Raw genomic sequence first — 125,824 nt, 5'->3', positions numbered from 1 at the left:
TATTAACTGGCGAGTTTGGTTCTCATCTATCGCAAATATTTTGTATTCAATTATGTCAAGGATATCTACCTTACAAACAAGACATAATATACTCCCTATCTTGAAAAGATACCTATCAAAGTAATATCCAAATTACAAGCATCTTAATATTTCACTTATACAATGTCTGTTTGTTTCGAATACACTTGTGATACTCCACGGATACCTTCTTTGAATAATTGAATATATTTTATCACCTTAATAATTTAATGTCTATACTTTATATAAAATCCTGCAGTGCCCCTTGAATTAGAAATTCAAAAAAATCATTTAACATAAGTCTTCTGAGAAATTTCGAAAAAGCCGAAAAAAAGGCGAATGCCTTTTGACATACAAGCATTTGATACCTTCGCAATGTGCATTTTGGAATTGTTCTTAAGGGAGTTAATAAAATGATGAAAATCGAATACAATATAATATGTAATATTGAATAAAATATAATGTAAGTAAAAAGGCATTCATTTTCAGTTTCATGTTTCATTGGGAAGCAAGGACTGAAAAAAATAAACACAATAGGACGAATTAAGCTTAACTGGGACCAAAGTATCAGAAAGAGACTTAAAAGTGATTATTTTGACACCGAAAAGAAAGACCGGTCTGGACAAACAAAAAAATTTGAAGACGAGGATTTGAAGCTTCGCCGATTGAGCGATTGATCGTTATGGACCACAACTGTTGGGATTGAGTCGAGCACTGCGCGAAAAACGGCCGAAATACGAGAAAAGACACAAGAGCAAGACATGTACGCACTTCAAAATGAAGTCGGAGGTCGTCGTATCTACCCGTCTTATTCTCCAGACTTTGCCCCTTCTGATTACCATATATTCAGATATATGAATGATGACTTGTCTGAGCAAGCTTGAAGATATTCAAAAAAAGGATCAATTCCTTGATAGCCATAAGAGATACATCGCCCTTTCGAGATGGTATCTGCAAATTGCTTGAAATATTAAAAAAAGTAGCTTCTATCGATAAAACTTTTTGAAAAATCTAATGAATAATAAATGTATATTTTTTTTGCCATTAAAGCCTCTAATTTATTTCCTGTTGGTAATAAGTAAGCGAAAGATTACGAAGAATAATGACTTGTTTTAATAATTTTAAACCGTTTTGGATAGAATACTGGTAAGTTTTATTCAAATTCTGTGGTGTTTTAGGAACAAAATCAGTTATGTTATTCAGTAATAATTAGTGACTTTCAATATTTTACTTTCTTTTCAAAATATTTCTCTGTTTGTATATCTACTACTCTTACATATTTGGAAGAACATTTATCTTTAATTAGTTATTTATAGAAAATTCATATTAATATACTTTATATAATTAGCGTTTTAAAATAAAACTTCGAATATTATATCTTGGCGAAAATGTCGGCTAAGGCCGTATTGAACACTTAGTAATTAATACAAATACTTATTAAATTGCGTTGTTTTTAAAACACAACGGGTTTTTAAATAAATCAGAACGTCTTTGGATGAAATTCGGAGGAACCTTATTGACGCTCTCTAATATTTTGGAAACAAAATCAGTTGTTAATAATTAGTAATTAATTTTATTGTAATTAATATTCTTGTATTTCATAACTCAGTATAAATATTGTTTCTTTTTAAAAGTTATTACTGTTTGTATATCTGCTAAATACATTTGACATTTTGAATTTTGAATAATATATGACTTTTAAAACTTATTTCCACAAATTGCGAGATTTCCACTTATTTGCTGAAAATTAAATCGACATGTTTTAATTGTGCGAAGTTTGATTTAAAATTATTTTTGTTTCTAAGTTAAATCTTCTCATATTCCATGTAATAAAAAAAGGAGCATAATTAAATCTTCTAACCGACGGATATTTTTCGCATTAAACTACTAGAAGCAACTAACCGTAAACCATAAACGAGCTCGACATGAGTGGAAGGAACCGTTTTTTCGAAAATTAACAATTCACACTCTGATTGGCTCAGACACGTTAGATGAGCAGGCCACATATCTCACGGAGTTATTAGCTAAATCTTCTGATTTTATATTCATCAGACGGATAGGCCTTGATTCGGAATATACCGACAAACAATTAACAATCATTTAATTTTAGTTTTAATAAATACAGCTTTTTATAAAAATTTGTTTCCTCTGTGATAAGTTGCATAGCTAAAAATAAATAAAAACATATTGATTTAAGAGCTCACCAGCACACAAAATAGAGACAATATTTACCAACATTGAAACTCATGTAACAGGTCAATTGAAATGTCCCCGGCCTGGCACCTAGATGGCGCTAATAGAATTAATTCCATGTTTTATAGTTAGCCCTAACCCTCAAAAAATGCGTGTATAAATTTGACAGCTGTCGGATCATTAGTTTGTGAATTATAGCATTTTAAGTGAAGCAACTTTTGTTATTGTGAAAAAAATGGGTAAAAAGGATTTTCGCGTGTTGATAAAATATTGCTTTTTGAAGGGAAAAATACAGTTGAAGCAAAAATTTGGCTTGATGTCGATTTTTCGGACACTACCGCAGGAAAATCAACCAACAAGGATTGGTATGCTAAGTTTAGACATGGTGAAATGAGCACCCAAGACGGTGAACGCAGTGGACGACCAAAAGAGGTTGTTACCGACAAGAACATATAAAAAATCCACAAAATGATTTACACTCTAAAGATATCAACTGAATGTGTACACAATATCATTCACGAATATTTGGGTATGAGAAAGCTCTGTGCTCTGTGACGAGTTGAAGATTCCGATCAGTGTTTGAAGCTGATCAAGCTTAATAAATCCGAGTTTTTGCATGTGACAATAGATGAAACATGGCTCCATAATTTTACTCCGAGGTCCAATCGACAGTCATTGCGGTGGACTGCACACGATGAATCCGCTCCAAAAATATGGGAAAACGTTACAGTCGGCTGGCAAGGTTATACAGTCTGTATTTTGAAAAAACTGAAAAAACGTCTCACTATTAATTAATTATTGAGCTTGAAAATGGAAGGACCATCAACAGCGACTATTACATATCGTTATTGGGCCACTTGAAGGACAAAATCGATGAAAAACGGCCGCATTTACAGAAAATGAAAGTGCTGCTTCACCAAGACAATGCTCCGTGTCACAAGTCAGTGAAAACGATGGCAAATATACATAAATTGGACTTCGAATTGCTTCCTCATCCATCGTATTCTCCAAATCTGGCCCTCAGTGACTATTTCCTGTTTTCCACAAATCTCAAAAGATTGTGCTATAATCAGTGCATCACCTTTGAAGGGAATTATGTTGAATGTGCCAAAAATATGTTTTACTATGGTGGGCCGGGGACTTTTCAAATGACCTGTTAGAGGCTTGAGCTTTGAGCACGTTGACCAAAATACAACAATTTACTAAACCTGCTCTTCTTTTTTATAGCTACTTAATTGGACACTATTCCTATCATATGTAACCGTGCAAATTTTTTATGTTTGCCCTTTGCTTATCCTATTAATTTTTTCATCCGCTAAAACAAGTAACTTCTAATTAGTATTTTTCTTATTACATTGTCATTGCTCAAGATGTATAAAATTAATCGTTATAAAACGATCACTATTTAGTAATCACATAATATCTGAATGAGAATTTTCTGGTATGGTTAAATAACATTTAGATAATATCACATAATAACATGTGTATTATATGTGTTTCAATTTAATTATCAATGTAGATTTTAATGGAATATTTACTATTAAAATTACAATTAATAATTGCGTCTTAGTTAAGCTATGATCTTCCACATTTGTGTCCATAATCATCTGATTTTTCGAAAATACAAAGAGTAAACCTTCTTGCCCAGAAGCTTGATGTAGTAGATCATAAGAGGTCTTTTGAAGTTTACCATTGTTTACTTTTTAATACCATTTCTGCACTACAGCAGAATACCTTGATCCTCTAGTAATTTATACGCGTAAAACATGGTTACAGGTATGCCCATTTAAGTTCTCTTTCTATATTTCTATGTTTTGTGGCCTTCATGTTCTATTTACTCAATATTGATGATGCGAGAGAGTCTCATCAACATGAAGAAGGCAACAATTTTTTGAATATTGGAAAGGGGAGATAGTAAAAATTGTATGTTGGCTTGCTTCTTGGTTGGCTTCTGGATTTGAACAATAATTTTGGGAAAATATATTTGTTCCTGTTATACATATAATATTTATCGAATAATTATAGTTTATTAAAAATAATGTGTAACCATTTCAAGATTATTGGTGAAGAATCTCTAGGATATTGTTTAACAAAACATGTATATCCTTATTTAAAATGATTATAGTCCAAACTCAAAAAGTTACTGGTGTTATATGTCACATTCTGTATACGTCCAATATGCAGCGCTAAAACTGTCAAAACAACAATCAAACGTCTGACTGCTTTTGATATGGGGTTTCAAGATTTCCGAGTTCTACAGATGACACAGTTAAGTTTTCGATTAATAGTTCTTAAGCTAGTAAAAACACAAATCGCATACCATATGGTCAGGCCGAATATTTGAGAGCTATCCCACTCGGTAATAGCCGACAGACTAAGACGTGAACTAATAGTATTATTCGATTCATTCGAGCCCAATTAGTTCTGCTCTCAGATTTTCAGGTCGTTTAAAATTTACGAATTTATCTTGATGATCTACGTTCGCGAAGTACCGCTTAAGTGTTATGCTTTGGTACTCGGGATTTGGATTGAACGTTATTATTTTTTTTATGATTTTTTTGGTTAATTGCATACGGGATTTGATATGAATATTCATGAAGGAATAATAAAGAACGCAATTTGATTTGTATGGTAGTTTTCTGGTGATTTTTCTAACTCACGTAAAATAATTTTTTGAAACAAATTATTTAACAAGTCAATTGAAAAGTCTCTGGCCTACCATAGTAAAACACATTTTTTTGGCAAAATTAGTTTTTTTTTATTCAACATAATTCCCTTCAATGGTGATACAATGATTATAGCGATCCTCCAAGTTTCCGATACCATTTTTGTAGTACGATTTGTCCTTTGCTTCAAAATAGGCCTCAGTTTCGGCGATCACCTCTTCATTCGACGAAAATTTCTTCCCAACGAACATACTTTCGAGATCGGAGAACAGGAAATAGTCGCTGTAGGCCAGATCTGGAGAATACGGTGGATGAGAAAGCAATTCGAAGCCCAATTCATAAATTTTTGCTATCGTTTTCACTGACTTGTGACACGGAACATTGTCTTGGTAAAGCAGCACTTATCTTCAAAGGCAGCCGTTTATCGGCGATTTCGTCTTTCAAACGGTTTAATAACACTATGTAATAGTCGCTGTTGATTATCCTTCCTTTTTCAAGGTAGTCAATAAAAATTATTCCATGCGCATCCCAAAATACAGACGCCATAACCTTGCCAGCCGACTGTTGCGTTTTCCAATGCTTTGGAGTGATTTCATTATGTGTAGTCCACTCGGATGACTATCGATTGGACTGGAGTGAAATGATGGAGGCATGTTTCAGCCAGTGTCACATATCGATGCAAAAACTCGGGTTTATTATGCTTGATCATCTTCAAACACTGCTGCGAATATACATCTCTCAAAATACATCTATTTTAAATTAAAAGAATCGAAAAATCGTTTTATATTGTTTGTTACATGGTAAATTGTAAAAGGTATAAGTACTAACCTTTTAAGTTATTTGACATAAATTGAAATCAACTAATTTTTTGAAAATATACTTTTCACTAGATAACGTAAAAACAAAAAATTACATGAAAATGATATACCAATATTCGATTCAGGTTGAAGTTCTTTATAATTTTCGTTCTAGAAAGAAGAAAATATGCTCCAGCGATTTTCAATGTTCTATATATTCTTGTGCATTTTCTATATATATATATATATATATAGAAAAGTGCCATCATTTTAATCTCTTAAGTAAGAATCCAAGAATAAAGTTCTAAAATATGTGTACTTTGGGGTGAAATAAAAGGAAAATTCATGTTGTTAAATTGCTATAGGATTTATAATTTTTAAAATATGTGACTTACTAAACAAATAATTAAGAAATAAAATCCTTATTTTGGCACATTTTTTAGGTCTTGTAACTGAATTATGAACAGAGATATACATTACGAGAAAAGGATGATTGTGAACAAATACAGCAACATACCACCGTTTAATTTGAAACAATCCGACCAGTCCTCGAACGTATCCGGTAATATTTTTGACAATCCCGAAGCTAATTGCAATAATTGCTGCAAGAAACGACAAAAACATTTGCAGTAAGATTCATTTAAACTAAACTAAAGATAATTGGTTGATGTTCTGTTGTTATAGGTGTAAGATATCCAAACCTGTGAGTAATTTTGAGAAAATAGATACAGAAACGGATACATCCGAAAATAAAGTCATATCGAAAGTGATGCGAAACTTTCAGAAAGCTACACCATCAAGAGAATTTACTACCATTGACATAACCGAGAACGATTCCATTGAAACTTTATACAGGAAATCGAGTAATATAAAATTGGGTAAAAACATTCCTGGCCATAGATTAATGAAGAATCTGCTGCAAAACTTTGATAATGACGGTGACAAGGTTGCGACAGTGCAACAAAACAAAAAGAAAGGAAATTCGCCTAAAAAGAGTCACAACAAAACGAAAATAAAAAACAGGAAGCAAAACTTAGAACAAAACAAAATAACACCCAACGAAATTCAGACAAATACGTCTTCACACAGTGTTCATTATTCAATCGATAAAGATACGAGCACCACTGGATTAGTCTGGCCTCCTAGGTCGGTGGAAGTCATAAATTATTGTGGTAAAAATTGCTACAGGATACCGGTTTGTCCTAAAGAAGAAGATATTGATAAAATCAATTCGGAATCTTATAAGACTCGTCAAAATAATTCTAATGGAAATCGTAATTGTACTAATAATAAATGTGAAAATGTCCACAGAATCGAGCAACCGTAAGTTTTAGTAGATATTTCATGCATGTATTCTGGTCAGCAATATCTATTGGGGAAAATGTCAAGTATCAGGGTAAACAACTGTTAAAAAACCAAATTTGACTAGTTAATATGTTGATTTTTAAATCTATCTAAATAAATTATCACATGTCAGTTTAGTACTATTGAGTTATTTGATGTATACAGACACTAATATCATATCAAGACATAGCCCCCTTCTGATTACCACTGTCCAGATAAAGATGGGGAAAAGTAGTAGAGGAGGATGGAGAATATTTGTATCAATTTATATGGCACACATTTTTCTCAGTAAATGCGTTTTTGGAGCGAAAAGATTACCAGAATATATACAATCAGCAAATATTTATTTTCATATGTCTATTACAATCTAATCTTCACATCTAACATTTCCAATACCTCTCTGATTTGTGATGCTCCTTCGGTAGATTATTTTTTGTTTTTGTTCATACTTAAGTTGATAATTACAAAATTTTGCAATTAATATTTTGGGGTTTGCAGATTTCACAGGAGCAAATATTTACGTTCGTATTCATACATATTACGTATTTGTAGAAAAAAAGACATCCCAATAAAATCTGATAAACCCAACTCATCTCGTCAAAAGGAAACCAGAAAAAAACAACCCAAAACGCTAAAAGTGAAACAAAATAGTTTTGTTCAGATGCAAGTGGAGAAATTGAATAACGTACTGGGTATTGGTGATGGTAACAAAGTAAATAATATGAAGAAGCAAGACGATCTTCAGATAAACAGAACAAGCCAGCACTCCGATTACATGGACATGATAAACGCCGCTAGAAACAAAGTTCCTTGGATTAAAGAAGGACATCATTATAGCAACGGTAGATACTAATTATCAAAAAAAATACATATTATATTTACTTATTTTTTGCGCATATTCATCTGTTCTGATTAAGATATATTTGGTAACATTTTATTAGAAACCGTAACCAAATTATTTTACAGACAGCTTAATCATATTACTACATAGATATTTCTTAGCTGTTTGTTTTGAAAAAAAAACGTTTCTTGTAAATCAAGTGCTATATTGTGAACCTCTTTGTTAGGCCAAAAGTTGGTAATATGCATGATGATTGCCATGATATATTTTATTTCTAATAATACCGATTACTCACTTTGGAATATAAAATCCATACCACCTATGAGAAGTAACAACGGCCATGGGCCATACCTATCGCGAACCGACGAACCACGTCATAAGTAGTAGCGATAACTTAAAATCACAAATTGTCACACCAGTAACCCCGAAAGAACTATCCAATGAGATAAGAAGAAACAATTTAATAACAGCAGAAATCCTAAAACAACTGCCTAGAAAAGTCATAGTAAAGCTTATCAATATTATAGTCATAGTAAAGCTTTTAGACCGAAATATGTGCCTGTAGATTGGAAAGTGGAGGATGTAGTTATGAAACAAAAGCCTGGTAAACAACATAATTATGTCAAATCGTTTAGACCTATTTCTCTACTATCAGTGGTATCGAAACTTTTCGAGAAAATATTATTCAAGAGAATAAGTCCGATAATAAATCAACCTAACCTAATCCTACGATTTCGTATTCCGACAAAAACATTCAACAATCGACCAGGTCCACAGAATAACGGATACCATTGAGCGTTCTTTGGAAGAAAGACAAATGTGCTTTGCTGTTTTCCTAGACCTAGTACAAGCCTTCGATAAAGGGAGCAGGGTTTTATACATAAATTAAATAATTCACTGCCAAATAATATGTAGAGAAATTAACTTCATATATTTCCAGTAGATTTTTCAGAATTAAACAAGACGTATAATATTCTGAATTGAGAGAAATATAAGGTGAAGCAAAAGTCCCGCTACAATTTTGATTGCGCACCATCTTGGTTATATGGTATTTAGCTCAGTTTCGCTTTAACCATTATGTTGAGTTAACGTCCAAATTTTATTGTGGATAAATATACGCCACAAGAACGAGCAGAATTAGTGACAATATTTACTGAAAATAATCGTTCCATTATTGCCACTCAGCGGAAATTGCGTCAAGTATCCTGATCATCTAGTGCCTCACAAAACTACAATTTATCGTTTACATGTGAGTTTTCGACAGTACGGTACGACAGCAGATAGACCTCGATCTGGAAGACAACGGACGCCTCCTAACGCTGAAAATTTGGCTCTGGTGTGCGATAGTGTTGAAGAGTCTCCAGAAATATCAATTTGAAGACGTGGTTCCCAGTTACACATTTCTGCACGCAGTTTAAGGTGAATTTTGAAAACTGATTTGAAAATGTTTCCGTATAAAATTCAATTAGTCCAAAAATTGTTATCGAGAGATCCTGATCAACGAGTTGAGTACAATAATGCAATCCTAAGGCTGTCTGGTGAAATTGAAGCTTTTTCGTTGATAATGAGCGATGAAGCTCATTTTATTCACAGTGGCCACGTCAATAAACAGAACAGTCGGTTTTAGGGAGCAGAGAATCCTCAATTAACTCATAAAGCATCATTGCATTCACTAAAAATAGCTGTATGGTGTGGTATTCATGCTGGAAACATCATTGGTCCTTAAATTTTTGAAAATGACCAAGGTTTTGCAGTTACTGTTACTGCTGAACGGTACCAAGACGTCATTCGAAGCTTTCTTGTACCTGAAATGGAAGAGCAAGGCCTAGAGGATATGTAGTTTCATCAAAATGGGGTCACAGTAAACACAGCTCGTTCAACAATTGAATTATTGAATGACGTTTTTGCGCGAAGACTAATTTCGTGAAGTGTCGATTTAGCATGGGCAGCCAGATCTCTGGATTTAACTAACAGCACCAGACTTTTTTTGTGGGGTTTTGTAAAATTAAAAGCTTATGTCAATAAGCTCTAAACCATTCAACATCCTAATGACAATATTTGTCACGAAATTGAGGAAATTCAGTCTCAGATGTTGCAGGATGTCATGAAAAATGCCTTAAAAAGAGCCGAAAATTGCATAGCGAATCGCGATCACTATTTAGTCGATTTAATTTTTCAATCATAATAAGTAATAGGTAATCAAAATGGTAACGGGACTTTCGCCCCACGTTTTAGAAGCAGGAGTACCTCAAGGCAGCGCCCCACGGCCTATCCGCTATCTGTTTTTTACTAGTGATATACCAAAACTCAAAGGAATTACGATAGCTACATCTGAGAATAATACAATATTGTTAGCAGTGGATAAAAACCAAGAAGTATCCATAAAGATATTACAGGCAGCTCAATTTAATAACAGCAGAAATCTTAAAACAACTGCCTAGAAAAGTCATAGTAAAGCTTACCAATATTATACTCATAGTAAAGCTTTTAGACCGAAATATGTGCCTGCAGATTGGAAAGTGGGGGATGTAGTTATGAAACAAAAGCCTGGTAAACAACATAATTATGTCAAATCGTTTAGACCTATTTCTCTACTATCAATGGTGTCGAAACTTTTCGAGAAAATATTATTCAAGAGAATAAGTCCAATAATAAATCAACCTAACCTAATCCTACGATTTCGTATTGTGACAAAAACATTCAACAATCGACCAGGTCCATAGAATAATGGATACAATTGAGCGTTCTTTGGAAGAAAGACAAATATGCTTTTGTTTTCCTAGACCTAGTACAAGCCTTCGATAAAGTATGGCACCAGGGTTTTATACATAAATTAAAGAATTCACTGCCAAATAATATGTAGAGAAATTAACTTCATATATTTCCAGTAGATTTTTCAGAATTAAACAAAACGTATAATATTCTGAATTGAGAGAAATATAAGGTGCAAGGCAAAAGTCCCGCTACCATTTTGATTGCGCGCCATCTTGGTTATGTGGCGTTTAGCTCAGTTTTGCTTTAACCATTATGTTGAGTTAACGTCCAAATTTTATTGTGGATAAATATACGCCACCAGCACGAGCAGCAATAGTGACAATATTTACTGAAAATAATCGCTCCATTAATGCCACTCAGCGGAAATTGCGTCAAAAGTATTCCGATAATCCAGTGCCTCACAAAAGCACAATATATCATTTAATGAGAATTTTACTGCTATCGCACTGAACTGTCGAACGTGCTGTGAATGTGTCGGAATGTGGCTCTGGTGCGCGATAGTGTTGCAGTGTCTCCAGAAACATCAATTTGGAAACGTTGTTCCCAATTACACTTTTCTGCACGCAGTTTAAGGTTATCAATCCTAAGGCTATCTGGTGATAATGAAGATTTTTCGTGTAAATTGATAATGAGCGATGAAGTCTATTTCCTTCTCAGTGACCACATCAATAAACAGAATAGTTGGTTTTAGGGAACACAGAATCTTCAATTAATTCATGAGACATCATTGCATTAACTAAACAACTGTATGGTGTGGTATACATCATTGGTCACTATTTTTTTGAAAACGACCAAGGTCTTGCCGTAATGTTACTGCTGAATAGTACCAAGGCATGATTCGAAATTTTCTTGTGCCTGAAATTAAAGAGCAAAGATTAGAGGACATGTAGTTTAAACAAGATGGGACCACAGCACATACAGCTCGTTCAACAATTCATTTAAGGAATGACGTTTTTTCACGAAGGCTAATCTCGCGAACTGACGATATAGTATGGCCGGCCAGATCTCTGGATTTAACAGCATCAGAATTTTTATTATGAGCTTTTGTAAAATCAAGCGATTCAACATAGTAAAGACAGAATTCGTCACGAAACTGAAGAAATTCAGTCTCAGAAGTTGCGGGATGTTATGAAAAATGCCTTAAATAGAGCCGAAAGTTGTATAGCGAATCGCGGTCACTATTTAGCCGATATAATTTTTCAATCATAATAAAAAAAAAGACCAAATAAACTTTTTATGAAAACCAAACCTACTTATGTTTTCTTTAAACAAAGTAATAGGCAATCAAAATATTTTTATCCCACGTTTTACAAGCAGAAGTACCCCAAGGCAGCGTCGCAGGAGCTATCCTCTATCTCTTTTATACTAGTGATATACCAAAACTCGAAGGAATTATATAGCTACATTTGAGGATAACAGAACACTGTTAGCAGTGGATAATAACTAAGAAGTATCCATAAAGGGACTACAGGCAGCCAACGATAAACTAATAGACCAAACAATGGAGAATATAATTAAATGAGCTAACATCTGTTCCTAAACAGCTATGCTGTAGTAACATATGTAAATAGTGCTAAATATATAAAAATCGTAGAACGTCAACTGGATCGTCGCACTATTTAAACAGGATCAGTGATGCCAATATTCAACAGGATGTACTATATTCCATGGTGTTTATGTTAAAAATAATGGGTATATTTTATACTGTCGTAATGTTTTACAGATCAAGAATGGTCGGACGGTAGTGATGATTGTGTATCAACAGCTTGCATTAATTTCCCGAAAGAGACTAAAATGGCCATCTATCAACAACTCAATGATCAAAGACATCCGAAATCGTTATCTCAATTTGCCACTGTTGAAAATTTCAGACCGGCTGTGCCTTTGAGAAACTCAGTTCAACACTACGACGGTAAATATAAACCAGGTGTAAGTAATCTTGTTTCTAATTATACAATCTGCAGATTATCCTTGCCATACGTGTCTAATCAGACCACACGTTTCCGAGTCGAACGCGACCAGAAAATATATGGGAAACACGAAACTGAAAATTCCGATGCCGTGTAAGAAGAATTTGTTGTGTGATAAAGGAGACCATCACCATGGTCCATGTGGATATACGCATAACACGTTGAATAAAATTGTTCATTAAATTGTGTTACCTCTTGTTTTTAATTAATATCTTTGTTAAAATTCATACGTTTCTGTTTATCTTTCTTTCTTTGAGAATAACGAATATAGGTCTAAAGAAATGCGGAAACAATAAAAGATGGAAATGGTTTTGTCGAGTTTAAGGGATATCAAGAATAAAGATTAGTGTAAGCAATGTAGAAATATATGACAGTAATTTACTACGTGACAAAACTTTAGCGAACTACAGATTTGTAATTTCTACTCTTTATACATTAGATCGTTTATAGTCGTTGCCGACAATAACTCATCAGCCTTATCTTAATCTCTAGTGTAATAATACTTATGAATTGACACTGCTGATTTTCTAATAAATGCACCTTACTACACTACACTACACTACACAAGATCAGCTCTTCTCATGTTTCCTTGCGATTCTCTTAATTTCCTGAGTGACTGTCGGCATATGAAGGTATCGGTCTCAGTCTCGTGGAATCTGAGTTCACTTACAAAACTTCTCATGAGTATTTCTCTTATTATTTTGTTTATTATTTCTGTTTTATTATAGGTTCCAGTAGTTATTTGTATTATAAGAATTTATTATGTACAATTATCAGTACATGACAGTGATTTTATTCCAATTGACCAATATATTTTTGGTATATTTTAACTCCGGTTCATACCTTTCCTTTTCTATGTGTTTCTTCAATGCAGTTCCTTGTGGTACACCTGCTTTAGCTTCATTTATTGTTGAATAGGCTTCTTCTTGTCTGACTCTAAACATTTTGGCAGTAATGTAAGATTTTAATAGTTCAGTGTGTTGTTATGTTACATACCGTACCTTGTCGAATAATTTTGCTACATCTAAGAATATAGCTGAACATATTAGTTTATTTTCATAGGTCAACTCTCAGCAAATTTTTTTTTCTTTTTGATTCTATAATTCATGTAAATATTATAGTAGCTCTCTCTGTAGTTTCATTACTTTTAATTTTTTAAGCGGAACTACAGAACCAATGGCGCACTTAGGTAAAAATAAATAAATTACGGATATTTTTAATATTAATTACAGTGTTACATGAATACATCCTACCCTATTTTTCACAACTTCAAGTTTTCGGTGGTTTTTTATATACATTTTAACATAATCTTGATCCAACTTCTTCCAGTCATCTTTGATAGCATTTCTTACTTCTTTGGAATTGTTAAAATCTTTACTATTTGAATAGACAGCATGTAGCAGCTTACACTAACAATTTTCAATAATATTCAAATATTCTCTGATTTGGCCACTTTCAGATCTGAATATTGTGTTTTGAAAAATGGTCAAGTTTCGCAGTATGAAAGGAAAAATCTGTGATGTGTTAAAGTTTTGTTGCGCAATATAACGAGTTAGTGAAATATACGTTCATAATTTTTCTCAAAATTATTTTTCCGCTATACCAAACAATTAGATGAGCCACATGGTGTATGGGAACTAGTAATTATCGACTATATACTCGGAACTTGCCTACAATATTCAAAAAAAATGTTGTTATATTAGCAGATGACATCCGGCAATCTTAGCCATTAGAGATAACAACATTGAATAATTAATCAAATTAAATTAGTGCATATTGATTTCACCAACAAAAGAATCAAGCAGAAGTCTGTATATATCAATCAGTAGCCCTGTATGTAAATACAGCCAAATATCTTCACATAGTCCTTGATGTTAAACTCAAGTGGAAGCCACATATTAAGAAAAAATGGGAAGAACTTAGACTGAAATATAAAAAATTCACTGACTATTGGGTAGATATTCAGCCCCTCCAGTACCTAATAATATTATTTTGCTTTACCAACAAGCCTTGAAACTAGTGTGGACTTATGGGGTTATTCAACTTTGGGATTGTACCAGTCAAAGCAATAGAGGTATCATATAAAGTGTCCAAAACAAGGTACTGCCAAAAACAGTGACATATATGTTTTTACTTTTGAAATAAGTACTTTGCAATTTTAAAATCGTAGCAAATTAGCATAACAATATAGGTTATTAGCTACGTTAGTATAATAATAATAAAAGAAGTTTTTAAAAATTAAACCCTTAATAGCATATATTTATTTAGTAGAGATAAAGTTTTACCAGTAACGATACACTTGATAATTCATGCAAATCAAGAGCCAGTTGGGATGGTATAGATAGTAACAACCTAATTTGTCATTGTTTGTTTAAAATGGGTTCGTCTGCAGTTTGTGTGCAATTAATCCTATTACCATACCTTAAAGATTAAGTGACACATGATATCTCTATTAATTAAACCTATAAATCATAATTTATTTATGGTGCAACAACTCCCATTGGTTTTTCAATTTGTTTTAATTAAATATATTTTTTGAAATTGATATCCCAATACATCCATATCAATTAACATTTATTGCAATATTAAATTTACAATGTAGGTATATACATATATAATCATAAATTATTAACTGATATAACTTAATAATAAGAATATATCTGCATTACATATAAACGTAATAAAAACAACAAAAAATGCAGATTTCATTCTCCAATTCATTCTCCTCTCTTTCAACTCCTCTACCTCGTCGGTGTTGAAACTTTAACCTCCAAGGGTTTCTTTCAGTGTTTCAAACATGTGGTAGTCGCAGGGTTATAAATCCATACTGTCGAGGAGGTGTTACAGTACATCCCACCCTAATTCCAGTATTGTATCGAGCGTGAGACGCGCGGTATAAGGCCGTCCGTTATCCTGGAGAAGAATCCCACATCGTGCTGGAATGCTTCTCCGTTTCGAGCGATAAGCGGGTTTCACATGTGTTTTCAGAAGTTTAGGGTAGTATGCAATATTAATGGTACGTTGGGTGCGCAGGAAATCGACGTACAGTACGCCCCGCGTGTCCCAGAACACCGAACACAGAACATTACCCGCGGACCTGGTTGTCTTCGCTTTGACTGGCGCCCCTTCCTCCTTCTTCCTCCACACTTTAGACGACATTTTGTTTTAGGGAGTGTAATAGTAATAATGCCTCGTCTGTAGTGAAAATTCATGTTAAAGAACCATCTTCCTCCCCCTCGTATTGCGTCAGCAAGTGGCGACAAACTTTCAACCGCTTAAATTTTTGCTCGAAGTTAAATAGTTTAGGAACCTATAGCTCCGTTATTTTGCGATATTGAAGGTGTTCGTGGATGATAGACTCTACACCACCAACCACCATTCATCCTACGGTCCTCCAAAATCAGTTGTTCTACGCGGCAAATGGTGAATGGTGAGATGCTGCTTTGCGGTGGACGATCATGCGGCTAATTCTGGACGGTTTCGAGGCCATCCTTGAATGATTTGGCCCATTTGAACATGACAGCCCTGCTCAGGCACTCATTACCAAACTGATTTTGCAAACGCAGAAAAATGTCTGTCTTTTTAACGCCTTCCCACACTAAAAAACGAATGACAATACGTTGCGCTAGGGCGGTCGGCACTTGACGTTCACCCACGGTCGTAGCAGGCGTGTAAAACCTGCTCTCCCGATAAAAACTATGCCACACTGTTCGTAAGAGACCCAACTATCACATGCTCAAGCCACGACCTTCAAAATATACATGCGCGCCATCTACAGCGTTTATCTCCATCATATTTGAACCGCCCTCGTATTTTTCCCAGTAAGGCTCTTGTTTGCACATTTTCGCTTGTAGTACGGATTTAGGAAGTTTCTATGAATCATACAACAGTAATTTGATATCACTGAGGTGATCTATTTTCTCTGGTAATTGTTAAAAGTTTGTTTTTCTTACGAAGACCCCTTATTCAGGTTACAGTGTTTTTTTAAATAAAAATATTTACATTTACAAACTTCACAAATGAAAATAAATTTAAAAATTGCCGGCTTGGTGGCGCAGTGGTAAAGGCGATATGACGGTCCTCCTACTGTTGCGATAGCCGCGAGTTCGAATCCTGCTGGGGCATGGTAGTAAATTTATGTTGGTGATTGTTTAAGATTTGTAATTGATTAAATTTGTAGTCCGACAAGGAAAATGATCCCAGTCACGCCAGTAATCAGGCTGGGTAAGACCGGATATCTTCTGGGATTATTTCTAAAGTTGGTCATTCGCCAGTCGGTAGGCTTAATGCTGAGGACCGTGGTTCGGAGCCCACGTTAAACTGTAGGTACAGTCTAAATAAACCCAAAGTTGATAAAAGGAGACTTTAAAATATATTAGAGAAAAAATCTAAAAATGTATATCAAACGCCATCCCTATTTTTAGACTAACAGTACATTAACAATTCTTATAGTTCTGAATGAATTATAAATTCATTTTATTCTAATATGAGTCTGACTCATTTTGCTACAGATTACGGTAAAAATGTGCCGCCTGTTCACCGGGTTACTAAATTATTTTTATTAGTTAATGTCGACGTTTTTTTTACTTTATGGCCATAAATGTTCCATTATGTTTTCATTCATTAATTAACTTTAAATAATGGTACATAATTATGAACGTATTATTGAGTATTAATGATTAAATAGTCTACAATTAGATTGTGTTATAATTATTAGCCAAATTTAATACGAAACGTAACGAACTTGGTTAGCGTAGTTAATAAATATTAATAAATAAAACAAATTTTGGATGGACAAAAATATTTAATATTAATTAATATTTTAATGAAACCTTTAGTTTATACAGTATGGATTTTATACTATAAAGGAAAATTGATTAGTTCATAGGGCAAAATCTTCATAAAGCTTTATAAGAATCGTTATAGAAAATTGGAAGGGAATACAAAGAAAGAGTCATTTAATTTTTGCACTTTAGTAACATAACATTATTCGTAGTATTTGTAAGTGAAAATTGAAACTTACTTATAACTTAAATATTATATGTTATTAATAATTTATATAAATAAACTGTGGTTGTTTGTTGTGAATTGTTATATATATCAAATTTTTTCCAGTTTTGAGATATACGGATAGAGAAAATAATATGAACCCCACGCAATATACAGCATGTTGGCAATACTGATATCAGGAATAAATAATGCGACGTGTTTCTTAATTCTGAGTTATACTTTTTAGTTCTTGCTCTTTAAAGTTAACATTCAAGGAAGAGCTGCGATTACGAAACCAATGCTAAGGTGCAAAACTAGTGGTTTAACGATCATAAAATCTAATGAAGGATCCGATGATTGGTAGAATATTGTTTCCTAGAAATGTGTTTCCTATTGTCTTTAAAGTTAACATTCAAGGAAGAGCTGCGATTACGAAACCAATGCTAAGGTGCAAAACTAGTGGTTTAACGATCATAAAATCTAATGAAGGATCCGATGATTGGTAGAATATTGTTTCCTGGAAACGTCAGGGTTTATGTATGAAGAACCCCAAAAGAAGCTTAGGATTTAGACTGCCTGCTGCCTATACATGGGGGATGTTCCTTAATGAATGGATGGCAATATCGGGGATAAAAATCACTAACCTAATTTCTGCAAAAGATTACTTCAATATCTGCAGTGATGAGGTTCTTACTATGACCAGCCAAACTTTGCCATATCCAAGTTGATAATTTCCCCATGACACAAAACCAAAAAGGGTCAGGTTTGATTTGAGAAGCATTAGAATATCATTAAACATTTTTGCTAGTCAACACAATGGAACATTTATGGGGATGTTTAGAGCAAAAGGTGACAGTGAGATTTCCATCTCCATCATCATTTACGTTAACTGATGTTTTGGTACAAGAATTGGACAACATTTAGTTGGAACCTATTTAAACTCTGTGAGTTCATTCCGAGAAAAATTGCAGCTATTTTAGAAGCAAATAGATATTGTGTATATGTCTGGTGCTCGTATTATTTTGTTCATCATCTGTATAGTTGATAAACATCTGATATCAAACCTGGTGGTAACCAGAAATGTATAGTATTTAGGTAAATGGGTTTAAAATGATTTTGCAAACACTTTTGGCGTGTATAATAAGGAAATTGGGGCCTAAAATAAGCAAGTAGCAATCTAATCGTTATACTAAGTTAATTTATGATTTTATGCATAATTAAGTATATCACTAAATCTTCAGGATAATTAAATTTTTCTATCTAAGCTCTATAATAATAGAAATTTTGCCGGCTTGATTGACACAATGGTAAAGACGACAGGACGGCCCTCCTACCCTAGCTATAATCGAGGGTTCCAATGCTGCTGGGGCATGGTCGTAAATTCATCTTTGTGATTGTGTAACAATTGTAATTGTCCTAGACAAGAGCGTAAAATCGCACAAGGAAAATGTTTGCAGTCACGCCAGTAACGAGAGTGGGTAAGACCGGTTGTCTTCTGGGATGCTTTCTAAGTTGGTCAATGCCGAGGATCATGGTTCAAAGCCCACGTTAAACAGAGTATGGACCTAGTCAAGATAAACCCTGGTTGGTGAAAAGGAGACTTTAAAAAAAAATATGTATATATATATATATATATATATATATATATATATATATATATATATAGAAATTTTCTAATATTCATTAAACGTTTATTTATCTATTTTAATAGTTTCTGACCAAATGTTGTTAAACTTTTAAAAAGTAAATAATGAGATTTAAGGAGATTAAATATTTTAGCAATTGTAAGTGATATCGTTTGATTAAATATTATCCATACGTAAATTAACGAACGCTCTGTCCGTATTACTGAATTACTTAATTATTAACTATCACAGTCAAATTAATAACACATCTTAAAATGGTGTATTTAAAATGTGGTTAGTAGAGCGGAACTGCGTTCGTTAAATATATAATCCGAAAAGGAACAAAGAAGAGAAAGAAATAATTGTAAAACTCTGAAAAACGATGTTAATTGGCCGATTCGTAATCTTACAGAAGTCATATAATTAGGTCGACAAATTAAAACCATCTATCTAATATCATTTTATGCATTCAAAACCATCAAGCGAGTATGATGAATTATCCGAATGAGACTTTATATCAGGTCTAATTTAGCATACATCCTCTATACTAATCTGTGCATTTGAAAAGTATTGTGGTTTTCAATTATTTATTTCATTCAATAATAGAATTAAATTTGCCTAATTACGAGTAAAATAGAAATAACATTTTAGTGATCCAATTTTCTTCACCCAAAATGAAAACCTTTACTTATTATTTATTTATTAGATTATTACTCGTCGTTGCTGAATAACCTATAATTTGTCTTTCCAATATCATAAATCTATGCATATATTTAGGAGGAACCATGGTCCCTATATTAATTTCTAGTATAATTATGTTTATGTATTAATACACTATATTACACAAGATCAAATTATTTGATTCTTTTGAGTCTGTGTCCTACTCTGGTGTTATTCAAGTATTGTAATGCTTCCATATTGACATGGAATTGGAGTATTTCTTCATGTCTCTTTGAGATTCTGTTGATTTATTGAGTGATGAAGGTCTCGGTTAAATAAACAGTCCTGTGGTATCTAGATGGTATTATTTCCCAGGTTAGGACCACTTGTTTATAATGTCACTTTTCTTTTGTAATTTTCATGTGACTTCTTTGCTATTGTCTCCGACAGGAATAATCGCCGTATCATTAGCAAATGTGGTATATTACATGTGTAGAGTAGGAAAATAATTGGCCCCAATGTATTTCCTTGTGCTACACCTGCTTTCGTTTCTTTTATTGTAGAGTAGGTTTCCTCTTGTTAAATTCTAAGCAGTCTGGCTCTAATGTAAAATTATGTGTATTGTTTTGGTAAAATTTTTCGTAGCCGTCATGCCATATCTTATCGAAAGCCTGTGCTACCTCTAAGAACATAGCTGATGATCTGTTTTTATTTTTATAATCGTTTTCATTCTTTTCGGGAGTTTTTCAAATACCTTAGATATGACTGGTAGTATATAGGTCCTTGGGTTTTTAGTTTAATTTTCGTTATACAATATAAGTCTACTGACATGTAGAAGATCGTTTCAGTAAGCGATCTGCTGTACAAACTTATAATCTAAATCTTATTCTAAATACTATTCTAACTTATTCTAATCTTTGCCCTAAGTTATTCTAAAGAGTATTCTAATATATTCTAGAGATTATTATATCTCTGTCTTATGTGTGTGTTAATCACTTCGTAAGGTTCGTAGGTAATGTGCATTGGGATGCACTAACAGTCTTTGCACTGTGCACTAACACTTGCACGAAACACTCTAGTTATGGGTTCTGAGGGTACTGAAAATGAGGGCCAGTATATATAGACAAAAGTTCAAAATCTTTGGCTGTCTTGAATAACCATCTACGGTTTTCTGAAAACTTAGATTATTTATACGAACAGGAGACATTCTTTTCAGGAGTATTTCAAATACTCTAGATATTACTGGTAGTACTGGGATACGCCTTAGGTTTTTATTTAATTTGTTAATTTTGCGGGTTTTGGAATCATGGTACTTTCAGCCATCTTTCAAATGTCTGGGAAATGCTACCTTGATCAAGTTGGTGAGTTTTATAGTTCCCTTTCTTAATAGTTTTTGCAGAAATTATCTTATTTTTAAGTAATAGCCTGATGAGTTATTTAGATTCAGTAGTTATTTTCGGAAATCAACCGAAAATGAGGGATAGCATATATAGTCTAAAACAAAGCTAAGATCAATAAAAACGACCTCGCATGCTGTCTACATCTAACGATTTCCTACATAAACCCTACACAAGTGCGATTAAGCCTATATTCTCTCTACTCTTCACGGCTGGTCTCTTAGCGAGCTCCTTGGAGTTTCATTTGTACGATCATCAACTTCACGACATTTGATAGAGTCTCGATATATTTTTATTTAATTAATGTTTAATATCTCTTCAATCTCATTGATTCAGCTTAATTTATCTTAAACTTTTTGATAGAGTAAAATTAGAGTTAATTATTTTATAAATTTTACTTCTTCGGGCATCTGTACACCATCATCTTTGAAATATATATTTATATTTTATGAATGTAAAACAATTAAACCATATTATCCGTGATAAAATATTTGGTGTATGATAAATATATAATAAAATAAATCTGTGGTCGTTTACTGATGATTTGATGAAAAATATAAATTGAATTCTTGATGCGTTTTTCGTTAAAATTGTTAATTAATGTTAAAATTAATCTCGGTTAATTTACGTCAAATTTGAGCTAGACAGCAATTGAAATTATTTGATAAATTTTGATAATCTAATTTTTGCATGATATAGTTCCATCAAGTGTTTAGAATGGTTTTCCTGGTACCATTAGATTTAGTTTTTTACAAGATTAAGGTAGAACAAAATTAAACTTTATTGTAGTCTCACCCCTTTTCTTGGGGAAAATGATATCCTATGTATGTATTTCTATACGGTTTTAAAATATATAGGATATATTTCCTTCTTTATCTTTCTTCTTCTTCAATCAATGAGTACTTAATGATGGTTTTAGTTAAAAATAAAGTTAATTGGGTGATATTATCGCTCCATTTTTTAACATTTCTATTATATATCTTTTTTAGTGATGATTTTCAGGTAGTTTTTCTATTATGCTTTTCGTTATTCCAAAACTGGTTGTGTTTTATGTATTTGTGCCTTTGTTTCATATTCGTGTATTTATTGTTACGTACTAAAATTAGAACAATACGGAGAATATAAGTTTTGCTTCTTTGCAGGAATGGCCTATAAATCGCAAAACGTTATACATTTTTATCTTATTCAGCGGATCTTCCTCGTTCTAAAGCTTGAACATCATCTATGATTGGTAGTTTCTTACATGACAGTGCCCTCCAGAATCTCCAAATTCTATCAATATTTTCTCCAAGCTTTCCTCCATGTATATGTACACTATGTGCTATTTCCCAATTGCCAATCAAAACTTCTCTGTCCATATATCCTTCTAATAGCTTTGGTGATGTAATAACTTCCTGATTATGTCGCGATTTTATTTTCTGGTCTATTCTATAGAGAGGCAAGATAAAACCACCTGTGGTTCTCTTTTGAGTATTTGCTCTTTTCTTTGTATCTTTATGTATTTATTGTTACATACTAAAATTAGAACTACATGGAAAATATTAAAATGGTTTCTGAGTATACCATAAAAACAGTAAAGTGTTCAAAATTTTTATATTAATCAACGGATATTTCTCCCTCTCGAACTTAGAACATTAGCATTATTCATGATTGGTAGTCTCTTAACTAGCAGTGGCCTTCAGCATCCTAAATTTCATCTATTCTCTCTTCAATCTTCCCACCATAGATATTTTACAAACAAAATCAAAAGACATCTGTATATATGCTTTTCTAATGGCTTTGGCGGTGTTCTGGATCGTTCACCATCTATATGGTTTTTTTAACATGTAACTGCTAGTGACGACAAACACTGGTTAATCCTAACCAAATGTAATATAATTTTTCCTTAAGTACTCCAATCCTTTCATCGATTAATCTTTAATCATATTGCATTATCTCTTCCTTGAACTTCAAAGTCTGCTTCGGATAAATTGCTTTTTACGAGGGAACACTGAATGATAATAGGTTAGTGCTCTAGGCATTTCATTTATAATTTATTTTTATACTCTCTCTGGTAACGTTTTTAATGCATTGTAATTCTTAAAACATAATATTGTCAGTAGAAAATTGAATCATTCGTTTAAAATGTGACAATTAATGCACAGTTGAGGAACAAACTCAGAGATACAGATTACAATGGTTTGGGCATGCTTTTCGAATATAAAGTGAACGATTTCTCTGGAGATGTGTGGAAGATACAACGAACTGCTTCCAAAAGAGACATGGATCAACATCAGAGAAAGGGAATTGAAAAATAGGATACTAATATTGTCCGGGGCTAGACCAGCTGTCGTTAATCCCAAACGGTGGCTAGATTTAGTAAAGAATGTTTAAAGTCTTGTGGCACCAAAAGCAGGGTATTGGTTTGAAAGATTAATTTTTAATATTTTGCAAATTTAGTTTCTTTATAAATATATTTTAAAGTCTTCTTTTTACCAACGAAGGTTTATCTGGACTGGACTTAGCGTTTAACGTGGGCTCCGAACCACGGTTCTCGGCATTAAGCCTACCGACTGGCGAGTAACCAACCTAGAAATCAACCGGTCTTACCCAGTTACTGGCATGACTGGGATCATTTTCATAGTAGGATATTACACTCTTGCCTAAGGACAATCATAAATGTTATACATTTACAACCCGCGACTATCGCAACAGTAGGAAGACAGTCCTGCCGTCTTGACCATTACGCCAACCAAGCCTGCTAAGTTTAGTTTATGATTTATCTGGATATCGTTATTGGGCCTGACGAGAGATAATGATCCCATTTTAATGAGACATTATTAGTGTTTCATTTATATTACAAAAGGATTGGGCTTTAATATAACAAGTAGAATTGTTTAAGTTACCACTTTTTTCTTTTAAATTAAAGTAGTTAAACTTTAACTAAAGTAACATTTGTTGTTTGAAATCCTCTATGTTTTAAAACTTATATATACACGAATTTTGTGAACATAAGCTAAATACGAGTTTATGCGCTGAAAACTAATTATATACACGAAATTTTGCTATGAGTCATATTAAGAACATAAAACATGCAATTATGATAATTTAGTGGTGCCTACGACGAGCCGGTTTTACTTCAATTAATTAATTTCGTGGAAATACGTTCAAAGTAACGTTTAAAATATATTTAAAATTAGTAAGAGAGAGATATTATCTATATTATTCTATCATGTATATTATCTGTATTATCTATAACTGTTCGCGTGTATAAAATTGAAAGTATAAAATGTCTTTTTTTGAATATTTAAAAAAATTAATGATGTCTAGATGAACCCGCTATGACATATTTTATAGACCTGTGTTGGTTTTTCAATAAAATGCATGGATTATGACACATTGTTGGGTACTTTTTGTTGCTTGTAAATCGAGTTTCCATGAGAGTATATTATTATAAATATTTATAGATATAATTGGTTTAAAATAATATTTAATACACTCTAATTATATAAAAAACTTTAAGACAATTGTAAGTTAACCAGTCTTAATTTGATTCCTAATAAATTAATATGAATGAATATTAAGAACATAAAATATGCAATTATGATAATTTAGTGGTTCCTATAACGGAGCCGGTTTTACTTCAATTAATTAATTTCGTGGAGATACGTTCAAAGTAATGTTTAAAATATATTTAAAATTAGTAAGAAAGAGATATTATCTATATTATTCTATCATGTATATTATCTGTATTATCTATAACTGTTCGCATGTATAAAATTGAAAGTATAAAATGTTTTTTTTGAATATTTAAAAAAATTAATGATGTCTAGATGAACCCGCTATGACATCTTTTATAGACCTGTGTTGGTTTTTCAATAAAATGCATGGATTATGATACATTGTTGGGTACTTTTTGTTGCTTGTAAATCGAGTTTCCATGAGAGTATATTATTATAAATATTTATAGATATAATTGGTTTAAAATAATATTTAATACACTCTAATTATATAAAAACTTTAAGACAATTGTAAGTTAACCAGTCTGAATTTGATTCCTAATAAATTAATATGAATGAATATTAAGAACATAAAACATGCAATTATGATAATTTAGTGGTTCCTATGACGGAGCTGGTTTTATTTCAATTAATTAATTTCGTGGAAATACGTTCAAAGTAACGTTTAAAATATATTTAAAATTAGTAAGAAAGATATATTATCTATATTATTCTGTCATGTATATTATTTGTATTATCTATAACTGTTCGCATGTATAAAATTGAAAGTATAAATTGTCTTTTTTTGAATATTTAAAAAATTAATGATGTTTAGATGAACCCGCTATGACAAATCTTTTATAGACCTGTGTTGGTTTTTCAATAAAATGCATGGATTATGACACATTGTTGGGTACTTTTTGTTGCTTGTAAATCGAGTTTCCATGAGAGTATATTATTATAAATATTTATAGATATAATTGGTTTAAAATAATATTTAATACACTCTAATTATATAAAAAACTTTGACAATTGTAAGTTAACCAGTCTTAATTTGATTCCTAATAAATTAATATGAATGAATATTAAGAACATAAAACATGCAATTATGATAATTTAGTGGTTCCTATGACGGAGCCGGTTTTACTTCAATTAATTAATTTCGTGGAAATACGTTCAAAGTAACGTTTAAAATATATTTAAAATTAGTAAGAAAGAGATATTATCTATATTATTCTGCCATGTATATAATCTGTATTATCTATAACTGTTCGCATGTAGTTTGCAAAGGTGTAAATTAATAAAGATATAACAATATATATCTATTGTATGGATTGTTGCTTCCATTATTTGCAAGGTATCGAAAAGAAGTGCTCAAGGACAAATACCATTTCATAGCGTTAATTTTTAGAAATAATAATAAAAACTGTTTGGTGAGAATTATGATTTTTTACTGGAAATGTAAACGTACAGTTTTCAGAGTTCTGATTTTTTTTTGTTATTTTTTTGTGGACTATTACTTAAACTATTTCAACGGAATTCTATCAGTTATTTGATTATTATGCTGTCTTATTTAATGAAATTAGCGGTATTTAATTCAGCAGTAATAAATGAGCTGTCTATAATTAGTAATATATTTTTGTAATTAATAATCTTTATATAATAACAACAATATAAATTCTACTTAACATTTGAATGTTATATAAAATCAAATAGATCCAAAAACTATCATCTGATAGTTGAGGCCAATAATATAAAACCTAAAGTACTAACACAGTTTAATATAATTATAATCAAATAATTATAAATAACTGAGATATACAAACATTTATTTTCCTTCATAAGTATCCGTTTTAACCAACGAGTGTTTATCTGGACTGGACCTACTATTATATTTTTACCCGTGGGCTCCAAAACACGGTCTGTGGCATTAAGCCTACCGACTGGCGAGCGACTAACTTAGAAATCTTCTCAGAAGACAGCCGGTCTTACCCAGCCTTGATACTGGCGTCACTAGGACAATCACAAATATTAAACAGTCACAAACACAAATTTACCACTATGCCCCAGCAGGATTTAGAGCAGCCACTATCCCAACAGTAGGTGGACCCAGCTGTCGCCTTTACAAGTGCTGCATGGCAAAGGTGCAAAATCCGACAAGGGAAATGATCCCAGTCACGCCAGTAACCAGGCTGGGTAAGACCTGGGATGATTTCTGACTTGCTCACTCGCCAGTCGGTAGGCTTAATGCCGAGGACCGTGGTTCGACTAAATATACATTAAATATTTCAATATATTTACCAATTCAACTATTGTGTATTTCTCCACAGATGGGTGAATTTTCACATTCAAAATATGATCTTTTTAGTAGTTAGTTAGTTAGTCAGACCGTATCCAAAGATTGACACTAGAATAATTAGAAATGAGAAGACAAACACAAAAATAAACTGATAGACAAAGAGGAACAAGAAAAACAACCAAAGACAAGGTTAAGAGAGGCTTCAACATTATGAAAGCGAAAAATATGCCTAATCTTCCACTAGATTTCCACTGGAATTTATATAAATATGCGGGAAAGCATTACGTTCTTGGTTCTATTTTCATTTGTAGTATCTGGTGGTTAAAATACTAACAATATAAATGACTATTAAACAATATAACCTAACTGTTATATGTAATAGTTTTGATATTTTATACTGGCCCTATTAACTTATGGTGATATTCGAATTGCCAATTTTGGTTTCAACGATCTAAAAGTGATTATTTGGATGTCAATGAATGACAAGACTTGTTAGACGAGATGTCAGTTCAAAGATATTTTAGACAGCTTAGCAATTGATGAATCAACTGTTTGCAGACATTTTTTTGAGATGGGAGATATCAAAAAAGGAGGAAAATGATTAACATGAAGAATGAGAAGTAAAACAGAATAGTTCTTGGTCTGACACACAAAGGAAAAAGTTGTAGAAGCTCATGTAAAGTATTTTGATTAATATATCTTGTACCAATTTTTTTCAGTAGATGCGATTTTAGGGAGGTATCCTAGTCTAGACATTTTAAATAATCCATTGTTTCATATTTGTTACGCCAGCTTTTTCTCTAGATCAAGAATTTTCTTTTTTTTTGGTTTCAGACTACCAGGTAGCAATCTTGTCGATAACGGTGCACCATTTTTTTTGAAACATCCCACTTCATCAATTTGAAACTTTTTAGATTTGTATTTTTTATATTATGTATTCTTTAATCATTAAGAAATATCAAGTGAAGAAATTGATAGTAAACATACTGTTTATTTTTTATTTGACTTGAAAAACCACCTAAAATTCACGTCTCTAGGCTGAAGACTAGACCCCCTAAAGTGAAAAAATTATCAAACACCTAATAATGCAAATCAGCAGTAGTAATAAAAAGTGTTTTTCAAGGACAGTTCTGAAAATTCATTTGAGGTAAAGATAATAGTGGATGTGGTTGTGGTAGAGAAACATTTTCAAGTGAACGATTTCGTATTTGTTAAATTTGTATTAAAAAATCATAATTGAGGATTTTAGTTACGCCATAACTACACACTAATTTATATAATATTGGAGTTTCATTATAGTTTGGAATTTTCATCTGTGGACAAAGCTTTGAAGCCTGAGAAAGTTAGAAGCTTCTGTTGTTTTTCGAGAATTTAAATTTTGTTCTTCTTCAATGTTTTATCAATAAAATGTGACCATGGTGTCACGTGACAGATCTGTGTTGTAAAATCTGTTTAAAAACAAATCAAATACCTTCACAACAGTATCTTTTCTTCACAAATGTCTATAATGCATGTTTAAACTAACCAACCAAATTATTAAACTGATGATTAGAGTACCATCTGGATATTGTATGTTGCGATAATTTTCACCAAAGGCATATTTTTTCTCTACACAGTTTTCTTTCTATTGCTCTATGATTATGGTGTTTACGGTTACACCATAGAAAAAATAGAAATTTCACGGTATAGGCGACCTTGGGGAAATGTTTTGTTTAGTTCAATCAACTGTAGCGCTGCGATCGCAAATTGTGATTGGCTAGTTTAAATTCCTGGTGCCGCCACTAACATGAAATGTGATTGGTCGATCAAATTGTGTGAAATCAGCATTTTCTATGGGCGTCCATTTTTATGTTTGTTGTTTGTAGGTTATGGTTTTTGTTTAGATCACGAATTTTTCGTTTTACGTTGTGCATATTTTCTGTTTTACATTAATTGAATAAACCACAATGCAAATATATCAACGTCATAGTGTTTGTTATGGACATTTTAGTGAAAAATTTAGAATTATCCTTCCTTCACGAACAGGTATTAGGGTAAATGCATATCCATCATTGGTTTTATCAGGTACATATAAAATTATCTATCTACTACATGTCTGTTTATATATTGTTTGTTTACAGAAATTCAAAATCTTATGAAGATGTTAGTAGTAATAAAATTCAATTAATCTACCAAGTTGTTCGTATGCTGTCAGTGTGATGTCTCTACATAAAGAAGTCTTACAAGAAGGTAACAATTAATATAACTGGACAATTAGTAGTAATAAATACTACTTTTAATTGTAAAATATCCCTAAAATATTTGCAATACTTTAACTTTTTAGAACAATCAGTGTTCAATCATTTTATAGTAGAGGAATTATATATTTAAATTTGATTGCCTTGTTAAGAAAATATTTGTTATGGTGCCATCAATAAATTTAATTTCTACTTTTGAGGGGATTTATTACCTTAAAGAAATCTATTTTGTCTAAATTTACAAATAACTACATTTGTTTAACAAATCTTAACCAAGATTGCTTAAAGAATTTTGTTGGATCTATTAGAGGTCATGGAGGTAGAAACAGCATCCTTCCCTTAGTATGTTCGAGAAATTTTTAAAAGGGCTCATCACTTCAATTTTTTCACATCATTCTCCCGGAGAAAATTGTGAAGAAGATGAACATGTTAGATAACTTATATTCTTTTTTAACGGAAGATCTAGTACCACTTGAGATTGTTAAATCACCGGTTGAGTCTATATTTTCAGTTCCAGAGAATTTTGCTCTGAGGAAAACGAGTCTAATATTGTATTTTAGTCTTATTTCAGGCTATTTAACATAACTTCTGAAAAAAAGACAACATGCAATATTTATCTATATTCTATATTAAGTAGTTCCACAGATTAAATACTCTAAAATCTAAATATTTTTAAAAAACACATAAATTTTTAGTGTTTCAACTGACCATAATATTTTCAAGACCAAATTTTAAGTTATTATTAGGTGTGATTGTATTTTTGGTTTAATGATGTTAATGCAATATCAATAGAGAAGGATTTAAAGTTTACCTTCAATATATCAAGATAAGTTAGAACTCTAATAGATCCCATAAAATTGATGGCACTGAACATATATGGGAAGGCGTTATAGAAGAATTATAGATATTTTAATATTGCCCAGAATAGAGATCATAATTGTTTTTTTTTGCTTTTTGTTTATATATATTTATATTATTTACACTTATGTCTATTTGTATAGGATTTTATTTTAATAAATTAATTTTAAAATTTAACGTCATTTTGTGACGTTTAAAAAGACGTCACAAAATAATCAGGGGAAATGGCAGACCAATCAAAGCGAAGTATTTTCCTTAGAGGTTTCTACATAATTATTTTAAACTAACCAATCAAATTCGCGTTGCCAGCGCCGCCAATGATTGGACTAAGCGAAACTTTGCCCCACTACTTACCATTGCAGTTGCACACCCCTGGGTTACGCTTAAGTCAAAATTGACATCTAACTGACGTAAGACCAATTGTTCAGTTTTTCTAGTGCATTTCAATAGAAATCTACATCCAGTTGTTCATCTAATTCACAACGGTGGAACAAAATAGATGAGTACATAATCTTTTGAAAAATACGGTCCTCATACCAATACAACCCTGTGTGCCGACCGATGTTCCGTCTCCTTTCTGCCGGTGGCTTCAGAGAAAGACCTTCGGTCGCGCGAACGGGACTTCCTTCAACCCCCCACCTTGACCGTGGATGGTATGGCAGTCGGCCATCCCGTCTCTCTCTGTTCATTCAGCGGCTATACTTCGGTCGATAACGTGCGCGAACATATCACTCAGAAGCCGGTTTTGGTGCTATCGAACGGAGCGACTTCTTCGTTGTCATTGCCGGTGGTGAATTTCCTGTTTTGACTGTCTGACTAAGAGGGTGGTGACCGGCAAATTTATAGGACCGTGAGATTTCCCGAGGCTTGGCGTTGTTGTTGCGGACACCAGAGAACAAGGTACGTAAACCGAATTCGGCTCGAGGAATTCGATTTTTTCGTTTGTGACTGTTTTTTTTAAGCAGATATAGTATTAATGTTTTAAACTAAGTTCGTTTTCATAGACGGATGCGTTTCTGACGACCTTGGCGTTGAGGAAACCACGTACTTGCGGTCTGTCGCGTTTTCTTCCATTCCATGTGACTGGAGATGATTTGTCGTTGTGTATACAAAAAATCAATAATTCCTTCGGTTCAAAATATTTTGGTTAAATGGTCCTTGGGTTGCAACGGCGCCCTCCTGAATTTATTCGTGAATCATGGTCGTTTCCCCCCTACAAATTCGAACCCCAATTCTTCAACTTGATTACGGTTCATTGAGATTGATTTTGGTTGTAAGATATAGTTTTTTTCAGAACTTCTATCGTTTGTGACTCAAAATATACTTCACTGTGTCATATTTATTTTCCTGTATATTATTCTAAACACAAGGGATGGTTAAAAGCCGGGTGTTCCCGATACGACTTCTTTTATGGCTCTGTTTTCTGCCTGTGTTGCTTTTTCAATGTATTTTATCTATTATAACAGTTTGTTCTATTAAATAATTTCGTTATATGGCAAAATATTTTTTTTCCCGAAAAAAGATTCCTAACTATAATAATTATTTCTATTTTAATTATTTCCTTCTTTGTGATTATACTTTATGGCCCTGTCTTCTGTCTGTGTTGGTTTTTCAATGCGTTTTATCGAATATAGTAGTGTGTTATATTTCTTTAAAATTATTTTTAAGTAAATTTTACATCAGACCATTTTATTTTGAATACTTATAGATGTAACTTGTTTAACATAATATAGAATATACTCCATTTATATGAAATTGTTGGAAACAATTGAAATTTAACCGGTTTTAGATTTCTTGCTAAATATTTACGTTATATAGCAAAATATTGTTTTTTTTTCTTAAAAAGAGATACCTAACTATAATAATTAATTCTGTTTTAATTGTTTCGTCGTTTGTGATTATACTTTATGGTCCTGCTGTCTGTCTGTGTTGGTTTTTCACTGCGTTTTATCGATTATAGTAGTTTGGTGTATTTTTTAAAAATTGTTTTTAAGTAGATTTTACATCAGAACATTTTATTTTGAATACTTATAGATGTGACTAGTTTAAAATAATATATAATACACTCTTTTTATATAAAATTGTTAGAAACAATTGAAATTTAACCGGTTTTAGTTTTCTTGCTAAATATTCTCGTTATATGACAAAAAAATGGTTTTCGTGAGAAAAAAATTCCTAAATAAAACAATTATTTCTACTTTAATTCTTTTGTTGTTTGTGATTATATAAAATAATTTCCTTTTTTGGGTAACATAAATTCCTAGTGATGGTTAACAGTACCCGGTATGACTTCTTTTATATGCCAGTGGTTTGTCTGTGTTGTTTTTTTAATGCACTTTTTCGATCATTGTGGTTTGTTGTATATTGTTTTATTATTTTTAAGTAAGCTATTCATTAGAACATTATATTATAGATATTTATAGTAATAAGTAGTTTAAAATTATATTCAATATACTTCAAATATATAAAAATGTTTAAAATAATTGAGATTTAATCGGTTTTATTGAAAAATATTTTCGTTATATGGCAAAAATTTTTTTTTCTTGCCAAAAAAATCTTAACTGTAATAATTATTTATGTTTGAATTCTTTTGTCGTTTGTGATTGAATATCTCCATTGAAAGTATAAAATGTCTTTTTTTGAATATTTTAAAAAATGAATGATGTCTAGATGAACCCGCTATGACATCTTTTATAGACCTGTGTTGGTTTTTCAATAAAATGCATGGATTATGACACATTGTTGGGTACTTTTTGATGCTTGTAAATCGAGTTTCCATGCGAGTATTTTATTATAAATATTTATTGATATAATTGGTTTAAAATAATATTTAATACACTCTAATTATATAAAAAACTAGATAATTGTAAGTTAACCAGTTCTAATTTGATTTCTAGTTATTCTCGTTATACAGGAAACGATTGCCTTTGATTTTCTTGAAAAATATTCCTAACTGATATAACTATTTCTATTTTAATTCTCAATTAATATACAGTTCGCAAAAAAAGTCCCTCACTATTTAGTTAAATATCTAAATAGAACCGTCAAAAAGCATATTGCTGTTTTAAAAAGTTTCTAATTGTTGAAGACAAGAATAAAGCTAGATTTAAAACTATAACTCACAAGTGGTCGATCTATTAATGTAGATAAAATATCAGATTTCCTTTCTTACAGTTTGAAAGTTTCTACTGGTGGTTAGAAAAACAATGTATGATGTTTTAGGAGTCTATGTTGCCCTTGATTCTTAAGTAGGTATATTAAATATTTGTGTTACGTGCCTACCATACCACAACAGTTGGAAAAGTACATGAAATATTTTATACCGCTTTTTGGTTATTATTTACCTATTTATATTTGGTTTCTGTTAACAGGTTTGGATCTAATGTATGCAAAATACACTACAATACAATTTGGAACGATTTATTATGATCATTTAGGGATATTAGTAGTTTCTAAGTACATGAATACTTTCCAAATATACGAATATTCTTTTAATAATTGTAATTCAATATTTTTTATTTTCCACGTTTATTCATTTTCTTGCCAAATATTTACGTTATATTTCGAAAAGGCATTTGTTGTCATTTGAAAAATTGTTTTAATGAAACTGTTGTAACTGTTTCTATTTTAATGTTACTGTGCCCTACTCTGAAAGAAATATAAAAATAAAATTACTTTGCCAAAAAAAAAAAGAAACAAATAATCGTTTACTGTTGAATAATATATTGTATATTGTGGGATATAAATAAACTCGACTATAACTCACAAATTATGGATCTGTAGATTTAGATAAAATATACGATTTTCTTTCATACGTATTATGAACTCTCATTGGTGGTTAAAATACTCCCTATGACGATTTTTTTCGGGTCTACATTCTGTTTCTGTTATGTTTTCACTGGATTTAATGCACTATACTACTTTATACACTTTTATTCATTTTGCTTTTACAACCAAGAAGAGCAAAATAATTAAAAAAAAAATTTATGTAAAATATTCTCATTGTTGTTCTTCAAGAAAGCCTCATCCAAAAAAGTGTTAATTTGTTTCTGTTTCAAGAATATTTAGCTGAAGGCTATATTAATGTGCAGTGATGAACAAAAAGCTTGAGAACGCCTTTTTGAGAAAAGGACATAAAACCAGTTGCAGTAAAACATTAAGTTTTATAAATCTAACTAATAAATTATCAGTTTTTTATTAACCAAACAAGTTTGTGTATGCTTGATTATTCATTGCTATTCGTTGATTTTTATCGCCTCTTGCAGTATTCGTTTTTACAACCAATTTTCTACAATGCATTAAGTTGCGAATGGGGAAATTGGTTTTAGTTGTTCAGTTTTGGGTGGGTTACAGTGACCAAACCTAATTTTACCAAAAAGAAAAAGCCTACTAATTATATAAATTTATATTTAATATACATTTAATTATCGTGAGGTTCTTTCTGTAAGTTGGCAGAACTGTATAAAGTAGTCATGTAAAATTTGGGCGTGATTTGTCACTCATTATTTTGAAATTTTGTGCTTTAATTGAACTTTTGTGTTCCAAATTGTTGAGAATATTGCAGAATATATTTGATACTAGTTTTTGTCTTTCTGATTGGCAAAACAAATTAGCTGGTACCTGAAAATGATCATATGAATCGTAAAGAATTGGCACAGGAGGTTGACGTGTCTGCTACTTCCGTTAATAACATTAGGATTCGTATTTTGGGCCCGAAATGCATGACCACATGACTCGTTTTGCAATAGCTTACTTAATTTTATCAGATTTTAGGACATTAAACTCACCCAATATACCTCGAGATTTTCTTCTATTCTTTATATATAGAATTACTATTTTAAATAAATATCTATTTTCAAAAAAAAAACAAAATGACTCGTTAGAGAGAATATAATAACTTTTATTATATTTTAACATTCAATTTATTTTAATCATTTTAAAAACGTATTATCATATGACTCGACTGGTTTACAGTTGATAATTATAAAAATATACTGTATTACTGGAAGAATCATTGACCTCAAGAGTATTATTGGCGTAACTTTTTTTTAGAATTACATGTAATTTTATTTATTGGCAACCAAATCGAGGTGTGTTTGTAATTAATTAGTTTACGACTAGTAACTTAACATTTTTTTTTAGTTCGTGTTAACAGAATATATTTGTAATTATGTATTTGTCTATTAGGGTTTTGGTGAAACAAAAGCAATACAAAAATATTCCATGTATCTTTCTAACTGTTGCGGCCTGTTAGGCACAAAGACCTACTTTACAGACACAATCGTTGTTTGTTTCCAAAAATTCAGATTGACCTACTGTCTTTGTATGATTTATATGCCATCTGGTAAATACACGACGAGCATTCTTCGGACGAATCTGAGAAACTGTTATTTCTAGTGGACTGCGGTAGCTTATTGGTTAATTAAGATCTTTAATTTTATAGGTCGCATATTGTGTATTACGTTTATCCATCAACGGACGTGACCTTTTCTAATTTATTCGTGCTGTGGTATGAGTTTCAGCGGATTTTTCCATTTTATAGTATAGATAGCTATAAATAGATTTCATATCCATTATTAAATGTAGCTGATTCACTACATTGGTGTTATTTTGTCTGTGTGTGTTCAGTCGGAAGGCACCGAACTGATTGGAATTTTAATTAATTTGTTTTTGTAATGTACAGACTACATCAAATATTGAGGTATATTTTGTTTTTTCGACGAAAACAAACCAGAAAATGATTATTATTTGGTGTATCGTAGGTCTCTCCCGAAATAATCCAACTTCCAAAAGGCCCATCAGACTCAGAAACAAGTCAATGCAGTGTTTAGTCCAAGGATAGCCTTAACTAAAAATCAAGTATATTGGATTATCATTCGATTATAAAAAACTTTTTGGACTTATGGGGTTCAATTGAAGGTTCCACTAAAATACCAGACCAAATAGTAATCCAACGTTGCCAAAAAAAGTTCTTTGATTAATTATCAATGCTTATCGCTACGTAATCAACGATTATATCCAAGATTTTGCCCTAATAAGGCTTCCAAATCACACCAATGTAGATAATACACAGGAAATCAGAAGATTGAAGTTGAAACCATAACAGATTAATTGAAAAGAACCCGGCCTATCATAGTAAATCACATTTTTTGGCAAAATTAGTTTTTTCATTCAATATAATTCCCTTCAAGGGTGATACACTGTTTGTAGCGACCCTCTAACTTTTTCGATACCATTTTTGTAGTACGATTTCAAAATAGGCCTCATTTTCAGCGATCACGTTTTCAATGACTTGTGACACGGTGTATTGTCTTTGGTGAAGCAGCATTTTCTTTTTCTTCAAATGAGGCCATATTTCGGCGATTTCGTCCTTCAAACGGTCCAATAACGCTATGTAATAGTCGCTGTTGATGGTCCTTCATTTTCAAGGTGGTTAATTAAAGTTATTCCGTGCGCATCTCAAAATACAGACGCCATAAACTTGTCAGCCGACTGTCGCATTATCCCACACTTTGGAGCGGGTTCATCATGTGCAGTCCACTCGGATGACTGCCGATTGGACTTCGGAGTGAAATGATGGAGCCATGTTTCATCCATTGTCACATATCGAGGCAAAAACTCGGGTTTATTATGCTTGATCATCTTCAAACACTGCTCCGAATCATCAACTCGTCGTTGTTTTTGGTCAAAAGTGAGCTCGCGCGGGATTTTTTTCACAATAACAAAAGTTGTTTCATTCAAAATGCTATTATTCACAAACTAATGATCCGACAGTGTCAAATTTATAAAGGTATCTATGAGGGTTAGAGCTAATTAAAAAACATATGGATTTAATTCTAGCGCCATCTATGTGTCAGGCCAAAAAACAAAATGGTTATTATTTGGTGTATCGTAGATTTCTCGCGAAATAATCCATTTGCCAAAGAGGCAATCAAACTCAGAAACTAATAATTGTACTGGGTAGTCTAAAGATAGTCTCAGCTGGAGTTAAAATTAAAGATATTGATTCATCACTTGGCACACATCACAAAGGCCTATTTGGACTTATGGGGTTCAAATCGAAGGTTCTACTAAAATATCAAACCTACTAGTAATCCAACGTTGCTAGTCCTTTGATTAATTATCAATGCTTATATCTATGTAACTAACGAATATATCCAAGATTTCGTTCTAACAAAGTTTCCAAATCACACCAACGTGGAAGCAATTCATCTACTAGATAACACGCAGGAAATCAGAAGTTTTAAGTCCAAACCAAAGGATTTTATAATGTATATAAGTATTACTAACTTTAGTTTAAGTAGTCAAATTTAATATTAATTTAGGTAATACAAACTGATTATTTATTAGTATTTATCACGCACTTGTCATGCTTGTGATGATGATGTATACCAGAAGAATAAAATAAATTAATATCGCAAATTAAGATTTGTGAAAAAAATTTAACTCACAGAAGGACAATTATTAAGATGGTAGGCCTGCTTATTGCAATTCTTTTGTGGGAAGCAATTCTCATTTAAATAATATAACAGATATTTTGCATATGGATATTATATGAAACTACTTCAGCACGGTTTTTTACAGTTGTAAATTTGTTTTTCATTTCTGTTCCTTTTTTTATTAAACATCCAAGTAACTAATGAACTTGGACTGAAATGTATTCATATTAGTAATTCTAAATCACTTTTGAGACGAATAGAGAACATTTTGGAAGGGTTCTATATGCTAACTTCCTCTAGTTTTTTCTTCGGATAAATAACTGAGACTGTTTCGGATGAGTTGCGGTTAGTGATAGCCACCATACTTGTTTGTCCTTGCAACGTCAGGCCTGTTTCGCTTTCTTTAAACCTTGTTACGTGGTATAATGTTAATTGCATTTAAATGACGAGGTAAATCTGCACCTTTTTCATGTTTATAGCTGACAGGTGCTTTTATGAAGATGCAAATAAGAAATGTTAATATTGAATATGGTAAGTTCTCATTGTTCTTGTGGGAAACCTTCATTATTTTTGGTAAATATGTTTTTATTTGATATTAAATCTCATTTTAGGTTGGCATAAGTTTAGTAGCAATAAATTTACAAATAGTATTTATATAGTATATTGTATAAAAATATAAGTAGCTGTTCGTTAAAATTCCATTTTTGACAATTGATGCATTTGAGTCGAGCACTTATTGAAAAATAGGCACAATACGGGTACTGACATAACAATGTTGTCATCGTTCTTTCACTGAGATACATCATTCTTTCGAAATAGAACCCTTAACAATTTACGGATGAACGAGGGGAAATGGTAGTGGTTATCGATTGACAATACCTTGAATAAAATTCATTGTATTATTCTTTATATTAAATCTCCAAATGAAGAAAAATCCTTTATAGACAGATAATAAAAGTAGAATAAGTTATAATAGTGGATATAATAGGAAATATTTTGCAGAACAATTATAATAAATATTGATTTATGATGGTTTCTTTTAATTTTAGCTTTCAGTTCGTTATCTTTGAAGTTTTTAGCTAATTTTGGAGTCACCACTTCTGATGTCTAAAACTCATATTCATACGTTTTTGCCTATCTAATATGCTCATCGCAGATTTCATATAGCCCTAGATACATGTGTATTGTTTACTTTAAAATTCGATAATTTTGTAGTTAAGAGTAACTTGGAGATACGAGAAATGTAGAGTGTATGTAAATGTACAGTAATGCCTAACAACATATGCTTCAAATGGATGTAAATATTATATATTTTAATAATATATTTTTCTTTGTCTCAACAGACTAACATTTAACTATAATTAAGTTATTTTCCACTGAATCACGTAGTGTTATAGACATTAGCAAGATCAGGTGTTTTTTCTTCCTATGAGACAACTAATGACATTACGTACATTCAAAAGTCTGAATTCTTTTATGTTGACGTGGTTCTAGAATCTTCTTTGATAGGAATCCGCAAATCCTTTGATAGTGTCTGTGAAAACATCATTTTCTGGTAGCTGTCGTTCTGTAGGATTTGATAAATCAAATAGGGTTTCAAGAGCAGGTGAGGATGCTTAGAGATATGTGACTTTATTTTATATGCTAGGCCTTTATGTCACACTACATCAAAAGCCTGTGCAATATCGAGAAATACTGTAAAGCACATATTTTTATTTTTTAGAGATTTTACAATAATCAAATAACCAAATTAAAGTTGGTCTTTGAAGGAATATTCTTTATTATTATTATATTTAATAACTGGTCAGTTGAAAAGTCCCCGGCCTGACACGTAGATGGCGTTACCAGAATTAAATCCATATGTTTTTTAGTTAGCCCTAACCCTGAAAAGATGCGTGTATAAATTTGATAGCTGTCGGATCATTAGTTTGCGAATTATAGCATTTTGGGTAGAGCAACTTTTGTTATTGTGAAAAAAATGGATAAAAAGGAATTTCGCGTGTTGACGATATATTGCTTTTTGAAGGTAAAAAATACAGTTGAAGCAAAAACTTGGCTTGATGCCGAGTTTCCGGACACTGCCCCAGGAAAATCAACCATCAAGGAGTGGTATACTAAGTTCAGACGTGGTGAAATGATCACCGAAGACGGTGATCGCAGTGGACCCCCAAAAGCGGTTGTTACCGAAGAAAATTTTTAAAATAATTCACAAAATGATTTTCAATGGCCGTAAATTGAAGCTGAATGAAATAGAATACAGTTTCAGATATCAACTGAACGTGTACATTATATCATTCAAGAATATTTGGGTATGATTAAGCTCTGTGAAAAGTGGGTGCAGCGCGAGCTCACTTCTGACCAAAAACCACGACGAGTTAAGATGCAGAGCAGTGTTTGAAGATGATCAAGCGTAATAAACCCGAGTTTTTGCATCGATATGTAACAATGGATGAAACATAGTCATCCGAGTGGGAAAACGCAACAGTTGGCTGGCAAGGTTTTGGCGTCGCTATTTTGGGACGCGCATGGAATAATTTTCATCGACTACCTTCAAAAAAGAACGACCATCAACAGCGACTATTACATAGCGTTATCGGACCGTTTGAGGGACGAAATTACCGAAAAACGGCCGTATTTGAAGAAAAAGAGAGTGCTGCTTCACCAAGACAATGTACCGTGTCACAAGTAAGTGAAAACGATGGCAAAAATCCATGAATTGGACTTCGAGTTGCTTCTTCATCCACCGTATTCTCCAGGTCTGGCCCCAGCATCTATTTCCTATTCTCATATCTTAAGATAATGCTCGCTAGGAAGAAACTTTCGTCGAATGAAGAGGTGATCGACGAAACTGAGGCGCATTTTGAAGTAAAGGACAGACAAATCGTACTACAAAAATGATATCGAAAAATTGGAGGGTCGGTATAATCAGTGTATCACCCTCATCACCCTTGAAGTGAATTATGTTGGAAGAAAATACTAATTTTGCCAAAAAAAATGTGTTTTACTGTGGTAGGCTGGGGAATTTTCAATTGACCTGTTGTTAGAAGTCTAATTTCAAACTGATTGAAAACCGTCAATTATTTGATTGAAGTTGTAGATTTCGAGAAAAATGTTCATTATTACATTATACTTGTGATATTAATAATATAGCAGACTATATTGATACAAATGGATATTTTTGTAAATTGTTCGTGAATTTCTTGTCCATGTAAACCGTTAATTTTTTTGCAATTTTTTTTTAGTGGCAAATTTTTTCTCGTATCTGGAACTTTCTAACGACCTTGTATAACAAAAAAGTGGTTAAGTTCTGGCCCATCCTGCTGCGCTACCTAAAGCAATCTCAATTATACTGGTTTAAGATGCATTATAGTGTGACAACTCCATTTTGCCGTTAAAGAATGTTTTGTTGTTTGTGATTTGTCTTGAGGATGACGTATTTTTAGTTTTTTTTTTAAATTGACTTATCTGTTTGTTCTATTTCAAAAGTGTCACGTTATTGTATAAATACAATGAAGCGCGTTATATTTTAGTTCATATTGTACATGTCTCTGCAATTATTTCTATTTATATTTTCGATCTTTATATAGATTTATCAGTGAGTAAATTGCATTTATTGTTCATATCAGCTTTATAACAAATATTTGAATTATCTGCGCTATATATAGGCATGCATTGTCAGTGTTGCCAGGTAAGTAATAGAATATCATCTTGTTATAAGAATGAGAGTGATAAGAGAGTTAATATGAACATTTTAAACAAATTATTTTATTTGTAAATCTCGCAATCTCGGAGAGAAACACATAAAATTTACCTTAAACATTGCATTTGAAAGAGCTCAGGCCCACAGATGTCAGTTCGTAGCCAGTCAGTCCTAAGCCTGAAGAAGTTTAATAAGTTTCAGGGGAATGTGTTCATCTCCCAGAGCTGTATGCTTAAAGTATGAATATGTACATAATTCGTATAAATCATATATGTTCAAGAGTGGTTGTTTATTCATTTCTTCGGAGAATTTTTTATTCAAATTGGTTTGTAATTAAACATACTATAGATTAAAAAGTTTTGTTACCCAGTAAGGTAGTTTTAGTAAGGGAAAGGAACAATGGAATTTAGAACGTTAGTGATATGTAGGTAAAAACATGTAGACAGGAACTCAATATCTAAGGAAATTAAAAAATAATGAGTTAAATGTATCATTATTTTCTTGGGAGTCATTTACGGTCTAAGAAACTTGAGTTAAGTTGTTCTCTGTATCCCACGTGATGGAACAATAACGGATTGTTATGTGTTGATGGTTTTTATAATACTAAATTGCCCCAACTATAAATTGTGGTACGAATACCATCTGGTAAATATTGAGACAATTCAGGAAAATACGTGTTATTAGAAGTAGATGTAGGTAATTGTTAAATGACTACCAGTGCTCTTCCGAATAATCTATAAAACATTTGTATTGCCTACAGTGTTTCGTGAATCAATATTACTAATCATGTATCTCTAAAAATACTGTTAGTTAATTGGTTTCTTATTCACCATACTTTAGATTTTAAACCATATTATAATTTAACATAATTCTGTACAATTTATTTTCGTCATTACTAATTATTGATATGATTTATTATTAATAATATTTATAAGTGGTGTATAGCCGGCTTGGTTGGCGCAGTGGTAAAGGACGGTCCACCTACTGTCGCGATAGTCGCGGTTTCGAATCCTGCTGGGGCATGGTCGTAAATTTATGTTTGTGATTGCCTTGTAAGGGTGCAAAATCCGACAAAGAAAATGATCCCAGTCACGCCAGTAACCAGGTTGGGTGAGACCGGGTGTCTTGTGGGATGATTTCTAAGTTGGTCACTCGCCAGTTGGTAGGCTTAATGCCGAGGACCATGGTTCGGAGCCCAAGTTAAACTGTAGGTCCAGATAAACCCCTGGTTGATAAGTGGAGACTTCAAAATATAGAAAAAAGTGGTGTATAGTGTTTACAGTTATTTGATTTTTAAAACTGTTTTTATCTAATGTGCTGTTAAAATCTTAAGTCGATTTTGACACAAATATATGCAAGCTAAATTTACATCTGATGGATTCGCAACTACAATTTCATTCGTAACCATGCTTAACATAACGAATAGTTAATAGCTAATATGGCAATATAATTATGATAAATTATACGTCAAAAAGTCTCGGAAGAAGGAGTTACATGTACATGGAATCACGTTTTTTTTCATACTTCGGTCGAAAGTACGTACTTTCGTCCCTAATAACAGGAAGAAAGTTAAACATTACCCTGTGAGAAATACACCCGCGCCCTCTATAACGGCGGGAGGAAAGAATTTCTTATGCGTATTTATACTCGTAACTAGGGACTATTTATTCTGTCGCTACAGCAAATTGTTTACCGCTATCATTAACGTTGCTACCTCTAACCTTAAAAATAATCATCAATGTTGTTTTCATAATCATTGATTCAATAATCCAGAAAAAATTAACAATTCGTTATCATCTAATGAATCCACGGAAGATGTTATATGAAATTTTGATACAGAAGCGCGATTGATAATAAATATAGATACGTTGCCGAAGAATTCTATTGATGTCGGGGGCAGGCATCAAATCATGCTCATCAAAATTTAAAGTTAAATTAATAACGTACTTTTGACCGGCTATAAAAAAAATCGTATACACCACACTGGCCAAAAGTTGAAATGTCATAATTCCCGAGGCGAAGCCGAGCAGTGCCGAAAATTAATCTTCGGCCCTTGTGTAATATACCGTTCTTTTAAAGTTCAGTAGTATGTATATATCTGAAGTTATTCTATCTACTATTTTCTAAGTTTGTCGCAAGCAAACATAGAGAGGCCGATATTTAAAAATAATTTAACTTCCACATTTCTTCTTTTAATCAAGTGACTACTGACATGAAAGTAATACAAATATATTTAACAGTATTTTATAACATTTCTGTATTATATATCGTTATTTAATATACACAGTTTTCAGTTAAAACAATTTAATATATCCCTTATTATTCTCTTAAGTCTTGTTGACTTCTGTTGATTGTCTTTCTTCTCAACGTCTATTTGTGGGCTCTAGTATATTATTCGTATTATTTAGTATATATTATTCTAGAATTTTTGAAGGTTTAAGATTACTACTTATGCTCGTATTTCATAGTTCGCACCTAAATTTGACAATTAAAAAATATTTATCGGTATTTAAGTATAATGGAGGATATATCTGAACACTCTATATTTATCTATTTAATTTCAGCTTAATAATAGTTCTAAATAAATAGAAATTACTATTATAATGTGTATGGCTTTTGTATTTAAATACTGAGTTCTTAGTACCGCAAGCTTATATACTGGGAGTGTACTATAAGCAATAAAACTATTTTTCTTCATCATTGATCGTTTTGATTCGACTTAACATGAATTATGCTGCCTACTAATATTTTATAACTTCTCAATTCGTCTAGATAACCTACCAGATAGCCGGCTTTGGGTAGCTATGTCTAGCGATTTACATTGAATACTTATGCGACTTTTATCAAGATGAACAATAGGTTTCGGAGTTACATATTAAGTGGGCTGGGAACACATACATTTTTGTATTGTTTTGTTTTTCATTTTAGATCGAATACCTTGATGCAGTAGTGTTGAGAATAGATTATGATATAAGACCACATGGAAGAAAAGGGGGATTGTCGGTTTAGTTTTCTTGACTTATTATGCTTCAGTTAGTAAAACAAATTATACTAAGTTTTAGGTCGAAAAAATTCTGAAAATCTGAAACAAAGGTATATTGTTCCTTAAAACATCCGCCGTATAACTTGATGTATCTTTAGTCGGAGAAAGAAAATGTCAATACAATGCTCGGTCGTAAATATAGAGATTAATTTTTTGTTTTAGCAGTTCCTTGTGCCGTATAAGGTCGCGTGTATTGAATTGCATCAATGTTCAATAGTTCGCGTTTTCTCTATTGATTCTTTCAAGGCCTTAAACGGCAACGCAGTCGTTCACCTCTCAGCCGTGACATTGAATACACTTTACTTGAGGTTTTCTTGTAGTCGAACGGATACAATGTTGCAAATAACGAAATGAATTTCTGTCCCTATATCCCTATGTGCGCTTAAATCTTTAAAACTACGCAACGGATCTTGATGCGGTTTTTTTCAATAGATAGAGTGATTCAAGAGGAAGGTTTATATGTATAATACATGCATAATATACTAAGGCAACATTGCTAATTTTAGAGGTTTCTAACGTGATGTCGTCAATTAACCTATTTTTTTAGGCTTATTTAGCAATTAGCAAAAACGCTGCCTAACCCTACGAGTTAGATCAAATTAATGTACTACAGTATTGTACACCATAAAAAGGTCTACAAAAAAGGCCGCGATGGTATATGTTTATCTTTTAGGGATAACCCACATTAACAATTTTTATTGTTTACTTTTTACGTGAGAAAATGGCTTATTTACGAAGCTATTTTAAGCAATACGGCATTAATCCTTATCGAATTAAGTACCTTAAATACAGTGTGCAATTAATATAGATCAATATGGTTCCTTACAGCATGTAAATTAAACAAATATTTTCGGAGATATTACAAATTTAAAATTTGCCTTTAAAAATGTGTAATCTAATAAAAATTGTATGAATTTAGATATTCCAAAGATAGCAGGAAATCTTCATAGTAAGTATAGGGGAAGAGGAATTGTTTTACTCCAAATTTAATGCGTGCAGGCCAAGGGCAGTAACGAATGAACCAAAAATACTGGATCGATTTTAATCATGTTTTCATTGAGTGACATAGGCATATATATTTTATGCCCGTGCAAAGTCGGAGCGGGCCGCTATGTTTTTATATACAACGTTCATATTTTTTCTGTAGTGTATTTAATTTAGTATCAGCATTGCACCCGTGCGAAGCCGGGGCGAGTCGCTAGTATATATATATATATATATATATATATATATATATATATTTATATATATATATTTATATATATATATATATATATATATATATATATATATATATATATATATATATATATATATATATATATAGGACAATGACTTTTTGTTATTGTTTAGTTAGAAAATTTGTCGAATCTCCTAGGCTAGACAGCAGACAGGCCCCGGGACCTGAAGCGCTGCATACTTTGAGTCATTGTTTCTTTATTCCTATCTCTCGTCATACCACTTTTACTTGGCCTACCCATTATAATATTAAATAAAGTAATTAAAATAATGACACTAAAAACAGAAAAGATTAAAAAATAACAATAAAATATTTTTAACACTTATATAATTCATATAACTCTTAATATTTTTATTTTTTATCTTTAACCGCATCGAATTATTTTAAGTTCTACCAACTCATCACTTTGAAGTCGGTACCGAGCCCAAAATATACAAAAATAATAATATAATTTTGTAGCATATACAAAAAATTTAATTACCAACAAAACAAATCTAAAACTGTTTGGGTTCCGCACCGAATTCAATGTAGTCTTCTTAAAGACAGTTAGGAAGCTTAAGGAATCTTATTTATATAAAATATAGAAGGACATTTTTTGTTAATAAATATTTTCGTTCAATAATAATTTTTTTCAGGTCAGTACAGTGATGCTATTTCTTATTCCAAATATAAGTATATCCAGTTTTAGTATATATGACTGAGCAAATTATAAAATTAGAAGATAATAATTCTGTTCGAATAAATAGAAGATAGAAATATTCCATATATTATAATCCCGAGTTAAATGTTACTCAACGGTCATAAGTATCTTGACTGTAACTATGTGTAGATGGTTCTCTGATTCCCATATGATCGTAAGAAATTTTTTACGTTTATATGGCACAAAATTACCCTAATGACAATGTATAACACGAACGCCATCTGGCATATATCGAAATAATTAGAGGCAGTACATGGTATTAGAAATGAATGTAGTGGTTAAGCGATCACCAGAACAATCTTAACTGACCTACAATTATGATATTTATGTTGCTTTGTGTCAGTAAGTCGTGGTTTGAAGTATGAAAAATGATTGATGATTGGATCGTTCTTTTGACGTGCAATGTTGTCAAAAGAAATACCAATTTTTCTCAATAAATGTCTTTTTTTTAAGCGAAAATATGATCATAATGCATGGAAGCATCTAATAAAGAATTTTTCAAATTTAATACATCAATAAATTGTAATTTTTAATTGAAATTGTTATTGAAATTAAATAAAATGTCAAGCTGAGTCAATATAACAATTAAAAATATATTATATTTATTCTTCTTCTTTTTATTACTTCTCGTTCCTTTTGTAGGTTGTTATCTGTCTAATATAGGCAGAATACCTTTTGCTAATTTGAATGATGAAATAGTGGCTAAATTTGCCTTCTCGATTCTTTATTATTCGTATGTTATTTAATTGAATTTAATTATGTAACATATATCCATAACAATGACATAATAATTAATATTTTGATTTTATAGTTATCCAGTCCAAAATGTCTTAAATGTTTGGCCTTAAGCTTCCAAATATATCAGTAGTTTCTTAAAAATGCATCAGGTGTTTGTGATCGTGAATTAAATTACATGCGCACCTGCCATCCCTATGGATCTATCCATCACTAAACATGTTTGTATTTATCAAAATGTAGATTACAGTGATATACGTTTACAAAATACACACTTTTGTATTACAAAATAAATTCTGAATAAAATCTGAGTTGAGATGCTCAAAGAAAATAATCAACATCAAGAAGGGTTGGTATCTTGGGATCACTCCTGTAGCTGCTCATATACTAATAATAAAAGAAACAGTACTTGAAAAATTTGCCGAGGAGACGGTTGACATAGAAAAATATATATTACTGGTTAATGCTGTACAAAAAGCACAAGTGGCGGTCAACAAGATATACAAATGGACTAGAGAGTGGAAAATACAGCTTAATAGCTTCATAACTGTCAAAAGCCTAATCATATCACTTGACGGGTGAGTGATTCTTCAAACAGAATCAGCTAAATACCTTGGTATTCATCTTGGTATAATTCTCACTCTAAGAGCTGCACGATGACCTCGAAACATGATGAATATACTAAGTGATTCAAGATTTCACCTAAAACATGAAATAAGGTTGCTAAAACACAGCAACGTGGAAGCAATATAGCTACTGGATAACACGCAAGAAATTAGAAGAAGAACCAAACTACACGAACTTTTATGGTATAGTATATAAATGTATTCTTAACTTTAACTTAAGTAGTTGAGTTTTATTCTAATTTGGGAGATACATACTGACGTATTAATCCCGTACTCGCCTTGCTTGTGTATTAATGCAAGTACGATAGAACAGTAGTAATCAATTAATTTGTAAAATAAGATTGTACTAAGCATATCTAATTCGAGATGTAATTAATTAAAAAAAAATTAATTAAAAAAAAACATCAGGAAGGAGCAAGCACAAGTAAGAAATTGTTGTGCCATAAGATACGTTAAACATTTGAATGGGAATGCTCCTCAATCACCTCAAGTTCTGATTTAATTTTTTTTAAAGTCCTTTAACAAAACTATAGTGCGTGCTTTCTACACATTTAAAGGCTTAAATCGCATATATTTATATGGCTTAAATCGCATATATTTATATGTCAAAATGTATTAACTACTCAATAATATCATCCATATCGCACTGTATCAATCACTAGAAGACAAAATTTGTAAAATTATTCTCACGATCTAACACTGGAAGAAGGCTTCGTACACTTCAATGAAATGGTTAACGACCTGTTATAAAAAAACCCTTCTTGTAATAATTTTTCAATACATTCGGGTATTCAACTATACATTATGACTCAATTTGAAGCAATTTTAATTACTTGGAACTTGAAATTAGATATGTCGGATATTTATTAAGGATTGGTCTTTCTGTGGGATGGTATAAATGATAGCAGGTAAAATCCTGTTAATCTAAAAATATACTAGTATTTAAATTTAATTTAATTTAAATCTTACTATTTTTTACGGTTTTTTTTATATATATTTCTATGATTATTGTTCACCTTTCATCATTTATTTTTTGATCCATCATTGTACAAATTAAAAATAAATGAACGTGACTAAGACAATGGGCGAACAAATAACCATTTGTTATGGTATGAGCTCGTGAAAATGTCAGTGCTGGAGCTCGAACATATTCTTCACAACTCGACGGCTTCCTAGTCGATTGCGTTGAATCAGTGCACTGAACAGGCCGATATTATAAGTTACGCGACATGACTATCAGACTATTTATTACTGGACAGGAATGTATTAATAATGCATCAGGCCTACATTACGGAAGCATTTTATATGGCCATTTTATCTTGGTTAAAAAAAAACAGAACTTGAAACCGTTAATACCAACATATTGAGGTTCAATTTATAAGTATGTCGTATCGATATTTATAGCATCTAATGGTATAATTGTCGTAGCATAACATTATAAAGTTATAGACTGGGACATCATCAAAAGGACGGGAAATACAAGTAAACAAATAAACGTATATTTAAACTGGTTGATAGTTTTTGTACTGAAACCAATGAAGAGGAAAACACCATTCAAAAACAAAAGTTTAAATATGCTTTTGCATAGTTTATGTCTCGCGTCCTTTCTCTTTATAAATAATTGAAGATGAAGGAAATTAAACCGTGCTATTTCAAATAAATAATTGTGGATACTTTAACAATGTTGTAAGATTGTCTTAATAGTAACGGGTGTTTTTGCCATCATATTTTACATTTGTTATATAATATTTAGACTTAGCACTCCTCTTATCATTTTTATATACTAATTCACTATACAAGGTCTCTCATATTGATTTAAGTATCTATTTATATTATGATTCTTTTTTCATCTATTCAGAAAAATTGGTACAATAGATATTGATCAAAATCTTATTTTATAAAACGGTGTGTATGACTATCCCGATCTGAAAAAGTAGTAATGAGAAGGTGTTATGTCTGGTAAGTACGTTGGGTGTGATAGAACTTCCTATTTGAGCTATAACAGTGTAATCTTCACAATTTTTTCAACGTATGACCGAACGTTGTCATGCAAGAGGATAATATGTCATTTAATTTGTCCAATGGACTTCGGTGGGCATCTGTACTAACAGTTTAATTCAGTTTTAGTTCTAATTTATGGCCATAAATCGTTTAGGTGTCGATGTAGATGACTTTCCTGGTCTAACCCATGATTTTTTATACTTGGGATTGTTGTAGATGTGGTTTACATCGCTAGTTGCAATACTTCACAGAAATCTGCTTTTTTTGTGCGTGATTCGTAATTGGTAAGATGCCTGATTGGTAAGATTAGTCAGAGTTCCGATATCTATTTAATGTTCACAGTCTATATGGAAATTATTGTCCGTTATCCGAGTTACTTATTATTTCATTGTTATTTCATCTTAGCAATATTGATGCACAAATATTTGTTTATTGTTTCGTCTGAATATATGCTCTCGAAGTAGAGCAAATTTGAAGCAAATAAGTAATGTAAAGTAAGGTAAATATTATATTTATATATTAATAAACTTATATATTAAGTTTATTTTTAATAGCGTAAATTAATATTTATAGTTTTCATTTGACTTTACTAATATTATTTTTCTTTGTAATAAAAATTGTCATAATATGATTATTTATTATATTTAGTGTAATGATCAATTTAATGATATTTATAGAATTTCAGGAGTCAATCATGAGTTCGACCGCTTCTTTTGAATTTTTAATTCATTAAGCATAGATAAAATAAATAATAATGACATAGATAAGCAGGAGTCTCAAGGAAATGTAGTGGTTGCTTAAACTTCTGAAGATAATCCAATATCAACATGATCCATATTTACCAAAACAAAGTGTTTCGCAGCATTTTTAAGATCCGTAGTATATTGAAAATAAGGACAACCACAAAGATCTAAGGGTACACCGAGTGAGATTGTATATAAAAACGTAGAAGTACTAAAACTGCTGCAAAACAGAGGAATTGCACGGATATTGAAGAGACAGGAAACTTTTGAGCTTTTAGTTATGTGTGGAAACGTGTTTTAAAACTATATGCTAACTAGGTGGAGTGCACTAATGGAAACTACTGAACTAATCAAGGCACTACATATGTAGCGATCTTGATGCATGTCGAATTTTATATCGCGGAATAACGGTCTACAAAATACCCAGAAATATAATCCCAGGTGTTGAACACGGGCGGGGTGCCAGCAGCGCCAACTGGAACCCGATAACGAATAGCTGGCGGCAACCCCGAGACGTTTATCTGGGATGTTATTCAAGGGTATTTTTCGGAGGCCTCTTCGGAGCACAGATGTGGTACAGGTACATCTCTCAGAAACAATTTGCACTACTTCAAGCGTTCCAATCCAAGAAGGTTCGAGAGTTACTCAATGACCAATGTTTTATGAGAAACGTCAACAATCATATCCAATCGGGCATCCCGTTCGTGAAGAGTTTTACGATGTATCATGCTCAGTGTAAGGTTTTTCCGTATGCGCCTTAGAACACGACAACACCTTGATAAAATTCCTACCCATCCACAAACCTCAGTAGTAAACCAATTACGACAATCCCAGTCGTAACCCAGAGACCCAAGCACACGCCCGCAAACATTTCTCTATCCCGAACCCGAAGCGACATCAGCAAAAGACCATTTGGTTCTAGCTGGTTATTCTGGAACAAGAAAAAAAGGGTACTTTAATCATTGAGTCACTGACCATAGTACAATTCAGACGTGCCATGTAAACCCAGCGCCGAAACTTTTTATCATCAATATTTTCTACATTTTCATCTAAACACACATCAAATGTTAAGTAAGTTTAGCCATGTGGTTTTAAATTTAAAAAAAAACATGAAAAATAAACAGAAATGTCTGGTGTGCGAATGTCTCTGGAAAGTGCGATAAAACCTACCATTCAAAGCAATTCGAGCCTCTAAAGACACATGTGGCAGCATTACTACATATCACCAATGCCTAAGCCTTCGTGATGAAGGACAACAGTTTTTCACTTTTGTTTTATCAAAGCAAAAGCCGATTTTTGTGTACTAGTAATTGCCTACATCTTGTAAAGTCATCCTAGTCATTCTATTTTTAATTGTGAATAACAAACGTTTTCCCACGCTTTGGAGCGGGTTCATGGATTGCAGCCCACTCGGATGACTATCGATTGGACTTTGGAATAAAATGATGGAGCCATGTTTTATGTTTTCGTTGTCACATACCGATCGCAAAAGGACAGACACTGCTCCGAATCATCAACTCGACGTTGTTTTTGGTCAAAAGTAAGCTCGCGCGGCACCCACTTTGCATAGAGCTTTCTCATACTCAAATATTCGTGAAAGATATGATGTACAGGTTCACTTGATATCTTTAGAGTATCTGCTATTTCATTCAATTTCAATTTACGGTTATTCAAAATCATTATGTGGATTTTTTAATGTTTTCATCGGTAACAACCTCTTTTGGGTGTCCCCTGCGTTCATCGTCTTCGGTGCTCATTTCACCACGTCTAAACTTAGCATACCAATCCTTGATGGTTGATTTTCCTGGGGCAGTATCCGAAAACTCAGCATCAAGCCAAGTTTTTGCTTCAACTGTATTTTTTCCCTTCAAAAAGCAATATTTTATCAACACGCGAAATTTCTTTTTATCTATTTTTTTCGCAGTAACAAAAGTTGCTTCACTCAAAATGCTATAATTCACAGACTAATAATCCGACAGCCGTCAAATTTATACACGCCTATTTTGAGGGTTAGGGCTAACTAAGCAATGTGTGGATTTAATTCTAGTAGCGCTATCTATGTGTCAGGCCGGGGACTTTTCAATTGACTTGTTAACCAATTTCAAAGAATGTATAATAATAAGAGGCACTGTTTTATTTTACGTGTCCCTTAGTATGCCTCTTAGTATATCATAGATGTGGATTAGGTTTTCCTCAATTATTCCAATATTAACTGAATGATATAATAAAATGGATTTTTTTTGTAACTTTTAAGCGCTCCAAAGATATGCCCAAAGAAATTCTGAAAATCTCCGAGGAACCAGACGTGTGATGCATTGGAAGGAATTTGTTTGGGCGTCAGTTGAGAGTTATTTTTAAGTTTCCCGACAAAGAGCTGGTGCAGACGCGACCGTGAGTTTTTCTCGTGTTAGAAGATCGCAAGCCGGCGTAAGGATTCTTGCTGGCGGCGGTCTAAAAATATCGTCTTCACAGATATGTTGCCTTTGCGCGTCCGTATATTAATTTTAATAATAAATTCTGAATAGGATGAGTGCTCATATAAGCAGTGAAAGTAAATCAATCCGGTCCATAACCTTATGAGCTCTTGTTCATACAAAGCATTATTATTTATCTATGCTTGTTTTATTTGTTTTTAGTTAATATATTTTTAAACAGTGTTTAATGTTTGAAATACATAAATTATGTCTAAGGACTGTTCACTAGAATGTATACATCTCAAAAAATATTATGTCGTTTTAACTATAACTTTACAAGCTACTGTGATTTTAGTGAAATATCGGGCTAATATATGAATTTTAAAAGATTTGTGACAGATTGTGTTATTGTGTATCAAATCGCATCGAGTCTGTTTGTAGCCAACTTCAGTTTCAATCATTTTTTCGCCGAATTTTGTCGATGTGTGAACTAAATATATTTTTCAATACGTTGAATATCAGAAATTTGACGAAAAAGGCGACTGATTGTCAGTGAATGTTCAGTGAAGCTTATGGCAACAAAGATCTATCGGTTTCATCTATCATTTCTGATTTCGACCTTTCAAGTTCCCAATAATATTTATATATATATATATATATATATATATATATATATATATATATATATATATATATATATATATATTATATTAGTGAGCAACATTTTCAAAACCATCGTTTTGGTTCTTCTTTTGGTTAAGTAGGTAAACAACCACAATTGATTAAACTGGATTGATTAAACTGATTTGATCTTCCATTGGGTAGTTGTGATTTAATTACTATGATCTTAAAAAAGATTTTTACAGCGATTTGTTCACGGTTACTACGACTGCTGTTTAAGTTTAGAGAGTTTAGTTTTTTAATTTTTTTTTTGGATGATTGTAATATTTCCTATCTTCCACACACACCATATTAGAGAAGCAAAATCGATTTCTTTTCCTTTATTACTGATCCCAAGTACTTGAATTTCGGCACTTGCTCTTACTTACCTCAATGAGATAACAACGATCCATGAGTTGTCAATATTTTAGCTTTTTCTTTATTAATTATCTCTCTATATAACTTTATGATGCGAACTGTATCACGAAGAATGCTAGAAGTCTCAATACCTGATATGCTGGTGAAATCTTTCTTTGTAATTCCTTGAAACTTGTGATTACCTATTCAAGGTCTATCCTTCTAGAGTCTTTACATGATTAAAATGTATGTTAATACATTTTTGGCACTTATTTTGTCAGTTTGGATTTAATGAGCTCCCAAATACGGTTTTATCAGTTTAATTCAACCAGATGAAATTAACAATATCAGATATGCGGTAGAAAAACCGCGACATTTGCACATCTGTGTTCTAGATATGAAAATTACAAAATGTTATTAGTAAACTATATTTAGTTATCATAGTCTTGTATTATCATTATAAGTAATAAATTTAGTGATTCTTCGTTACTGACCGCATTCCACTTATTTTCAATTATAAACATTAATCATTTATATAAAAGAACGTGAACCCAAATTAAAAATAAATGTTATTTCGGTCGAAAGATCTTCATTATATCTAAATCCGATGTGGAGGATCGAGTTCAATATCCCGTTCAATATGTATCCGAACCCATAACTCCAATTAGGCACTTATTTTGTCAGTTTAGATTTAATGAGCCCCCAAATACGGTTTTATCAGTTTAATTCAACCAGATGAAATTAACAATATCAGATATGCGGTAGAAAAACCGCGACATTTGCACATCTGTGTTCTAGATATGAAAATTACAAAATGTTATTAGTAAACTATATTTAGTTATCATAGTCTTGTATTATCATTATAAGTAATAAATTTAGTGATTCTTCGTTATTGACCGCATTCCACATATTCTCAATTATAAACATTAATCATTTATGGAAAAGAACGTGAACCCAAATTAAAAATAAATGTTATTTCGGTCGAAAGTTCTTCATTATATCTAAATCCGATGTGGAGGATCGAGTTCAATATCCCGTTCAATATGTATCCGAACCCATAACTCCAATTAGGCTGGTAATTGTGGTATAGTGAGAATACAAATGCCCCGTTCCGAACAGGAATTCGATATTTTTAGACGTCAGTGGTGTCCTTGAACTTGCCGACTATGTTCGAAGAAAGAGCCTTTGTACTACTTGAAAAACCTTCAAATACGTTCACATTTATGATATTAGGTGCCACAGGTAACACATGTTTTTAAACTGTATTTTTGATGTATTTTTCTAATACATTTTAAATTTTGAGCATACTATTTTTTTCATCGCCCCGTGTTAGTTTACTTTGTGAAATTCATTGAAATTCATGAAATTACTTTGTGAAAAAAATTAAACATATTTCGAGAAATATATGAGCGGTGTTAGTTTAGAAATGTTATTAAGCGATTTTTCCTTTTTTTTTTGCTAGAAATTAGATGACCTTTCAAATAGCGATAATAAAAAGGAGTGTTTCTTAAAATGTAGCTGTTTTCACACTTTGCTGTGAAATTTTTTGTTAATATAGAAGCTTTGAATGCATTATGGTCATAGGCATAATTTAGATATCTAAACATATCTGTTTTCTTTCATGGTCGCTGACCAGCTGATACTACAAAATATGACACTTATTTATTCAAAGTTTACTATTATCTAATACTGCCACTGTTCTTTCGCTGTGGATTACTATATTACTTATAAATTTTAAATTGCTTTATGAATAAAATTTTATAGCAGCAGTCTCCTACATCCCTTTAAAAAATTGCTTCATATCCAGCAAACCATAAAAATATATGGATTAGTTGTAAATGGTTGACTGATAATTTAAATATCTTATTTCAGAAACCCTTTCGAATTTTTCCTTATATAAAATATCTTCATGGTTGGCTCTTTATTTCCCATATCTTGAGTTATTTTGCAAATTACTTCAAAGTTTATTGCAGTATTTCGAATAGGCTTGTAGTAATTTGTACCCAATGCTAAAATAAAAACTATCTAACTTATTAGTGTCTAACAGTCGGAGTTTTTGACTTAATACATATTAAAATAGGGATACACACACGTCAAATGAATCTATATTCCATACAGGGTGTAAAATACAGAGTTCTCCTTTAACTCTTATTAAGAATATATATAACTCTTTACGATTCTTTATATATTTAAAATTGAAGACCGAGTCAGTCGATTGATTTTAACACGTGATATTACAAAGTATTACACGAGCATTTTCATTTGCACAAGGTTTTATAGGTTTATGTTTATATTTTCTTATACAAAGCGGCACATAAAATTGGTCTGCGACTTGAGTGATATAACAAGAAAATAACTCGCAGCTCTCCAATTAGATATACAATTTGTAATTGTATCAAATTTAATCCTTCAAATGTTAATAAATCCATATAATTACGTTAAATTGAGTAACGTTAAGTTGCGTTAAGTTGGCCTTTCATTTATAATGAGAAGGCAAAACTAGTATTCTAATTTTTGCAAAATACTATATTAATAAACTGTAAAATGTTAAAGTATATAAATCACAGGATATCAGGTTTGTAGGAAACCCACAGTATCTATCTGTCATATATGCCTTCAGGTTACGTCACTAAAATTAGGGAATTAATTTAGGGACGAAAATATAGTACAGACAAATTTTCCTAGCATTCCTTCAATTTCTTCAAGGAACAATATATAACGTTAGCAGGGTACTAAAGAAACATAATATCAAAGCAGTATTCAAACCATACACAAAGATGTCTCAGGTAATTTCTAACCTCTATTTTTTTTATTATTTAATTAATATATTGTTACTAGTCGTTTCCGTCTAACCTACAATTTGTCTTTATGATAACTTAAATTTAGGTATATAATTAGGAGGACCCCTATCGGCCCTATCTCAGTCTCTAGTGAAATAATGTTTATACATGTCATTGCTGAATTTTTTAATATATGGACGTCACTACACAAGATCAGATGGTTCGATTCTTATGAGTCTGTGCCCTGTTCTGGTGGTATCCAATAGTTGCAATATTTCAACATTCGTATGAGAATGAAGCCTTTCCTCATGCCCCCTTGCAATTCTTTTGATTTCTTGACTAACTGTGGGTATCTGAAGGTCTCGATGTAGGTAATCAGTCCTATAGTATTTGGGTGCACCCACAATACCTCTTAGGACTTTTTTCTAAAAATTTTGTATTTTATTTATGTTACTCTTTGCGGAACATCCCCATAATTGAACTCCGTATGTCCATATAGGTTTCAGTATTTGCCTATAAATAATAGCAATTTATTATGTACTGACAATTGTGATTTTCTTCCAATTAGCCAGTACATTTTCCTATATTTCAATTCCAGTTCTTTTCTTTTCTTCTTTATATGTTCCTTCCTGCGAAGTTTTGCATCGAGATTCATACCGAGATATTTAGCGTTGTTGCTATATGGAATGATAATATTATTTAATGCTATTGGTGCATGTACGGTCTGTTTATAAGTGAACTGGACATGTACAAATATACTTTCATTAATTTTTATTTTCCAAGTTTGTGTCCAATTATTTATATTGTCACTTGCCTGTTGTAATTTTCTTGAGGCTTCTTCACTATTGTCTTCGACAGCTATAATTGCAGTATAATCAGCAAATGTAGCCATCTCGATATTCTCCGTTTGTGGTACATCAAGTGTAAAGTAGATAAAGCATTGGCCCCAGTAGGCTTCCTTGTGGTACACCTGCCTCAGCTTCTTTTATTGTAGAGTAAGCTTCTTCTTGTTTGACTCTAAACATTCTGTTTGTAATGTATGATTTTAATAGTTCGGTGTGTTGTTTCGGTAGCATTTTCTGTAGTTTATGAACAAGTCCTTCATGACAACCCTTATCGAAGGCTTGTGCTACATCTAAAAATATAGGTGAGCATACTTTTTTACTTTCGTAGGCTTTTTCAATAACATCTGTTATTCTGGGACCTGGTCAATTGTTGAGCGCTTATTAATAAACTCAAACTGGTGTGTTGGTATTAGGTTTTTTCTCTCTATGATCGGTTTTATTCTTTTCAAAAGGAGTTTTTTCAAAAACCTCAGATATTACTGCCTGCAGTGATATAGGTCTATAGGCTTTTATTTCGTTTGCTGACTTCCCAGGTTTTGGGATCATTATAATTTGCGCCATCTTCCAAATATCTGGGACATGTTTTAATCTAAATGCTGTATTGATCAAGTTGGTGAGTTTTATAATTTCTTTTCTTGGTAGTTTTTGCAGTAATTATTCTGTTATTAAATCGTAGCCTGGTGATTTCCTGGGGTTAATGTCAGTTTTAGTAACTTTGGTTAACTCTTTCGGCGTGACTAATTCAATCATCGAGTTTTCAGTTTCCGGCAAATTATATTCAATATTAGTTTCGTTTGGTTTGAAAGTTTTTTCTAGATATTCAGTAAATGCTTCTGCTTTTTAGTGGACTGTGTAGACATGAGCGCTTTAGATATTTTGTAGCTTTCCAGAGTGAGTAATCAGTTTTCTTATCATCTGCTAAATTTCTCAGATACTCATTTACGCTTTTGTTTTTAATTTCCAGTATTTCTCTTTTCAGTCTTTGGGTTATATTGTCTAAACTATTTTTATTTTCAAATGTTCCGTTTTGTTGCCATTTTTTTTGTAATTTACGTTTTTCAGCTACCATTTCCTTCACTTCTTTTGGGTAATTAATTCCTTTAGTTGTACTCTTAATTTCTGCAGTATTATTCCAAGCAGCTTGTTGAATATCTACTACGAATTTGTCTGCTTCAAAATTTAATCGTTGAGTTGTCTTGAGGGGTACATTTAGTTGAATTCGTTTGCTCAATTCTTCAGCAAATCCTTTACAGTCTGTTCTCTTGTTTGTTAACGTTGGGTTTCTTTCTTATCTTATTATATTTTCGCTCAACGTCAGAATCACTGACGTATGATCTGAACTTAGCTCAAAATTTTCTTCGACTTTTATATAGTTGGATGTTATGTTTCTTAGTATGAAGAAATCTTACAGGTCTGGGGTTTTCTCTTGATCAGTCGGCCAATAAATTGGTTTTGCAGTTGACACGTAACTACATCGTAGTTCAGCAGCTGCTTTATGCAGTTCATTGCCTTTTGTTGTTGTCATTCTGGATCCCCATCTTGTATTTTTTGCATTGAAATCAATTATAAAATTTTCCCCCAAGTTGCTTGGGACATTTAAATAATTTTCCTTTTTTTGATTATATCTTGGAAACCTCTAAAAATGATCAATAAGTAACGGGTATGGACTAGATCTTCTTTGAGTAACTAGCAGTATGATAAGTGTATATGTGCTCCTTATCAGCGATGTGTGGGGTATGAATACTAGCCACAACCTTCAATCTAATAAAGTTGAAGCGTTTGAGCACCTCACAGGACTATTTCAAGAGAAAGCATCGAAACGGTATATAGATGTATCATTACCAAAGTAATCCCAACAAAGACAAGGTTTATATGACCAACATAATCTAGTAAATCATTCTTAGTATACTTGCTGACCGTTGAAGCGCGCATGCCATAGGCGGGTTTCAGTATCAGAGCTCTCTGCCTGAAGATGAATTTCGCCATGTCATGAAACACGTAAAACACAGCTGTAAAACAGCAGCAATATGTTGAATTGAAATGTAAAGATCTTATGGACGAAATTAAAGTAATAAGGACAGAAGATAGTTGCTGTTCTTCAATGTATATTTGAAACTAACTCGTAGTTGAATAAAAGTTGAAGCTTATATCTATGCACAAAAAAGGAAAAAATCATTAATTCCAAAACTATAACGACAGGTTTAAAGTTTGAATGTGCTGATTGCATGTAATATAGCTGATTATTTGGCTGGTCTAGCACTCTTGAGTGAAGAGAGTGAGAAAAGAGTGTAAAGTTATCCAGAATGAGTGACCGTTTTTTTGTATTAGAAATATATTTACATATTTTATACGCAAATGTTACGAACGTAGATTACTTTTTCACTCGCGTGATACCATATGTTGAAGGAAATTTAACCTAACCGTTAAAACAATAATGTTTTATTCGATAGTTAATTGCTATAAATTCTACTGAGTAGTATTTTCACACTATTTAATATCTTTAAGTTGCGGTGTTTATTATTCCTAATAGTACAACCATATAATATGAACATTATGCACAACGTGTTATTCTCTTCCTACATTATTTGTTTCGAAAGGAGAAAATCTACTGTAATGTTAATTATAACCCGCGTAATGACGTGCTAAAATCTAAGATTTATTACTAACAAATATTTTTGATGAGCGTTTCTAACTAGTTAAAACTACAATAAAACAAATGTAAAACTCGAATTATGATTGAGTGAATTAACAATTAACTGTACTCCTTAATTAGCTACACTAAAATAACAATAAGACTTTATATACACTAATTATCATTTAATTTATTGCCTTATTTATTATAAATAATAAGCATGGAGTATGATTAGTTGTTCAAAGAGAATATTATGGTGAATGTAAAGAATTTTGTGTTCTTGGTTGATGTTAGACGATGTTATTTTTCGTTAAAATTACATTTTTAAAAGGCATTTTTGAGAACAATTGGTACATTGGTATGTATTAACTAGCGTTGGGAACTATCGACTGAAAACAGTCGAAACAGTCGATACTCGCAAAACTGTCGAAACAGTCGATAGTCAAAAAAATAGCGACTGAAAATAGTAACTACTATTTTCAGTCAAGTGCACGGTTCGACTGTTTTTTTCATTCATGATGTCAGACGAAGATGTAGGAATTCTTCACTACATAGTATAAAACAAAGTCGCCTTTTCTGTCCCTATATCCCTATGTGCGCTTAAATCTTTAAAACTACGCAACGGATTTTGATGCGGTTGTTTTCAATAGATAGAGTGATTCAAGAGGAAGGTTTATATGTATAATACATGCATAATATACTAAGGCAACATTGCTAATTTTAGAGGTTTCTAACGTGATGTCGTAAATTAACCTATTTTTTTAGGCTTATTTAGCAATTAGCAAAAACGCTGCCTAACCCTACGAGTTAGATCAAATTAATGTACTACAGTATTGTACACCATAAAAAGGTCTACAAAAAAGTCCGCGATGGTATATGTTTATCTTTTAGGGATAACCCACATTAACCATTTTTATTGTTTACTTTTTACGTGAGAAAATGGCTTATTTACGAAGCTATTTTAAGCAATACGGCATTAATCCTTATCGAATTAAGTACCTTAAATACAGTGTGCAATTAATATAGATCAATATGGTTCCTTACAGCATGTAAATTATAAACAAATATTTTCGGAGATATTACAAATTTAAAATTTGCGTTTAAAAATGTGTAATGTCATAAAAATTGTATGAATTTAGATATTCCAAAGATAGCAGGAAATCTTCATAGTAAGTATAGGGGAAGAGGAATTGTTTTACTCCAAATTTAATGCGTGCAGGCCAAGGGCAGTAATGAATGAACCAAAAATATGGATCGATTTTAATCATGTTTTCATTGAATGACATAGGCATATATATTTTATGCCCGTGCAAAGTCGGAGCGGGCCGCTACGTTTTTATATACAACGTTCATATTTTTTCTGTAGTGTATTTAATTTAGTATCAGCATTGCACCCGTGCGAAGCCGGGGCGGGTCGCTAGTATCTGTATAAATTGCGAGATAGGAAAGGACGGAAATAAATACTTGGAGCAGTATTAAGCGAGCGAGCGATATAAGCGAGACAGAGATGTATATATATTCATTCCCTGATAACCTTAAAATAGAAACGGAAGAAAAATATTACTTATTTCTATTAACATGTAATAAATAATATAATTTTAAAGGAAGTAGGATTACTTTTATACTGAATGTTCTGTGGATTTGTAAAAGGGAATGGAATGATAACACCACAAATGTTTTATCGTATTTTAATATATTAATTGCTATTTTCAAATAATATAATATAATAAATATAAATAGTACAATACAACATAAATAAAACCTAAAAACTAGAAATGTTCAATAACCATAACAACTAAATAAAATGCAAACGTATACCTAATCATTGAAAAATCTAATCCGTGACGAACCTAAAAATGATCGTACAATAACTACCAGACCCCTTATAAATAAAAGTTTTATTTGTTTTTGAACAGAAATATTTTTAGATTACTGTTCAGGAATATTACCACATTCAACTTTTCTCCCGTAAGGCGATTTCTTCGATCGTTAATTATTTGCCTTAAAAAACCACATATATTACATATAAATCTATACAACCATAAATTCGGTGCATTACTTTCAAGTTTGCGGCCAGGAGAACACAGCCACATTTTTAGAAATCAGTCGAATGAACTAATAGAACCGAAAATAGTAACTAAAAGTAAACGACTGAAATAGTCGATAGTAAATAGTAATAAAATCAGTCGGACCGAAAATAACGACTGAAAACAGTCGATAGTAAAAAGTAGTTAATTACTAAACAGTCGATTGTTCCCAACACTAGTATTAACCAACATATTTTCCATAACTTTTTTCTGAGGTTCTGTCAAAATTGTTATTTATATTTTTTCTTTTTGGCCTAATTTACCCTTGCTTCAACATTTGTAGCATCAATTTTATGTCTTTATCAAGAACTACTAGAGCTATTAGCAGCACTAGAGTAAAAAAAATTGCTGCCGAAGTTCACTGCAATCTGCAAAATCAGGTGGAAACTGCCGAAGTTTACCGAATACTGGCTAGGACGATATAGGTATAGCAACTACTTCTTAAAACCATCGAAGTTAAGTTACGTTGGGTTGTTTTCAGTTCAGATGAACCCTAGTTGAATAGAAGGAGAGTTTAAAATATAACAAACCAACCCTTCTTAATGTTAACATAACTATAAACAAAATTAAATAAATCACTGTTTTGAATTTTAAGAAATGACTGAAAGAAATTATCAATTGTTTATACATTTTTGTTAAATGCATTTGATGTTTTTTAAATGTTTTTCTATTATTTGTGCAATACTTTATAACAACAATCATTATATTTTTTAAATAAATTAGTTCTTCGAAACGTTGCTGCAATAATTTTTATCGATTTTCGTTTTTTTTAACATTTATTGTAAATGTTTGGTTTCTTGGAAGCGTTTGGTTATTCTCTCAGCTTTTTGTTGCGCTGACCTTATCTTGCATCGTTTATCGTAAAATAAGACATTATACGAGTTGATATCTTGTATTGAGTTTATATTATAGTTGTAGGATGGATTTATTTATGTTGCCTTGTGTGTATATTATTAAATTTAACATGGAGTGGCAAAAAGTTGAAAGATTGAATTATTTTATTATATTTTGGTGCTTTTTAATTTTTGTTTATTTATTCTACTAAATATACGTTGAGTTTATGGGACTACTATCTGCGATATATGTTCAATATTTCTTAGAAATTGCAGCCGGATATTGGTATATATTATAAAAGACTATATTTCATAGAATTTTCGTTATTTCGGTCATATTTTGTAATATGATTTCTGATAAATATACAGTGTTTTGTTATTTATTTGAAGAAGTCTGCTTAAATCTTTTGAATTCTCAGTATCTGTATAGACCAAGTAATTTTTCACTTTCGTTAGAAAGCTATTCTAGTCATATGGATATATTTGTAATGATTGGATTTGTATGTATAATGATAGCCTGCCAATGTCTTTTAATAGATCGTCAATCAACAGAAGTCCATTTTATTAAAATACATATGCTTTTCATAGATCAATGAAAAGAGATTATAAGGTTCACTTTTAACGCGATCTTCTTAAGATGACAACAATTTATGAACTATCAAGAAATAGTTCTTCTTTTTGACTATGTATGCTTCATAAAGATATGTTGATAACCAAAGCTGAATGTATTTAAGAATATGACCTTAAGGGAATTTAAAAAATTAAATTATTTCTGGCGATATAGCTGTTTTAGTGACATGCCATTTAAAATGAAATTTTAAATGATTTTTACTGGAAAATGTTTTTTTTTTTCGAGATGGTTGACATGTTATCTCAAGATCTACTGAATAAATTTACTTGAAATTTGGAGTGAGCCTTCTCTATATATTTTTCTATGGTATTAAAGTATTATAAAATTTGAATTTTTATTATTTCAAAAAATTTCAGAAATGTGAAAACAGTAGTAAAAAAATTTCTTGTTTTCTCGAACAGCCGTAATTTGGCGTTAAACTTTGGAAATAACATATGATAATCGAATTTTTCAAATTACTAGAGTAAAATCTCTTTTATAACAAATAAAAAGAATTACTAAAATAACTCGCTACATCTCTCAATCAGTTTTATAGAAGAAATAATTTTTTCTTTTTTAACTATATATTTTAAATATCTTTGCCACCGTTTGTTCTATTGTTTATTTATTTTATAAGTAAGGTTTGACCTCTCGTTAACGTATAAAGTGCTTACATTAACATTTTATTAGTCATATGCCCTTAATATTATGTTAATTGTTAGTAAGGGATATTTAAATATATCGGATATTTTTATTAATGCGTTTGTTTTGTTACAGATCACAATGAACGGTATGAATGGACACCAGAACGGTGACAGTAATGGATGCGGAGGAGATATCATCTCCCAGAATCAGCTGAAGGGATGCTGGACCATCGGTCTGATAAACTCAAAATTCCGTTATCTCACGGCAGAAACTTTTGGATTCAAGATCAACGCCAATGGAGCTTCGCTGAAGAAGAAGCAAATCTGGACTTTGGAGCCCGATACCAATAGCAGTGGTGACAGTAAGACATTAAGGCTTGATCGTAATCCTCGTGCTTAGAAACGGTTCTCTGTTATGTCTAGGTTTGATTTACTTGAGATCTCACTTGGACAAGTACTTGGCGGTCGATTCCTTTGGAAATGTCACCTGTGAAGCTGATGAGAAAGATCCGGGTAGCCAGTTTCAGATCAGCGTTGCTGAAGATGGTACTGGAAGATGGGCTTTCAAGAATGTGGTGAGGGGATACTTCTTGGGAGCTTCCTCTGATAAACTGACCTGCACCGCTAAGGTATTTGAATGTTTTATTTAAATCATTCTATATTTCTGATGAATCAGAATTTTATGTTAATTTGACTAGTGTATAAGAAACATTTTTATACAGATTATTTTGATTACTTATTTTGGTGTCGGGTGAATTTTGTTTGTTTTTTAGCTGGTTTTCTATAGAATCGTCGTAGATTAGGATATTTGAGTAATATTTCTACATATGCTGATGTTGAAACAGTTGCTGAGTTGAAATAACTTTTTTGACATATATGTTCAATAAGAATTGGCAAATTATTATTGGAAGATTGATGCTACGATAACCATTACAAATTGTGGAAATTTATATTGCAAAACTATTGTTTCATTCATAAAATCTGTAGCAATAAGCAATACAATCGACATCTGGATGATATGAGTTCATTGTTATTTTGTAAGGACTGCTGCGATGGAGATACCGAAAACCAATTCTAATGCGTAAACATTGTGGTTCAAACAGAAAAATTTCATTTATATTTATTCAATCTATTCGTAATTTTACTACTTTAAACACAGTTAGTCAAATCAAGTTTTTTTTTATTAAACAAACCAAATCAGTCAGACAAACCCATCAATAATTTTGTTTTAAAAATTAATAATATTTCAAAACAGTGTTTTATTGAATATAATATATGAAGGAAATATTTTAAAACAAACTTAATATACAGTTACTGAAAGCATGAGTCCAGTCAACTTATCTGCTAAGGATTTCCTGTTAACATATCATGCCTATCAGAACATATGCGGGTCTATTAACTTCAGAAAAAGGAAATTTTTGATATAAAATCTTATCTTAACTACACGTGAAACTAACTGAATATGTCAAACGTTTTTAGCATATTTTGTTATTGCAATAACTTTAATTGATGTGTGTTATACTGATTGTGTGGGCAGTTTTCAGTTTTGTTATAAATAAAATATTTCAACATATTCCCATTAATGCTTACTGCAGGATCATAAATCATAAATACACATGTTGTATGAGGAAAACTATTCTTCATGAGCTGCAACAGACTGATACTTAGTATGTTATTTTAATTAACGCTAATTAACTTAACTAACACGAAATACAACTATGAAATTGTTTGATGTGGTGATTCACAAGGAATTCTATACTTTAACAAGCTAAACGCGACCACATTTCACCGTGACTTACTCTGACATTAATTATTTAGATAGTGAGTAAAAGCAGAATTATATTATTTTTAATCCTTGAAATGTTTATAAATATTTGTGTTGATGATGGGGTTGATTTTAATTCATCATTTTGTTTTTCCATGCTGATGTCAACTAAGAACGATCAAAATGTTTTGTTCTCGATGGAACTTTAGATGGAAAGGTACATAGAAACAATGTTCTGTCAAAACAAAACTCTGTATACAAACCTCAAATTAACCCATCAACTATTTTCCAAAATTTATGGACACATATGGAATTATTTATAAAGTTTACTATCTTATAGAAATAATATTCTGAAAAGTATTGTGGATGGACAAAATAATACGAACACCTAACATACACAATATTTATTTATTAATAGAGTGTTGTGCCACCATTTGCCTTTTGAACAGCTGCAATTATTTCCAGAATAGATGTATATATATATCCATTCTTGTACCAAAACATCTGGGATAACCTTCAGCTATGTTAATAACGGAAATCTACTGTGGCGATTGTGCTGGTCAGGGAAGATATTATTGATATTGACTTTTACTCTATTTAAACGTAATTTTATATTGCTGTTTTTGGAAAAAGGATGTCAATTAAATGGCTACCGTCACTGGTTTGACTATATCATATTCTTAATTAAGTGTTACAATAGATTGAAGATTGTCTTATGTTTAATTACGATGCCAATAATTCTTCGAGATTCATGTTTTTTTTTTTGGTTTATCGTTGTATGATTGGAACCTCTTTTAAACAGCAAGATACGCCTATGATGAGTCCACTTGCAATTTTATTTTCGATGATTTCTAAAATTAACGAAATTTAATTTGTTTTACAATAAGCTTGTTTCGATAACTTATAGCTCGTTCATAGGTTATTTTCTTGCTTGAGTTGGGATAGCTGTAAGTTCGAGAGATATATATTTCTTTAAATTAAGCAGAAAATGTAAAGAATAACGAAAATAATGTTAATTTTTATTATTGACGAATTCGTTAATTATTATTAACATGAGGTGCTAGATACATGCTAAATCATTATTTCGACCATCTACTATCAAAAGTTGAAGCAATTTGAAATAATTACCATAATTGGCCAATGGGACAGGCGTTGAAAGACAACACAAAAAATTATGGCAATGCTATACTACTTATATCTTTAATGATTCTTATAACCCTGTACGACATTTTTTTCTAACATAAAAAACATTAGGTGTTTTGAATTTCCTATTTCATTGTTAAAAACATTGTCTATGATTTGGTTGTGTAACACGTCACGTTCCTTAGTAACAGGGTGAATACTATAGTCTATTCAAAGTTTTTTTAGTAATGCGTCGTGGATATTTGTGACGTCGAAACATTACAATGTTGCCGCATCAACTCTAAGTTTTAGTTCAGTTTGACATTGACATACAAGGAAATTCTACTCTAAATAAAATAATTGAACAGAAATGTTATCAAATATAATTTATTTTAACATTACAGTATATCTAATACATATATTACGGAAGGACTTAAAACTACAATTAAGAACACAGGTATAATAGTTTGTAGGTTAGATTTGTTTTGTTTACATTGAACTCCTTTCCACACCATCCATGAGATAAAGTTTCTAGGCACATTTTTTATATAGTGTTATGCCCCCTGGAAACCGAATAATCAACCGAATTAACAATTGTATATCTGAGAAACGTTTTTTACTTTCATTCGAGAGCATATTTACTTTTTACGTTTAGTTCTTGTTTCCTTCGATGGTGTATTTACTTGGCAAATCATCTTGGTATCACTGTATTTTTATTTCTTCTGTTACTATCTGTGTACACCATTCTTGATAAAATTAATCAGTGAATTCTGTTTAATGTATTTGCCATATCTACAAAACAGTTAGTATTCATTCTCTCCTCATACGTTTTATCCTAATGTTTATGTTTAATTTTGAACAATTACAATCATATCTGTGCACACAAATCTTTCACACGCCCTACAATACCATTTTCTATATTGCACAGTAATTATCACATATCCTTAAAAAAAAGTCTTACATCCTTCAAAAAGCTGCATGTCCCTAATTCTTTTATGTATACTTTCCACAGAGATAATTTTCTCTAAAATAATTTTATTAACTTATGTTTATATCGATAAAATAGTTTGTGCACTAACTAACTGTAAATAATATTTCGTTATTTTTTTTTTAGAATATATGGTTTAGTTTTTATACTGGCCACTATTTTGAGCTATTTTGATATTTGTAAATATTTTTTACTACTTTTTTTATACAAAAATAAATAAATGACATTTAAAATTTTTACACTATCTTCATTTATTCCTAGTTCTTTAATTTATCATAAGGAAAATACTTTAAAACGGTACATCTTACAAAAAATCTGCTAGAAATTTTTGTATTCGGCAGATACAGTTTGACAAAAATGCCATTTTATTTAATGTTATAGAACAAAAAAGGCACATAGTGTAATCGAGAGACATTGGAATCTTGAGAAATGCAGATCATTATAAAGAAATTGTGTATATGTCAGGTGTTTATATTATTTTGTCCATTTTTTTGTCAAACTTGTTTCAATAAATTAATCTTGGAAAACATTATTTTCTTTAATCTATTACAATAACTAAAAAGTGGCTCTCTTAAACAACGAATATAAAAAATCAAATTCCAATCCATCCATAATCAGTACTTGGGGATTTTTTGTAACGTGATAGGCAATAATTACGGTTTCCTGTAAGAAATCTTCTATGACTGTAATCGTTGTTCGTTCTTCCTTCGATTTACCGTGGGTCAAAAGGGTCTTACAGCTTTCATATCCGTGAGACATGTTGAACAACACGCATCGTTGAATTAAAACACCTTTGATGATGATGGTACGAGGAAAAGGATTTTTACGGCCATCAGTAATCGTTTTGTGTTCGTTTGAAAGGGATATAAAAGAACAACGTGGTTTTAATTTAGTAGGGTACTGAAAAATAGCTGTTGAAAGACGTAGGTTATTTATTTAGTATACTAACTGATACATAATTTATGGAAACTTTTATAAAAAGGGGTCTAGAGGAACTAGTTATTTATTTTGTATTTGAAATGTGTAAATATTTAAATCAGCTAACAGATTGCTGTGGCGCAGAACAGAGAGTGGAAAAAGATAGGTAGACTTCACAAGATTGGGGAAAACATTATTTCATGACAAGTGTAGCAAAATGTGTACTTTTTGAAACCTGTAAAACAATATGTTCACCAATTAAAATAAAAAATATTATATAGTTCATCATTATAGCAATAATATCACTGTTTATGGCTTTCAAACCGCTAGTATTTTATCAGTTACCAATATAAAAAAAACGAATAGTCTAAGCTGATCTAGAATACATAAAATATAAAATGTTACTTGTAAAACTAGAGCCAATCGGTGGTTTTATGGTTAACTCTTTAATTCAGTGAATAAACATGCTTCAGAATAAGTTATTTTTGAGTATGAAACATTACAATTTTTCTGCGGTATATTTCTTGTATGAAACGAAAGTATATATAAATTTTTCTTATCAGGTGCCTGGTGATGCTGAATTTTGGCATGTCCACCTTGCCGCCCGACCACAAATGAACCTCAGATCCATCGGTCGCAAGCGTTTCGCGCACTTGTCTGAGAATTTGGACGAAATTTACGTCGATGCCAACATCCCCTGGGGCGAAGATACTCTGTTCACTTTGGAATTCAGGCAGGATGAGGGCGGCAAATACGCCATTCACACCTGCAACAACAAATATCTCTCAGCAAACGGTTAGTATTACTTAATCAGAAAAAGTAGAGTTGACATAATTATTAATATGCGTTATTGATTGGTTGCAGGAAAATTGGTGGATGAATGCGACAAGGATTGTTTATTCTCTGCTGAGTACCATAGCGGTCAACTGGCCTTGAGAGACCGCCAGGGTCAATACCTGAGTCCCATTGGTTCCAAAGCCCTGTTGAAGAGCCGTTCGAATACTGTCACCAAAGATGAACTCTTCTCGTTGGAGGATTCTCTTCCCCAGGCCACATTTGTTGCTGCTCTTAATGGCAGATTCGTGTCAGTTAAACAAGGTAAGTTTAAATTTAATTTTTTATGTGTTTAAAAGTAAATATAACAAAGAAAAAATGTATTAGCTCTAGAAGCAGTTATTTAAGCAGATATATTCACATACATTCCAAACACTAATCATCAAAATATGTTCCGTTTTGATCGATAAGTTGCTGTCACTTTTCTGGGAAAACCATATTCCTGTCCGTAGTATTTCTGGACAAAAAAAACTGAACCATCCTTTTCTAAAGCCTCTTTTTAAGGCAGCTTTATATCACATAGAGTTCAATCACAAGAGAAAAAAAATAGTAGTCGAATGGAGCAAGGTCTGGGCTGGATTAATTTCCGTCTGTTGCATACAGCCATCTTGTTACTTCCATTTTTCTTCGTGTGTATATAATTGTATATATATATATATATATATATATATATATATATATATATATATATATAAACTAAAAACTTTACCTAATCTTTATTCCCCTGCACTCTCCACTTATGGCCTTGGAACAAAAGAGAAATTTTATTTTGGTATGAGCTTAGATATTTTGTGCCAAATGTATTGAAGTCACGAAACATAGAAAGACGTTTGGTCATTTGTGAAGTTCTGCTTCACCGGCAAAATCGGGAAGGTTTTTTGCATAGTATTGTTACTGGTGATGAAAAGTGGACCCATTAAGACTATCCAAAGTGGAAAAAATCATGGAGACCACCTGTTCGTGCACCAAAATCAAAGGCTAATCCGAATATCCATGAGTTTGAGCTAATTTTAATATTTGATGGGATCAGCCTGGTGTGATATACTATGAGCTGCTAAAAGGCAACGAAACCACCAATAGGGTTTGTTATCGACTACAGTTTATTCTCCAGACCTTGCTCCTTCCTATTACTACTTGTTTCAATATATCAGTTCTGACCTGACTAAGCAGTGCTTCACTTCTTACGAAGATGCCAAGAAATGTGTCGATCTTTCGATATGGAATCCGTAAATTGTCTGAAAGATGGCAGCTATCTATCGGACAATACTTTTATATTTTTTATAATAAAGCTTCAAATAAAAATCCTTTAAAATTAAGTTATGGATCTATGTTGTTATTTTAATTAAACTTTTGAGGCTTGTTTTCTTCATGTAAATAATAATGTTTTTTTTTTGTTTTTATAAGATAGCAAATTACTCCTACTTTGACTCAAGTTTGTTGCCCGCTAAAATCTGCAGCCCTAGGCTCCAGTCTACTAAACTATCATAACAAAAATATCACATTAAAGCTCATCGTATGTCGTCGGGCCATATCTATTTCTAAGCAACATACCGACATAAACTGGTTCTCGAACAATGTGGTTATTGCGATTACTTCTATTCTCTTTTCCTTCGTTCTTCCGTTACCATTCTTCGAGCAACAAAGCTACGTAGAAAAAAAAACGGACGTGCACAACTGGCCGCCGACCAAACGATACCAAACGCGACTCTTGTTCGAGAGGTCAAGGTTTAAGGCTGCGACATCTGCGGAGCGGGATTTTATTCTTGGTTGTTTTGGAGTGCTCTCGTGCGCGCATTCCATAGGAAACCCGCAGCAAGTCAGCTAGTAAATTAGGAGAGCGCAAGATAACGTCCACGTTTCGAGTTTGGGGAATGCTCGGAATCGTATGCCCGATGTTAGCGTTTAAAACGGAACAATCTAATTTATCGGTTTTAACGTTATCGTGAGAGAGGGAATTTTAATAAATTATCAGAATTTTTTGAATATATTTTGTCTAATATTTTATTACTTAATAAGATCTTACAGTAGATATGCTTAATATAATCTTAATTTACAAATTAATTTATTACTACTGTTCTGTTGTACTTGTGCAAAAGATCCGTTGCCATTTTGATTACCTTTGATAGGTTTTCATAAGAAGTTTATTTGGTCCTTACATATTTTTTTCGTTACGATTGAAAAATTACATCGGCTAAATGATGACCGCGATTTGCTATGCGATTTTCAGCTCTTTTTGAAGCATTTTTCATGACATCCTGCAACATCTGAGGCTGATCTTCTTCAATTTCGTGACGAATATTGTCTTTAAGATGTTGTATCGTTTGAGGCTCATTCACATAATCTTTTGATTTTAAAGAACCCCATAAGAAAATGTCTGGTGCTGTTAAATCCGGAGGTATGGCTAGTCATGCTAAATCGCCAAATCGCGAAATTATTCTTCGGGGAAAAACATCATTCAATAATTGAATTGTTGGACGAGTTGTGTGTGATGTGGCCCCATCTTGCTGAAACCACATGTCCTCTAGTCCTTGCTCTTCCATTTCGGGCACAAGAAAATTTCGAGTCATGTCTTGGTACCGCTCAGCAGTGACAATAACTGCAATACCTTGGTCATTTTCAAAAAAGTGTATACATTTGAAGCCATTAAGCTGTATTTTCCAGTTTCTAGCCCATTTGGGAATTTTGCTATCCGCTATTTGTTCTTTGTAGTTTTTCTGTAGGTCTAGTGAATTTTGCCATAATGACTGTGTCGCCAACAGTTGTTTCAACAAGTATGTATTTTATTGTTGGGATATCAACAATGTGCTCCAAGACACCACCCTGTGGAATTTCATTCTAAATTTCCTCTAATTTCGATGCAACAATTTGCTCATCTTGTGGGTCAGTGCTATATCCCAAGTGCTATACCTGGGCAAATACCAGTGAGATATCCAAAAATACTGCAGAGGAGTATTTATTTTCTTCAACTGCCTTTCTAATAATCGAGTTACTTTAGGCACTTGATCAAGTATTGAGTGGTGATTTCTAAAAGCGGTGAAAAGTGATATTTTACCAGTAGTTTCTTCAACTTTTTGTGCCGGTGTTTTAGATTTTTTAAACATAATTTGTGAGCTCTTAAAATATTGAAAACTCGGAATATGATGGTAGTCGTAATAGTACGGGTGATATTTCAATTCAATTTAAGGAACCTTTATTCTGTTAACTTCTACTAGAAGATAAGTATAAAAAACAGATTTATATCTATTTCGGACTGATATACAGATGTTGTTTCTATGGTAGATTGTTTATGATTCGGTTTAAATACATTAGCTAGATATTCTGCGAATAATTCAACATTTTTGCCATTGCGTCTAACTCATTCATCTCATTCAGCACTCGAATAATTGTCATTTAAATGTCTGCTAGTTTCTTTTCATAGTAAATTAATCAAATGTTAATTAAATATGAGCTCGATACACGCAGTTCTTGCTGACTTTGAATTGTTTAAAATTTTCAAATAATTTTTTAACAGTTACAGTAGAATTCCATCTTATACATAAGGTAGAATCTTTAAAAAGATTCTGTAATTTAACAGATACAAACTATCAATTAGTCTACAGTAATAGGATGAAATGAGTTAATTCCAGCTATTGTGAGGGTTTCAAAAATATTTAATCTTATTTTGAGCTTGAGGAAAACTATTTTTGAGCATCGATAAATACTCAACTATTTCAGAAACTTTGGAAATTTTCTACTCTTAATTGCGGCTACAGATCAAACACCCCAAGATATAAAGTCGAAGGACAAAATGTGTCCGCAATAGAGTCTTCGAAGAAATTTAATTCGAGATAACTTGACATTTAAGGAAAATTCGACTTTCCTTCCTCTTCTTTCCTTAATATACTAGTATGATTGCACCAACGCTAGGATTTTCTTACAAACATTTTTCATGGAAAAATATAAAAATATATTATTTAAAAAATATTTTTATTAATTCAGTCTTTCTTTTTCTTTCATGTAAGGAATAATTAGTGGAATATTATCAAAGATATTTCGAATATAATATACAAAATTACCTAAAGACAGATCCAGTGATATTAAGTCAGTCGTCCACAGGCCCGATTCCCTGAGACTCTTATTTTGACAAACAGCTGGTCAAACTTCCGCAAGCTGAACTCGTTAAATGTTTCAGCATCAGTTGTATTGTATGCAAAAAACATGTGTTCATTAAGAAACCGGCCGAGTCAACGGTTTCCTTTCGAGCATATTTAAAAACTATTTTATATTTAGGGAATGCATCTAAAAGTAAACATGACTACTTAAAAACATCTGCCGTCATCGTTTATTCATATAGGTAACTGGAATGATAGTTGGCTGAATTGGAAGCTAACGTCCAACCCAATAAGTTCCCGATACTTTTTAGGCAAAATTCAATTTTATTTATCAAAATATTCTCCTTGAAGATGATTCTCCCGGCAGATGTGAAAACACCTATTGGTTGTTGATTTCATATGCATCACGTGTCTAATCTATGACGTTACCAATTAAATTCGAAATAAAACTCAAACGTAAATTTTCAAAATAATTTATTAAAGTTACATTCTATATAAATACAAATATTATAAAATATTATAAAAGCTAATATATAAGTATATAATAAATATATATAATGTATATAAATAAAAATTAATGAAATATAAATATACAAATAAACAACAATAAATTGTGAATATAAAAAAGGCTGTAATCTAATTGAAAATGATAACATTGGCAAATATAATCAGAATTTTCCATAGTGCTTTTTCCCTTTTTCATTTTTCTTTAGTGCTATTGAACTTCCTATCTTTTTGTTCCCTCATACAGAAAGCAGAGCAGCACAGCTGAAAATTTGTGTCTGTTAATATCTTATTTATCTATTCTATCTATCTATTTTTTAATATCCTTTTTGAAAAGGTTATCTCGATTAAAGAGCTTTAAGCCAAAATACTAATTACAAGTATCTTAACCAATACACATTTGTTTAACTAAATGAACCCTCTCAAAATAATTAAGTTTAAAATTGATAGCACTTTACAAACAACTCTTTAAAGGGTAACAAAAACTTTTCATGTAGTATAATCACATTTACCTTCAATGCAATTTTACCATTGCCTAATTTGGACACATTTTGGTTTTATAGTGTGGGTAATATTTTCGTGATTTCTTCTGTTGTATTCCTGTAAATAGCAATATATATTAACACAAATGCTCTATATAAATAATTGTATACGCACCAGGAAAAAACAATGCTAAGTCACACACACACACATATCCTTAATCTAGCTAACTTGGGTTGTTTCTTCTAAGGAAAACGATGTCTGTTTTTTTTATTTCCGCATATACACTGGATTCACGACACTTTTGAGAATGAAGATACATTATAATCAAATAGCAGTGATTATATTGAAGACACAAAAATGCTGATCGTACTTTATGCCAGATACACAAAAATAACGTCAAAAAACATACTGAAAGAAACAATCATGTTATATAAATAAGTTAAGCAAATGCCTTCAGGCCATCTCAAGTGAACCAATCAAAAAAGTGGTCTTAGAGCCAGTATTAATCGGACCTCGTAATACATATATACTCTATGATTTCTTTTACGTTTTTATAGAAACATTTGTCTTTGATTTCAAAATTGGCCATTGTTGGTTTGGTCGGACTACAATTTGAGAGAAATTGATTTGAGCCAAACCTTTTTCTCATTTAAGATCTGAAAACAACACCGGAGGCTATATCTGGACTCTACTACAATTCGAAGCGTTCGTTCAATTGGATTACCGTTCTCGTCAACCTGCGATACTGTGGTTTGTTTTACGAAGTGTGTCTGTAATACCTTTCCGGTTTCTTCGCTAAAGAAAGCACGTTATTTGTAATGGATAAATTAAAGTTATTTATTCATAGTATTGGTCATTCCATTCTATACATTTTTCCAATATCTCATGCTAAAATATATATTATCTTTGCTGCCATTCCAAAAGAACTGTTTCTCCTTTGAGCTAAAGCCTTTATCCAGTCATTTTTAAAATTTTTCGTAACCGTCAAGTGCAATAGCCTAACCTATCGATGCGAAAGGTGATCGTATAGAGCCAAGTCTGGAGAGTTCAGTGTGAAAAAACTGAAAACACTGATTTGACGTTGAATTCGCTACATTTCAATTGTGGAAACTATGTATCTCATATTCTTATTAGCTCTTTTCTTTTGATAAGCAAGATAGGTAATGCTTACCACAAATGTACGTTTTGCTGTAAAAAAATCGATATTTTCAAAAAATTATAAATCCATAGAGCTCTTATTTTATCAATATAATTTGAGATTAATATCAGTAGAATAAAATGACATATGTATAACACCATAACTTTTCATACTTATCAAGTGAAACTTGTTACAAAAACCGGAAAATAATTTCCGACACACCTCGTAAAGATAACAAAATTTGTAAGCAGTATCACTTACGAATTGTAACTTTAAAACTAGGAAATTAAGTTCATTTCTACAAACATTTTATTCAACAGAATGGCGGACGTGCAGAATTAATTTACGTGCCTATTACGTATTCAAATATAAAGCCAAGGAGACAAATATAGTTTATTTGCATCATTGCAAATTTACTGCTGCTAATTTAGCTGCTGGGCGTATTCACCATAATAGGTCTCTTCCTTTAATAAATCTGTGTGAGATTCTTATCTCTAGCTGTTCATTTTGTATTTAACTATTATTTAAAAATCGATATTCCGATATTAATTGAAGCTCTTGTTATTAATAATTATATATTATAGTAATTATATTTATTACATAAAACTTATTCTTATGACTTTCATGTTTTTTATTATTAACTAGCGACCCGCCCCGGCTTCGCCCGGGTGCAATGCTGATACTAAATTAAATACACTACAGAAAAAATATGAACGTTGTATATAAAAACATAGCGTCCCGCTCCGACTTTGCACGGGCATAAAATATATATGCCTATGTCACTCAATGAAAACATGATTAAAATCGATCCAGTATTTTTGGTTCATTCATTACTGCCCTTGGCATGCACGCATTAAATTTGGAGTAAAACAATTCCTCTTCCCCTATACTTACTATGAAGATTTCCTGCTATCTTTGGAATATCTAAATTCATACAATTTTTATTACATTACACATTTTTAAACGCAAATTTTAAATTTGTAATATCTCCGAAAATATTTGTTTAATTTACATGCTGTAAGGAACCATATTGATCTATATTAATTGCACACTGTATTTAAGGTACTTAATTCGATAAGGATTAATGCCGTATTGCTTAAAATAGCTTCGTAAATAAGCCATTTTCTCACGTAAAAAGTAAACAATAAAAATGGTTAATGTGGGTTATCCCTAAAAGATAAACATATACCATCACGGACTTTTTTGTAGACCTTTTTATGGTGTACAATACTGTAGTACATTAATTTGATCTAACTCGTAGGGTTAGGCAGCGTTTTTGCTAATTGCTAAATAAGCCTAAAAAAATAGGTTAATTTACGACATCACGTTAGAAACCTTTAAAATTAGCAATGTTGCCTTAGTATATTATGCATGTATTATACATATAAACCTTCCTCTTGAATCACTCTATCTATTGAAAAAAACCGCATCAAAATCTGTTGCGTAGTTTTAAAGATTTAAGCGCACATAGGGATATAGGGACAGAAAAGGCGACTTTGTTTTATACTATGTAGTGATAATGAAGTTTGGTTATTGCTAACATAGGACATGATTTATTAAAATTTTTGTATTTCTAGAAAAACACCAAAGAACGTGCATTTAAGTAAATTTTTATTTTGCTGAAGGATAAATAATGATACATTAACAAAAAAGTTGTATTTGTGGGGAACCAATTGTTTCTAGTGCAGTTTTATTTCATTATTTGAAGTAACTGATATCATTTTATTACAATTTTTATCTTAAAATTAGCAGAGATACTACTACTCAGTACTCGACAACCTTAAGATAAAGACATTTAGAGCGCGATCTCCTTTATATAAAGTTGTAACCAAGTTTTGTGCGTCTGGACAACCAGAGGGCGCGACGAGTGGGAATATTTATTATAGGGCGAAATAAAAAAAGGAATTTAATAACATATTTTATTACCGGCTTGGTGGCGCAGTGGTAAAGGCGATGGGACGGTCCTCCTACTGTTGCGATAGCCGCGGGTTCGAATCCTGCTAGGTCATGGTCGTAAATTTATGTTTGTGATTTATGTTTAAAATTTGTGAATGTTCTAGACAGGAATGTAAAATCCGACAAGGAAAATAATCTTAGTCACGCCAGTAACCAGGCTGGGTAAGACCGGATATCTTCTGGGATGATTTCTAAAGTTGGTCACTCGCCAGTCGGTAGGCTTAATTCTGAGGACCGTGGTTGGGAGCCCACGTTAAACTTTAAGCCCAGTCCAGATAAACGTATAAATGGTAAAAGGAGACTTTAATATATATATATATATATATATATATATATATATATATATATATATATATATATATATATATATATTGAATAAATGAAGAGCCAAAAAACATTATCTAATAAGACAATCTTTATGTTTAACAAATATGAAGCATGTTTTATTAACTTATTAATTGCATATGGGAATATACTCTCGGTTATTTAACTTCCCATTCTAAACCTCCGTATTTTGTGGTAAACGGTTTTCAATTTCATTTCAAATAAGCTGTTTTATATCATTTTTCCTATGACAAGGTTATTGCGACGTTGCCGGATTATCTAGGAAGTATCAAGTTTATGAATATCCAGAGAGTTGTGCTCAATTTCTGACAAATAAAAGTTCTTCATAGATAGAGTTAATGATATTAATCTATTATGCTAACAATTGTTGATTGATATAAAATCTGTTTCGAAGCCGTATGTTATGTGGGACTACAGTTTCCTTGTTCTGGTCAATTATTTTTTTATATCCTTAGTTACCACCTCTGATATCTTACGACCTCTGTATAAGGCGTCGATTCTTGTACGGACGGTTTTTTATTACCGCGTGAGGAATAGTAAGCAAGCAGGGAACGGTACAACAGGTACAAATGCAGAAGTAACAGACAAGAAAAGCTGTTTTGATTTTTTTTTGTAAAATGCAGTATATAGATAAGAAAAAATAGATTCTATCGATCTAGTTTGTTCATTCATAGTCATGTTTACTACCATTGCATGAACGGATGATGTAGCGTGAAGGTAGCATCTATTTTAGGTGACATTAAACAATCTTATCAAATCTTTATTCTAAGCTCTCTTTCAGTTATGATGCTATAACAATAAAATGCCTCGAAATGCAAACCTGCAGCCTATGTAATCTGGTTCTTACAGACATTAATGTAGGCAGAAGTTTGCCATAGCAACAGTTGTTGCTTTAACTATTAAGAACTTTCTCAATAATAAACTTAATTAATGTACAGTTTCGTGAAAATAACTATTTTCGAATAAAAATGACAAGATAACTAACAATTTGACGTACAATACAAGTGCAAGCTTACCAAATTTAAATAATTCATATTTAGCGGTCGTCATTTTGAAGTCGAAAATATCTCAGCGTCAGATATTTCCATTTTTCCACAGACCTCCATTTTTGCCAGACATGGCCCCGTGTGATTTTTTCTGTATTCAAAGCAAATCCAAAAAATGAATTCCAGAGGTGCTTGGATGAAGCGCTGGTAATATATAAGATCTGAAGGATACTACCTTGAAAGATATACCATTAATGTAGATGAATATATAAAAAGAAATTGGGTTTAAAATAAAAATTCTGGTTATTTTGTGAGCCCACTTATAGCCCACAGTATCTCCGTTAGAATCAAACAATATACTGCACCGGATTTATTTGAAACAATTGACGATAACGGTTTCGCGCATTACTTACGACAAATGTACATCGTCTGTTACACGTCGAACAATCTTAAATCGAATCAACGAACTTGTAGCACTTCCGGACCGGAAACTGATACGTCTTTTGTGCGCCATTATTAATAGCCGAAGAGGGAACGTCGCATGAATAATGCACGGTTATTTTTATTGTATGACATGGGCTGAGGAGTAAGCCTTGTCGACAGAAACAAGATACAGTTTTTGTTTATGAATTATGATTCTTAAGTTTGAGATGGCTCATTAATATTCTGCTTATAATTGCCTTTTCGAGGTAATATGTTGATATTAGTTAAATTATTTACGTTAATTGTAATTTTTAAAATATTTTACATAGTTATAATTGGTGTACGCCTTTGTCTATGGCGTTTTCTTTGGTTAATTTTGAAGTGATGCAGCTGTATGTTGTTTTGTTGTAAAAAAACTTCATTAAACATAATTTATGATATATATTAATATCTCATGGTAGTTTCACATGATTTAAACTTATGTTTCTACGTTATACAAGAACTCTTTTGCTTTTACATTCTTGATTACTTCTTCGTTATTGTCGCTAACAGCATCTATCATCAGGCAACAAACATTATTATCAGCAAACATATCCATATTGATGTTTTCACTTGTGATATATCAGATGTGTAATATAAATAAGGAATTGGCCCCAATATACTTTCTTTTGGAAAACCTGCTTTTTTACAGTACTTGTTTGTCTCTAAATATTCTAGCTGAGATGTAATAGTTTAAGAGTTTAGAGTGTTGCATAATAATATGTTCTGGTAAATATTGTAGTCGAAATTCTGCACTAATTAATTTGCTCAGTTTTGTAATTCCTTTTCTTGCCAGATTTCGCAGCACTCATTTAGTTGTCAAATCATAGCTTGAAGCTTTTATTTGGGCGGATTTTAGATTTTATCACTTTAATGGCTTTTGGCATGACTGGTTGATTAGCCGTAAGTTATATTCAAATTTGACTTCGTTTGGTTTAAAGGTTTATTCTAACCGATGAATGCTTCAACTATTTGTTAACAGTGCATCTCCAATTTCGATCTAGGACAATTCAAACGTTTTTGATTTGGGTGCCTATCCAGAATTTGTAATATTTTGTTTCGTTCTCATCGGTTAGGTCTCGTAGATAGTTATTTAAATCTTTATTTTCAATTTTATTTTGTGGTTTTGTTTCAAGAAATTTGCTAGTTGTCTATGATCTCTTTTTCTGCTTCTAAATTTAATTATTTGGTAGTTTTAAGGGACACATGTAGTTGAGTTTGCCTGTTCACTTTTCTTTTCAGTCTTTTGGGTTATTTGTTAACATTGTATTTTGTTTTTTTTAATTATCAACAAAAAATAACGTTTTGACACACACAAATTGCATTATGTTGGTATGGGTTTATATTGATCCATATCGAAGTTTTTTATATGACATTTATAATTTACTTATTTCGCCCTAACTTACCCTATACTGACCTTCATAAACCATTAGAAATACGGTGGAAGAAAGGTTATAGTGTCCTTTAAACTAAACCACCTTATTTTTCAGTTAATAAGTTCGTTTCAGTTCAGAGATTCAGTAATAAATAATTGTTGAATATACATACCACTAAAGTTTGTCAACTAGCTTGATACAAAACACATTCCTGAATATCTGACGATGATCTGTGCAGATAATAGAAAAAAGGAAATACAAAAAGAAATACATCGAAATGCCATACTTTTTCAAAGGCTTTAGATATGTCCAGGAATGCAACCGATCAGTATCTTTTGACGTTTAAGTGTAATTTTTTCCCCAGTCTGTGCACGTTAATTGATTGATGTTCTGATAATATTAACAGTAATAAACTTATAGGCCGATCCTAATAATAAACAATGTTAAGGCCGTTCTTTGAGATAATCACATTAAAAAAACAACCTCGATAAATATGAAACGAAAACGATATAAATCAAATAGACGTCGGTAGCTCATATTCAATGAAACGAACGGTCAAATCATCCACAGTCGGGACATGATTCCGATCGGTACCATCGTCTCGTCGCTTACCATATGCCAACGACAGCCACGGTACGCGGTAAAGTGTCTTTTCTCGTACCGTATCGCCGAACAGTTCGTCGATGAATCAGATTCAACAATAACAGCAACAATAAGTTCAGGATTAATGTACCACCGGAGTGATATACGTTCGGTTGTACTAGTAACACTTCGGACTGTACGGTTCATTCGGTAATTGAGATGAACCGTTCTACTTTCACGTACAGTTAGAACGAAGCGGCCAGAAATTATTCCGATTTGATGTACGGACGAGTTGATCTATTTGCATAGAAGTCCAATTACGAAACCGTCAGATTTCTAAAGGCTAGACCGAATCAGAAATGCTAAAGGTATAATTAATTATAATCGGTAGAAAATAAATTGGCGGTAAAATATAACTAGTCTATCCAAAATAGCAATGAACTCACGTCATCTAAATTTATAACGTTAAAACGTTGTAGTATTACTACATAAACTTTAAGTTTTAGTTTATTCTGGTGTTGATCTATAATCCTTATAACCTAATTAATTAACCTTTTGACCTATAACCTCAAATTTTAATGAAATAATGTAAAAAGGCATAAATAATGTTTTCAAACATAATTTAACATTTTTTCCATTTTGGAAACATTTTCCACATTTTTTCAACAAAATTTCCTCACTACTTACGAGGTAGAGTTCTAGACTCGTTTCTTTATGTAATCATATCTCCTGGATACTCAATCCATCTAATTAGCAATTGTGTATCTAAGCAATACATTTTACTTTAATTAGAGAGCATATTTACCTCTTTACGTTTAGTTTTATCTATGTATCTTCTTAGTATCTTCTGTTACTAGCTGTTTAAGATTATTTTGATAAAATTAGATTGAATCATTTTCGTCTGTATTTTCCTTAAAGCATTTGCCATATCTGCAAAACAGTTTGTGTTCATCTTCTTTTTATAAATTCTAACTTAATGCTCATTTGTATTTCTGGACAATTACACACATATCTATACACACAAATGTTTCACACTACAATAGGAATTTCCACAGATATCCTCTTAATTAATTATATACAGACTGTTGTTTGTTTCCACTTTCATCATCCGGACTTGGTAATTGTCACCATTCAGTCATAACATATCCCGAAAGTTTCACTTAGTAACTGTCACTGTATTAGTTACTCTTCAAGACAATCACAATAAAGTTGATTTTCACTCTATCTAACAATTTTTCACAAATATACCATTTGCCAATTTCTCCTTCTGTTTGTGTTAAAGTGTTCATCCAAACCGAAGGCAATTAAACATTTTATTTATATTTATTTGCACATTACGGATATTAGTTGGAATAGTTAACCACACCACTTGGCGATGCACTTATTTGAATATTTTCCACCAGTATGGTATGGTCCATATTAATAACTTATGATTCATCCAAGTTCTTTAACAGATTTTTAGTGTAATTAGTGCAAAAACATGGTTCATTTCTCCATGGTAGTTGCTCGTGGAGTTGGGACTAAATTTGCTCCAGAAATAAAACCCTTCCGGTTTTCAGCATGAAGAACAATATCGCCACAATGAATTATTAAAAACTATTCTGTATAACCTATATAAATGTAATTTTATTACAAAATATGTAGTATTATAAAACCTAATCAAATATTATCTTTTGCCTTTTTCTATCAAAATGTGTTGTCTTTACATTCTTTTTCTTAGCGTCTTGGCAAGAGTGCCATTTTGAAATATTTATGTCTTGTCTTGATACACAAATTGAAATAACACATTTTTCTCTAAAATAATTGTATTAAATTAGGTTTATGTCGAAAAAACTACTCATTGCTCTTATACATTTTATAAATTTGAATAGGACTAATATCGGGTAATATCTTTATTTGTATGCATCGAATTCTTTTCGATGAATCCAACAAACAAGGCACCAAAACAACTTTTCTAATTATTATCACTAATGTACTGAATACTTTTGCAGACATTTTACAACCAGGCGAATTAGGCAATATAGACTGGTTCGGTTAAATATTTGGACGCATCCGACGGCATTCCATCTCTTTTTAAGTAGAATAAAATGAGAAGAAAAGTACGGCCGATTTTAAAACGAATTCACAAACTGTAATAGGCAATATAATCAACATCACGCGAGTTCACTGTTATTTTGGACATAGTAACACTTCTGACAATTCAGTTCATTCCGTAATTGAGATGCTACCGAACAGTTAGAAAAAACCGGCCAGAAATTATTCCGTACCTCAGGGACGAGTTGATCTATTTGCATAGAAGTCCAATTACGAAACTATCTGATTTTTAACGGCTAGACCGAATGGGAAATATCGGACGTACTATTAATTATAATCGGTGCAAAACAAATACGCGGTAACTAGCAGGAATCGGTCTTTCGAAAGTACGAATATTTAATTGCCTACTATGAAGATATAAACGTATTTATTTGAAATTCCTGTTAAAATAACAGTTATAATTACGTCTGTTTAGGAGATAACATGCTGTAACTGAAGCGATATCAAAAATAATTTATTTCAAAGTTATGACATAATGATAAAATATTACAGAAGATAAAAATGTTCTCACCGTGGGTTCCTTTTTATAGCAGAAATGATTTATTATTTTCGGATTTGAATGTTACTGCGAGCATTATAAGTGAACACTTTAAAACTACTTATTAAACAGATTATTAGTCAAAAATGTTGTTAAAAAATTGCATGAAAAAAATTTTAATCAGTTCTGGCTGTCTTCTTTTTATAATATGTAAGAGGATGGACAAAATAATATGAATAATATTTCCAAATTTTCTGTGTTCTTGCCTGTAATTTGAAGAAAAAGAAATTGGTGCTTCGTCAAAACAATACATCGTGTCACAAGTCAGTGAAAACGATGGCAAAAATCCACGAACTGGGCTTCGAATTGCTTCCTTATCCATCGTATTCTCCAGATCAGACCCCCAGCAACTATTATTATTAGCGACTACTTCTCAGATCTCAAAAGAATGCTCGCTGTTAAGAAATTTTCGTCAAATGAAGAGGTGATCGACGAAACTGAAGCTTGTTTTGAAGCAAAGGACAAATCGTACTACAACAATGGTATCAAAAAGTTGGAGGGTCGCTATAATGAGTGTATCACCCTAGAAGGGAATCTGCGACAATTGGCCCACTGATATTCTTGTATTTTTTTTTGATAGACCTTTGTTTATTTTTAGCTGATACTATTAACTATTGAAATATTATCTATAACAATATTATAGTTGGTGTCTATAATTTTTTAGTGTTTCACCTTCTTGTACTTTATCGTATATTTTCTCATCTCCTATTACTTGCCACTAACTCCAGTATCTGTTTCGAGTTCTTTTTATTTGGTTATTGCATAACTTCACAAAATTATCGATCACTAATAACCAGTACAATAAGGCGCAAAAGAAGGTTTACTCAAAATCAATCAGTTGATCATTATGTAATGCACATTATTGGATTAAGTAATTTGTAATTTTTGTCCTGTCATATGCTATTAAATAATCGTAAATTATTTAAGCAATAGAATTACAGCAATTTTTTGGAGGGACTTTTCAAAAGGGGAATGTTTTGGAAATTTTCTGAAGAGAGGCATACAAATATTGTATCCTTTTAAAAGTATTCTAGGATTGGATAAATTTAAATTTGTCCAAAAAGTGTTTTTATTGCATATTTTTTTTATGCCGATCGTGAACTTTTCAAACTTTTTTTAAAATTAATATTAGACAGCGAGCTCGTTATTTTTAACAATCCCATAATTATATGATGGTATGATTTTATTTTTTATGTTAAAAATAAGATACAATATTTTACAGCATAGAACAACCTTTCCTTGATGAACTGAATCGTAAATACGGAGTATAAGCGTTCTTTGAACGCTCTTTACATTATGTAACTATATTTACGTAAGATTGCTTTCATAGTTCTGTTTAAATATATCTCGAGAAATGAAATTGAAGTAATAATTTAAAAAATATTCTTCACAGCCGTGGCTGATTGAGATATAAATATTATATATTTATAAATGTAAAAATAATGAAACAAAAATGTTATCAAATATATAGTTTATATTATCATTATAGTACATCTAATGCATATATTATCTCAGGACTTAAATCTATAATTCAGAACATAGTTGTTTGTAGGTTAAAGTTATTCTATTATATTTATATTGACCTCTTTTTTAGCGAGTTTTTTTTGTAGTGGTATCCTCCTGGAGGTCTAATCTATCTGATTAACATTATATATCAAATTAATGTATGCTACTTTCATTAGAGTTTCCTTTGATGCTGTGTTTACTTGTCAAGTCATCTTGATATCACTGTATATATTATTTCTACTTCAGAGTTAAGTTAAAACTCCATCGGGATTATTATTTTATAAAGAAAATGTAATTATCAACTTAATGATTGGTCATTGACTTAAATAGGTCATTCAAGCATTTTCAAGAGTACTTTATATATCCCTTCAAAGCAGTTTCCATGGTTAATCTCCTTAAATGTCAGGGATTCCAATGCACCATTAATTGTTATCCATATTCCGTGTTCCGATATTGTTCGCAGCATTTCATCAGTAGGATTAAAGCAAATTCTTTTGGAAAATTTGGATCTAACGCCAGCTGTTGGCACCAAGATTTGTATTTGGGATCCTCATCTGATTTAAATTTCCGATTCCTGTTCAGAACAGGGCTGCTATTGGGCTAGGTGAATCTGAAATAGTTTCTAACAATTTTGTTTCTGGTAATGTTAATGTGTACACTACCTGTGTACACCATTTTTGATAAAATTAATTACTGAATTCTGTCTAATGCATTTACCATATATACAAAACAGTTAGTATTCATCGCCCCCTCCTAATGCTCATGTTCAATTCTGAACAATTATAATCATATCTACGCACACAAATCTTTCACACCCCACAATAGCATTTTCTACAGTTATACTATAACTGAAAGTTTCCTTTACTCACTGTCACTTTCCTAGTCACTATCTAATCACTAAAGTGTTAATTTCCAATCTGTCTAAAACATGTTCACGATTCCACCATTTTTAATTTTTTTCCTCTGCATGTCTTATCGAGTCCATCCAAACCGAAGGTGTTATAGTCGACAATACGTGCTTCTTCATAACCAAACAGTTCTTGATGGAATATCCGTCTCGATCTAGCATGTTTATTATAATAATTCTTTGCTACCCCCCATATCAACTCGGTTGTGTTGAATATACACTGATAGAGAGGAGATCATAATATTTTGGGACAGTATAGTTCAGCCACCTGATCTACTGCGTGTATATCTTTTTTGGGCTTATTTCTAAAAAAAAAATTCTAAACCTAATTCGTGTTTTGAAAGCCAGTCCTTCATTGCAACCTTTATTGATGCTATTGTTGAGATTTCTTCCACCAGTGTGCTATGATATGGTGCATTGTCCGTAATAATAAATGATGATTTCTCCATCTTCTTTAACGATTTATTTTCATAACATAACAAAAACATGTTATGGTTGATTTCCCTATGGTAGTCGCCCTTTGATTTGAAGGAAAACACTAATTCAGCACTAGGAATGAAACCATTCTTATTTCTTGCATGAATAACAATATATCTGCAATTAATTATAAATAAATATTATGACCGACAAAACCTAACCAAATACTATTGTAACTTTTACATTTTTCCATCAGTGATTGTTGTCTTTACATTATTTGTTACTATCTTGCCAAGAGTGCCCCAATGAACAATTTTAAAATATCCAAATTTCATCGAGATACTGAATTTTATTTTATAGGATCAACTGACTTAAAACAATTTTCTAAGTAATTTCAAACATATCAAGAGCAAAAAAAATCGTGACTCAAGATATATAAGTTCTTTCGTAACTTTAATATTTCCTTTTAATATATTTCTTCATCAATATCCGCTGATTTTTTCAAGCCTTATGTCATGTAGTCTGGCGAACAACCTGATTGGAATCGAGCAGTTCGAAAGCCATTTGTTAAAAGCCGATAATGGTCCCATAAATTTTTAATCCAGATAAGATACAACTGATTTATTGGACGTGTCGTAAATCTAAATAGCGCCCAGAGATCGAAGCGATCTTATTAAATGTTAAATTGAGCGTGAAAAACGCTTCCTGAAAGGAACATTATTCAAATATTTTCAATAAGTATTTATGCATATTGCATGCAAGATCGAGAGGTGACATAGTCCTGTTAAAATCTTTGAATACTTAATTTTATTTTTCAAATTTGACATTATTTTTTTAACAAGAATGTTAACACTTAGTATTTAATATCATCATCCCAAAATGTTGGGTGCCTTAATAATCAGGCAAAATGGTCTATCCCTGTAAGGTGGATATGCGTAAAAACAATGCCTGCTCATTTTCTGTTGTTATTTTAAGCGTAACAAGTATTTGTAATTGCAATTTCATATAAAATATGATCAAAATGATAATTTAAATTCATCCCGTTGAAATTAACCCGAATAATTATTCACTGTTTTAATTAAAACAGTCACGGTTACTGGATCTTTTGGTGATTTTAAATGTTCAGGTTCTTGTAAAAGTAAAACAGTTTCTACAGTTATTTTTACGAAATATTTGGACTGTCATGTAAATAAAGTTCAATCCAATAACTAAACCATATTGGCTATGCAGGCCAAAGAAGAATCATTGAATGGATGACATGGATTATGGAGGAAGTGCATTTCGCACAAAATCATTTTTCACCACAAGGGTCACTACGGATTTTTACATTTATGGTTCTGTTAATCATCAGAACTCCTGTATTTGGACCTGAAAAAATGAATGAGTATTTTTTAAGTAGCGAAAATTTCCATGAAATATCATTGTTGTAGAATTTATACTGGATATACCATCTGGTTTTAAAAATCATAGCATGACAAATAGGTTTTTTGTTTCTAAATTATACGTTGTGATTGAGAATGGCAAAAACGATATCACATATCACGTACGTTTATACACAATTCAGTAACTCAAGGACTTAATTTTATGGTAATACATTTTCCTTACTCGATTGAGTTTAGAAATACGAATTGTTTAATTAGAAACCTTCCTTTTAGAGACAGAGGCAGGGATAATTATAAAGACTCTGTTCATTGCCAGTGTTTTATGTTATTGTAGTATTTTAGTCTACTTTAGTGATTTATTAAAAATGAAAATGAATACAAGAATATTATATTTCAAACAATACTTAAGTATTCAGTGTGCTATAAATATCAGTCAAAATATTTAATTACTTATTATTTTACAATAGTTATTTATAGTATAATATCTCTTACTAATTTACTTTCATAAATATATTTTTATTATTAATAATCTTGCTATAAAAAATTAACACGTACCTTAAGCGGTTTGGTCGCTTGTTCGAATCCCGTCATGGCATGACTGTGAATTTATGTTGGCAATTCTTATTATCTACAGCCAATAGTATAAATCCGGATATAGAAAATCATCCGCTGATGATTGTTTACGGTATGGAATGACTTATGATCGACATATTGATACCAAACGTAAGAACGTTTGCATATTTTGTTTAGTTTTTTGACATTTCTAGTTAAATCGTTATGTATGCATCACAATGGGATTGAATTTAATTCTATTAATGGCGGCATCCATATACATTTATTTAATCATACAAAATGTCCTTCAAAAAATAAATATCATAACATTATGTTTCAAACAATATAAAGCACTTGACTTTATTATTTTGAACAAGATTATAAAACTTTGTATAAATGTCTTTTTGTTAATGAGTTTCAAATATTCTGTGATAGTTAATGTTTGCAATCTATTTAATTCTAGTCTAGAAATTTAAAAATAGTGTAAATACCTATTTTGTACCATATTTTCGAAGCTTAACCCTTAAGAATAGGCACTTAAGATGAATTTACAAAATTTCATTTACCTTCGGAAACATAGCTGTTTTAGTGACGCGACATCTAAAAATGAATATTTAAACTAGCGTTGGGAACTATCGACTGAAAACAGTCGAAACAGTTGATAGTCAAAAAACTAGCGACTGAAAATACTATTTCCTTTACGAGCAGGTAATTTTATATGTGCTTATATTTTCCAACGGTAGTAAAATCGAGACGGAGATGGACATATTCCTGCACGTACTAACTTTAAAAAAGAAAAGGAAAAAAATAATTACTGAAAACTATTAACATGTAATTTATAATTTCATTTTAAACGAGGTATAATTACTTTTATATTTAAATGTTCTGTGGATATATAAAAAGGAATGGAATTTTGCTATGGAATGGAATAATACTCAATGTAACAAATGTTTTATTGTATTTTAATATATTAATTGCTATTTTTAAATAATATACTATAATAGATATAGACAATACAAAAGACCATAAATACTAAATACAAATTAAACATATAACTAATCATAGAAAAAATAACTAATAATAAACATAATTAAAAATGATCGCACAATAACTACTAGGGGTTTTTTAAATAAAGTAAACGCTTCATTTATTGTTGAACGGAAACATTTTTTAACAAAAATCGAGATAGTAATCGAAATATTACCTATTATTGTCATAAAAAGAGGGAAAAGTATTTTACTATTTATCATTCCCAATTTTAATCTTGAAAAATATCATTCAAAATGCTACTATATTAATATACAATAACATATATTGTTATAGCAAAGTACCAAAAAAATCATAAAACTGCATATATTACATATAAATCTATGTGGGCATAAATTGGGTACGTATTTGTCAAGGTCGCGGGTATGATGAGAGAGCCAGAACGTTAAAAATAAATCGAATGAAACTAGTAAAACCAAAAATAGTAACTAAAACTACACGACTGAAACAGTCGATAGTAAATAGAATAGTAACAAAATCAGTCGGGTCAAAAATAACGACTCAAAACAGTTACTGGTAAAAAGTGCTAAATACAGTCGAACCAAAAATAGCAAATGAAACAGTCGATAGTCAAAAGTAATCAGTTACTAAACAGTCGATAGTCAATTTCAGTCCATGTTTCCCAACACTAATTTAAATGCTTTTTCGATACACTTTAAGACATGATATTTCAGTTGTAGTGAACTGATTTACTTGAAATTTGGTGTAAACCTTCCATGAACATTCTTTTATTGTATCAGAAAAATTTCAAATTAAACACTATTGTGGTGTTCGTATTTTGCACACTGCTCGGTTGAAACATATTAATTTTGGATAATGGGAATTGCTGGTTTCATTCGGTTTAGCAGCTCATAATATACACCAAGTCTAACTCACAAAATACAGAGTATGGACATTCGGCTTTGGCGTTGATGTTGATGCATGGCCATGTGGTTCCCGTGATTTTTTTTCGCCCCAGATTCTCGTAATGGATCCATTTTTCATCGCAGTTAAGTAATAATACGTCGTTGAAGTAACATTTCACATATGGTCAGGCGCTCTCAATGTGTATTGGCTTCGATTCACACGGCACAAAATATATAATCATTCTTTCGTATTTTCTTGTGGTTTTCCCAATAATTATTTATATTTTTCTTGCGTTTTATATGCCTTAAAATCTTTTTGTTTAATTTTTTTTGCCTGTCCAGAACGCTTTTTGTCTTCAGTGACAAAATCACCACTTTCAAAACGTCGAAACCAGAATTCACATGTTGAAATTAATGGGGAATAGGTGGTTACCATAAGCCTCACGTAGTATTCGATAAGCTTTAGCCGCCTTTTCCTTCAAATTTAATTAAAATAGTAAAACTTCATGCAAATACGATTTTCCCAGTATAACCTGTTACTGATGTTAATTGAAAAGTTCGCGGTCTGACACATAGATGGCGCTACTAGAATTAAATCCATATGTTTTTTAGTTAGCGCTGATCCTCAAAAGATGCATGTATAAATTTGACAGCTGTCGGATCATTAGTTTGTGAATTATAGCATTTTGAGTGAAGCAAAAAAATGGATATAAAGGAATTTCGCGTGTTGAATATTTCTTTTTGAGGGTAAAAATACAGTTGAAGCAAAAACTTGGTTTGATGCCGAGTTTCTGAACAATGCCTCAAAAAAAAATCAACCATAGAGGTTTGGTATGCTAAGTTTAGATGGGGTGAAATGAGCACCGAAGACGGTGAACGCAGTGGACGTCCAAGAGAGGTTGTTACCGACGAAAACATTTAAAGAATCCAAAGAATTATTTTGAATTGAAATTAAATGAAATATCAGACACTCTAAAGATATCAACTGAACGTTCACGAATATTTGTGTATGAGAAAGCTCTGTGCAAAGTGGGTGCCGCGTAAGCTCACTTTTGACCAAAAACAACGACGAGTTGATGATTCGGAGCAGTGTTTGAAGATAATCAAGCGTAATAAACCCGAGTTTTTACATCGATATGTGACAATAGATGAAACATGGCTCCATCATTTCACTCCGAAGTCCAATCGTCATCCGAGTGGCAAGATTATAGCGTCTGTATTTTGAGATGCGCATGGAATAATTTTCATTGACTACCTTGAAAAAGGCATGACCATCAACAGCGACTATTACATAGCGTTGTTGGGCCATTTGAAGGACGAAATTGCCGAAAACAATGCACCGTGTTGAAATTTTTGTCGAATGAAGAGCTGATCGCCGAAACTGAGGCCTATTTTGAAGCAAAGGACAAATCGTAATACAAAAATGGTATCGAAAAGTTGAAGGGTCGCTATAATCACTGTATCACCCTTGAAGGGAATTGTGTTGATTAAAAAAACATTTTGATGTGTAAAAAAGCGTGTTTTACTATGGTAGGTCGGGTCTTTTCAATTACCTGTTATATTATACTTTTGTAATATATTTTTTCAAATTTCTAAACTACAGTGCTGTCTTAAAATTTAAATTACTTTAAATCAAATTAATTTGCTTAGCCGTTAAGCTAACGCTCGTTTCAATATTGTCTCGTCCTTCGATGTAATAGAAAAGTTAATTGAAATAATACTGAGACTGTATAATTGTGTTGATCCGAGTGTTGGGTCGCTTTTCCCTAAGGCCAACATAAAAGGACTTAGTCGCCACTGCGGTCCGTGATTATCATTGGTCGGCCGGTCGAGCCGTTGACCCAACATTTGTAATCTACAAGTCAAAGTCGTGCATAATCGTAGAAGAAAGATAATTGTATTTTTTATGGTGGCGTAAAAACACTGGCGTAGTTCTGTTTGTACGATTCGAAACATCATTACGGAGCCTGTGCAACTGAAATTTATAAGTTGGGATGGTCAGGAATGATGTCTATGGATGTCGTGTTTTATGGGAAATGTTTAATTGATTTTGCGATTGTATTTTCACGATTATGCAAATATCATAGCATGCAAATTACGGTTTTAATGTAAAATAATTAATCTACAGCTATTTTTTATAAATTTATTATGACATTAACCAATGAGTCTTCACTATTTAGCAAAATAAGAAGCCACCATTAAGTTATATTAAAATTGTCTGAAATAAAGCCACCGTAGCATGTTATAGGACATCTGTGGATAATCTAATTTTAATGAATATCTTATCATGGATGTATAGCCTATTCAAAGTTTTTTTAGTAATGGATATTTGTGACGTCGAAACATTGCAATGTTGCCGCATCAACTCTGAGTTTTAGTTCAGTTTGGCTTTGACATACAAAAAAATTCTTATCTAAATAAAATAATTGAACAAAAATGTTATCAAATATAAATCGTAGGACTTTAAACTACAATTAAGAACACAGGTATAATAGTTTGTTGGTTCATTTTAAACAAATAAATAGACTATAAATTACGTAAATACGAGTATCTTAATAACTTGGGGACCTACTGTATTAAGAATGGTTGAAATTGGAGGAAGATTTAAAACTAAAGACTGCAGGGAAATTATCAAGATATAATTAATAGTTTTATTATTTACAGGGCTATATTTCGTTGACAAATACATTTAACTAATGATACTGATTCTCTTCGAACAACAACTCATCACAATTCGACTATCGATGTTACGATTACAAATATCAAAATAAGATGAAACTTGTATCAATGGATAACTATTATGTCGCTCAAATTTGCTAAGATATCAGTTTTCTTTGCTAAATAACTTAAAATAATAATTATTAACTGATTTATTGAAAATATTAATGTAAAGGAAGAAGCAAAACAAAATGTTTATATATTCCTTTGTATATATTCCTTTGTATTTGTTTTTTTTCACACCACCTATGTACACTAATAATTAAAACTAGTTACTCTTTGCATTTACGAGCAGTTTGCAAAATTATCATGTATTAATATATGATCTATCTTATATAAAATAATATATTATAATTTTTATTCATTTCTTTTTTGTAATTTCCCCTATTATCAATAAAAACGAGTATTTTGTAATTTTTTTCTCAAAATCTTTTAATTTCCACTTGCTGATAAACCATCTGAGCGATAATTACATTAAAATTAGTAGTTAGATTGGTTAGTAGTTAGTAGTAAAGATTACATTTTAATTAGTTTAATTTACCCATTAATCATTTAGTATACATAATTCCAGTATTTTTTGTCAGTCCTGCCTTATATTTGAATACAGAATAACTTTTCTCATGCTTTTAAAGTTATTTTAATGCAATGTATGTATCCTCAAATAAAATCGTCTTTCACAAATATATAAAGAAATTTGAAAGATTCTTTGAAGAACTCTTAATAATAAAATAAATTAATAAATTTTATTAAATATTAATAAATAAATTTTTATTTATGTAAATATGTTTCTTGATATTGTATCAAATATATATGATCTGAATTTACCGAGCACTTGCTAAAAAAAGCTACTTATTATTAGTAGACAGTTGTAGTAGCAGACCTTGTTGTTTCTAGAATTAAATCGTAATCAGAAACAAATAATTCCTCTTGACATAATCTTTGATATTACGAGCTAATTTTGTTTTATTTGATTTAAAATATGTAATCATGTAATAAATTAGATTGCATGATCACTTCTGAGGCATGACCACATATTAACTATTAAGTTAAACATGCCGATGTAATTTGTTATATATACACGATATGGTGTGGATTACATTACAGGTTTTCTAAGAATTCGACATTGTAGGAATAATAAATGCACATTAAGAGGTTATTTAACATTACCTTGGAGCCTGAAAAATTAAATTTTCTGGGATATTTTTCGAAACCTACTTAATGGATTTAAATAAAATGTTTTATCTTTGTGTTTTTTATATATGGTATCTCTTATATACATGTAGTTATAGATACTAAAATATACAGCGTTAGGTTGTTCACAAATTTTACTCATTAATTTTGTTCACTTATTTAGGTATTCGGAGTACTGTCCTCCATTTACTTTGCAAAGTATTTCAACACCCGTGGTTTAAAGTTTGATGGGCATCGATTTTGTCATAAAAATTCGATAGGAGAGAGGATGGTCATTTCATTAATTGTAGAATTTCTTCGTTTCGTTTTCGTTCTAGAAATCTCTGATATAAAGTTCACGGCTGTTTAGGATATTGCTTTGTTGAAGTATTTTCAAATGGTATTCTTTATTCAATATTTCGTCAGTTTTAATCACATGACCAGGCTTATTATTAACAGAGAATTCACAGACCATCACACTACCACCAGTAGTCAGTGGAGTGCACATCATTTTAAATATGCACTTTAGTTTTTATATATATTAGCATTTCAGTCTATTTCTATTATGAGTACCAGTTTCGATTTAATTTCGATGACATTACAACAAACTTATCTTCCCGCTTTGTTGTAAACTTCCAGATCCAGATCTCTTCCGGTCTTGATTTCCTCCAGTAGCTTGATTGCGTGCAGGATTATAATATACACCTTTACATGAAACTCCGACCTTTTCTTTGACATTTGACACATAGAATATCCTTCTTATAATAGTAGAGCTAGCATCTCGCTGTTCATGGGAAGTCTATTTCCTTTTTGCTATTTTTTGATAAAGTACACCGAACTCTAATTGTTTTTGAAATTGTAAATATATATTTAAAAGACTAAACTATATTCGACTTATAAAAGCAATGACTAAATCATCACCAATTCTGAGAAATCAACAACTGGTGGTATAGTATCTGATCAGAAAACACATGTTCAAAATAAGGGAAAATTGATAAAAACAATAGTAGTTTTGTTGATTACTATTATAAGTATGGTCTCGAAAATAGTAAAGTCCTATACCAACACGTTTAAAAGCTTTATTGCAGTGTTTTTAAGTCAACTAAAAATAGGGTGTTTAGTTTGTCTTTTTATACTTTTGAATGGTAGTATATGCCGGCGATTATATATGTCAGCCCCAATTATTGAAGGAAGTTAAGCTCGTTTGCCCCCTCCTAAGTGAGCAACTGGCTTTTACATCGTTTCAGCCATTAAAATGGGAAAAGTCCAAGATAATATAAGCTCTTGATCAATTTCAACCATAGTTGTATGTTTTTGTTTTCTATTTTACTGCTTTTGCGGAAAACATATTTTTGGTCTTAATGAGTAGTCCAAACATCAGTTTAAAAATAGAAATGAAAATGTATAAAGTGTAATATATATTCATATTTTATAAGTATATTTTAAAATATTTGGAAACGTCAACGAACTGTTATAATTAACTAATATATTTACAAATTATCTCCAAAATAAAATGCAAAGAAACCAAATTGGACATAAATCTGCATTAGTTTTGTTTTGGTTTCGAACATTTTTCAAATCGTTTTTGTCCAATGTCATAAAATAACTTTTTTGATAAAATTTGTGGTTTTAAGTAATTAAAATAATTATTATTAGAAAGAAAAAATTATTATTAAAAACTCACCAGTATTTATATATTGTTGTTATATACGATAAATATTTAAAACCTAAATAATTCATAAGTATTTGTAGATTAGTGTAAATATTTTATATTTTTAAGTAACAAATTAAAATATTTACAACGTTGATTTTATTGGAATTGTGAAATAAAGTGTACATAGAAACATTACTTTATTAGCATGTAATATATATATATATATATATATATATATATATATATATATATATATATATATATATATACATATATATATATATATATATATATATATATATATATATATATATATATATATATATATATATATATATATATATATATATATATATATATATATATATATATATATATATATATATATAGGTTATCACATCTCATCACGTCAAGTTAATGCAGCGACTTCTTTTCTACTTTTGCGTACACAAACATACAGAAAATGATTTAGTCGGAACAGTCGATAGTCGCAAAACAGTCGAACTAGTCGATAGTAAAAAAAAGTAGCGACTGAAAATAGTAACTACTATTTCAATCAAATACAGGCTTCGTCTGGTTTATTATTCGTGGTAATAGGCGGAGATATATATGAATTCCTTTCAGTACTAATTTTAAGTGAGAAAAGTACGGAGATAATTGATTAATATTCTACGTATTTTTATTATAATTTTATATTGGCAAGTGGCAGTGTGAAAAAAAGAAATAAAATAGTGATTCCAAATATATATAATCGTATTTTAATGATCGGAAAGTAACACTGACATAATAAAATAACCGTAATCGGTTTATTTCTATTGCATACCAAAACAAAACAAAATTCTACGATTCATTATCAATGATTATCGCTACGTAACCAACGAAGAGCTGCACGATAACTTCAAAATCAAGTGCATATACGAAGTGATCCAATATTTCGCCTTAAAACAAGAAATAAGGTTGCAAGGTGGAAGCAATACAGCTATTGGAAATCACGCAGGAAATCAGAAGGTTGAAGCGAATCAAACCTCACGCACTTGTTTAGTGTATAAGTGTATTCGTAGCTTTAACTTAAGTAGTTTAGTTCTGTTTTAATTTAGTAGACCCATACTGATATATTAATCCCGTAGTCATCTTGCTTGTGTAGTAATGTAACTACAACAGAACAGGAGTAATAAATTAATTTGTAAATTAAAATTGTACAATGCATATCTAATGTAAAATGTAATTAATTAAAAAAAATTACATTAAATATCATACTATAACAAAACAAAACCATATATATTAAATATAATTCTATGTAAGTAGAAATTCGGCACATTATTTTCAAGGTCGCGGCTTGAAAATAGTAACTGAGAGTACACGACTGAAACAGTCGATAGTAAAAACTAGTAAAATTAGTCGGACGAAAAATAGCGACTAGTGAATCAGCCGATAGCAAAAAGTAGTCAATTATTAAACAGTCCTAACGCTAATTATTATTTACAAAGTTTGTCATCAGTTCGATTCCATCCAAACTACCCGACTAATACGAGATCTGGCAACGCCGCGGCCTATCTAGTTGTCGATTTAGATGGTAAAAAGCCCCAGCGGGTCTCGGCATTCCGAGGGGCAGCTTTGGGGCGGGTCGTGTTTGTTATTATTAATTCGATTTCGGCACCACACCCTCGCAGACAGACGTCCTTGAAGCCCGGCACTTCGGCCGCCCGAGCCTAAACGGTTTTCGAAGGGTCTTATCGAAACGCGCTCGGTCACGTCCGGCCCACGCTTCCTGGGAATAATGACTCACTTAGGGTTAACGAATTAAGAGGGGTGAATAAAATAACGATAAATTATAGCGTTTGAATATATTAGGTGTTAGAATATTAATAACTTACGCGCATAGATCATTTATAGTTAGTCTAGCTACACTTTTTCTCTCAGTCACTATCATTATCAAAATTGATTAAAGCTTACATTTTTATAGTATTATGAATGTTTGTCTATTATTTTCTTTATAATAATCATCTTGCTATTGTAAAGTTCTGTCTCTACTCTACATTGCTGATATCCTAACGACAAAAGAAACACTACTTGGAACATTTGCCGACCACACGGTTATCATGGCAAAAGATATGTAAGAATGTTCGTCGGGTCGGTCGGTCGGTCGAAATGTGTGGCTGCCGCTGCGATTATTTGTTAGAACACTCACTACTATTTTTGGAAGGAACCTTTGTAGTTGTTGATGGTGAATTGGTGGTGGCCTAAAGGGTCGTGGCGGTCGCCACAGATATATCTCTAAGTAAGGCTGTAGAAAAACCCAAATAGCAATTTGCAAGTGAAGCGCCGCTCAAACAGATCTCGATTCATATGTGGGTATGGTAGTAATCATAAGGAGCAGAATCTAGAGAATACGGCGAGTGGGATATAACTTCCTATTTTCATTTCTAAAGTATGTATTCCCCGATTTTGCCACATGTGTTCGAGCATTGTAATGTTTAAAGATAACATTGTTGTGTCTTTGCTCATATTCTGATCGTTTTTGCGCAGTGTTCGACAGGTACACACACATCAATGGTAGTCCAAAGCAGTCCCCATTGCTGGTTTCATGGAGTAATACCTTTAACCCTTCGTCTGTTTTGGCTGTCCTGAACGCTTTTCGATCGATCTTCGGTGTGAAGGTCACCACTTTTAAAACGCCTAAACCAGTATTCATATGGTGAAAATGATGGAGCATGGCTGCCATAAGTTTTTTCTTTAAATTGAACTAAAAAATAAAACATCCATCAAATATGATTTACTCGGCACATTGAGTAATTTTCAAGGTAATTTTTTTTTGTTTATACTTCGACGAAATGATCATTGAATACTGAATACTGAACATACTGAAAAGTGAAGCCAGTAAAGAATAGAAACGATTAGTGTTAAACCCTTTAAAGTGAATTTATAAGCCTGTTATAACAGTTTCATCTGGCTCCATGTAACGTTTATAGGAAATTTTAGATATAATTAAAGGTATTTAAATTACTAAAAACATCAGAATGATTTTCACAGTAATGAATGGTGGTGAATAATAGTTTTGTTGCCCTTGGTGTTCTGCAGTTTCGAATATTTTTACAATTCACGAAACTATGAGTTATTTTTTTTATATTGGCTTTAGTTTTTCTTCAGTATATAATTTTAAATAAAAAAATAAATACACCGAAATTATGAGAATTAAAGCCATTTAAGTTCCTTTATGAATATATTCGATAATTGTCGACATAAACATCTGTAAAGATATCCAGCAACAAGAAAACAAAACTATATAAAACAAGAATACAAAAATTTTAAGTCGTGCGGAATCATCTGAGCGCTCGTATTGAATGTTTATAAGCGCACAGATAAGGCCGTATCCAACGCCATATGGATTCTTAATTGTTTTTTGTTACGACCAACTCAATATTGTCTATTTTGTTTAGTTTATTTAATCGCTCTCGTAACAATTTGTTCACTGTTTACGATGGGATCGTGAAGTGGCGATAATAACAGCCAGCTTGTTCGATATGCCATGATAATTTCTCTATATCTGTAAATATGTATTCGGTAAACGTATTGTTGCAGTTTTAATAGACTGTGCTGAATCGGTGTTTTCCTTTTGTTATTACGATTTTCCACTTTCTATCGTGGAGAAACTATCTCGTTGGGCGTGACCAGTGGATTTTTGTTATTTTACAAGTATTTTATGGTTGATTATTGACGACAAACGACAAAAAACTCATTTATGTAGATTGGTAATCATTAAATTTACTTAATTATCTTGTTATTGTCAATTATCTTGTATTATCTATATCTTGTATAATATTATCTTATATTTGTCAAAATTTTTTTATTTTTATTATACAATTCTAGTTATATATATATATATATATATATATATATATATATATATATATATATATATATATATATATATTAATTTATTACTTGTTACTGCTAAATTATATATACTACGAAACATGTAACAACGACCCTAAAAAGTCCAAGAGTCTGACGAGTCCTTAATTAATAAAAATAAATAACACCAATTGATACATTATCCGGGATCACTTTTCTCTTTTTTTTAATGTTGTCTGTGGTCTAAATTGATGATTGAGAACAAAGAACTGAAAAGCCAGTTTGATAGCGCAGTGGTCAAGGCGAGAGGGTAAGGCGACCCTGGCGACAAGCTTATGTCGACGATCGTGCGTCGGAATCCTCGTTAATAAATGAAAAAAATATAGGAAAAATAGAATTGAGAGGAATAAAATTGTACATGTGAAAAATTGTTCGGAAATAATTTTTAGTATATGTTAACTCTAACTATCTTTAAACGATAACGAAAGAAATTTACTTTTAAATGAAATTCAGCATCAAGACTGTATATATATCATACAGTAAATTTTTTGTATAATTTTATTAAGGTCTGATAAACTTCTTGAGGATTGTTCTCAGTTCATAAAAAAGCCGATTAACCAATAACGCCAAAAACCATAAAATTCAAAAGGTTTGTCGAACAGAACAATGATTTAGAAAATATATTCGCCCTGTTTGTAAATATTGTCACTAAGTCTTAAATTATTTAATTAATCCTGCCCTTCTTAATATACTACTACAGGTCTTTCCATAAATATAATCTGAACGATATTTGTTTAGTATAGCGTTATGGAAGTACCTCAGTACTACTTACCATTTATAGATTGGTATCATACATTATTACTGGAAGTATTCCCATCGGATTTCAATAAAACCCCATAAAAACCATATGCCTTTGTAATTCTTTTTTATGACCACTGCTTACGTTTTGTTTTATTTTACTGAATGTATTTTATGTAATGTCGAAAGAAGACATTTTTAAAAGGACAGGAAGTTGTTTCTGCAAAAAGAAACTAACGTTCAAAATCATTAAAATTTCCGTAAGTTTAACCTAATTCTTTAACAGTTAAAATCTTCAATTAACCGCTGATATAGTTAGATTCGTATTCCTGTTTTGTAGTACTATAAGGATGTATTCAGAATAATAAACAATATGGTGATGTTTAATCGTGAATAGAAACTAGTTGTTATTTTGCTAACAATTCTCTCTATTGTATTTTGGATAAGTTCTACTCGTTCACATAAAAAGATCACGCGTGTTTCATTTAAATACTCTATTGTTTAACGGTATCTTATAATAGCTTGTTATCTTGGTCGGATATTCTATTGTATTAACTCAATTAATCCATGAACTGTCTGCCTCAGCGATAATAGTTTGCAATAGTAAACAAGAATGTCGTGTATTACTGTGCGTATATACATAGAGAGTGCATATATAAGTTTTATTACTATATGAAACGGCAGTATTGTCTGTATAATCCTCCCAACAGATTGTCGCTTAGACACTGAAGACATCAGTACTTGGGAAATCATTTTATACATGCTGTACTGGAAATGTAATGGAAATTTGGATGAAACAGAACAATTTACAACATTATCAAAGATCAACTGGCGAACTAAGGTACAAGCAATATTCATAAATAATTGAACTACAGAAATGAGTTGTCAAGTTGGAATAACGACCACGTGCAAAACCAACATAGGTTACATTTATTTATTTATATATTATAGACCCATTGGTCTCCTGGACTATTTAGATATTCACAGGTATACAATATACAACACATTTAAATGAGTTAAAGTATACAATGTTTTACAAGTATAAATTGCAAAGAACTACATATATAAATACATGGTCATAATATAAAGTCTAGAGTTAAATAGATAGGATAACGAGTACATATTGCAAGATGACAACATATAACCCATGACAGTGATAAGGATACAAAAGATACAAAAAACTGTAAACAAACATGCATGATATTACATAGATGCACACTATTATATTTCTAGTATTAGTTCTGTTACGGTTGGAAAATTAATCAACTTGTACAGGTTCTCCAGCCTATAACATCGTCCATCGTCTCTCCCAGGTTTTCCAACAGTATCAGCGAGTTGTATAGTGGGCTTTCAGTTAGTATGCACTTGATAGACAGTGAGAAACTATTAATGAGAAACTGATGGGTCAGTTTGCAGTGACCAATTCTGAGACGTGAGAATAAACTTAATAAGTTGCGTCTGCTGATGTTAGTGGTGTTAAGGCCCTGATTATAGTATTTTTTCACCTCCCAAAGCTTGTTGTTTTCTGTTAGATTCCATCTGAGTTGGTCTAGATGTCTAAAGATCCCAGTAGAGTGGTGTTTTCTATCTCTACTCCAGAAGAGGAAGTTTTCTGTAAGTACGGATAAGTTTCTCCTAACGGGTGTGGAGGTAGATATGGTTGGAGGCATTTTAAGGAACTCATTGAATCGGTGGCGATGACTAATCGTTTGTCTTGCACATCTTATATTGAGATCAGGGCCCTATACATGTAATATATATGTATGTAACACTTTTACAACATAGGTTATAAGTCTGAAACATCGATATTGAAAATTCATTTTCACAATTCGTAAAAGTTGCTTCAACATAAGTTATTCCATCATAATTTGTTTAACATCTTCCAGTATTCGTCAAGTTATAACTATACTTAATAGGACTTCCGAAAAAACACTGGTTTATAATATTTGATACGATGTATTTTAAGATAATATTATATCGTATATAGAAAGTTGTAATATAATTGGTCGGTATATAGTTAAGGAACTACTCTTTAATCAATCACTTTATAGAAAATAACCCAAAGAATCACAAGACAAGCCGGTAGTGAATGGCGTTATATTTTTCGATATTATTCGTTCAATAACCTCGATGACTCGTTACATGTCCAGCCTATCGCCTGTGTGTATATTAAAGCAAATAACTATGTTAACGCAAATTGGAACCGGTACTTTAAATGACGGCAATTTCTCAAAAAAGTGTGATATTGGTTTTAAGTTGTACTATGTACTAAATACCATATAAATGAGTGAAACTATAAAAGAGGTCGATTGAAAAGTCATAGTAAAACTAATTTTTTTGGCAAATTTAGTTTTTTTATTCAACATAGTTCCCTTCAAGGGTGATACACTGATTATGGCGATCCTCCAACTTTTCAATACCATTTTTGTAGTAAGATTTGTCCTTTGCTTCAAAATAGGCCTCAGTTTCGGCGATCACCTCTTCATTCGACGAAAATTTCTTCCCAGCGAGCATTCTTTTGAGACCTGAGAATAGGAAATAGTTGCTGGGGGCCAGATCTGATGAATACGATGGATGAGGAAGCAATTCGAAGCCCAATTCATGGATTTTTGCCATCGTTTTCACTCACTTATGACACGGTGTACTATCTTGGTGAAGCAGCAGTTTCTTTTTCTTCAAATGCTATTATATTGTCCTTCAAACGGTCCAATAACACTATCGCTGTTGATGGTCCTTCCTTTTTCAAGGTAGTGAATGAGAATTATTCTATGCGCATCCCAAAATACTGACGCCATAAACTTGCCAGCCGACTGTTGCGTTTTCTCACACTTTGGAGCAGGTTCATCATTCAGTCCATTCGGATGACTGTCGATTGGACTTGATGGAGTGAAATGATGGAGCCATGTTTCATCCATTGTCACATATCGATGCAAAAACTTGGGTTTATTACGCTTGATCATCTTCAAACACTGCTCCAAATCATCAACTCGTCGTTGTTTTTGGTCAAGAGTGAGCTCGCGCGGCACCAACTTTGCACAGTGTTTTCTCATACCCAAATATTCGTGAATGATATGATGTACACGTTCAGTTATCTTTAGAGTGTCTGCTATTTCATTTAATTTCAATTTACGGCCATTCAAAATCATTTTGTGGATTTTTTAAATGTTTTCGTCGGTAACAATGTCATTAGGGAGCGTTGACCGTGTTCGTTGCTCATTTCACCACGTCTAAACTTAGCATACCAATCCTTGATAGTTGATTTTCCTGGAGCATCCTTTTTATCCATTATTATCAGAATAACAAAAGTTGCTTCACTCAAAATGCTATAATTCACAAGCTAATGATCCGACAGCTGTCAAATTTATACACGCATTTTTGAGGGTTAGGGCTAACTAAAAGACGTATGGATTTAATTCTAGTACTTTTTAATTGATCTGTTACTAAATAGTTAAAAGAAAGAAACTATTGGAATTGATAATTATTCAGCGGCAATGAAATTATTTTCCATAAATTATTGGAAATTGTACTGTCCGAAGTAAAATATCAATCATTTACAATTATAACTGTAAAATCAACGGATGTCCCATCCACATGCTATTTAATGAATTATTAGATCTGACTAATAATTTATTTTTATTAGCCCACATTTTTGTACACGATTATTGTTATTGATACTGACTTATCTATAAACTTGAACATATTACTTTTTTAAACCATTAAAGATTATTTTGTTACAAAAATGTAGTTGCCTAAACTATTTTTTTATAATTTAAATATATTTTAAAGTCTCCTTTTACCAACTATGGGTTTATCTTGACTGGACCTAAAGTTTAACGTGGGCTCCGAACCACAGTCCTCAGCATTAAGTCTACCGACTGACTAGTGACCAACTTAGAAATCATCCCAGAAGATATCCGGTCTTATCCATCATTTTTCTTGTCAGATTTTACACTCTTGCCTAGAACAATCACACATTAAATAATCATAAACATAAATTTACGACCATGCCCCAGCAGGATTCGAACTCGCGGCTATCGCAACAGTAGAAGGACCGTCTTATCGCCTTTACCACTGCGCCACCAAGCCGGCTAAACTATATTTTGAATTGGCCTTCTCAATAGGCTTGTAAATAAATATCGATATATATATATATATATATATATATATATATATATATATATATATATATATATATATATATATATACATATATCTTCGAAATAAAGTTCAATAAAATTCAAGGCATTTGGCCGTTGGAGTAATAATGTAAGTTAATACGATCTATCGATATATCTATGTTTTTAATACTAACATCCTTTCATATCCCCCGAATTGATAAATTCGACTTTTGATGGATTTCCTCTGATCCCATTTGGCCATATGGAAAAAAATTATAAAAAATTACATTGTCATCTCAACAAGTCTTATTGTCTTCTACTCTACCAGTCTGAATATTGCCTGTTGGATAGTTCTGATATTGACATGAATGAGAAATATTATTCTATAATTTCAGATAGTTGTTTGTTCAATAATATTTACTCCAAGTGTCACCTTATGAGCGTCACTAACAATGATACTATAGGACGTTACTCGTAGAGTTGTTTTTCGTGAATTATTATACAAAAAGTGCTACCTATATATTGAGCCTAATAGTAAGTAAAGATGACATCTTTTATAGTTTATCACTGAAAAATTACTTATATTAATTACGTTTATATACTATTTTAGGAGTTAATTCTTTTTTTGAGAGTCACAGTTTTCAATGGACAACATAAATTGTATACAAGATAACTAATATAAAATGTTTCAAAGAAAAGTGTTAAACTTTTTATGAAACTTTTGTTCTGGGATATTTTTCTCAAACTTTCGATAAATTTGGCATGAGGGTTTACAGCAGAAAATTAAAAATGCCCATCCTTTACCAATATTCAAACGTTTTGTCAACGCACGCTGACAGATGTTCCTCTAGAGCGCCAGTAATTTCTTCGGATCATGCTATATTATGTGGATACGTGTTATTATTACTTAATTGCTCTGGTGGGCCAATAATTCGACCATAAAATAGACATAGTGCGCGATACGTTTCTATAAAATTTTTCGGCATTCAAAATATTATGTCCTTGCATGTATTTTTATCAGCAATATCGTTTGGTGAAAATGCGAACAACTGTTACTTAACACATAATATAAATATAAATGATATAAATTTCACATTTTTGTACATAAAATAATGGTTTTCTCGTTAGTGTTATTGAATTACTCAGTGTATACAGACGCTAATCATGGAATATTCATAATTACATTTTCGATTTGAACCAAAACACTTTTGGAATGCTGATTGGTGGCTTATGGTGATGTTGATCCGTAATATCCTAATTATCAATTTTGATTTTGATGATTTGAAAGTGGTGATTTTGGTGTCAATGACAATGAACGAGTCTGAGGATCAAACAAGTTCAAAAACGTTGAATTGCAGGATTTATTTGACGAAAATCCAAGTCTAGCTCTCAAATAACTTTCAGACAGCTTAGAAGATAGCGAATCAATTGTTTCCATAGGTTTACATGAATACATACAACATTCTAGAGGAGGAGGAGGAGGTTTACATACAATATTCTAGAGGAGGGAAAATAGCGAAAAACTTGTTTTTTGTCAATTTCTGTCCTAATATCAAGGAAAAAAAAGCATGGGTTATTTCACGAGAACCATGGTCATACAGCACAGAGTGGAAGCAGTAAGATATAATGTATTATGAGCTGCTAAACTCGAATTAAACTGTTAATGTAGATGTCTACCGACGTCTAATTAATTTAATTTATTTATCCTCTTAAAAATACTATAATACATAATATTATAACTCTAAGTATTTTTCTAGTTTTTAATTTATTGTTCAATTTCTAAATGCTTGAAAATTATTCGAGATTACATAATAGTACTCTAGCGAATTTCAGTTATTACTTATCATTAAATTCAATTAATCCCATAGTATCAATTTAAGTCCATCTTCATCTACTGAAACACATACATGGTGCACTATAAAAAGGGCTGTAAATTATCAAAGTTATACATTAGTCGGTGGCATTCTTACATCGTATATCAGTTACAGCCCATTTAAGATTTTTTGTTGGGGTTATCAGCCTAGAGGCGATTAAATTTTTTCCGTAAGCGGTAGACATTTTTTTCTATCTTAAAGCGGATAATCTAAATTTATTTCTAGAAGTACGGCTATAGTCAGATGTGAATTAATTATGACCGTTTAGGGTAACCTGATATGGCTCGGTGAATGGAGGTAAAACGAAATGAAACAGCGGTGTTTACATTATGTGACCGTTATTTATTGAAGTAATACAAAAATGTGGAAAATACAAAATAGATAAAACAGATGGCGGCGGTGTTACCTGGTGACGAGGCATGGGCAGTCGATGGTGGCACGTCTAAACCAGACGATGGTTGGTAACTGAATGAATGGAAATATCCTTCAATAACATCCCAGATAAACGTCTCGGGGTTGCCAGCTATTCGTTATCAGTTTCTAGTTGGCGCTGCTGGTACCCCACCCGTCTTCAACATCTGGGATTATATTTCGGTATTTTGTTGACCGTTATTCCGCTATGTAAAATTCGACATGCCTCAAGGTCGCTACAACCATATTCATAATAAACTAACATTAAAATTATACAGTAGCTGTAATATTTTTAATCCGCGTATAAAAAATTGAAATAATATATGCAGAAAATAACATATGTTTTGTTTGTAAGCCTAGGGCGAATTTATGGAGGTGTGAGAGATCGTAAAACAAGCTATAATTTATTGTGGCCATAATTAATTTCGGTAGCATTGTTCGTTTAATATATTTGACATTGACTTTGAATATAACATGGTGAAATTGTTACAATAACCAACCTGCATAATGTTTGGTTAGTAAGACTGCAATTTTAATTTTGTTATTGCTTAAATATTGTTTACATTGTATCGTGTTATCGTCTATAAATATATAGAATGTAGAACATGTAGAAACCACTTCATTAAGTGATCCCCTGTGTAAAATATTATCTTGATTAGTTAGTCCTATTCTAAATGCTTTTATAAAGTCCATATATGTCCTATACCTAGATCGTATGGTGTTAAACGTTTTGGTCTAAGCACTTCACTATCACGTCGCACATTTATCCGATTAGCGAGTAAATTGGGGTGCACTAACACTCTTTTAGAGTACCTCTAATGTACAAGAACATTTTGTATTGCACTCGTTATGGGTTCAAGAGGAATATCGTGTTGTATAACTTCAATAGAGGCATAGTATGGAGCATCGACAATGGCACGCAACACTTTGTTGTAAAACTATTGTATAATGGCTATATTACACTTCCTAGCAGTACCCCATAGTTTAATTCCATGTGACCAAATAGGTTTAAGTATTGATTCGTTAAAAAATATCTTTTTAACTAATAACTTGGATTTGTGCCCGACAAGCCAATATATTTGATATAATTTAAGTTCCAAGTTGTTTTCGTTTAGTAAGTACCTGCTTCTTCCAAGTTAGGCGTCGGCCCAGGTGCATACCGAGAGATTTAGCATCCTCGGCTTGACAGGAAGTTGTCTCCAGTTGTTGTTGACAGGCTTGTTTCATTTGCTTTGATACACAATGTCTTCAGCTACAGTATTTGATTAAGGTATATTTGGAGGTTCTTCAATGCTGTTATTGGATCATCATAAAATATTAAGTAAGGCTGTGTCCTAAGCATATGTTGTCTCAGTAGTGATTGTTGTGGCTGGTAGATCAGCTGTATATAGGAGGTACAGTTCACTGCCTCGTGAATCTCCTGTATATATTGGATGTAATTCAGTTAGTTTATCGTATTATTTTATTTTGTGCTTGTTTTTCTTTAGTCTGAAATCCTATAAATACACAAATAATAAATAAAAAATAAAAGAATGGTATTACATAATCTTTGAGGTTGTTAAAATAATTATATGGGACTTCTACAAAGGTTGTCAATCTACCAATAAAACATGGACTAAATGGTCAAAGATGGAATATTTGTAGAATTAAAAATATAAACATTTATATAACCGAGTTTCCATTTTGCATCGCCATTTTTGAAACGAATTATTGTAGGCGGTGAAAAGTGGATAACGTGCAATAATGTGGGAAAAAATCATAGTTAAAACGCGGGGTAGCTTCACAATGAATTGAAAGCCTTCAGAGGCGTGAGTTAAGTATTTGATGTGATTAGAAATTAATTATTCATCATGAATTGCTTGAACCTGACCAACTGAAAAGAACGACCAATGAACTATTTGAGATCATGGCATCATGACAAAGCTAGTTTTGATGCATTTACTGTATAGTTTGGATCTTGATTATGTGATAAAAAGTTATGAGTTAATACATTAAAAAGTTTTTTTTTTAGTTGACGAAAAAATATTGTAATACATCTTTTAATTAACATATTGGTATTGGAGTTTATTATTTTTACAACCGTTGTTACGACCATAATCACCAAAACTACTAGGTTATTGTCAATTGTTCCTTGTTGTCGTTTTACGACCTCAAACATTACTACCGTGCTAATTGTTATTTTCAAAGAATTGGAGGTATTGGTCATTACTTATATATTAAATATAGTCTAATCTTTTATATATGAGTTTACAATTGCAAAAATTATTAGTTGCAAAGGTGTATATTATACTGTTACCTGAAATGATCTATTAGAACAAACCAAGAAGATAAATAATACTTACAAAGTGAATGGAAGATACTGAATTCCGAATAATTATATAACTCCAATAAAAAGTACAATTTTAATTTGTGAATTAGTAATTAAAAATAATTGTGACGAAAAAATTGAAAAACGATTTTTTAAATTTGTACTAAATATATTCAATAAACTTTAATTAAGAAATGTTAGTCGAATATTTAATTAATATTTCAGTGTAATAAATCTGAACGTATCTGCTTTATTGTATTTTTCAAATTACCTTATTATTTCCAAACTTTTGAATGGTAGCGTTTATCAATAATTATTGTTTGGGATTTGAATAAATTATGAATAATCTATGAATAAATTCGCTTTGAGAAATACGAGCAAAGCTGGACTTATATTGAATAATTTAAAGGTTATCATTAAAACTCATGTTACGGTTGTTTCAGCTAAATTCGTTGAATTCGTGTGACATTTATTGTATTATTCTCATTCCCACGTATGTTGTCCTGTCAAGGACATTGGCGAAACATAATTACCCGATATAATTTACTACGTCTCGCCAAACAGAATACTTGCATGTCTAATAAATTTCATTCATAAAACGCATACCAGCTAGTTTTCCCATTATTTCGTTTCTAACGATTAATTTTGGTTATAGGCGTCGACCTTACGGCCAATCAGGACGATATATCCAACTACGAGACGTTCCAGTTGGAATTTGATTGGAGTACCAAGAGGTGGTACATCCGTACTATGCAGGACAAGTACTGGACTTTGGAAACTGGCGGTGGCATTCAAGCATCAGGAGACAAAAGGTAATGCTATCATAATATTATTGTTTCTGTTATCAGATTTACGTGTTGATTTATAATATAAGTTTTATGTCATATTTGATAAGGTCTTTGAGGTTAAAAGTTTAAAGATTAAGAGATTCATTTACTCAGTTAGTTCGTTAGATTAGGTGATATATCATTTCATTTCTTTTCATAAAGTTATTTGATGTTAAAGATCTATTGTAATAACTATATGACTTTGTACCGAAGGAGAAGATTGAATACAAAATTATTACAGATAATTTTGACAAAAGTATGCATATGTTCCAACAAATCCATGAAAGGCCAGTTACCTAACGTGTGATTAAAAGGTTGCAATTAAAATAGAACTCTATATAATAATATCAAGGTATTTATATTATATTCTATAGAAAGCTCTATACCATCGACACCTTCTTATATTCTTGAGAGATTATTATCATCAATCTATAGCCGGCGGCGATAGAGTGCCTATGGCTTATCCAAATTAACAGTAAATCCACGTCATCTCAATTTATGGCGTCAAATTTGTTCTATGTTGCCGCATTAATTTAGTTTCGAAATATAATAAATATATAACATTCTAATATAAATACAATAATGGGACAAAAATGTTATAAAATATAATTTATTTTAATATTATAGTACATGTAATGCATATAATATAGAAAAATTATTGTGACTGTTAAACCACAGTTAAAAAAAATAGTTTGTAGGTTAGAGTAATATTTTTTGATATTTACATTTAACTCTTTTTAAATTTTTTCTAAACTACCTATGGTATCAATAATTCTACATCTAAGTAAAGTATTTTATTTCCATTAGAGAACCTTTTTATGTTTAGTTCTTGGTTTAGTTTTATGTTTAGTCTGTTTGGTTCTGATATCACTGTATTTCTCCCTAGTTTCTTCTATTACTACCTGTATATTTTTCTTGACAAAATTAGATTTAATCACTGCATTCTCCCCAAAAGTAATTAGTATTTAGTCTTCGAAGAGCATTATTTCTTTTATCAACTGAAAACGGGTGTCTTGAAGCTGTAATTTGAATATTAGGAAAAATTAAACCGCCTGGAGCAATATCTGGTAAATTCGAGAGTTGTTTGATTGTATTTACTACCAGTTAGCCAGAAATTCGTTTACAATATTTTTTTCTTGGCGAATGAAGAGTTTTCTTTTCATAAACCTTATAGCTTTTCGACGAAAGTGTTCTTTTAAATGTTCTCAATCTTAAATAGCGTTTTTTTAAATATATTTTAAAGTCTTCTTTTTACCAATAATGTTTTATATCGACTGGACCTACTGTTTAACGGCGGCTCCAAACCATAGTCCTCGGCATTAAGCTTACCGACAGGACAGTGACCAAACTTAGAGACCATCCCAGAAGATACCCGGTCTTATCCAGCCTAGTTACTGGCGTGACTGGGATGGTTATTTCTTGTCGGATTTTCCGCTGTTCCCTACACATTATAATTACAAACATAACGTACATCCTTGCTCAGCAGGATTCGAACTCTCGACTAATAGCGGCGTTTAGTTACCGGTAGCGGGTTTTTTTCTTCGTTTTAGCGATATTAACTTTAGTTGAATATGTTTAAAGTCACTGTTGTGCCAACTTAAATTAAAAATAAATAAAAATGTTTAGAATTTTTCACCGTGCTTTGTAACAAAATATGTATTACTGTTATATTATTTTTAGACAATTTCTTTTTCATTGTGGTTAAGAATGATTGAAAAAAGAGGCATATTAAAAATGTATTTTTACACATTTATACTAACTTTTGTTCTTTTAAAATAATCTATGTGTATATATTTTAAGGTCATCCAATGCTCTTTTCGATCTGGTGTGGCAGAACGATGGATCTGTTACATTCCGTGCCAACAATGGCCGTTACGTGATTACCAAACGAAGCGGACACCTCTTTGCCACGAGCGACGTCATAGACGATGACACTTGCAAGTACTACTTCTACTTAGTTAATCGGCCCATCTTGGTGTTGAAGTGCGAACAAGGATTTGTCGGTTACAAAGCCGCGGGCAATCCCAAATTGGAATGTAACAAGGCTACCTACGAGACTATTAAAGTGGAGAGAGAAGACAAGGGAGTCGTACGTTTTAAAGGTAATAATAGTTATAATTATGGTCCTTTAACACTTAATGTCATTATCACTATTTTGACATTTGTTATTTCATTTAGGTATATAATAACTCTCACGAGACATCAGTAGAACCAGGTTTCTTTTCATAATAATTATATTTTTAAAAGTATTGCTACAAAAATAAAAGAGACCTTTTATGTTCACAAAACGTTGCAATTAAAATAAAATAAATTAATTTTGTGATCTAAATATTTTTCCTAGAATATTGCGTAATGAAACAGTGGTGTTTGCATCATGTGACCGTTATTTATTGGCTATATAAAAAAATGTGAAAAATACAATTAGATAAAACGGATGGCAGTGGTGTTACCTGGAGACGAGGCTTGGGCAGTCGATGGTGGCACGTCTAAACCAAACGATGGTTGAGCACTGAATGAATCGAAATACCCTTCAATAACATCCCAGATAAACGTCTAGGTGTTGCCGCCATCTATTCGTTATCGGGTTTCAGTTGGCGCTGCTGGCACCCCGCCCGTGTTCAACATCTGGGATTATATTTCTGGGTATTTTGTAGACCCTTATTCCACGATGTAAAATTCGACATGCCTCAAGGTCGCTACATTTTCAATAATAAATAAGCGTGTCAGAGTAAACGTTTCGGCGATCACCACATTCGATGAAAATTTCTTCCCAGCGATCATTCTTTTGAGATTTGAGAACAGGAAATAGTCGCTGGGTGCCAGTTCTGGAGAATACGGAGGAAGCAATTCAAAACCGAATTCATGGATTTTTGCCATCGTTTTCACTGCCTTGTGACATTGTGCATTGTCTTGGTGAAGCAGTACCTTATTTTTCTTCAAATTCGGCCGTTTTCGACGATTTTGTTCTTCACACAGTCCAATAACGCTATGTAATAGTCGCTGTTGATGATCGTTTCTTTTTCCAGGTAGTCAGTGAAAATTATTCCATGCGCATACCAAAATACAGATGCCATAAACTTGCCAGCTGACTGTTGCGTTTTCCCACGCTTTGGAGCGAGTTCATCGTGTGCAGTCCACTTGGATGACTGTCGTTTGCACTTCGGAGTGAAATGATTGAGCCATGTTTCATCCATTGTCACATCTCGTCGCAAAAACTCGGTTATATTACGCTTGATAATCTTCAAACACTGCTCCGAATCATCAACTCGTAGTTGTCTTTGATCAAAAGTGAGCTCGCGCGGCACACGTACACGTTCAGTTGATATCTCTAGAGTGTCTGCCATTTCATTCAATTTCAATTTACGGTCATTCAAAATCATTTTGTAGATTTTTTAAATGTTTTCGTCGATAAAAACCTCTTTTTGACGTCCATTGCGTTCACCGTCTTCGGTACTCATTTCACCACGTCTAAACTTAGCATATCAATCTTTGATGGTTGATTTTCCTGGGGCAGTGTTCGGCATCAAGGTAACTTTCTGCTTCAGCTGTATTTTTTCCCTTCAAAAAAGCAATATTTTATCAACACGCGAAATTCCTTTTTATCCATTTTTTTTTCACAACAACAAAAGTTGCTTTAATCAAAATGCTGAAATTCACAAGTTAATGATCTGACAGCTGTTAAATTTATACAGGCATCTTTCAGGGTTAGTGCTAACTAAAAAACATAGGGATTTAATTCTATTAGCGCCATCTATGTATTAGGCCGAGGAATTTTCAATTGACTTGTTTGTATTATTCACTTGATAGTTTTGTCCAATTGACGTTGTATGTATGTATTTACATCAATATACAAACAAGATGAGTGTAGTTCATATATTAGTTCTATAAATTAGTTTTAAAGGATTGAAGCTTTGAAGCTTTATTGTAAAAAATTGGTACAATGTATATATTCAATAGCGATCTTCATTGATAATTTGATCGAATAATGCTTTCAAATCCTTGTCTTCAAATTGTTTTGGCTGCCCACAACGTTCTTTAAGCGTTATGTAGCATTGGATGTCTAAAACTTCCCGCAAATTCGATATATAAATTGAGACCTTCTCATCGCATCGAAGAGAATTTCTTTACACTGAAAGGTGAAGTCTATCAGTAAGGCTTCAACATGAAGTTGGATATTCAATGCCATTTAATAAACAGTAAGATCATCTGTTGTGAATTCTTTAAATTTAATTTACAGGTCTGATACACCAGTATATGTTTTCCAAGTTACAATTAAATTATATTATTAAGCTAAAATTGAGATTAAACACTTATGCGCTGTACAAATTCCTGTGGTTTGGTGCACTTCAATCTTCTAATTTACTTCGTGTCGTCCGGTAAGCATCTATATGATGCTACGATTTAATAATCTAATTTTATGTTTTAAGGCGAAATCTTGGATAACTTCATAAGTCCATTTGATTTCAAGGTCATCGTGTATTTATTTTATTATGTAGCAATAAACATTGGTAATTAATCGAAGAATTTTGTTTTGCCATCGTTGGATTGCAAGCTAGGGGCAACTTCCGACTAACGAGTACAGTTCTTTGATTTCGAGTCTGTCCAACGTGCTGTTTTTGTAGTATATGAGAATATTTTGTGAATGTTATTTAAGGGTGTGTCGAATTCACATTGATGTCGAACATTTTTCTAAATCGCTAGTATTTAGAAGAAAAGTCCTAACAATTTCTGATTTTGTGTGTTACACGTCTTCCTATATTTTGGCTTTAGTTAGCAATGCTTATTTTGTTTACAATGCCAAATGCACCATCCTTAATTTGTTGAAACCACTATTCTTCGTTTTTCTTTTTTCAAATTTAATTTGTCTTTTTTTAAATCTTTTGTAGTGGATCAATATTTTTCAGAATTTTGTGTTGTATTCTCTTGATTCTCTTCTCTATTTGCAGTATCCTCTTTTGTTTGGTGTTAGTTCCCTCCGTAACTACTTCTTGTTATATTGGCTTTTTACTGTCATATTGTTATTTTTATTTGTGTCTTTCTCTTCTTTATTTTGTTCCTTTCCACCCTCTTTAAATTGCCCCCTTTATCCATATTTAATTATAGTATATTTCTTGCCTCTTTGTCCTTTGGATTTTAAGAGATATTGCGTAATTTTATAATTTGTCTGTTTTTTTTAAACTAAATATCTCTGAATTTTTAAAGTACCTTTAATATTTTTATTAATTTCTATTATTTTTATTTTCGTAGTTTCTTCTAATTAAAGACATAAATAATTGGTGATATCTTCTTTTGTTAAACAGGGACTATTTATTTGTGCACTTGATATTTTAATGGACTGAAGTGCCAAAATTACTATTTGTGGTTAGAGTATCACATACCACTTAAACCTATTTCCTCTGGAGTTCCACAGGACAGTGTCCAGGGGACAATTAATATATGTGATCTATACTGGTGATATGTCAACACTAAAAAAGGCAACAAAGTATAGTAAGATCTACAAATAGATAGGAGATTGGAAAATACAGCTTAATAGCTATGGCAAAGAGATAGAACCTTAGTTATATTACTTGAGGCATGCACAATTGCTCAAATACAATCGTAATACCTCAGCATCCATCTCGATGGTAGACTAAATTGGGAACTACATGTTAGGCAAAAGGCAGAGTACATTCAAAATTAAACAATTGTACTGGTTAGTTAGAATATACTTTCAACTTAACATAAGATCGAAGAGATTGATTGATAAGTCCATAATAAAGCCTATTTGAACTTAAAGTGTGTAAATGTAGATTATGTAATCACACCCAAGTGGGAGCAATACTGCTCCAGTGTTACTCTATTATTTTTTTGTATTTAAAGGCACAATAATGATATTTTCTTTCTTTTTTTTTAGGTCAGAACAATAAATTCTGGCACGTGGATAGCGAGAACGTCATGGTCGACTCGGACACCCCAGTAGATTTCTACCTAGAGCTTCGCGAACCCACACGGCTGTGCATTAAAACCACCTCAGGAAATTATCTAACTGCCGGTAAAAACGGATGCTTCAGACTCGGCGACACCTCAATAGAGAACGCCACCCAGTGGGAGTACTAAATCGTTTCTGTTGTCGAAGTCTGCCAATTTTCTATCGAGGTTCGATCAGGAACCCTTAAACTTAATCAGGAAGAAAATATCCATACGCGTATCTTCTCAATCCGTTCGTTCTTCAATTGCTAAAGTTCTGTCCCACTTATTTCGTATTTTTCTAGACTGTTTTATTATGTTTTATGTGATATTCGATGTGTGTCAGATAGGGTAGGATTTATTTTTGATATCGCGGAAAAAATATGAGTAGTTTTTGATCCTATCTGATTTCTTTTTAAGCTATTTGTATTTCGGAACTGATTTTTTTAGAAATTGTTTTAGTATGTACGGTCCGGGTTTTATATTGATTCTTATATTTAGCAAAACCATTAAACCGATAAAACAAACAGTTTTTTACGATGCAATAAGAGTCGTCTGTCTTCGCTAATAAATTATTTATATGTTTTTTTAATGTTTTAAGTTAACAATTCAAACGTACTGAAAACACAAGCCAAATAAATGGAAAACTGCCAAAATTGCATGGCCTTAATTTCAACTCATCTGATTGTTACTTACTGAATAGTACTTACTACAGAAACTATTTTTTACGCGCGTTCTGTTCGTCTTCTGGGCGGTTCTCGTTCGAGGACGAACCGAAGATCAGATTTGTATTTTTCATAATTAAGGTATATGTATATAAGCGGTAACAAGCTTAACAGTAAACGTTATTCATTTGGAATTATATAGTTTTATGTATGCGATTATAACGCGGGCAAGGTGGGCGAGCAATATTTATGTATTAAGCGTTCGTCTTAGCTTTGCCGCGTGCTGTCATTACCAGATACGATGCATTTAATCTGAATTGGAGGGCTCAACTATATACCTTTTACATATCCCCTTAGCAAGGTATTTTGTGAGCGGGATCAATTTTTTTTTAGATATTTTTTATAGCTTTTTCATAGTAATATGCGTGGGTATGTCAGTAAACATTTTTGTATGATAACATGTAGTAATAAGTAATATAATAATGGTAAAAAAGTATATTTGTTTTATTTTGATTTGTTTTACGTGGCAACCGATGGAGCCAAGTTATATATTTTTTGAACAAATGTGAGTGGATGTCATTGAAATGTCATTGAAGCAACGTTGAATTTTCTGCACCAATATACAGAAGGTTTTGGGATTATTAGTATATTTGACTTCAAAAATCAGTGGCGTCCGACAACATGTACATTATGACCTTATCCATCAATAAAATTATTTTGTAAATGGTACCGTTTTTTGAAATTACTTAACATAGTCATCAATGTCATAAAGTTTTGGTAAATGATTATAAATATGTAATTGGGCGCTATCTTGGTAGGGTGCAAATTTATCAAATAATGGTTTATGGAAATATAATATTAACTAACAAATTTAGATAATTAAAATATTTTAAGTGTGCCTTCGCATTTTGTCGACGAAATAACATTTTTTCCAATGATTTCTAGGCTATTATATCATAATTTTACATAATATTACCTAATATAATATCATCTTTAGCTATTGCTTGCAGTTGGCTTAGGGAATTAAAAGAAGATAAAAGATCACAAATGTCATCGGCTTTCAAATAGATATAACATAGCGACGTAAGGAGTATAAAATCACATTTTTCATAATATACTACTAATGATATCTTATTAGAAAATCGAATGTTAAGTTTGTTAGTTGAAAAAATATATTTATTACTAATTTTACTATCTTCTTTTCTTCTTTCTTCTTTACTATCTTCTTTTTTTCAACATATTAAACATATCGACAAAAATAATAGCTTAAATTAAGTAAGTTATTTACATAATACGATTTATTGTATATAAACGGTATATTTGATAATGCTCAATTGGTCTAGACAATATTATTTTCAGATATAAAATAATATGGACAAGTATTATAATTCAATAAAATGTTTTTTATATACAGATAATTGACAAAATAATATAAATATCTGACATTTACTTCATACTTATTTGTAAATAAGGTATTGAGACATTATGTGCTTCTAAAATAGCTGCAATTCTTCGCGGAATAGATTAGTAAAGTGCCTGCATAGTTTCCAATGGAATATTGCATCATTCTTGTACCAACACATCCGAAAATTTCTTCAATGATGTTGGGTGTGCCAATTTACCCTTACTCGGCTGTCTAAAACATCATATATCGGTACAATTATATTAAGGTCTAAAAAATTATATTTGTTTTATTTTAATCTATCTTACCGAACAGCTAGTGGAAAACATTTAATATATAATTTTTATTGAATATCTTGAAGTACCCCAACATTTATTACAATTAGTTTTTTGAAATGTTTTTTTTAAATGTTTGGCTAAGTTTCATTGAAGCAGCGTTACGTTTTCTTTTTGAATTCGCAGGTGGTTGTGGGACTATTTGAATAGTTTTTTATTTTAAAAAAGAGAAAAATAAAATATTTTTAGCAAAAAAATTGAACCGACTTCAAAAAATAAATAAGGAATTCACTAAAAATTAAAAAATTACTCTTTCGAATAAAAAAATAATTTTGAGAAATCGACGAACATACATTAAAAAAATATACAGCCAAACATAGAACCTCCTCCTTTTTCGAAGTCGGTTAAAAATAATCCCATAAAAAGTGTCAAATCACATGGATACGACTAGAAAATATTCCAAGGAGAATTAGAGGTGTTGACGAACTTTATCAACTTTATGAACTTGATCAACCTCATTTTCGAAGAGATGCCCGGTTATAATAGGTTGTGGATGTATTTGCTTTTTGATAATAGCGTGTAACCTTCTGAACTTTCATATGTGGAAATTTTAGCAGATTAAGATGAACATGTGTTTGATCATTTAATATTTCGAAAAATCAGCAGCCATTTTTAATAATCCATTCAAAAAGTCCTAGATCTCAATCTTTAAAAATTCTGTCAGCTGTTAAACTGTAGATTGCTAATGCTATATCGCATAAATGATGGAAAATTGAAATTTTGAGTAATTTTCGAGAGATCCTCTATTGAGAGATGATGCTTCATTATCAAAAATAAATTTACCCACCATTTTAATTATGTGAAGAAATCCTTTATCGCTATTCATTACGTCAATATAGGTCATCTCGTTTTAAATGATTCCGTAGATACTTTTTTCGAGTAGAATTCACAAAGAAGGATTGCCAATATAAACAACGAGAAAATACTGATTCCTTTAATATTTCCTATCATTTATATGTTGCTTCGATTACCGTGTAATTTTTATAATATTTTTTTTCTAGAGTTAGTAAGAATAAAACTAACTCAGGTTCATGAATTAGTTCAAAGATACCGCAAATTATTTCAACAATAAATAGGCTGTGGATGGGTGTATAAGCTCTACTAAAAACAGTTATATATAATTAATAAGGATTATTAAAACATGCCTGTTAAAGAACTGAGGATTCCTGCTTATGTCCTGAAAAGTCAGAAATCATCATTTATTGACGGATCTTTTGGTAGAAGAACCAAAGCTGGAAAAAATTGAAAAGTACAAGCCTTTGTTTAGATAAAAAAATGAAACTCTGAATAACTATTACTATTGTTTGTGAATATTATATATTTTTGTCTACTCTTTATTGGGTTTGTCTGTATTTTACTGATCTTAAATTTGTTAATAAAATTAACAACAGCTTGTATTGCCGGCTTATTTGACGCAATGTTAAAGGCGTAGTTTTATGTCGAGGGTTCAAATCCTGCTGAGATATGGTCGTAAATTTATGTTTGTGATTGTCCTTAGGCAAGAGTGCAAAATCTGACAAAAAATCTGTCAGTAACCAGACACGCCAGTAACCAGGGTGAGTAAGACCGGATATCTTCTGGGATGATCTATAAGTTAGTTACCCGCCAGTCGATAGGCTTAATGCCCAGGACCGTTGCTCGGGACCCATGTTAAACAGTAGGTCCAGTCCAGATAAACACTAGTTGCTAAAAAGCAGACTTTAAAATATAACCAAAAATAGTTTGTATTTTTCACAGATATAAATTTAGTAATAAATATAAAGATTATTAAGGCATTGACACAAAATAGATCTTTTACTATTGTTCTACTTAACGGAAATAAAACAGAAAAACTTGTGAAATTAAGTATATTTATTATATGGACAAAAACAATATTAAGTGATATTTTGACTGTTGTTTATTACTCGATCATTTTCGATTCACTTGATGCTTACCTAAAATCCCATCTTTACACCTATTTGAATTAGTTCAAATAATTGCCTCTGTTATGTGTATTACTGATCATTTCCATGTTACTCAATACTTATAAGATACTTGACTGTTTGGACTAATCAGGATTAAAAAATACCTTGTTAATAATATGTGCCATTCTATTACTAAAAAAACTTTAATTTGGTTGATTTTTTAAAATAATTATTCACAATTTTAAACTATCTTGGTAAAAAGACGGAAAGTCTAAAAATGTATATAAATTGTCAAAAATGTTACACACACAGTAAATTTAAAAAATCGTCGGTACATTCGCTCCACAATGGGATTGAATTTCTATATTAAACTAACAAGCATATTATGAATGATCGTATTGATGAATTAACCTTGAAAACCTTAGTAGGGTGCAATTTATTTTTGAAACATTGGTTTATGAGAAATTTAATATTAACTGTAAAATAGAGATAATTAAATTTTTGTTTGTGATATCAAAGTTACAACTCCTTCACCATTTTGTCGTGGAAAAAATATTGTATACAATCTTGGTTATTTTATCAAAATCACATATCATTGTAGTTAAGGAATTAGTCAGCTTTAGCTATTGATTACAGTTGGCTATCAATATCAAATATATTATTGCAAAGAATATTGTGAATGTCGTTAGGGAAAGGAACATAAAATTATATTTTTCATAATATACTACTCCTAGCTTTTTGTCAAAAAATCAAATGATATCAGAAATTTGCTAGGGTTTTCCAAAAAAAAAAATTTGTTCAAAATTGTATTTCCTTCAGCTTCTTCTTCTTTTTTTATATTCGTCAAATTACTCGTTAGTAGTAAGTTAGTAAGTAGTAAGAAGTAGTAATGATCAATTGACATATGTCTTAATATTTATAGAGTAATAGAGAGTCCAGATGGGGATATATCGGCTTATATTCGAGTAATTTGATAGGCTAATTTAATTTTACATTATAGGCAACTGTAAAAAATATTTCGTGGTGAAGACATTTGTGTGGTCCTTTGATAATGTTTTCCACGCAGGTGGGGCACGTGATAACCTTGACGTCACGTTTAATTGAGCAGTAAAATTTAAATAAAGAATAATTTAATTTCTGGAATAAATTTATTAATTCATCGAATGAATTTAATCAGTAAAAATAAATATAATCTTTAAAAATAAATATATGATCTGCAGTACAAACAGTTTAATCTATTAGAGGTATATTAAGGGTTTACTCAAAATTATATAGCACACATTATTTGTAATATTTTATTTGGAAACTCATTATGTAGTGTACAATTGAAACGTTTTAAAGATAAGACTTACGATACTTGACGGAAATATGGCAAGACGTGGCAATATCGCGGTATAAAATAAAAGAGTTTAAAATAAAGAGACCTACTGGCAGTATAATAAAACAATTTTCTGGGGCAAAGATATTGCCTTGATGCGTTTATTCATGTAGGATCATTTGGAATTTTACTTATAGAGTCATCTTCCGTTAGTATAAATGTAAATTATTTAAAGATACCTCATGTTTCCTCTTCACAATTTCCTAAAGGCCAATGAGAAAGAATTACGTATGTTGAGCGCTTCAAATGATTTCTAAAACATACTAGCTTAGGATGTATATTCCTGAAGCCAAAAGCTAGATCTAAAAACTATCTTGAAAGAAAGAAACCTACTTCCTTATACTATATGAATAGTCTCATAACTGCTTTGTCAATTGGTGATATTCTGAAACTCTTCAAACTAAGATTGAACCTTTTTGACTGTGTGTATAGGTGTATTATTATCTTAGAATATGGTAGTATTTAACAGTAATATATTAGTCATAGTAAGAAGGTCATCATTGAGGATGCCGATATCCTAAACAGGTGTGAATATATGTCATCTAAATTGATGACGTCAAAATGCCGCATTGTTGCCGTATGAACTCTATATTTTAGTTCAGTTTGGCTTTAACATATGACAAAATTTTAGTTTAAATAAAATAATGAACTGAACTGAATAAAATGATATCAAATATATATAGTTAACCTCCTGGAGGTCTTATCCTCCTAATTAGCAAGTGTACATCCAAGTAATCTATTTTACTTTCAATAGAGAGCATATATACCTTTTACATTTAGTTCTTGATTCATTCGATGGTCTGTTTCTTTGTTAAGTTATTTTGATATCACCGTATTTCTTCTTATTTCTTTTGATACTACCTGTGTATACCATTCTTAATTAAATTAATCACTGATTTCTCCCTGATGCATTTACCATATCTAAAAAACAGTTAATATTAGTCCTCTTTCATACATTCTACCCTAATGTTCATGAATAACAAACATATCTATGCACACAAATCTTTCACACTCTACAACACATTTTCCTACAGTCTAATTTTATATTCACTTTTACATATTTCCATTCTCATCACCATGCCTTGAAAATTGTCAGCATTGAGTCATAATCCTATATTCAGAAAATTTAATTCAAGTGAATAACTAAGCTATTAACTTCGAATCTATCTAACCTTTGTTCACAATTTCGTCTTCTGTCAATTTCTTCTTCAATGTGTATGATCGAATTCATCCAAACTGAAGGTGTTATTCCTGTTTCTAACATAAGGAACAATAAATGTTATGACTAATAATTAATTAGTATTACACAACATTATTAATCCAGCGTTTACCTTTTTCTATCAACTTTTGTTGTCTTGACACTCTTTTATTTTTGTTTTGTCATTAGCGACCCAATATCCCATTCTAAAATAATCATGTCTGATATAAACATGGAAATTGAAATAATGAGTCGTTCTAGATTTTATTATATACTTTTAAAAATTGTATTATTTTAAAAGCAATTTCTGAAAGTTCTATTAGACCTCTTCATGGGTTATCTTTATATAATTTAAATTTTATATTACTTAACAGCGCACGAAGGGATATTCTACTTGCCTAAAAGATAATATTAGAGCTTATCAGGCAGCATTATTTCTCTTTTTAACTATAATAAAATTAGAAAGAAATATTGTCTGATTCTAAAACGAATTTATAAATTATGGTAGGCAATACATTAAACATATTGATGACGTATGTTCACATCAACTTTGGATATACTATAGTAAGTAATCGGCCGAGTATTTCCGCTAATTATGTGAATGGAAGGACTAGATGAGTGGAACAGGAAGTTACTAGTCGGTATAACATAACTAATGTTGTTCAGTAATAATACATAAAGGTTCCACGTTTAAATATTAGGATATTACATTTTTTTAATATTCAGCTTTGAATTTTCTTTTGAATACACAAAATTGTTACAAATATTGAGAATATTGAAAATGCTGGTACAGCATTTTCAATATTTGAAGGTATAGCGTAAAATTAGATATTTATTTGAAGTTTATCTACTCATATAAATAATATATATAATTCATATTAGCAATCAACATAGTGTACGAATTACTGTAACGAACAAAGTCAAATATCATTAAAACTCACTTCCTTTATCTACTTCGTTAGCCACATTACCATCTTCAACCCCTCGAGTGTTTGTCACTTTGCCATAATAAACCATGAAAATGTCTATGGGTGTATGTCAGATCTGTCGATCTTATTAGGGAAAATTACAGACCCACTTGCCAGCAGATAATTTCCTGCTGATAAATATCCCGCTAGGCAAAGTTTTCTTGACAAACACAACTTTCTGGATAAATTGCCGTGGAATTAATCTGGCGCGGCAGGTGTTGGGACTGAAGTTGCCCGCTCCGTCTTTATATCCGAGAGAACAGAGGCGGAGAAACTAAACTTACGGATCTTTATTAGTAAGCCCCATGGTCTAGTTATTTATGTCTTTATGCTCGGCCCGAAAAAGATTTCACATCGTCTAATGCTCGTTAGGGACGGACTAGATTATTTATGTTGGCGGCAACAGTAATTAAAGGCCGTCTTATATATCATTAGGTAACAGGTCAATTGAAAAATCCCCGGCGTACAAGAGTAAAACACCAAAACACCAAAAAAAATGGCAAAATTAGTTTTTTATTCAACATAATTTTTTTCAAGGGTGATACACTGATTATAGCGACCCTCCAACTTTTCGATACCATTGCTGTAGTACGATTTGTCCTTTGCTTCAAAATAGGCCTCAGTTTCGGCGATCAAGTCTTTATTCGACGAAAATTTCTTCCCAGAAAGCATACTTTTGAGATATGAGAACAGGAAATAGTCGCTGGGTGCTAGATCTGGAAAATACGGTGGATGAGGAAGCAATTTGAAGCCCATTTCATGGATATTTGCCAACGTTTTCATCGACTTGTGACACAGTGCATTATTTTGGTGAAGCAGTACTTTCTTTTTCTTCAAATGCGGCCGTTTTCCGGCGATTTCATCTTTCAAACGGTCTAATAACGCTATATAATAGTGGCTGTAAATGGTCCTTCTTTTTTCATGATAGTCAATGAAAATTATTTCATGCGCATCCCAAAATAGAGACGCCATAATCTTGTCAACCGACTGTTGCGTTTTCCCACTCTTTGGTACGGATTTATCGTGTGCAGTCCACTCGGATGATTGTCTATTAGATTTCGGAGTGAAATGATGGAGCCATATTTCATCCATTGTCACATATCGATGCATAAACTCGGGTTTATTACGATGATCATCTTCAAACACAATCTCCGCTCCGAATCGTCAACTCGTCGTTGTTTTTGGTCAAAAGTGAGCTCACGCGGCACCCACTTTGCACAGAG

The 125,824-nt window shown here is 31.7% G+C and overlaps 2 protein-coding genes across 2 annotated transcripts; both read left to right on the top strand.

The window, feature by feature from the left end:
* The first annotated feature begins 4,404 nt into the window (after positions 1 to 4,404).
* Positions 4,405 to 12,792, top strand: LOC143194439 (uncharacterized). The gene is made up of 6 exons (XM_076401239.1): positions 4,405 to 4,479; positions 6,118 to 6,303; positions 6,359 to 6,997; positions 7,571 to 7,860; positions 12,358 to 12,546; positions 12,599 to 12,792. The coding sequence occupies exons 2-6, from the start codon at positions 6,134 to 6,136 to the stop codon at positions 12,784 to 12,786; spliced, it is 1,476 nt and encodes a 491-aa protein (XP_076257354.1). The 5' UTR covers positions 4,405 to 4,479; positions 6,118 to 6,133; the 3' UTR covers positions 12,787 to 12,792.
* Positions 12,793 to 30,535: 17,743 nt separating this feature from the next.
* singed (fascin domain-containing protein singed) lies at positions 30,536 to 117,779 on the top strand. The gene is made up of 8 exons (XM_076401226.1): positions 30,536 to 31,048; positions 64,371 to 64,599; positions 64,661 to 64,866; positions 69,594 to 69,825; positions 69,895 to 70,128; positions 110,634 to 110,790; positions 112,606 to 112,907; positions 116,699 to 117,779. Exons 2-8 carry the CDS (start codon positions 64,377 to 64,379, stop codon positions 116,899 to 116,901), a joined length of 1,557 nt encoding a protein of 518 aa, XP_076257341.1. The 5' UTR covers positions 30,536 to 31,048; positions 64,371 to 64,376; the 3' UTR covers positions 116,902 to 117,779.
* The last annotated feature ends 8,045 nt before the right edge of the window (positions 117,780 to 125,824 follow it).

This window comes from Rhynchophorus ferrugineus, unplaced genomic scaffold (assembly GCF_030347505.1).
Source record: "Rhynchophorus ferrugineus isolate W39M unplaced genomic scaffold, kcgeb_rfMv2 rfM1, whole genome shotgun sequence".
Taxonomy (NCBI): Eukaryota; Metazoa; Arthropoda; class Insecta; order Coleoptera; family Curculionidae; genus Rhynchophorus; species Rhynchophorus ferrugineus.
This window is presented reverse-complemented; position numbering and strand designations above follow the sequence as displayed.

What these genes read in the sequence shown, in the direction of transcription:
- LOC143194439 (XM_076401239.1), top strand. Translation starts at nt 6,134, where the DNA reads ATGAACAGAGATATACATTACGAGAAAAGGATGATTGTGAACAAATAC. An exon ending in AAACGACAAAAACATTTGCA is followed by an intron (nt 6,304 to 6,358) that starts GTAAGATTCATT and finishes CTGTTGTTATAG; the next exon opens with GTGTAAGATATCCAAACCTG. An exon ending in AGGACATCATTATAGCAACG is followed by an intron (nt 7,861 to 12,357) that starts GTAGATACTAAT and finishes AATGTTTTACAG; the next exon opens with ATCAAGAATGGTCGGACGGT.
- singed (XM_076401226.1), top strand. Translation starts at nt 64,377, where the DNA reads ATGAACGGTATGAATGGACACCAGAACGGTGACAGTAATGGATGCGGA. An exon ending in TACCAATAGCAGTGGTGACA is followed by an intron (nt 64,600 to 64,660) that starts GTAAGACATTAA and finishes TGTTATGTCTAG; the next exon opens with GTTTGATTTACTTGAGATCT. An exon ending in CAAGCATCAGGAGACAAAAG is followed by an intron (nt 110,791 to 112,605) that starts GTAATGCTATCA and finishes ATATATTTTAAG; the next exon opens with GTCATCCAATGCTCTTTTCG.